At 57.7% G+C, this 131,790-nt stretch overlaps 5 protein-coding genes across 7 annotated transcripts; 2 read left to right on the top strand and 3 right to left on the bottom strand.

The window, feature by feature from the left end:
* Window positions 1-11,240: 11,240 nt before the first annotated feature.
* Window positions 11,241-26,877, top strand: PDK2 (pyruvate dehydrogenase kinase 2). Its single transcript, XM_056127027.1, has 11 exons — window positions 11,241-11,424; window positions 13,127-13,268; window positions 20,091-20,162; window positions 20,467-20,651; window positions 21,497-21,586; window positions 21,749-21,826; window positions 24,434-24,510; window positions 24,603-24,701; window positions 24,854-24,961; window positions 25,449-25,562; window positions 26,042-26,877. Exons 1-11 carry the CDS (start codon window positions 11,307-11,309, stop codon window positions 26,180-26,182), a joined length of 1,224 nt encoding a protein of 407 aa, XP_055983002.1. The 5' UTR covers window positions 11,241-11,306; the 3' UTR covers window positions 26,183-26,877.
* A 1,026-nt stretch (window positions 26,878-27,903) lies between these two features.
* Window positions 27,904-43,799, bottom strand: SAMD14 (sterile alpha motif domain containing 14). Its single transcript, XM_056126750.1, has 10 exons — window positions 43,489-43,799; window positions 39,788-39,842; window positions 31,838-32,004; window positions 31,171-31,459; window positions 30,045-30,132; window positions 29,883-29,957; window positions 29,641-29,800; window positions 28,905-29,024; window positions 28,677-28,832; window positions 27,904-28,065 (listed from the first exon to the last, which is right to left on the bottom strand). The coding sequence occupies exons 2-10, from the start codon at window positions 39,828-39,830 to the stop codon at window positions 27,904-27,906; spliced, it is 1,260 nt and encodes a 419-aa protein (XP_055982725.1). The 5' UTR covers window positions 39,831-39,842; window positions 43,489-43,799.
* A 4,576-nt stretch (window positions 43,800-48,375) lies between these two features.
* Window positions 48,376-60,545, bottom strand: PPP1R9B (protein phosphatase 1 regulatory subunit 9B). Its single transcript, XM_056126749.1, has 10 exons — window positions 58,982-60,545; window positions 55,312-55,444; window positions 54,293-54,413; window positions 53,053-53,157; window positions 52,223-52,358; window positions 51,630-51,782; window positions 51,499-51,552; window positions 49,902-50,131; window positions 49,582-49,678; window positions 48,376-49,483 (listed from the first exon to the last, which is right to left on the bottom strand). Exons 1-10 carry the CDS (start codon window positions 60,440-60,442, stop codon window positions 49,430-49,432), a joined length of 2,544 nt encoding a protein of 847 aa, XP_055982724.1. The 5' UTR covers window positions 60,443-60,545; the 3' UTR covers window positions 48,376-49,429.
* Window positions 60,546-77,334: 16,789 nt separating this feature from the next.
* On the top strand, window positions 77,335-88,716 carry SGCA (sarcoglycan alpha). Of its 3 annotated transcripts, none has more exons than XM_056127698.1 (11): window positions 77,335-77,370; window positions 77,633-77,678; window positions 79,036-79,155; window positions 79,253-79,407; window positions 79,586-79,658; window positions 80,144-80,342; window positions 80,688-80,850; window positions 82,111-82,319; window positions 82,447-82,473; window positions 88,159-88,340; window positions 88,554-88,716. In XM_056127698.1, the coding sequence occupies exons 2-10, from the start codon at window positions 77,642-77,644 to the stop codon at window positions 88,337-88,339; spliced, it is 1,164 nt and encodes a 387-aa protein (XP_055983673.1). In that variant the 5' UTR covers window positions 77,335-77,370; window positions 77,633-77,641; the 3' UTR covers window position 88,340; window positions 88,554-88,716. The 3 variants fall into 3 exon arrangements, with proteins under 3 accessions (XP_055983673.1, XP_055983675.1, XP_055983674.1); XM_056127699.1 differs by lacking the exon at window positions 77,335-77,370 and adding an exon at window positions 77,384-77,471; XM_056127700.1 differs by lacking the exon at window positions 82,447-82,473.
* Window positions 88,717-96,298: 7,582 nt separating this feature from the next.
* COL1A1 (collagen type I alpha 1 chain) lies at window positions 96,299-110,512 on the bottom strand. Its single transcript, XM_056126761.1, has 51 exons — window positions 110,343-110,512; window positions 108,548-108,742; window positions 108,427-108,461; window positions 108,279-108,314; window positions 108,072-108,173; window positions 107,202-107,273; window positions 106,955-106,999; window positions 106,753-106,806; window positions 106,538-106,591; window positions 106,108-106,161; window positions 105,943-105,996; window positions 105,628-105,681; window positions 105,493-105,537; window positions 105,333-105,386; window positions 105,188-105,232; window positions 105,033-105,086; window positions 104,769-104,867; window positions 104,639-104,683; window positions 104,454-104,552; window positions 104,281-104,334; window positions 104,079-104,186; window positions 103,941-103,994; window positions 103,637-103,735; window positions 103,487-103,540; window positions 103,298-103,396; window positions 102,762-102,815; window positions 102,587-102,640; window positions 102,417-102,470; window positions 102,279-102,332; window positions 101,908-101,952; window positions 101,720-101,818; window positions 101,517-101,624; window positions 101,160-101,267; window positions 100,951-101,004; window positions 100,747-100,800; window positions 100,527-100,634; window positions 100,381-100,434; window positions 100,219-100,272; window positions 99,944-100,105; window positions 99,760-99,867; window positions 99,529-99,636; window positions 99,381-99,434; window positions 99,184-99,291; window positions 98,865-98,918; window positions 98,667-98,774; window positions 98,397-98,450; window positions 98,051-98,158; window positions 97,660-97,942; window positions 97,371-97,561; window positions 96,895-97,137; window positions 96,299-96,806 (listed from the first exon to the last, which is right to left on the bottom strand). Exons 1-51 carry the CDS (start codon window positions 110,431-110,433, stop codon window positions 96,660-96,662), a joined length of 4,383 nt encoding a protein of 1,460 aa, XP_055982736.1. The 5' UTR covers window positions 110,434-110,512; the 3' UTR covers window positions 96,299-96,659.
* Window positions 110,513-131,790: the final 21,278 nt, after the last annotated feature.

The following is a 131,790-nucleotide window of genomic DNA, read 5'->3' as shown; positions in this document are numbered from 1 at the left end:
CACCGCTGCCTCCCCAGCCCCCAGAGGCCCGGAGAGACACCCCCATGCCCCACCCCCAGCCCCCTTCGAAATCACAGAGGGAGCGACGCTTGAATGTAGAAGGGAGAGGGAAGCCCATTCCTGCCCCAGCCAGCCGAACCACCTCTGCGCCCCCTGACCATGGGCCGGGAAGTGGAAAGAGGCTCTTCGTGGCTATCACTGGCTCGGCCTCCTCTGCCATGGACTGAACCCCGAGGCCCATTCTAGAAGTTCAGGCTGGTCCCAGAGAACCCCTGCTGACCCTTGCCTTCCGGGGCCCCTTCCCCATGCCCCCTTCCATGGTACTGTATCAGGGGAGCTCCTCCCCCTCCTCGTGCCTTCTTTGTATATAGGCTTCTCATGGCACCAATAAACAGCTCCCGTTTGTATGCCTGCCTCCTCCCCAGCCCCACGGCAGGTGGGTAGTAATTGTGTCGACTAGCTGCCCCCTCAGGAAGACAAAGTGAGGGGTGCAGGGTGTTGCAGGTGACAAGTGGAAACCTCTAGGCAGGGGAGTGTTCTGTGAACTCAGGGATGCCCCCCGTTAAGGCATGGCTACAAACAGAACCGATCCAGAACCTCGGGGGAGGGAGAGGCTCAGAGAGGGACAGAATCGCAAAGGCTTGTTGGAGGCCAGCGTGGTGGCCCTGAGGAGGGAGGTGAGGGTAGGGTTGTGGTGCCCAGGCTCCAAGAAGGGCAGGAAGTGATCATCTTAGATAAAGGTGCAGGGAGTTCGGGTGTAAGGGTGGAGAGACCCTTGCAGAGATGAGCTCCGCCAGGCACCGTGATTTCCCACCCCCACCTGCACCCCTAAGCAACATGTCATCAGTCCAAAGGTGAAGCAGTGACCCAAGACTGGCAAGACAGTTTTTTTTTTTTTTTGCCAGCATCAGCAGGAATGCCAGGGCCTGGTCTGGAACAGCTGCTCCCGCAGTGCTCAGTGCTAAGTCTTTAGCTCCCAGCAGTGCTTCAGGCCCCCTGCTCCCTCCACTGTACCGGCCTAGGGGACTGGAGCGAGGCCGCCCTCCCCAGGGCCCATCCTAAACTAAGTACAGGCCCTTCTGTGAACTGTCCCCAAGGCTGAGCCCTTTGGCAGACTCCACTGAAGTCTGGAAATGATTGCCAGTAAAAGCCTCGAAGCAGATTGTCCCTCCAGTCCAGTGTCACTGAGAGCCACCACCCCCCCAGGCCCACACTGTTCCCCTTCCAGTGCTCACTCTGTGTCGCTCTGCCTTCCCGGAGGCCACACACATGTACACACTGTCCCCCCCACACACACACCTTGTTCCTTTCTTTTCCATGCTGGGGTTTGCCCCTTCTTTGACAGATGAACAAGGGGAGTGCCCTATTCCTTCAGCAAGACAGCCCCCATCCAAAACTCTGAGTCCCCATTATTCACTGAGTCTGGAGATATTTCCAGCTATTCCCACATATTGTCAAAGTTCAGCAGAGGTTGGCCTTAAATGTGGCTCTAGCAGTTGAGTGTCAGCCTTTCGTGTGTGTAGTCCCGGGTTCCATTCCCAGCCCCGCAAGAAGAAAAATATGACAAGGTTCGGCTCGGGGTGAACGGAGCTTCATACCCTCTCAGCCCTCTTCTTTGCAACCGCTTCCCACTAAAGGAAAAAGTGTGATCTTCGTATCTTCATATCCCTCCCATCAATCTTCAGTGTTGTATGTAATTGTGAGTATGTGTGTGTGCATGAGGGTGAGAACACACAGTAGTCCGCAGCCCAGACACACACACCTGAGGATAAGTCGCCATTTTCCATTCTGGAGCACCTATAAGCAAGCATTAGTGACTGCATCTTGTTCGCATACACTTCTTACAGCTTCTCATTCCCCTTGGTCTGTTTCTTAGTTAAAGGAGTATTTTTGTACATAGCCTATTAACAGTGTGAAAACAGGAGTTGGTCATGGCCATGGAGGAATGGGAGAGAACAATCACTAGGTTCTTGGGAAAGAAAGCTCAGGAGGCTGTCGCACGAGGCTCTCGGAGGCAGAAATGACTTCCAAGCCTTTACCAGAAGCCAATCAACCTCACCTGCCTGCCACAGGACTGGTTTTTTTCCCCCGACCCACTTTCCAACCACCCTATTATTCCCCTCTAGAAACCCCAATCCCCAGACTAGAAGTTATGGGATTTGTTTTTTAAACCATAACTACATCTTCTCAGGATGCTGGCATCTGAAGGAATTTGTTGGGTCTCTCACACTGACTCTTGCCTCTCAGATATTGGACTTTGAGTAACATGCATCCAGATTTTGGATTTGGTAACAGATTTTGGCAAGCCTGCCAGGAGGGGCTGTGTACGCCAGCACTGGGAGCAGAGACAGCTGTTTGACCTGTGGTGAGCAGACCCATGGGTGAAATTTTTGGTACTCCCAAAACACATTTGTCTTGGAAACTCTCCCTCTTCTTCCCTTCATGGCACTAGCTTCCTTGAGCATGTTGTTAGTGAAGAAAAATGGTTTTAGTTGAGAAATAGTCAATGTACTTCAAGACTGGGTAAGTCCCTGGCCTGGCTCTTTGGGGGTTTTAACTATTGAGGCTCTCCTGTCACTTCCAGACCCAAGTAGGCCTGGGACATGATTTTGATCCCTCTACCTGTCTTCTTGGTAGGAGGATTTAAAAGAACTCTATTGGAATCTGGATTTAGTCTTGTTTTTTGTTTCTTTATTTTGCTGTAGCTATGGAGGATTCATACTAAATAACTACATTCACTGTCACTGTCCTCCCGTTGTTCATCAACTTGCTCAAGCAGGCCCAGTAACATCTCCATTGTGAGACTTGTTACTGTGTTTAGCATATCGAATACATCACGGATAGCTTGCCAGGCTTTGCCGTGGGGGCGAGATACTCTCGGTAGCTTGCCGGGCTCTCCAACAGGGGCGGAGGAATCAAACTCGGATCGGCCATGTTGGCTGCGTCCAAGGCAAACGCCCTACCGCTGTGCTATTGCTCCAGCCCATAACTACATTATTACCAGTATTACCAGTACACTGAAGCTTCCTAGTTGATTAAACCATAGACAATTGTGACTCTATGAAAAAAAAAAACCTTTCTACTGGGGCTAGAGTGATAGTATAGCAGGTCAATCCCCGTCATTCCATATGGTATCCTGAACCCACCAGGAGTGTCCCTGAGCAGAGAACCAGGAGTAAGCTCTGAGCACCCCCGGGCATGACCCCAAAACAAACTGAGAAAAACAACCAAACCTTTTCTCTTGGTGTTGGAGAGATAACTAGTACAGGGGTTAGGTGTTTGCTTTGCAGATTCTATCCCTGGCATCTCATATGGTCCACTGTGGCAGGAGTAATTCCCAAGTACAGAGCCAGTAGCAACCCCTGAGCATCACCAGGTGTAGCTCAAAAAACACAAAAGACAAAAGAAAAAAAAAGGGATGATGAGGGGAAGGAAAAAAGAAAGGAAAGGAGAAAGGAAAAAGGAAAGGAAAGAAACCTTTTGGGCTGCATGGGATAATCTGAAAACCTGCATCTACGGGACTTGGAAGTCCTTCACTAGGAAATTTCCCTTTTCATTGGATGGGCAGGACCTGGAGAGACTCGCTGCTTGTGTGCATAGATAAGGGAGGAAATTTATATAATTAAAACTTTAAGAGAAAAATAAAGAGACCTGTGTCTGTATGTGTGCCTACCACACTTACACTTGGCCTCTGGGTGAATTAATTTAGCATAATATTTACTAAAAATTAATTTAAAAGTTTAAATTAGGGCATGCATGTCCTTAAAATTATAATATTGGGCATAAGATTATAATATTCAACTTATGTTTGTTTGACCAAAAATCAATTTACGTTTCCTGACTGGAGAAATAACTGATGTTGTTTTGACTGCATTTTTTTTCTTTTTTAAATTTTTTTATTAGTGAAACACCATGAGGTACAGTTATAGACTTACAAATTTTTGTGCTTGGGTTTCAGTTATACAATGATCAAGTACCCATCCCTCCACCAGTGCTCATCCTCCACCACCACGGGTCCCAGCATCCCCCCCACCCCCCACCCCCCGTTCCACCCTGCCTCTGTGGCAGGGTATTCCCCCTTGTTCTCTCTCTCTCTCTTCTTTTGGGTACTGTGTTTTGCAAGAGAGGCATTGAGTGGCAATCATGTTTGGTCTATAGATTACTTTTAGCTTGCTTCTCCCACCCTGGGAGGGTCCTCACAACATCCTTTATTTGGTGTTCTCTTCTCTATCTGAGCTTCCTTTTCACCTAGCACATGTGGCTGGCCTTCGAGTCATGGAGCAAAATTCCTGGTACTAATCTCAGCCATTCCTGGGTGTTAGTCTCCCTTTTTGTTGCTTTATGTTCCCCAGATGAATGCAATCTTTCTGTGTCTATCCCGCTCTTTCTGACTCATTTCGCTTAACATGATACTTTCCATGTAGTACCACTTGTATGTAAATTTCATGACTTCGTCTTTTCTAACAGCTACATAGTACTCCATTGTGTAAATGTACCAAAGTTTCTTTAACCTTGACTGCATTTTTTAATGATGAAGATTCATTGAATATCTGGGCCTTTTGGGGGGATTTCTTTTGCAGGGAGTGGTTCTTAGGCCACACCCAACTACACATTCGGTTCTCTGAGCTTTGCCAGAAGAGATCTCAGAGCACAGTCAGGAGTAAGCTCTGAGAATAGAATTGTGGCCCAAACAACAACTATAAATTGTTGAAGAAGAAAACTGATTGTTTATGAGATGGGATGATGGAAAGTTATACAGAATATCACTATCACTGTATCACTGTCATCCGGTTGTTCATCAGTTTACTCGAGCGGGGGCCAGTAACGTCTCCATTCATCCCAGCGACTTTCCCAATGCTGCCATATTGGAGGCTCTTTTAGGGTTAGGGGAATGAGACCCGTTATTGTCACTGTTTTTGGTATATCAAATACGCCATGGGTAGCTTGCCAGGTTCTGCCGTGGTATACAGAATATAGGGATATATATATGTGTATATATACATATATATATATGCAGGAATCTTAGAATTAATAAGAAAGAATATTTAAGAGGCTGAAGAGATAGTACAGCATGTAAAGTGCTTGCCAACGTGGCCAACCAAGGTTTGATCTCATATGGCCCCCTGAGCACTACCAGGAGTGATCTTTGAGCGTTACAACCAGAAGTAAATCCTGAGCACTGCCAGAATGGCCCCAAAACAAAACGAAACAAAAAGGAAACTACTTAGGAAAAGAAATGTGTGGTCAAATGGAATGAAATGGAATAAATTGTTAAAATCAGCTTAAAATGGTGTTTTTGATATCCATAGAGTTCTTCTAAACCACTGATATCTTTCATTTACTAAAACACAAATATGTTAGAGTTATGATCAAATTTCAATAACATTATAAATGGGGTAACTTACCTAGAAAACCAAGATATTATGTATTATCAAAATAATTTCATAGGCTTTAGGAAATCTAGGGATTTGGTTTGTTTGTTTTGGGGGCAGCCACACCTGGCAATACTCAGTCTCTGCACTCAGGGATCACTCCTGGCAGGGCTCCGGGGACCATAAGTGGGGCCGGGCATTGAATCAAGTTGGCTGCATGCAAGGCAAGCACCTTGCCCACGGTACTGTCTCTGGTCCCAGCAAATCTAGTTTTTATTTTACATAAACCAAGTTATATTTACAACCATGGAAATTTCTATATTGTTTTTAACTTTTCACTTTGGTTTAATGGGTCATTAAGTATTGATGAATAATGACTTCTGGGCTGGTGTGATAATACAGCCAGTAGGGCGCTTGCCTGATATGTGGTCAATCCAGGTTCGAGCTCCAGTATCCCATATGGTTCCCTGAGCATCACCAAAAGTAATTCCTCAATGCAGAGCCAGGAGTAAGCCCTGAGCACTGCTGGGAGTGACCCAAAACAAAAAGTTGGGCCTGGTTTTCTTATTAGGGGGCACTCCTCATTTACCAAAATTTTGTTTTTGAGGGTTGTTTTGTTTTTAAGAAAGAAACTTTTATTGAATCTGTTTTAGAAATATGTGAGGGGAGAGGGAAGGAGAAGTACAAGTTCAAGAGAGGACACAGGCTTCTCTAGAGTGGAAACAGACAAGCAAAGAAACATTGAGATAAGCAAGTGAGGTACATGTTTCAGGGAGAACACGGGCTTGAAGGGTTCTGATTAATTCTTGTAACCAAGAATCATTTATCTTATCACATGAACTTTGTTCATTCCAAATCCCCATATCACTCCAGTTCAGCAGGAAACAGACTAGTCACGACCTCCAACTTACATGTGAAGGTAAGGGGGTCCTGGCAGCAGAGAACTGGGATCAAGCATTAGAGCTCCATCCTCTGTTCTCCTCATCGATGCTTCTTACAACCTCTCACTCCCCTTGGCCTTTGCCTGGTCTTTTACTTAGTTAAAGGAGTATTTTCATTTGCCTATAAGTGGATAGACTTGGAGAGTATCATGCTGAGTGAAATGGGTCAGAAGGAGAGAGACAGATATAGATTGACTGCATTCATTTATGGGATTAAAAAAAAGTATGAAACTAATATCCGAGGCCAGGGAAAACAGGCAGGAGGACTGGTCGATGGCTGGTCAATGGTGTGGGAGGTAGAGGATAGTAAAGATAGAGGAGGGTCCATTTTGACAATACTAGTTGGAAATGATCACTCTGGACAAGTACTGAGTGTTGAAAGCAAGTAGAAGGTTGTAGATAATAACCTTTCAGCATCTGTATTGCAAACCATAATGCCTAAAATGAGACAAAGAAAGAGAAAAAGAGAGAAAGAAGAAAGGTGCCTGCCATAGTAGCAGGTGGGGGTGGGGGGTGGCTTGAAGGGGCAAGAGGGAAACTGGGGACACTGGTGCTAGGAAATTACACTGGTGGAGGATGGGTGTTGGAACATTGTATGACTGAAATGCAATCGTGAGCAATTTTGTAATGATCTATCTCACGGTGATTCAATAAATTAAAAAAAAAGAGATTTTCCATACACATATTTCTTAATGTGAAATCAGGAGTCAGTCATGGCGGGGAAACAACAGGAGAGAACAACACCAGGCACTCAGGACAGAGCATCCGGAGGCTGTCACAGGAGGCCCGTGGAGGCTGAATTTGTTATTTCAAAGACTTTACCAGAAGCAGCCATCATTACCAAACCTCTGCCTCCAGCCTGAGAGTCAAAGAATTGGGTTCCTCCTCCCAACCCATTGTCCCCGACATCATCCCCAACCCCAGCCAGAGAATACGATAAGATTTGGGGGGAGGGGGAACAATAAATGCCAGTACCCAAATAAACCTGTGTTTCTCACACCAACTCTTGTCTCTACTGCTCATCTGACGAATGTTTGGTCCTGATCCCTCAATCGCATGCCCCCATGCCCACCTTTTCTCCTCTGTGCGTTCTCTTCCCCCTTCTCAGAGCCACACAGTGCCTTGGCACAGGAGAGCAATGAGTAGAATGGACATAACCAGGAAGCCTATAGTCTAGTGGGGGGAGAGGGGCAGGCAGCTGAGTCAGAAGTCAGGGGAGCTATTGCAGGGAGCCCATAACCCAGTTGGGAAAGGTCAGAGAAGGCTCGGCGGGGGGGGAGGGGGGGTAAGAAATGACAAGGCAGCTGAGACCTGGGGGGCCAGTAGATAAAGGTATGAAGAAAGAATGGTCCAGAGAGGAGAGATGATTTGCAGAGACCTGGAGGTAGAAGGTTGGCGTTAGGCAGTGAACAAGTGTGGCAGGTGTTGAACAGGGGAGTATGAGGAGATAAGGCTGGAGAGTGAAGTCAAAGCAGATGGGAGAAGAACTGGAAAGTCTCCAGTAAGAAGTAAATGGGGCCAGGGAAAAGTAGGGGTCTGGTGTGTGCTTTGTCCACACAGGTGCTCTGTGGCCCCCTGAGCTCTTAGTGACCCGAACACTCCCAGTGGCTGTGCTGGTGGGTCTGTTGCACTGCAGGACCCTTGATTCATCTCAAGCACGCCCTCTCCAGTACAAAAATAAGTAGCATCCTGGGGGTATGGTGCCACCCAGCAGGTCAAACTGTACCTGCGGGGCAAGTGCATCAGCAGCCTGATGGTGCCTTCAGGATTCCTGATATCCAAAAATTGCTGCTGTGGGGCTGGAGCAATAGCACAGCTGGTAGGGCGTTTGCCTTGCATGTGGCCAACCCGGGTTCGATTCCCAGCATCCCATATGGTCCCCTGAGCACCGTCAGGGGTGATTCCTGAACGCAGAGCCAGGAGTAACCCCTGTGCATTACCGGGTGTGACCCAAAAAGCAAAAAACAAAAACAAAACAAAACAAAAAAAATTGCCGCTGTGCCTCTGGCTGGATCCCAACAACTTGGAACCAAGTTTCCCAAGAAATTAAACAGCCAAAAGTTAGGTATGTGGGAGTTAGGCCTACAAACCACCTTTGGCTCAGCTATATAAGTTCATCTATGGGCCTTGCTTCAGATAAATAAATATCAAAAGAGATCAAAAGTAGGGTATTTAAGTGCAGTAATGCCATGATTCAGAGACTCACAAAAGAACCTCAGAGGGGTACGGCGTTTGCCTTGCACACGGCCGACCCGGGTTTGATTTCCAGCATCCCATATGGTTTCCTGAGCACCACCACGGGTAATTCCTGACTGAAGGGCCAGGAGTGACCCCTGTGTATTGCCAGATGTGACCCAAAAAGCAAAAAAAAAAAAAAAGAATCTCAGAGGAGGGACTGGAGCAACTGACCCGGGTTCAGTCCTTGGCATCCCATATGGTCCCCCAAGTACCACCAGGAGTGATTCCTGAGTTTAGAGCCAGGAGTAACCACCTCTGAGCATTGCTGTGTGTGACCCAAAAAGCAAAAGAAAGAAAGAAAGACAGAAAGAAAGAAAGAAAGAAAGAAAGAAAGAAGGAAGAAAGAATGAATCTCAGAGGAGAGCAGCATGTCACTGAGATGCCTCCTCACTCTGTGCCAGGCTGATTTCATGGCGGCATTTCGCAGGGGGCAGGTATGTCCCACCACCTGTCTGAAATGAACCACGGCAGCCACAAACCTCCAGAACCCAATTGCCACCATGGTCACAACAAACCTTCACAGGCTTGTCCTGAGGCCCCCGACACATGAGAATGATTCCGCTAAAAAACCCAGGTATGCAGGACCAATGACTGAAAACTCCAGGCTTCATAGAGTTGGGGATGGGCAATCTTCCCCCACCTCCCTGCCTCCCAGTTTCCTGGCAGTCACACCCAAGAACTGCCTCTGGGCACCATTTAAGCACATTAACCGCCACAATTTAGAGTCTCACAAATGAATGTTGGAAGAGAGTAGCATGTCACAGAGATGCCTCTGGATCCCAGATATTTAAACATTTTAGAATTTCAGGATCATGCGGCCACGTTTGTGGCCACGTGACATCTCATACTATTCATGGCAAGTAATATAAATTATTAGCATCTATCTTAGAGGCAGGCTGGGGTGGTGGTGGTGGTAAGATTCAAAGTAGTGGTGGGAAGAAGGTGCAATGGTGGTGGGATTGGTGTCGAAATATTGAATGTAAATAATTATTAACTTTAGAAAAAGAATTTTAATTTTAATTAAAAAATAAGGTAATATGGAGTTCTTGCCTGATTCAAACAGCTTAATCAGTGACTATAAATAGCAGTACTCCTACATTAAAAAAAATAAGTAGCAACCCACTGAAAAGCTGTGAGCAGGAGACATAATAAGGTTACAGTTGAGAATGATCTCTGATCTTAAATCTTTATACAGCACACCAGAGAATTAAATTATAACATGAGGGGCCAGAGAGATAGTACAGTGGGCAGGGCAATTGCCTTATGGTCAATTCAAGTTTGATCCTCTACACCCTGTGTGGTTTCCCAAACCTCTTGAGGAGTGATTCCAGAGCACAGAGCCAGGAGTAAGCCCTGAGCACCACTTGGGTGTGGCTCAAAAACTAAATGAAATAAAGCATGCAGCAGTATCAGGCAGGTTCTCTGGTTGTTATTCAGTTCTGAGTGCCTTCCATGGTGAATCTTGCACACCTTGTTGGGTTCACATGCTGCCATAATTATTGAACTTACACATCTCTCTCCCAAAATAAAAAAGACCCTGCCCTGATATGCTCTGAGTTTAGTGCTCCCAGCACAAAGCCTACCATTTATTTGCAGCCTGTTGTGAAATGTACACCAAGAACCACAGAAGAGGGAAAGCTTTCTACACCTGGTTCTGATGATGGGACCTACATTATCAGGAGAGGGCTTCCCAGGGAAGACGCCCTTCCACCCCAAGCAAAAGAACACCTTCCTCAAGGTGGCTAAAGAAGCTCAGGGTTGGGGCGCTGGAGTGATAGCACAGCGGGTAGGGCGCTTGCCTTGCACACGGCCAACCCAGGTTCAATTCCCAGCATCCCATATGGCCCCTGAGCTACCGCCAGGAGTAATTACTGAGTGCAGAGCCAGGAGCAACCTCTGTGCATCCCCAGGTGAAGCTTAGGGAGAAGCTTCCTTGCTTTTTCGGGTCACATTTAGAAAATAGCAAAGTGGGTTTCCACCGTAGCACCTGTGACCAGGGCTGCCTCCACCACCTCTAGCCCCTAGGAGTTTGCCACTGGAGGTGAAGGGGGTGGGGCTCAACTGAAAAGCAAACTATCTTTGCGGAACCGTTTGGATCTTTGTGCCAGGGAGCGCCCTTCCTTATTGACAGTCAGGAGAAGCCGGCCTCAAGATTATCAAGTTGCAAATGGTCACGCTGGAAGTCAAGTTGCAAATGGTCACGCTGGAAGTTTACAGCCCTCGGGACAGGAAGCACCCCGGGCGGGTACAGGTGAGCACTGGTGAACCGAGAACTTGGACCGAAAGGGGTCGGTTGAGCCGGACCTGACAGTTTCACGATTAGGGGAGGCAGAAGAAGTGCGGGGGGGGGGGGGGCGGGGGGGGGGGCGGGGGCGGGGCTGCTGAAACGAGGCTCGGGGTAGGGAAGGGTTAACCGGGTTAGGGCCCAGGAGAAGGGGGCGGAGCGGACGCGGCTAGCGGGCGGGCGCTGCGCGGGGCCTCGGAAAACAACAGTCGGTCCGGGGCACTCACGGGGTTAAGGGGGCGGGCCCAGCGGAAAGCCACGTGCCGGGGCGCGCGGCTATTGGCTGGCCCGGGGTTGTTTGTGAGCCGCCATTGGCGACGTCCGGACGCCGCGCCGCGCCGATTGGCCAGCGCTTGGAGCGAGCCGCCGGGCCAGGGGGGAGGGAAGGAGGCGGCCGGACCGCGTCGCTGGGCGGGCTGGGCGAGGGCGAGTGGCTGTCCGCGGGGACCCGAACCCCGATCCGCGCCCGCCATGCGCTGGCTCCGCGCGCTGCTCAAGAATGCGTCCCTGGCCGGGGCGCCCAAGTACATCGAGCACTTCAGCAAGTTCTCCCCGTCCCCGCTGTCCATGAAGCAGTTTCTGGACTTCGGTACGGAGGGGACCGGGGGTGGGGTGCGGGGTGGGGTGGGGGGCGGGTGACGTGAAGGAGCGGGGCGGGAGGGGAGGGCGGCCCTGAGTGACAGGAGAGGGTCGCTTGGCTGAGTACCGAGCAGGAAAGGGTTAACAGGGAGTGGGGACCGGCAGGGGAAGAAGCCGGGACTGTGCATTGCGAGTGGGGGGCCCTGAGCCCGAGGGGCCCGGGTGCCTCCCTGGCGCTGCGAGGGGTTTTGGAGAGTCAGGGGGCGGGGACACGGGTGTGACGGAGGCGCGGGAGAGTATCCAGGCACTTAGCGGTCACTCTGGCCACCCCAAGAGTGGGCCCTGGAGAGGAAGGGGGCCCGTGGGGGGCTGGGGGCTGGGGGCTAGCAAGCAGGGTGGGAGGGGTAGCCGCCCTCGCTGGGAAGGTGAGGGACAGGGAGTCTGCTGGGGAAGGGGTTCCCTGGCCAGTATGGAGCAATCCGGGGCTGTCCCAGTGGGCAAGGACACTTGAAGATCAAATCTGCCCTCGCCTAGCCACCTGGCACCAGCTGGGCACCCCCGAGGTGTAAGCAGGCCCCTTCTCCCCATCCCTGGCAGCTCCCCCCCACACTCCACCTCCAGATTCCTGGGCCAGGATCACCCACTTGCAGCATTCTGGGGGCGGCTTTAAAGCAGGAGCGAGGCTGTGCCAACTGGTGACTGTAGTGGGCATTGTGTGGGCCTGATTGTCGGCGCACTATCTCCCTGGTGCCAGCCAGGGATTGGAGGGAATGCCCAGGGCCTCCCCGGTGATGTTGACACAGCCTAACTCAGGTTACAGCTGTGTCACGGGCATAGGGGGTGCTGCCAGCACGCGGGGCACCTGTTCCCCAGGACCTGCCCACCAGCTCCTCTGCCCTGGGCCAGCCGCCTGCTCCCAGGAAAGCCACGTGTTCCTGTGGTCACACAGCCCAGCCTGGTCCCCCAGCACAGCCGGTGCTCAAAGTTCATTTTGGCCTCCTGGTGGACCACCAAGCCCTTCCAGAGGCTGGTGACAGGCTCAAGTGACAGTTGCAAGCAAAATGATCCCAGGGCTTTGAGCTCTCGGCTGTGGTTAGTTCCACCTCCTGCCCCTTGTCTCAGCCCGAGGCCAGATCAGGAGCTCTTGGGTGCTTGGAATTCCTGTTCTCAGGCCTTGTCTGCCTTGTCCAGACATGAGGTGACCCTGGGACCCAGCTGGCACAGAGGTCCAGGTGCTGCTGCCTCAGCCCGGCTCCGCTGTGGGTCGTAATGGTTTCCAGACTCTCTGGCCCCCTGGATCCAGCCTCTCAGTCCGAGTGCTCCGAGGGAAAAAAACAGGCATGAGGAATCAGAACAGAGCAAGTTGACGTGAGCCCAAAAGTGGCCCTGTCCCCGTGGTTAGAGGCAAGCAGGCCCCAAGTGCGGAGGGGACGGGGGGGGGGGGGCGCATGAGGCTGCAGACCCCCAGAAGCAGGCCGGGAGGTATAGAGGTGAGCACAGCAGAGCAAGGAGAGCTGCTTTCTTCTCCCCAGCTCACATCTCTCCTGAACCCCCCCCGGAAGTGAAGGGTCTAATGGAGTGGTGTTCAGCATCGGACTTAGAAAGGCTGAAAACCCCAGAGTTCACCAATCACTAGCGGCAGGTGTGGGGAGGTTGAAGACGGAGGTGTGAGGCCACCAGGCTCCTGAGCTGACCGCTGCTCTGTCCGACAGGCTCCAGCAATGCGTGTGAGAAGACGTCCTTTACCTTCCTCAGGCAGGAGCTGCCCGTCCGCCTGGCCAACATCATGAAAGAGATCAACTTGCTTCCAGACCGGGTTCTGGGCACGCCCTCGGTGCAGCTGGTGCAAAGCTGGTGAGGCCCCCACAGCTGGAGCCCAATGTCCCTGGGTGCAGACATGGCTCCCAGCAGCCTAGAGGGCAGCCTCGGGGGCTGGAGACTTCCCCCAGGTCAAAGAGGAGTCCTGGGCCAGAGCCGGGGCCAAAGTCAAGTTTCCAGCCTCAAGTCTGCAGACACTCATCACCCTCCTCTCTCCGAAAACCCAGATCCACCCAAGGAAAGCCCCATTTTCTTAGCCCCGTCCCCAGATCAGGCTGATACAGTTGCTTCATCACCTCCCCTGGCACCCCAGGCTCTGTGGGGTAATTTTTATCTGGGACAGTTGCTGGGAAACAGAACCAGGAAGAAGCAGAACTTTCGGTTCCGTAATCCATACTACAGCCTGTTTAGGAGGTTGGAGAAGACATCGATAGATAATAGGGTGGGCACAGCATTTAGTCCAAAGAGCTTTGGAGGGGTCGAGCCGGCCACTTGTCACGCAGGACAGTGACAGAGGGCACATCTCAGCTCCACGTGCTTGGGGACTCTGCAGGGATCAGTGCGTGGATGGCGTTAGCCAGTGGCCAGTCACGTGGGGAGGCTAGCAGTTTTCACTCTCACTGACATGGTCACTCGTCACTGGCTGCAGCCTTGGTCTGTGGCTGCACCTGACTGGACATCTCTGGCCAGACGCATGGCTCAGAGACACGGTCGGGGAGCAGAACTTGACCCCACACTTCTGAGCCCAGCACGGTGCTCGTTGGGACAAACAGCCGTGGCCCTGCGTTGATCTCATCTCCTGGGGATAGGAAGAAAGAGCAGAGTGCAGGCTGGACAGACAAGAGCCAGGAGCTACTACGCAGTTACTTTTTCTTCCCACTAAGAATAACAGTACGATTTTAAAGTAAGCGTGCGTCTCTGCCCTCTCTGCAGAGGCATTGTAAACAGGAGCGCCTGGCTCCCCTCCACCCAGTAGCCAAACACCTGTCAGGTTTGCAGCCTTGGCTTGGTGCCCTCCCGACCTGTTTTCTCATGCCATTGGGTCAGAACAGCATCTCATGTGCCCGCCCAGGCACTTAACTTGGTCAGTGTACCCTAAGTGTTTGTTGTACCAGCAAGTTGTGGGGTGTTGAAGAGACACGGGAAGTGGTGCCGCTTGGTCCTTGACCTACAAAGACGGGAAGGGAAGTTCAGAAATGCTTGTGCCCAGGTGTCGAGGCAGGAAAGGGCCTGCTCAGGGCACCTGGGAACGGGCTTTTGGCATCAAGCGCAACAGGTACAAAATAGGAAGCCAGACAGGTGTGTGGAGGACAGGCGGGTTTTCACCCCTTGGTGCTCCCCAGTATCTAGGACCTGTGAGCCTGCCAGCATTTCCTGCCACAGGGTGCCGTGGATTTGCATGTGGGGGACAGAAAGTACCATCTGTTCCCGCCGGGCCACCTCCGGCCCTGGCCGGCAGGTTGCCCTGGCTGCCTCTCCAGCTGGCCCCTGGCCCCATGACTGAGCTGCCCCAGCCTCTCTGGCACTCTGTGTTCCTGGAACAGTGGCCAGGCTGTGCTGGGCCTGCCCAGCCGGCACCCCTGCAGACTCCTTCCGGAGAATCACAAACTTGGGGGCTTGGTCTGACTCGCTCTACTCCCCTCGAGCTGGGAAGGAATGTCCAATCAGGACAGACCGTTGCTTCCTGGTCGGGGAGCCGGCTTGGAGGAGGGCAGGCAGGAGGCAGAGGCAGGGGGGTGGAGTGGGGAGGTGAGAGTCCACACTCACCAGAGGGCCAGCCCCAGAGATGCTTCCAGAGCGAGGTACTGCTGGGCTGGAGAGAGATGGGCCAGTGGGGAAGGTGTTTATTTTGCACACAGCTGACCCGGTTTGATCCCCGGCACTGCTTATGGTCCCCCAAGCTCTGCTAAGTGACCCCTGAGCGTGGAACAGGGAGTGAGACCTGAGCACCGCCAGGTGTGGCCCAGAAACTTAAAAAATCAGAGATGGTGTCTATTGCTCCAGACAGTTGGGGCCAGGGCAGACAGTGTCCCGACAGGGCCCAGGGGGTGCCAGTGAGCGCACAGCTCCTCCTTCCCCCCATACACTTTGGGAGACCACCCAGGAGCAGAGGTAGCTCGGCAAGGCTGGTTCTCATCTCTGAGTCTGCTGAGTAAGGAGTGAGGGTGCAGAAGTCCCTCACGGTGGTCAGAGATCATGTGGGTAGTCTCTGCAAGCGTGGGTGGGCCACGGGGACTGCCCGCCTGGGAATTCTGGCTCTCATACTGCTGCGTCCGTCAGTTCCGTGGGACACCGCAGGCCCTGTCTGGGGAATGCAGGAGGGAGTGCTGGCCAGGGCTGTGGGCCAGCAGACCTGTGTGTGAGGCCGCTTTGCAGCTCGCTGGACACTTCATCCGGGGCCAGCCAAGTGGCCTCTCCGAGCCTGTCACCTCTGCTCCAGGTACTAAGATGCACCACAGACGAGGGAGCTGGGCTTCTGGGCGGCCACAGCCCCAGGCCAGGACAGGATTGTCATGGCCCGTGTGAACCATCAGGCCAGTGCCCTGAGACCTGCAATGCAGTGAGAGCTGTCCAACGAGGCTCTGTCCCGCCGCTGCCCCCTTTACAGAGAGAAGCTGAGGGTCAGCACAGCCCCCCGACCTGGGCGGTGACCTAGTGAGCAGCCGAGTCCGGCTCCCTCACGGGAGGGGCGTTCTGGGGCCACACCTGCGCTCGGATCTCTCCCCTCTGTCTGAGTTCCCCTGCAGGAGGTTCCCCGCTGCAGACCAGCGTCGGGGGAGTGTTGCTGGAGGGGGCAGTGTGGACACCCCTGGGGAGAGGGCATGAACCCGAGGGCAGTGGCGGCAGGGACAGGCTTCCGGAAGGCACAGTGGGAGGCGAGGAGGGGGGCAGCGCTGACTACGACGAGTCCCTCCTGTCACTCCTGGAATCTGGGGGGGTCAGGGCGGCACTGTTGGCCGGGACCTTGTCATCAGCGTCCCAGCCCTGTCTCTGGGCCGTCCCCACCCCAAAGGAGCCAGTCCTTGCCCTCCAGCCCAGCCGCTGTCACCACATCCGTGCTCCCCACAACCAAGCCCCAGCACTGGGCCTCGGACCAAGCGCTTGGCTGCATGCCAGGGCAGAGCCAGCGTCTCTCTGGCACTCCCGCAGTGGGATGTGGGAGCCCCACTTTTTGGATGGGGCCACGGCTGGCACAGACACGGAGGTCTGTCTGTCACTGACTTCCCCCCCCCCCCCGCCCGAGTAGCCCCCAGCTGCCGGATACCTCTTGCTCCTCTTGTCCTCACAAGGCCATCGCCCCCTCGCACCCTGACCCTGGGAGTGTGGGTGCTGGCACAGTGGGTTACGCATACACACACATGCACGTATAACCCCCCCCGCCCCATGAACATACATACCCACATGCTGATGCACACACACGCATGTCCACATGCAGGCACATTACTTAACACACAGACACGTATGCAGTATTCAGCATGTGCATACATACAGATCCTCAGCGTCTGCATACACACACATGCTCACGTACACACACACATACCCCACAGGCACTCACACCCACACCCCCTCACCCAGCACTCTCTTCTGCTCTTCCCATACAAGCCTCTGTGTACTGCAGGCACCACCTGCCAGCACGCACGCACACACACATTACACACACACCCCCACGTGCACACACACACGCACGTGCACACACAGGCACACGCACACATGCCACCCCCTCCTCCCCTGCCCCCTCCCCGCTCAGCATGGTGGAGACTCCACAGCACCTGGGCAGGAGGAAGCTCCAGAAGGAGCCGGCGCCTCGGGATCTGGGGTGACCTTGTTCCCTGTGGGGGCGGCAGGTACAGGCCCTGCTGCAGGCATAGCCAGGTGAAGGCAGTGAGTCACCCTGGGTGGACTTGGCCAAGGCTCAACCTCCCAACATCCCTGGAAACCTCCCTGCTCACGGCAGCATGGCCCTGTGTGCCAGGCTCCTGGGGGCACCAGGGGCTCTTGGGGAAACTTCATCTTCTCTGCTCCCTTCAGTATCCAGGAGTCCAGCCAGGATCCTGCAAGGATCGTCGTTGAGGGTGGTGGGAGCCCTGAGCCGCATCCCACTCTTCTTTCTTTATTTTTAAATGTAGGAGTGCTGCTATTTATCCAGCCACTAATTTAAGCTGATTGAATTGGGCATGAACTCCACATTACTTATCTTTTTAATTTAAAAAAAATTTTTTAATTAAATATTCGTGCGATAGACCATTTACAAAACTGTTCATATAATGATCAGTCATATCATGATCCAGCACCCGTCCCTCCACTAGTGTACGTTTCCCACCACCAACATCCCCCATTTCCCTACCACCCCCCCACCTTCCACACCTCACCCCCAGCCTCCCTCTATTGAAGGCACTTTCCTTCTTGCGCTCGCGCTCGCTCTCTCTCTCTCTCTCTCTCTCTCTCTCTCTCTCTCTCTCTCATCTTTTCCTTTTGTGCATTATGGTTTGCAATACAGGTGCTAAGAGGTCATGGTGTTTGTTCAGGCCGTTTGGTATTTTTATCGGGATGGTAAGGCTGGCGTAGTTTTCAGCTGGGGGCTGCTCTAGGATGGGACTGCCAAGGCTTCTGGAAGTACAGCGAGGTGGGGGAGGGTGCCCATCTCAACTCCGAGAAAGCCTAGAGATTTCAGTCACAAAACCCACATATCCGAGTTTTCAGGAGATCATGTCTTGGTGAGGTCTGTCCTGAGATGGTGGAGTCAGGTCAGGGATATGGCAGCAATTTTGGATGGTGGAAACAAGTGACTGCTGGAGGCTCTGCTTGGATGGGCGCCACGTCAACCCACCCCACCTCCCTCTGATTTACCCCGGTCTGTTCAGCCATGTGCAGGTCCGAGATTAACTGTGGCTTTTGATGTCTTTTGAGGTTTATTTGTGGGTCTCTGAAGCAAGGCCGGTAGTAGAGCTTACATGGCGCCTCTGGAGTTGATTCGTGGGGGTGACTTCCAGTGCTTCGAGGAGTATTGGAAAGTCGGGGAGGTAGCCCATCCCAACTCAAGAAGGCCTGGAGGTTTCAGTCACAAAACGCGCATACCCGAGTTTGCAGCCGATTATATCTTGGTGACGTCCGTCTTGATACAGTGGAGTCAGGCTGGGGGTATTGTGGTGATTTTGGATTGTGGAAACAAATGACTGCCAGGAGCTCTGCTTGGGCGGGCACCAGGCCAATCCACCCGCTCCCAGTTTACTCCAGACTGTTCAGCCATGCACAGGTCCGAGATTAACTGCAGCTTTTGATCTCTTTAGAGATTTTAGTGATGGGTCTCTGAAATAAGGCCAATAAATGAGCTTGTGTAGCTGAGCCGGAGGTTACTTGTGGGCATGGCTCCCACATACCTAACTTTTGGCTGTTTAATTTCTTGGTAAACCTAGCCCTAAGTTGGTGGGGTCTGACCAAAGGCCCAGCGGCAATTTTGGGGTCTCAGGAAGCCTGAAGGCACCATCAGGCAGTTGATGCACTCGCCCCATGGGTACAGGTTGACCTACTGGCGGCACCATACCCCCCGCATCCCACTCTTGGCCCTTCCATGTCCTGTGTATGACTGGGAGGACTTTCCCTGGTGTGTGACTGGGAGGACCCTTTTCCACAGCCACAGAGGGGTGGGGCCAGCTGCCAGAGCATGCGCCCCAACCTTGAGTGTGGGGTCTTTTCCACCACCACCTCCTGTGCACCTGCCGAGCCCAGTGGGGCCACTCTGCTGGACTCTCATCCACCCTGCCACCCAGGGCCTCCCGCCAGATGGGCACTGATATCACTGCAGGAGGCAGGATGTAGGAGCTCTAGTTGTCTGCAGAGTTGCAGAGGGGGGCAGGAGGCAGTGCTCTCCTCTGCGGCTCTTCTGTTTGCGACACCCCCTCTGGTGTGTACCCAGTTACAGCCAGGAGGGGTCTGGCCTGGGGGCGCCAGCCACGCACCTAGCACCTGGCACACCCAGACACGTTTAGCTGTTCCTTGTCACAAACTAGCAACGGCAGAAGGGGCAGACCCTCTGGAGAAGCCCCATCCCTGCCAGGCAGCTGCCCGCTCCTCTCCCCGGGAGCACCAGCCTCAGGATGGCCCCACTGGCCAGGAGACTCTGGGGCACCCCATCTGCTGCCCTCTACCCTGCGGGCTCAGTCCCCTGCAGAAAAGCTGATCCTAGATGCCGTTGGAGATGCTGATCCCGGCCTACAGGTGGAGGGGTCAGCCCTACCCTGAACAGTGCTGAGAAAGCCCCGAACCCCCAAGTCCCACTCACCTTCCACATAAAGTTCACATCCAGGGTCAGGGGTGGGCTCGGAGGACTGGATCTGTGCCACGTATGTGCCATGCCCCTCATTTCCTGAGCACCACCAGGCCTGGGTGTCTATAACCTTGGGTCCTGGGATGGGTTCCTTGGTTCCCTGCCCAAGCATGGCGAGGCAAACCCCCTTCCTGCCCACCCCCCACAAAAAAAGTGTCTCTAGAGCCTGAGGCTGATGGCACAGCTCCTGGTGCCTGCCCCGGCTCACCCAGCCCAGAAGTGTGGGAGGGGCCATCCTCTCTGAGCCTGGCCCTAGCCACCCACTGCCTGCTGCATCCCTCTGGACAAACCCACAGGCATTTCCAGGGAGGCTGAGAGACTTGGGCCTCAGCACCCAACTGCCTCCTCACCTGTGAGATGCCCTGAATGGGGAAGTCTGCAGGGCCAAGGAGAGCACTGATTCAGGAGTCCAGGGCAGAGGAGAAGGACTAGAAGGCAGCTGGCAGGGGCATGAGGGGGACCCGGGGCCAGAGAGAGGGTCCAGTGGGTGGGAGGGGCCATCCCGAGCTGAGGCTCTCTCCTGTCCCCTGCAGGTATGTGCAGAGTCTCCTGGATATTATGGCCTTCCTGGACAAGGACCCCGAGGACCACCGGACCCTCAGCCTGTGAGTGCGGCCAGGCCAGGGCCAGGAGGACAGGTGCAGGACCAGAGGCGGCCTCCCAGTTCCATGACAGAAGGGACTGCTGGCCACGGGGCTGCCCAGTTTGAGAGGGGAAAAGGTCCCTGACCTATTCCTTCCCCCCCAAGTCTGATGGAGGAGGCCTCACTGCTGGGCAGCCCCCAGATGGCAGGTGGGCTGGGGGACGGGAGGAGAGGGCACTGTGAGTTGAGGGGGTTGGAGACTAGAGCTGGGGAGCCTGGGGGTGTGTCTCCAGGCCAGAATCCGCCCCCACCCCCTCCTCCCACAGGTTCACGGAAGCCCTGGTCACCATCCGGAACCGCCACAACGATGTGGTACCCACCATGGCACAGGGTGTGCTGGAGTACAAGGACACATATGGCGATGACCCAGTGTCCAACCAGAATATCCAGTACTTCCTGGACCGGTTCTACCTCAGCCGCATCTCTATCCGCATGCTCATCAACCAGCACAGTGAGTGTCCCCACGGCCACTCCCCATGGCCAGCCCTCATGGCCAGTCCCCACACCCAGCTCCCATGACCAGCCCCCACGTCTGGTCCCCGTGGCCAACCCTCATGTTCAGTCCCCATGGCCAGCCCACACGACCAACCCCCAGCTCCAGCCCCCATATCCAGTCCTTTCAGCAGGACTTGGCATTTGTCGGCTCCCGCTGCACTGGGAGGCAGCTGCCTAGTTCCTCCTTCCACGTGTCCGCTCTGGTGGGTGAGGAATCATGGTCAGGCGTTGAGTGAGTTCCTTACACACCGGTGATTTCTAGTGCAGGCGGGTTAGAATGGCTGCTTAGTGGCAGAACAGTCCAGTACAGCGTGGACTGTGATGAGGGATGAGGTCTCTGAAAAGACATCCTCGGTTCTGCAAGGTCTTAAAGCCCTGAACCAGGCGGAGTGGGCCACAGGGCAGAGAGGGCCGGAAGAGATGCACAGGTGTCACTTGCTGGTGGCAAGCTCCTGTGCGACAAGTATTACATGGCTTCCCCTGACCTGGAGATCCAGGAAGTCAATGGTGAGTGAGTGAGTAAGTGTGAGTGAGTGAGGCCCAGTGTATGAGGGGCCGGGAGAGGCTAGGGAGTTAGTGCAGCGGGCAGAGCACCTGCCTCGCACACGGCTGACCCAGGTTCAGTCCCCAGTACCTCATATGCTCCTCCCATATGCTACCAGGAGTAATTCCTGAGTGCAGAGCCAGGAATTAACCCCTAAGCACCACTGGGTATGCCCCAAAACAAAAACAAAAACAAAAACCTGAGGGAGGGCCCGAGAGGCTGTGGGAGCCCTGCCACAGCGCCCGCCTTCTCTGCAGCCCTCATCTTTGACGGCAGCACCAACCCAGCCCATCCTAAGCACATCGGCAGCATTGACCCCAACTGCAGCGTCTCTGATGTGGTGAAAGGTAGGCGAACACAACAGCCAGGAGACCCATCCAGGCTGACTTGGCCAGAAGTGACCCCCCCTTCCCAGTGGGTGGGGGCTGCCTCTGTGGCTTTCGTGTTGGTGATGCTCGGGGTTCTAACCAATGCCACCCCCTTCCCTACATGGCTCCCTTCCTTCACAGATGCCTATGATATGGCCAAGCTCCTGTGCGACAAGTATTACATGGCTTCCCCTGACCTGGAGATCCAGGAAGTCAATGGTGAGTGAGTGAGTGAGTGTGAGTGAGTGAGGCCCAGTGTATGAGCAAGGCCAGGTGTGTGTGTGAGAGAGGCGCTGTGTATGTATGTGAAAATCTGTGTGTGTAGAGTATGTGAGAGAGAGAGGTACTGTGTGTATGTGAGAATCCGTGTGTGTGTGTGTGTGAGAGAGAGAGAGAGAGAGAGAAGAGACAGAGGCACTGTGTGTGTATATGAGAATCCATGTATATGTTTGAGAGAAGAACTGTGTGTATGTGAGAATCCAATGTGTGTGTGAGAGAGAGAGACAGAGAGAGACAGAGAGAGGCACTGTGTGTATATGAGGCACTGTGTGTGTATATGAGAATCCATGTATATGTTTGAGAGAGGAACTGTGTGTATGTGAGAATCCAATGTGTGTGTGAGAGAGAGAGAGAGAGACAGAGAGAGGCACTGTGTATATATGAGAATCCATGTGTGTCAATGTGAGAGCGAAGCTGTGTGTGTATGTGAGAATCCATGTGTGTGACTGAGAGAGTGTCTGTGTGTGTGATAAATAAGATGTGTATGGGAAAATATGTGTGTGATAGAGAAGCTGTATAAGTGTGTATCCATCTGTGAGAGTGGTGGTATGTGTGAATCCGTGTGTGAGAGAGAGGCTCTGTGTATATGTGAATTCATGTATATGTGTGTAAGAATCCATGTTTGTAAAAAAAAAAGAATCCATATTTGTATGTGAGAATCCGTGTGAGTGTGTATGAGAGTGAGACTGTGTATGTGAATTCTTGTGTTTGAGAGACTGTGTGTATAAGAACCCATGTCTGTGTGATTGTATGAGAGAGACTGCGTGTGTATGTGACAATCCATGTGTGTGTGAGTGTGCAAGAGACGGACGCTCTGTTTATATGTGAGAATCAGTATGTGAGTGTATGAGAGAGGCTGTGTATATGTGAGAATCAGTGTGTGAGCGAGAGGCTGTGTGTGTGAGAATCCCTATGTATGTGTGAGAGAGGCTGCGTCTATGTGAATCCATGTGTGTGTGAGAAAAAGAGGCTATGAGTATGTGTGAAGCCATGTGTTGGAGAATGTGAAAGGCCGTATATGTATGTGTGAATCCGTGTGAGTGTGTGTGAGTTAGACCTTGTACGTGAGACACAGAGAGAGATGAGGTCATGTGTGTCTGTGCCTCTGTATTGTGCCAAACTTTGTATGTGAGTTAGGCCATTCATGAGTGAGTGTGTGAGTGTGAATAGGGCTTGAACTTCTGAGATGGTAGGCCTGATCTTACTCATCTTTATGCCCTCAGGGCCCTGCACAGGGCCTGACATTCCTTCCTTCATTGGGTGACTGCACAGTTATCAAGTTCCTGGTACATGCAAAGCTCTGAACTGGGTCACAGAAGAAAACATGTAGCTCTCTACCAAGCAACTCCCTTGGCTAGAGTGATTCTTGGGAAGCAGAGTACTGGTGTTAGAGTCATCTGGGAAACACCACTTTTCCCTCACCCCTGGGCGATAAAACTCTCTAGATAGACTTTAACAGCCGGGTACATGTTATAGGCTGGATATAGAATGGGAATATACTGTTTTCATGGAAGACTGCTTGATAGATTGAGAGAATACAAATAGGTAGAAGGCCAGGTAAATTGCATAGATTTTTTAATAGACGCATAGATTGAAGGCTGTTGGATGATTGAATGGACTCTGCATAGGTGGGTAGAGTATGAATGGATATGAAGAATTCATATTCATCCAGCAACCAGAATGGATAGGTGGACAGACATAACAGATGGCTACTGTATGGAGGAGCATTTGACTGAGTAGACTGGATGGATTGATGGATGGATATGTGGATGGATGGATAGATATGTGGATAGATAGATGAATGGATGTATGAGTAGGCGGGTATGTAAATCAATGGATATGTGAATGGATTGATGAATGACTGGATCGATAGATGAAAGGGTAGATGAATGGTTATATGGCTATATGGATGGATGGAGGGAGGATGGTTGGGTATGTGGATGGTTGGATGGGTATATAGATGCATAAATGGATGGATGAATGGGTAGATGGGTATATGTATATATGGATTAATGGGTATGTGGATGGATAAGTATGTGGATGGTTGGATGGATAGATGGATGGATGGGTAGATGGATATCCGGATGGATGGATGGATGAATGAATGGATAAATGAATGTGTGGATGAATGGGTATATGAGTGGATGGATGGATGGATGGTTGTGTGGATGGATGAGTATATGGATGGTTGGATGGCTAGATGGAGGGATGGGTAATTATATGGATGGATGAAGGATGGATGATGGGTATGTGGATGAATGGATGGGTGGGTAGATAAGTATCTGGATGGATGGATGGATGGATGGATAGAGGATGGATAGAGGATAGATGGATGGGTATGTGGGTGGATGTATGGGTAGGTAAATATCTCAAGGGATGAGTGGATGGATGGAGGATGGATGGGTATGTGGATGGATGGATGGGTGGATGGATGGTTGAGCAGATGAAGGGTAGCAGAGAGGCAGTGTGTGCTGGATGATGTGTGCAGGGTGGTGCCTGATGATTTCTGACCTCTTGACAATTTCATGTCCTTTGACTTTCCCTCAGCCACCAACTCCAAAGAACCAATCCATATGGTGTATGTCCCCTCCCACCTCTATCATATGCTCTTCGAGCTCTTTAAGGTGAGGAAGTCGGGGGATGGTGCTTTGCTTCCATGTGGAGGGGGCAATGAGGGGCCAGGCTGCCTCACTTCTCTTTCCCTGCATCCCTGCAGAATGCCATGCGTGCCACGGTGGAGAGTCACGAATCCAGCCTCGTCCTCCCCCCTATCAAGGTCATGGTGGCCTTGGGTGAGGAAGATCTGTCCATCAAAGTACGTGACCTTTGACTTTGTGGGGGAGGTGGAGACTTTGCTCCTGTCATGAGTTGAGTTTGGGGAGGCATCAATGGTGGGGAGGCTGTGAAGAGGTCAGGTCTATGGAAAGTAGGTCTGGAAGGCCCCTGACATGCTCCTTCTCCCCACAGATGAGTGACCGAGGTGGGGGTGTGCCCTTGAGGAAGATTGAGCGGCTCTTCAGCTACATGTACTCGACAGCACCCACCCCGCAGCCAGGCACAGGGGGAACCCCACTGGTGAGCCGACTTCTCTCCTCCCTGTTCTGTTCCCTCGTCTCTTGGTCCATCCATCCATCCATCCATCCATCCATCCATCCATCCATCCATCGCTATCTCTGTCTGTCCATCTGTCTCCATCCATTTTTCTGTCTTGTCTATCCATATGTCTGTCCATCCATCCACCTGGCTATCCACTCTACCCACCTTTCTGTTCAGCTAGTGCTCCCCTCCTGTCATCCCTGGTCTCTCCATCCTGAGCACTGACTCCGGCCTACACCCCCCCTCACCTGTTTACTACCCTCCCCCCTGCCTTCTCCTGGCCTCTCCTCCACCATGGCTCCCGCCTCCCAGCTCCCAGCAGAGGTCCTCCCTGCCCCACTCCAGTCCAGGGATTCCTCCTCAGGACTCCACTCCCCACACACTCAGCACACCTCATTCCCTCACTGGGCCTCATTCTCTCCCGGCCTGCCATGGCCTCATCTACTCTTGTCCCACCCCCTTGCAGGCTGGCTTTGGGTATGGGCTCCCCATTTCCCGCCTCTACGCCAAGTACTTCCAGGGAGACCTGCAGCTCTTCTCCATGGAGGGCTTCGGCACGGACGCTGTCATCTATCTCAAGGTGAGGCCTGGGGATGCCGGGCTGCCAACCCCATCTTCATGCCACACTGAGTGGCAGGGCAGAGCCTCTGCTCCCCACCCCCTTGCCCTGACCTGGAAGCAGTTTCAGGGTGACTGGTCCCTAAGACCCAGAAGGAGGGGAAAAAGGGCCAGAGAGATAGTACAGTCAGTAAGGTGCTTGCCATGCATGCAGCTGACCTGGGTTCAATTCCTGGCATCCCATATGGTTCCCTGAGCTCCGCCAGGAGAATGGCCTGAGCCACCGCCAGGTGTGACGAAACCACGGAGGCCTTATAGCTGGTCCCATGACCCAGCTTCCTTCACTCCGCAGGGGCCAGCCCAGACAGGCATCCTCGGGGGCGACTTTCTGGGTGGATCCACAGGCTGGGCTGTTGCTGACATGCGTCAGACATGGGACCACCCCACAGAGGGCCAGGGTGTCCACTGAGGCAAGACTGACCCCCCCACCCGCACCCCCAGGCCCTGTCCACAGACTCGGTGGAGCGCCTGCCCGTGTACAACAAGTCCGCGTGGCGCCACTACCAGACCATCCAGGAGGCGGGCGACTGGTGCGTGCCCAGTACAGAGCCCAAGAACACGTCCACTTACCGCGTCAGCTAGGGGCCGCCACGCCGTGCCCGGGACAGTCACCTCGGGCCTGGACCCTCCCCGATGACCTGCCTGTGTCTCGAAGTCACCGCAGGGATGGGTCGGGGCCTGAAGTGCCAGTCTGTCTCCATGGAGACCCCGAGCCTGTGGGAAGAGCCTGAGGATTGGGGAGGGCCCCCCGAGGAGGTGTCCCGAGGCCCGTTTCTGCGGCCTTCCTCCTCTCTGCGTTGTGCGCCCCCTTTTCTCTGGGGGACCTGGGTCCCCCCCGCATCACTGCCCTCCACAGCCCCTGCTTGTCTTATTCCCGGCCCCTGCAGCACCCGGACATGGGCTGCTGTCAGTGTTAGGAGGGGGGACGCCCTTGGGCTCCCAGCGGGGCAGTGGATGCTGCAGCCCCCCACCACGCTGGGTGCACTGGCTGAGGGTGGTTTTCTCACTCCGGCCTCCTGCAGTACAGGAACTGGACAGACGCCGAGGGCGCCCCGGCCCCGCCCCGCATGTCCTCCCTCCCACGCCCACCTCGCACCCCTTGTGGGGGCGCCCGCCCATCCACATGTGGGGGGCGCTTCTCTCTAGCTCGCTTTGTACATAGCTGGTTTTATAGCCTGGTGCGCCCCTTTCCCGAGCAGGGGACAGGGGTGCGGCGGGCCGAGTCCTGGCCTGCCCTGTGCTGGGCATGGCCGTCCAAGTAAAGAGGAGATGGTGTGGCCTGCCTCTCTGCTTTCCTGCGCCGCCCCCAGGACACCCTGCCAACCTGAGGGGACCCACCCCACACTCACGCCCATGTCTCCGCCCCGGACCCCACACGAGCAGACGAGAGGTGGGTCGCTGGCACATCCTAAGTGTTTATTGAAAGAAATCGAGTTCCATCTCCCCGTCCACATGCAGGCGGGCACCCCGCTCACTCCTAACGCCCACCAGCCCCTCCACTGAGCCCAGTGCTGCCCGGGCCCCCTCATTCTCCCAAACCCCCTCCCAGCACTACCAGTAGGTGAGGGGTGACCCCCCCCAGGCCACAGCCCCGAGATGGGAAGGGGGACGACATGCATTGGTCCCTCCCCTCAGCTCCAGGCAGGTGGGAGGAGGTGAGGGGTTCTGTTTAGGGACCTCTGATCCCGTTGGTCACTCAGGCCAGTGCCCCAGTCACTGAGCTATGGGTCCACCTGTGCCTGATGGCCCCTTCTGCCTGGACACATGTAGTCAGGCGACAGAAGAGACCCCACTGACCCAGAGGCCCTGCCCGGGAATAGGGTCTCTGCTGGGTTCCTATTCTGGAGCTTGTGGAGGTCCGGGCAGGGGGCTAGCCCAGGTGGGCTGTAAACCTTTCTGGTCTTCCGGGACCCCCCCCCCCCAAGCTCTGCCTCTGCCAGGCCGGGTGAGTGCTCAGTTGCCACCAGCTCCTGCGTTTGCACCGTCCTCTCCCCTGGGGACCCCAGGACCGGGGCAGGGTGGCTCAGCTCATCCTTCCTTCTCCCAGAGTCCTCGAGCAGGTCCCGTGGGACCCCCGGCCACTGAGGAATGTGGAGTGGAGCTACCCTGAGTGCACTGGCCCCCTAGTGGGGAGAGAAGCGACTCCCACCCCCGCTCCTGCAGGGTGCCCCTGGGTTGGCTTTGCCCCCAGCCGCCCTCCCCCTGGGAACTCTGTGCCGAGGTGCCTGGAAGCGCCACGTCTCCCTTCCAGGGGGCATCGGGTCCAGAAGTGGGGTGAGGCCAGGGTGCCGTGCCTGCCCCTGCTAGCTCTTCTTGGCCTCCTGCTCGCGCTCCCGGCGCCGGAGCTTCTCGCACTGCCGCGCCGCCTTCTCCTGGGCCTTGCGCTCCTTCTCGGCTGCCGCCGCCAGCTCCTTCAGCTTCCGCTTCACCAGCGCCCGGTCGTGGGAGCTGCTGAGCCCCAGGCTCTGAGGGAGAGACAGGCAGGGAGAGGAGCCTGGTGCCCCTGGCCTGCCTGTGGGCCGGGGGCTGCAGGGTGGGCTGCCCCCAGGCCCCCCCGGCACAGCCCTTGGGCAAGGCTGGGACTGGGGCTGAGGGAGCGTGGGCGCTAAGGTGGGTACTAAGCCCTGTTCTGGGATTGAGTCCTCCATCCCACCCAACCCCCTAAGGCCCACAGGTGAGGGATGGCCTGTCCCGGAACACAGCTCGTCTGTCACCAAGGTCCCTCGGAACCCCCCTAGCGACTCAAGCAGAGGGTGGGAAACAGGCCCTAAGCCCCGCTGCACAAGGTCAGAGACCCCAGCCTCCTCTTAGCAACCACCAGGCTCCAAGCCTGAGGACCGGAGCTGCCCCAGGCGGGCCCGGCCCTCCCATGCCGCCAACCCGAGAGTCAGCGGCCCTGGGGGTCAAGGTCAACCCGGAGAACTGGGCTGGAGCAAAAGGCCAAACTGAAGACCAGATGAGGCCCAGAACACTTCCTAGAGGTCACAGGTCTCCGGCCCATGGCCTTGGAGAGAGCATGGAGGTGGGGGTGGCAGGACTGGCAGTTCTGGGGGCGGCCTCAGCACCCCGCACACACCTTCAGCTTGCTCCCGTCCAACTGCAGCAGCTGCGGCCCGTCCACCTGGCGCGCGGCGAACTCGGCGGCGTACTGCTCCAGGTGGAGGCTGCTCAGCCACTGGCCCACCTGCTGGCTGGTCCAGTGATGCACAGCAGGGAGTGGCTCCTCCAGGAACTGGGGCGAGAGCAGGAGAGTGAGGAGAGGGGGGGTGCCCACAGCCACAGGCAAGCCACAGCCGGCACTCACCTCGTCAGAAGACTGGGAAAGCGTGTGGTAGGGGTAGGAGCACTTGTCCTCCTGCCGGGGCCCGCAGGGGATCTTGGGGCTGCTGCTGGGGGGTGTGGAGTCGTCGCTCAGGGTGGATTCCTAGACAGAAAAGGGGAGAGCTCAGCCCCTGCTCAAGGGAGTGCCCCCAGCCCGCCCACCCCAGCTGGGTACACCAGAGCTCAGCCTGGGTCCTGTCGCCCCAGGCATGCATGGAGCTGGGCTGGCCCCTGGGATGTGCAGCTCATCACGTGATCCAGACCTGAGGTTTTCTTGGGGGGTGGGGGCAGTGCTGGCATGCAGGAACAGAGGCACACCCTCCAGCCTGCCAAGCAGGGTACCCCAGAACCCCACCCTTTGCTTGCAGGTGTCCAGCTCGAGGTCCCTGTGCAGCTGAGTCTGTGAGCCAACCAAGGGCCTGTTTTGTGTTCGTCCAGGACCCCAGTACTCAGGACAAGAGTGGGGGCAGGAAAGGGGGCAGGGAGGCATAAGGAAGGCCACACCAGGGGGGACCGTGTACCCCTCAACTGCCAGCTGTCTGAGGTCTGCCCCATCTCCGCAGCAGAAAGGGAAGCAGAGACGGTGCCTGGGCTGGCCAGGCGGCTTCCCCAGTGTCCGTGGGGCTCTGCACGGGCAAGGGCACCCAGGAGAGCCCAGACCCCAGCTCGAGCACCCCCACCTGGGGCGCCAGGGCAGGAGCAGGGGCGCGGGGGCTCACCTGCGAAGCTGACTTCTTAGGGCTGAAGCCCTCGTGTTTGGGGGAGCAGATGGGAGACGTGGTGCTGCCGGAGGATGCCGAACCCTTGCCGCTGTCTGTGAACCAGGAAAAGGGCAGGAACGGGGAGCCCCCTGATCTGCCAGAGCCCTCCACCGACTCCCTGTGGAGAGAGCGCCCCGGTGGGTGCGGTGCCCAGGAGGGGGCAACCTGGCCCAGGAAGGCCCCAGTCGGGGGGGTCCTACCTGCTGCCCATGGACAGCCGGTTACTGCCCTTCTCCTTACGGCTCTTGCTCGTGGATGCTCGACGTAAGGTGACCCTGCGGGGAGTGGACGGAGGGGAGCGAGTCTCTCACCATCCTGCACCCGGCAAGCTGAGCCTCTGCCCGGGACCATCCTCCACTCACCCCAGGTCCAGGAACTTCCGGCGAGTCTTCTTGTCCAGGCCAATGGTGGGGCTGGCAGGCTCGGGTGGGCTGGCATCCCGGCTGTCATCTTTGGGGGAAACAGAAGGAAGAAACCTGCACGGTTTGGGCCAGGACAAGGGGAGGGGCCAGAAACCCCATTTTTGTTGCTTGGGCCCCCCCCCCCCGGGGGTGCTCAGGGGCCCAGGCGGTACCAGAGGTGGAAGTACTTGTGCGTGTGACAATCTCCCTAACCTGAGAAAACCTCTTGGAATCTACCGCCTGACTCTAAGGCTTTCACCAGCTGTGTGCCCTGGAACTCTCCAAATTTCCTTCATCTTAAACAGGGCGTGATGGGTCAGAGCAGCGGCTTGGGCATTTGCCTTGCACACGGCTGACCCGGATTTGATCCCTGGCATCCCATATAGTCCCTCAAGCACCGCCAGGAGTAATTCCTGAGTGCAGAGCCAGGACTGACCCGAGCATCACCTGGTGTGACCCAAAAAGCCAAAGTAAATAAATAAAAATTTAAATATGGAGCAAACAACACTGGCTTATTCCCCCAGACCTAGCGGGATGTTTATGAAAGCTTTGTGTACACTGAAACCAGCCTGGAGAAATTGGGGCCATTTCTACTTACTGTCAGGAGCTTGGGGAGTTCTGTTTGTTTGGATGACACCCATTAGGGCTCAGGGAGTCATTCCCATATGGTACCCCATGTCCTTGGGGTTTCCCACATGGAAAGCCTGCACTCAGCCCTTTGACCCATCTCCCCAGACCCCATTATCAGTTTGTGGATCAGCTTCTCATTCAACCCTTCCTTGGAGGAGCCTGTGCACCCTCCTAACACCAGATAATATTTCTGGCCTAAAATAATTACAGCTTGTAACTATATCCTTAATTGAGCAAGAATTTGCTTTCCCCCCAAACTAGAAAGAATTAATTATTCAATGCTTTCTCCGCAAAACTACAAGCCTCGCAAAGACAAGGGCAGCTTCGGCTTGCTGGTTTGTGTGACCCAGTGCCCAGCAGGTGCCCAGGAGCAAGTCCGCAGTTTCTGCCCACCTGCCCAGCCCGGCTGCGGTTCCGGGACGCGCCCGCAGGGGGCGCCAGGCCGGCCGCAGCTTACCTTCGCTGTGCGGCTCTGCGCGCGGGTAGCGGCGCACGAAGCTGGGCGAGCTGTCGGAGGAGGGCGCGGAGCGTGGCGGCGAGCAGGATGCGGCCGCCAGGCCCTCGTGCGAGGCGGCGTTGTGCAGGGGCCGGTAACGCGCGAGCGGCGAGGGCGGAGGCTCGTCCTCGTCCAGACTGCGCCGCAAGCCGGGGGGCTCCAGGCAGAAAGAGCCCCCAGCCGGGGACCCGGGGCCCGAGTGCAAAGGCGAACGCAGTCGGTGCAGGGGGCTCCCGCAGCCGTCCGTCACCTGGGAAGGGGCAGCCACTCACCACCAAACCTCCTTCCCACTTCCCACGGGGTCTGGGGGCGCTGTCACCCTGCGCAGTGTCGCTGACAGGGGCTGGGGGGGTGGTCCCCGAGCTCCACCCGGCTGAGGGGTGCTAGGGTGAACAGTTGTGGGTTGAACCCAGTGTCCTTCACCTGGTAACCAAGTGACTTTGCTCCTGAGCCTCCCAGAGGCCCCAGTTTCCCCATCTGCACAATGGGTCTGCAGGTACCTTCCTAGTCAGGGTGTAACAGCCAGAGTTGCCCCATTCTGATATGGGGGGGGGGGGGTACCTACAGGAGTGGTTCAGAGGGGCTTCCCCGGGGCAAGGGTGGATAGGACATGTATATCTGGGCCCACCTTGCCCCCTGGCCCATCGGAGCCTTCCCCATCCTCTGCAGAGCTGGCGCTGTCCCGAAGCCGGGAGCGGGAGGGCCGGTGTCTCCGGCCTTTGGCTAGCAGCTGCGCCCGGGCCTTGTGTAGACTGCTGTCCAGCCTGGCGGTCTCGGGCACGGCCAAGTCCAGGTCTGCGGGTGGGAGGGGAGGGGAGGGGAGGGGAGGGGCACAAAAACCAGACATATGAGGACAGACAGCAAGCCCGGAGGTTCGCCACTCACTCCACGACTATCTCACATCCCAGAGATGGGAGACGGAGCTCCCCAGTCTCCCCCAGTCTCCTGGGGAGCCTACTGGGCCAGCACCCAAGCACCCAGCTGCTCCCGACTGCCTGGGTCGGAGCAGTACGCACCCACACTGTCTGGTCTAGACGGGCCTTGCAAGAGAAGAGATAAGAGGGACAGTCCCTGTGAGACAGATCCCTCCTCAGCACGGAGGAAGGGGTTGGGGAGGAAAGACTCACTCTTTCTTTCTTTCTCTTTCTTTCTTTCTTTCTTTCTTTCTTTCTTTCTTTCTTTCATTGAATCAACATGAGATACAGTTACAAAGCTTTCATGATTGAGTTTCAGCCATGCAATGATTGAACATCCATCCCTCCACCAGTAAGCATTTTCTACCACCAATGTCCCCAGTATTCCTCCCTTCATCCCCACCCCGTCCCACCCCCTGCCTCTGTAGCAGGCACCTTCCTTCTTGCTCTCTCCTTTTGGGCATCATGGTTTGCAAACAGATACTGAGAGGTCATCATGTTTGGTCCTTTGTCTACTTTCAGCACACATCTCCCATCCCAAGCGATCCCTCCAACCATCACCGACTTGGTGGTCCCTTCTCCATCCCAACTGCCTTTGCCCCCAGCTTTCAACCATGGAGCGATCTTCCTGGCCCTTGTCTCTACTGTCCTTGGGTGTTAGTCTCACACTATGCTACTTTATACTACGGGTGGGGTCTTTCATGGCACCTCCAGGGCCACTGCAGGGTAGGTGTGTGGCAGAAGGCTCGGGGCTGAGCTGGCCCAGAGAGCTAGTGCAGCGGGTAAGGTGTCTGTTTTGCATGTGCCCAACCCAGCATTGCACAGGGTCCTGCAGACCCGCCAGGAGAGATCCCCGAGCACAGCGCCAGGAGTAAGCCCTGAGCACCGCCAAGTGTGGCAGAAAACAAAACCCACGAAATTAAAAGGAGCATCTCCTACACGCCATCAAGCTACCCCTCAGCTCATTTCAGAGCACCGGCGCCAACCCACACTTCACAGCCAGCAGGGAGGTCTCAAGACAGGGATGCAAGCGGAACAGTGGCTCGGGGTGCCTAAGGGGACACTGGCCTAAGAGATCATGCCCAGGTCAGTCTCTGGCCATGTCACTGAGCTTCTAGAAGGCTCCAAGCTGAACTGGAGCAGAGGGACCCACACCTGCCAGTCAGTGACCATCGAGGCACACCTACAATTCCTGAGCCCCGCCTCTCCCTTCCTGGGGTCTGTGGAGCTAGGCTCAATCTCAGAGGTCAGCCACCCCAGCCGGTGACACCTAATGCCATTGCTCCAGCTTGTCACCTGTCACTGTCTTACCCAGGAACAAACCCCTCACTCTACAAGGGGCCCTGAGTCTGGGGTGTCCAGGCAGACGAGGTGGTTCCCGGACCCCAGGAGGGGAGAAGACAGTCACTCACTCACCGCCACTCTTCCTCCCTGCCCTCCAACCCTCCCCACACCCCGTCCCTATTCTTCCGGACTTTGGGGAGTTCCCTCTGTGACTCATGCTCACCCTCCAGCCCTGGCTGCAGACCCCCTCACCCACCCCACATACCATCTGTGTACCCACCCTTGCCCCACCCCCTGAATTCCAAACCCAGGCCCCTCTTAGCTACCAGGGAACTCGCCCATTCTGAGGTGCCCGTCCCCTCCATTCACAGAACCAGCCACTTCGCCTCTAATGGACCTCTGTGTCCCCCAGCCACCCCCTCCCCCAGACGTCCCTTGCCTCAATCCCATTCCTGCTGACACCTCCTCTTGGATGCACAGCGCCCCCAGCCCAAACCTACCCCCGACAGGCCTTCCCCATCCTTATGAGTGGCAGCACCAGGCGCCCACATGGGCCCCCAGCCCCGGAGCCATCCCCGACTCCTCTCTCCCTCCCACCTGCAGTTCCCGTTAGCTCCAAACACATCGAGACATACTGAAATATTCATGGGGAAGTGGTCTGATGCTTTGGATTCGGTTCAGAAGAATCCCAGGGCGCAGGGGTGTAGCCTGAGAGGAGTGGAGAGGAAGCCAAGAGGGGCTGTGAGGGCCTGGAGAGAGGGGTTGGGGGGGCAGGCCCCCAAGACCAGCTGGGGATCCTAGAGCCTCGTGCTGGAGCCTGGGCTGACCAGAACCTAGGCAGGGAGAACCACAGATGAGGGGAAAGGAGGGAACCCCTCGAGCCACCGTGTCTACTTCTGTTTCCAGGGGCCGCCTCTCTGGGATGTGCCCAGGGGGGCCATGTGGGGCTCCACTGGCAAAGCCCGAGCTCCAGATCTTTCTGACCCCTCCCAGTCCCCGTCACCTCTCGGATTCTCACAGGCGCCTCCAGGCCAGCTCAGCCCTCCTTCCTCCCATCTCTGCGCACAGGCTGAATGATCCTGATGTGACCTGTCACTAAGGTGCCTGCACAGTGAGAGCCCAGGTCTGGGGGTGGGGGTGGGGATACAGGCTCAGGTCCCTCCCCCTGGGGGCTGCTGCCTGCCCCCCTCACCGCCCCCTGCCCGCGGGCACCTGGGCCCTTTCTCTCCCCTCTCCTGTCCAGCCCTAGCCACAGAGCACCACTGCCTGCTTCCCACCTCACCTCCTTGAAAGCTTCCCAGATCAACAAGCCTCACCATGGCTCTCCCTGACCTCCGACCTTCCCTCTACCCACTCCTGTTCTCCCTCAAGATCTTCTTGTTTTGGTTCTGGGGCCACACCTGGCAATGCTCAGGGCTTAGTCTAGGCTGTGGGGTCAGGGGTCACTCTTGGGAGGGCTCAGAGGGGACCATGTGGGGTGCGGGGGATCGAATCTGGGCTGGCCGTATGCAAGGCACGGCTGTGTGAAAATCACCGCACCTATTGCGCTATCGCTCTGTTCCCTGCCCCTCCGCCCCCCTTCAGGACACTGGACCCCTAATGTTCCCTTTCCCACAGCCTCCATTCATGCCACTTTGGCCCACTAGCTGTTCCTTCTCCCCGTTTGTTTCCACTCTCCCAGCCCCAGCATGTGCTCCTGGTGGGCAAGTGTTGCCCGGCTCTCATCAAACCCACACTTGACCGGCACATAGTAGATGCTCAGGAAGCAGCACCTCTGAGAAAGAGCACGATGCTCTGTTTATGTTCCTCCTGCGCAGCCCGGCCTCTGCCCTCCCTCAGGCCTTCCCCATCTGCCTCATCCTCTCACCCCAGCCTGCCGTCAGTGACCTGCCCCCCCCCCCACGCCCCCTTGGTCTCACAAGCTAGGAGCAACTTCAAAGGCGCTTCTGGGGCTGGAGTGATAGCACAGCGGGTAAGGTGTTTGCCTTGCACGCGGCCGACCGGGTTCGATTCCCAGCATCCCATATGGTTCCCCGAGTACTGCTAGGAGTAAGTCCTGAGTACATAAGCCAGAAGTAAACCCTGTGCATCGCCAGGTATGACCCCCCAAAAACCAAACAAACAAGCAAAAAAGAAAAGGTGCTTCTCTAACCTTGTCAGCGTGCCCTCACGCTCCTGCTTTTGTTTTGTTTGGGGGAGACCTGCCCAGCAGTGCTGGGAGCCCCGGGGCCAATCCCAGTGGTGCACAGAGATGGCAGGGCACAGGAGAACGGGCCCCCCAGGCCAGCCCCGCAGTGCTGAGGGACTGACTCCAGCACCACTCCTTGGAGTGATCTTCCTGGCCTGCTTTAGAAACCTCGAATGGGGTGCTCGCTCCCAAGGGCCACACCTGAAGCCCATGCCTCTCACCCACTCACAGCCTTTAAAGGGGTTGGTGGGGTCTGGGGCGATAGTACAGTAGGGAGGGTGTTTGCCTTGCACGCGGCTGACCCAGGTTCAATTCCCAGCATCCCACATGGTCCCCTGAGCACCGCCAGGAGTAATTCTTGAGTGCAAAGCCAGGCGGAACCCCTGTGCATCGCCGGGTATGACCCAAAATGCAAAAATAAATAAATAAATAAATGGGGTTGGTTTCCTGCACCCTCACTCCATATCACATGTTCTTCAGGGCACTGTCGCTGGATTGTGGCTGGACGGAGGTCACTGGCTGGTCCAAATTCTTGGTGGTGGGTGGCCGTGGATGTCCAGGCCTAGTTTCCCCTGCCTGAGAGCAGGCTGAGGGGGGGCAGGGATGGTGCTTAGCCCGCACTCCTAGCTAGGTCCCCCGCCTCCTCCTCCCCCACCTCTTCCTCCTCCTCTTTCCAGTACTCAGGCTGCTCTCTCCCCTCCCTGCCCCTCACCTCCCTGTGGACAGCTGTCTCCTTGGCCCGCTGATGGAGAGGGAAGGGCTGTGAGCGGGAGGGCGGCTCGGGGTGGAGAGCGGGGGGTGGTGAGACAGCAGAGAAGGGGCACAGCCGGGGTTGGACAAACGGCAGCAAAGTCAGACTTCCAGGACCAGGGTAGCGCTGGACAGACAGAGTCAGAGCCACACGGGGGCTGATGAAGAGGCCGGCCGCCCATGCCCACACTCGCTCAGTCACCTCTCATTCTGGTCCTGAGCAGAGGGTACCTCTCTACCCGCAGCCTGGCAATACTCAGGGCTTATTCCCATCAAACCCGGGTTGGCCACCTGCAAGGGCCTTAACCCCTCTACTCCAGCCCCTGCCCTGGGCAGGGACTGATTTTCTTTGGCCCTTTTGGTGATTCTAGAAGATGTCGGGGAACATGTTAGTAGAGCAAGGTTTGTCCGATGGATGAGACGGGGTGCACTGAACATACAGGGAGTGCAGCCTTGGAGGATGTGGCCAGGCAGAGGTCTGGGGGACAGCACAGAGCCAGGGAGAGGCCAGGGAGGGCTCCAGGGTAGAGTACCTGCTTGGTTCCATCCCAGCACTGCCCACAGGGCAAGTGGGGTCACCAGGAACACCTCAAAGTGTGTGATCTCTGAAACATGCTGGAGCATGTCTTGGTGTGTGACCCCCAGAGAACCTGGCAACCACAATTGGTGTGTGGGAACCCAGTCACCACGGCAACAGCATGGGTGTGTGTGAGTGTGTGAGAGTGTGTGTGTGTGTGTGTGTGTGTGTGTGAGCGTGCACGTGCGTGCATGCAATAGGCAGAGGGGATGGCGGCCAGAGAAAGGGTAGCAGTTAGGATAGGTGCCAAGTAGGCACTCAACCCCATTCAGTTTCCAGCACCCCCTGTACCGCCGAGGGCGGTAGTGGGGCAGGTATCCCCAGCACCATCACATTCTCGGTCACTTGCACTGAACCCACAGCCCGGTTGGCGGAGAATCACAGGAAGGACTTCCCCACCACCTCCTGAATTTCACTGGGGGTGCCCCTTCACCAAATAAGAAAAGGGGATGGTGTGGGCTAGGGGCTGGAAGGATTTGAGCCTCGGCCAGGGGCCAGTTGTTTCAAGCTGAGGGAACAAGCTGGCTGAACTAGGCGATGCCACCCCCGGGGCTGTGGCCGCTGCCTGGGGCCTGTCAGATGACAGTCATTTTGGATGGTGGCTTTGACAGGGCTCCTCTGGAAGGGCCCCTCCGCTGTCCCCTCTTCACTTCTGATGCCTGTAGGCACTAAGCAGGGGAAGGGATGGCCTCGGAGCCCAGGAAGGCCAGGAGCACAGGCCAGCACTAGACAGGGGCTGAGCATTCTCTTGCTCCAGGACTACCTTCGAAGCCTCCAGGGCCTTGGAGGAGACCCATTGTCCCCTCCCTGGTTGGGCACCTTGATTTGCCTGAGGGCATCTGGCAGATGCCCAGCGGGCCAGAGTTCCTGGCAATGGGGCTTAGAAACAGAGCTAACCCTCCCCTGAGGCAGCCAGGGGAGTGGCCTGTGTGTTCCAGCACTGGTGACCGGGAAGGGAAGCTCAGAAAGGAAAGGTGTGGCCATGGGTGCGGCCACTGCCCCGGTACCCCTCAGCTGGTGCCAACTGCTGGGGCATTCGGGAAGACCCCCCAGGACCAGCAACTCTTGGAGGATCTGAGGGCAGAAAGGGTTTCTTGGTGGAGGGTGGGGCCAGCCTCACCTCAGGTCCCAGCATCCTCCTCACTCTCTGACTTCTCCTCTCTCTCCCCCATGTCTGTCTGTCCGTCTGTCTCTCCTTCTGGTGGGGGAGGGGTGCAGCAGGGAGTGAGCCAGCTCTGGGCAACAGGGAGGCATGAATATTTCATGGCCTTTTGCAGCAGGAAGCGGGCCAGGCAGGGCCAGGCCACCTCAGCAGGTTGGGAAAAGGAAAACAGGAAGGGTGGAGGGTGGAGCCGTGGAGGCTCAGAGAAAGGGGGGTGAGGAGGGGGTGAGGCTGATGCAGGCCCGAGCTAAGCCCTCTCCCCACGGGCCCCAGGGAGCCTGGGATAGCAGTGCACCCCAGGCGCCAGCAATTCCTGGCACTGCTAGGGCACAGGGGATGGCAGGAGAGCCCTGAGAGGCTAAGGGAGTGGGAGGAGGGAGAGCAGGAGAAGGGGAGGGGAAGCCGGGAGTCCCTGGAGGCTGCACACAAGTCTGGAAGGGCCTACAGGGGGCTACTCCTGTCCCCACATCTCCCTCCATGTCCTTCCTCGGTCCTGTGCCCTCGGCCCACTGGGAAGTAGCCGTCCCACCCAGTGCATGCTGGGAAGCAGCCTTCTCTCCCAGTGCATGCTGGGAACTCGGCCCAGCCAGGATGCTCCTTACGACAGAGGAGCTCTACACGATAGAGACAGCATGGAGGAATGATGTGGATGCGGGGGTGCAGAGGGGATGCCTGGACTTGTACCCCAGTGATGTCTCCAACCTACCCCACTGGTCGGTTGGGGAGCCCGTGGCAGAGAAAGCTGTGCATTGGGTTTCCAGGAGCATCCACATACAGGGAGACTGGAGTTGGGAGCCCCACTAGTGCTGTGCTCTTTAAAGCCAGTTGCCATGGGGCTGGATAGCACAGCGGGTAGGGCGTTTGCCTTGCACGCAGCCAACCCGGGTTGGATTCCCAGCATCCCATATGGTCCCCTGAGCATCGCCAGGAGTAACTCCTGAGTGCAGAGCCAGGAGTAGCCCCTGTGCATCGCCGGGTGTAACCCAAAAAAGCAAATAAATAAATAAATAAAGCCAGTTGCCTCCACTGAGCACACACCCTTCTTAGCATTATTATGAGGGTCAATGGAATCACAGATGGTGACGCAGTGCCAGCCTTGTATCTGGCATGAGACAAGCACTTAATAAAATGGGGACACTGAGGCCAGAGAGAAGGTACAACGGGGAAGGCATTTGCCCTGCACACAGTGGACTCGGGTTTGACCCCCAGCATCATCCCATATGGTCCCCTGAGCACCACCAGGAATAATTCCTGAGTGCTAAGTGAGGAGTAACCCCTGAGCATTGCAGGGTATGACCCAAAAAACAAGGAAAAAATGTTTTTAAGCTTTAAAAAATGGGGATAGTAGGGGCTGGAGCGATAGTAGAGCGGGTAGGGCATTTGCCTTGCACGCGGCCGACCCGGATTCAATCCCCAACATCCAATATGGTCCCCTGAGCACTGCCAGGAGTAATTCCTGAGTACAAAACCAGAAGTAACCCCTATGCATCACCAGGTGTGACCCAGAAAGCCAAAAAATGGGGATATTAATTACTGCTGTCATTAGCAGAGTGGTGGCCAGATAGGGTGTCAGATCCCTGGACGCCCCCTACACACACACACATATGCACAGAAGCTCCTCAGAGAACCACAATCCCCTGATCCCAGGCAGCCCAGGAAGGAATACTGATTCACTGATAGCAATAGAACCATGCAAAACTTACCAAAAACCTCATCGGTGAGTTCTCGGAGTTTTGAGGAAGCCATGACTCAGGACGGCTGGAGAAAATGAAGGGGAGGGAGAGACCTGGATGAGTGGTCCTTACTGGAGGCAAAGATGCTGCCCAGAGGTCCCTGCCCCGGGGCCTTCAGGCCCCTTTCCTGTCCTCATAACTCCTCTTGGGTCCCTGAGAAGAGATGTCATCTGAACCATACCCCAGATCTGGGGGCGCTGGGGCAGTGGGCAGAATCAGTCCAGGGTGTGGACGCCAGGGAAGTGCTGTCTGAGTTGCTTCCCATGTGCCGTCACAGAGTCACTGAACTGCCTTCCCTGTCCTAGACCTTCCCAACATCAGCACTGCCTGAGCACCAATCAGCATGGAGAGTGGGACATTAAATCTGAGAACCACCATCAGACACATATGAAACCCATTGTTTCACAAGTAAACTAGCAGGAGAAGATGAGTAAGGCAGCTTCTCAGGTCAATGGCAAAATCAGGAGCAGAACACAAGTTCTGTCAGTCCATCCATCATCCATCCACACATCCATCTATCAGTCCATCCACACACCCATCCATCCATCCATTCATCCATCCATCCTTCACCCACCCATCCATCTGTCCACCCATCCACCCACCTACCCATCCATTCACCCACCCACCCATATACTTACCTATATACTTATTAACCCACTACTTGCCCATTCTTCCATTTATTCACTCTAACTGTCCACTTTGTTTTTACTAAATATTTGTTTATTTAGGGTTTTTAGGTCATACCTGGCGATGCGCAGGGTTTACTCCTGGCTCTGCGCTCAGGAACCACTCCTGGCATTGCTCAGGGGACGAAACGGAATTCTGGTGATCCAGCCCAGGTCGGTCACATGCAAGGCAAATGTCCTTACAGCTGTACTATCGCTCTGGCTCGCAGCTGTCCACTTTTATTCAACTGAACTGTCCATTTAGCCACCCATCCAATTTCTTTATTTTTAGAGGGGGGTCACACCCAGCGGTGCTCAGGGATTACTCCTGGCTCTGCACTCAGGAATTACTCCTGGTGGTGCTCAGGGGACTGGGATGCCAGGAATCGAACCCAGGTCGGCCATGTGCAAAGCAAATACCCAATCTGTTGTACTATCTCTCTGACCCTCACCCATCCAATTTCTGACCCTGTCCGTCCATCCATCCATCCCTCCAGCTTCTCTCACACGGTCCTGCTACCCTCCCATCCCTGATGCCTTGCCACCTGCCTGCCTTTCCAGACACGAGCTGCCCAGGAAGCTGGCACCCTGAGCAGGGGCCCCATTCTCCACACACAGCTCTGAGTCCCAGGCAGTTTCACAGAGGTCGGGGAGGATGAAACGTTTTCAGGGCAGAACCAGACCAGCCCAGTCTCCAGAATGCATCTCACATGGTCTGGGAAGAAATATGGAGAGATCTGGGCCCTGGCTATTTATTTTTTCTGGGAAACCAAAATGGATGGCAAGGAAGCAGGGTCTGTGTGGTGGGTCCCGGGGGGGGGGGGGGGGGGGGGGGGGGAGGGTGGGTAAGGCTTCCCAGAAGATGTGGGATTGCAGGGCCTGAAGCGCAGGTGCGGAAACACCAGGGAAGGAGGGAGGCCACGCTGCATGGCTGAGATTCTCAGGTCCCTGTGAGGCGGGCAAAGGCCCTGGGCTCTTCTGTGTGTTTCACCTTAGGAGAGAAGGGGAGCCAGGCCCACAGTCTTCATGGACCCCCCCTGCCCTTGGTGAGCTGCCCAGGCGCAAGATTCTGAGCAACTCCAATTTACAGATGGGGAAACTGAGAAGCAGGAGATCAGAAATAGAATTTAGCCTTGACTTCCGGTCTCTGGGTGCTCACCCAGAGACCTTCTGCCTTTGGGAGAGGGAAGGGCCTTTGGGAGAGGACTGTTCAGAGGATTTTCAATGGCTGGGACATACCCACCAGGACTGGGATATCTTGAAACTATCTCCACCTCCTACCCCATGGTGCTGGGGGCTGAAAGCAGGAGACCAATGCATGAAGGGGCTCGACCAGGCCTTCTAAGATCCCTCCTGCTATCCTTAATCTCCAGGTGGTCACAAAGGAGAAACCCCCAGACTTCTCTGCCACTCAGAGGGGCCAGGTGAGAGGAGGGGCTGCCTCCAAGACAGAATCAAATCCATCCTGCAGCCACTGAAAGTCCTCTGGCCAGGATCCCATGGGCCTCTTCCAGAAAGCACTCCTAGGCAGCCCTTCTCCCACCTGTCCGCCTGCATGCTTCTAAAACCCATCCTTGCCCTTGGTTCCCTTCAGGGAACCATCCTTTCCTCAAGTGGAAGGGCCAGTCTTCACCATCAGACTAGGGGGTTCTCTGAGGATAAGAACACTGCCCCCCCCCCCCCCAACGCATCAAAACAGAGGCTGTGCCCCCCCACCCCCGCCCCCAACGCATCAAAACAGAGGCTGCCTGAGTGCTGGAGGCAATCCCTCTCCTAGACCACCTAAGAATGGAGAGCCCTGGGGTCTGGATTCAAGCTCCCAGCTGCTACACTGTCCTATGAGGTGCCCGGGAAGTAGGACAGCCAGGAGGCCATCAGCTTTCTCCCACCTTTCAAAACCCAGCCTGGCACGGGGCCAAAGCAATAGTACAGCAGACCTGAGTTCAATCCCCAGCGCCGAGCATCCCAAATGAAATGGTCCCTTAAGCACCGTCAGGAGTGATTTCCTGAGTGCAGAACCGGGAATAAGCTGAGAGCATCACAGGGTGTGCCCCCACCCCCACCCCCCAGCTTGACAAATCTCTCTCTCTCTCTCTCTCTCTCTCTCTCTCTCTCTCTCTCTCACACACACACACACACACACAAACTCATCACCGCATACAACCACACACACACTTACACACGCACGCCAACCAGGCAACTGCCAGCCAGCAAGTGGAAATGAACTTGTTGTGCAGGACACAGCCAGGCTCCCCGGCACCAGGCCACTCCCTTCCCCCCAAAGCTTCCAATTCCCAGGGGTGCATATGACCTTTGGCCTCTTCTGGGGCTCCCAGAGTTTGTCGGGGACCCAGGGGAGGCAAGCCAGAAAGGGTTTGCGGAGGGGGTGGAGGGCAGGGGCAGCAGGCAGGCTGGAGAGGAAGGGGGGGAAGGGGCAGGAACTGGGCAGTGAGAGGGGATCCGGGAGGACTGGGGGAGGGGGAGAGTCCCGGAGGGGGAGCCAGAGGAGAGGGACCCCGGAAGAGAGGAGAGCCAGGGAGCGCCAAGGGGTCCTGGGCAAGGCCGGGGCAGAAGAGCGGAAGCGGGGTGGGGGCGGGGCGCGGGGGCAGCGCTGAATCTGGAGGACGCAGTGCTGTCTGGGGGTCTCAGACCAGAGTGGGAAGCCCCCCCCCCCGGGGGGCCCAGAGGCGAGGTGCACAGGCGCCTCTGCACCTCCAGGGCCGCCCCCTTCTGAAGCAGGGCTGCGAGAGTCTCTCCCCCCCAGACAGGAAGGAGTTAAGCCGCTCCCCCTCCCCCCACGGCAGATTTTTTATTAATTTCTGCTGTGGGGCGGAGGGGCAGGATTAGGGGGCGAGTCCCATCTCCGCCCCCTCCCCTGTCAGGGGCACCCTCGCGGGCCGGCGGGGACCCAACCCACTAGAAAGGCCCCTAGCTCGGACCCAACCCACTCGCGCGGCCCCGCGTGGCCGGCGGCCGGGGGTCGTGGGGGGGTCCTCGGCCCCTCACCTCCAGCATCAGGCATCTTCAGCGTCGGGCGCCTCGGGAGCCCCTCGGGCCCATGGTGCTGGCGCGGGGGGCGCGGCGGGAGAGGGGCGCTGGGGGGGCCCGTCACCCCGGCCGCGGGGGGCTCCGCGCTGGCTCCGAGGGCTCCATGCCGCGAGGAGGGCGGAGGTCGGCGAGGAGGGTCCTGAGCGCGCGGCGGGCGGGGAGGGGGCGTGGGGAGAGCGGGGAAGGTTTGCGGGAAGCGGCGGGCGCGGGCGGGGCTGGACCGGAGAGCTGGGGAGGAAGGATGCTCCGTGCGTGCGTGCGTGTGTGCGTGTGTGTGTGTGTGTGTGTGTGTGTGTGCGCGCGCGAGCGGCGGGAGGGCGAGAGCGAGGGAGAGGGGGAGAGAGCGAGCGAGCAAGAGAGGGAGTGAGTGCGCGCGCGCGCGAGAGCAAGCAAGAGCGAGAGAGCGCGCACGAGAGAGAGCGAGCGCCACCTCCCCCCTCCCCGCCAGGCCCCGCCGGACGCGGCGGTGGGGGGCCGCCGGCGGGCGGATGTGCGTTGCGTCGGCGGGGGTCCCCCGCGGGAAGCGGCGACGCAGGGGGCGCGTGGCGGGGAGGCCCGGCGCAGGGGAGACAAAGAGCAGGCGGGCCGGAGGGGGGCGGAGGCGCAGGAGCGCCTAGCCGGGAGGAGGCGCCCCGCGCCGCCCCGGGACCCCGGGCTGGCCAGTTGCCGCTACTCCGTGGCCTCGCGGGAGACCGCGCGGAGACCCCCGGGGGGCTTCGGGGGCTTCGTCTGGGTCTGGGTGCGCCCCAGATCCCTCCGTTCGGCAGCCGCCCTGCACCTCTCGGCCGAGTGCGCCCAGGTCCGCGGGGGGACCAGGGCCAGGCCATCCTCCGGGCTGGCGGTGTTGGGGGAGACGCGAGCGAGCTGGGTGCCAGGGCCCGTGAATCTGGTTCACAAAGGACACTTAGGAGCCGGGAGGCGCCTTGCGGCGGTGGTGGGGGAACTGGGGGGTGAGGGTGCACCAGGAGTGACCTGTTTGGCTACTTGCAGGTGGGGGTAGGGAAGAAGCACTAGGGAGACTGGGACGAGTGGGCAAGAGGAAGATGAGGCTGCGGGGTGCAGGAAAGGAAGGAAGGTTTGCGCCCTGCCCTAAGGGGCGGGGGCAGATAAGCGAGCTCAGGCTTGCAGTGGAGGAAAAGCAGCTCAACTCTTCAGCCTGGAGGTAGGGAGGCGCTCAGATGCGGCTGGAGGCTGTACAGATCCCACATCAAGTGAGAACTAACCAGGCTGGAGACAGTGACAGGACAGGCACCAGCTGGACCCGGGAGGAGGGGTGAGTGGGGGATAGCTGTAGGTCTTGGCACACGGCCAGGAGCAGGAGCACAGGAGGCAGGCAGAGTGGCAAGGCCAGGGAGGTTTGTGGATGTATGGATGTATGAGATCATAGTGGATGTGGAGTGCTGAGGTGGGCAGTATGGATGTGTGTGTGTGTGTGTGTGTGTGTGTGTGTGTGTGTGTGTGTGTGTAAGAGAGAGAGAGAAATCCACCTGGAACACTGAGGTGTACATGTGCACGTGACTGCATGTGTGTGCAGGAACATAAAGGCGTGCCTGTGTGTGCATTTGTGCATGTCTGTGTATGTGTCTGTGCAAGAACATGTGCGTATGTGCAGGTGGTATGGGCAGAAATGTGCGAGGATGCATACATGTATGCATGAGTTTGTGTGTGCAAGAAGTGGGACATGTGCATGCATGCATGAGTGTGAGTACATGTGTATGTGGATGAGATCAGACTAGACATGGAGAGCTGAGAGGGCAGTGTGTGAATGTATGTGAATGTGAGAGAGAGAGAGAGAATGTATATATAAAATCCAATTGGAGAACCAAGGGGGCTGTGTGTGTGTGTGTGTGTGTGTGTGTGTGTGTGTGTAAGCTCAGACTGGACATGGGGAGCTGAGGGGCCATTGTGTGTGTATGTGTGTGTGAATGTGAGAGTATCTGTGTATGTGTGTGAGCACAGACTGACATGGAGAGCTGAGGGCCAGTGTGTGTGTGTGTGTGTGTGAATGTGTGTGTATGTGTGTATAAGCTTAGACAACATGGAGGCTAAGGGGCAGTTTGCACTTATGTGTGAGTGTATGCAGTGTATGAGATCACAGTGGATGTGGAGCACTGAGGTGGGCAGTGTGTGTATGTATACGTGTGTGTGTGTGTGTGTGTGAGCTTAGACTGGACATAGAGGCTGAGAGGCAGTGTCTGTGCACATGTGTGCACACATATGTGTATGAGATCACAGTGGATGTGGAGTGCTGAGGTGGGCAGTATGTATGTGTGTGTGTGTGTAAGAGAGAGAGAGAGAAATCCACCTGGAGCATGAGATGGACTGACTGTGAGTCAATAAAATCAGAATGGATGTGGAGAGTTGTGGGACAGCCCAGCCAGGGGGTCATGTCACTGTCCCCACTGGGAATGGCCAGGCTGTCCTAAGTTTCTCCTGTCACCTGCTTTGTGATCCCAGGGGGTGGGTGTTTCTATGATGTTTTAGGATAAGGACACAAAGACTTAGAAAACTGAGTGCAGTGATCAAGATCCAGAGGGGGGGTCTAGAACTCAGGGGAGGGTCTCCACATGGGAGTCCAGGTTGAAGAGGGTCTCTGTGTCCATCCCTGAGTGGCTGCAGGGGGTGGCAGGATAAAGCAGGATGGGAAGGGGAACAGAATGAGTAATCTTTAGGACCGAAAGTGTCTAAGGAGACCTAGGAGCGTCCTTGGAATGGCCTGTCCTTCACGGGCGGCTGGCTGGGTGATGGAGCTGAGGTGGCATCTCAGGGACAGCCTCTGGGGGTTCTCTGGGATCCTGAACGATGCTATTTTGCATCATCTGGTGAGATCTGGGTGTGTACCGTAGCAGGATTGACCCATAGCTTTCTGGATCCTGAGGGTGTGAAATGTTGAAATGGTGCAGGGGCAGGAGGGCACAGGGAGTGTGTGTCTCTTCTGGGCTGGAGGTCCAGGGAGGGCTCCATTCCCCTCAATAACCTTAGTTTCGGGGAACTGAGGAAGCCCTTTATCTGATTTCCCTCTCCGAGGGCAAGGGCTGGGGTTATGGCACACCTCCAGCTCCCAGGACTCGGGCGGAAACAGGGCTGAGCAGAGGTGACAAGCTGCCCATGGTCCAGCCCGTCGTCACTAGACAGAGCCCCAGACATGGGCGTGTCATATGGATGAGTCACACTTCAGGCCGGAGACAGCAGAAGCCAAGCCACAAACAGCATACCAGCCACACATGGCTCAGGCTTAGTGGGGGCAGCTCCTTGGTCCCCCTTTTGGAAGTCTGAAGGTCCCTCACCCAATGGGGACAGATGGGGGCCCTTTGGACCCCCCTGAGTACTTAGACCAGCGGAAGGCCTCACTACAACCCTGGGCTGCCCTCCCCCCCCCCCCCCCCCCCGAAAGACCCGACCACCCTGTTTCTTGGCACATCTTGGGCAGGGTTCCTGTGTAGGCAGGACTTGCATCCTCTCTGGAGTCACAGATTAAGGTGTGTGGCCTTCGGATTGGGGTTTTAGCCACCTACTTGTCATGGCTGCTCAGAGAAGAGCCCAAAGCAGCCTGATCCCCCTCCCCAGGTTTCCAGGTCAGCTCTGGTGGGTGGCAGGTCTTAGGTGGCACCAGAACTACCAGTTTTGAGTGGAAGCTACAGGAAGCCAGATCGTGGCTTAAGGTAACAGCCACAGGGAGCAGCTGCCTCCTGGATTGCCATGGGAATCCTGGGTTGGCAGAGACCCCTCAGATGTTGGAGACTCCTGTTCCTGCTGGTAAGGGGCAAAGGACAGTAAGCCTCCCCAGGAGAGCAGGCCAGGGACCCCACGTGCTTCCTAGCTTCCCAGCAGCCACAGCCAAGGGCGGGTGCTTGGCACAGCCAGAACCTCGGCCCAGATTCCCTTCTGACTCTCCCTTCTCCCTGACATGACACCAGAACTGGCCCTGGGCTTGGACCCCCGCGTCTGCAGTCCCAGAGCAGAGGCATCCGAGCTGACAGCGGCCGGCGTGAGCAAGCTGACTGGCCACACAGCAGATCCCCACCCCACCCCCCTTGAATCTGGGAACAAAACAGCCCTTACTCCTTCCCGGCCATAGCCATGTCCCTCACAGGCTGGGATTGGAGGCCTTCGCAGGGAAGGGACTTGGGGGCTCCAACCCTTACCATTTTTAACTCTGCCTCTGATTTCCATCAGAAGGCTTGTTAGAAAGATGCAGTCAGGGGCCGGAAAGACGGTGCAGCAGGTAAGGGGCTCGCCTTGCTCGCGGGTGATCGATGCAGTTCCTAGCATCCCATATTGTCTTGTGTGCACCACCAGGAATGACAACAGAGCACAGAGCCGGGGCTAACCCCAAAGCCTGATCGACAGGCGTCGCCCAAATTCCATTTAAAAAAAAAGCAAGCCAGAATTCTCTCGTAAGCCCCGCCAGTTAACGCACAGGTACCGAGAGGAGGGACAGAGGCGGCACGCTCCCCGGCGCGTCAAGAAACCAGGCGCAAGGCTCTGGGGGCGGCTTTTATGGGGACAACCTGACAGAGGGCATGGTCCGTACAAAACCGGGAACAATACATACATATATATAGTATATACAGAGACGCGGCCCCGCGGAGGCGGCCGGGCGGGCGCCCCGGCGCAGGCCGGAAGCGCCCCGCGGCCCCGCCCCCTCCGTCCGCCGGGGCGCAGGAGGTGAAGTGCGCGCGCCCCGCGCCCGCGCTTCCAGCGGTGGGGCACGTCGGGACTGGAAGGGGTGCGGTGGGGGCAGAAATACTGATCCATGGCCGGGTCTATTTACAGGGGGGGTGGGGGTTGAAGCCTAAACGGACGGGACCTGGGGAGGAGGGGGGGACGGGAGAGGAAGGTCTGTTTTTAAAAAATGAACCCAAACCAAGACGGTGCAGGGGCGAGGAGAGGAGGGTCGCGGAGAGGAGTCAGAAGGGGGAGGGGACCTGGGGCGGGGTCACACCTCCCTTGGTCCAAGCCCCAATTTGGGGTTCAAGTGGGGAAACGGAATCGATTTCACTAGAAAGCAGGCTGCAGCAGGGCGGCCCTGGTCTCCAAAAAGATGAGAACTAGTAAAATTTTTGCCCTCCAGTCAAAACACGGGAAAAGAGTGGCAGGGGTGGGGTGCGGCTGGGTCATGGTGTTAGTACAAGGCTTCCAGGTGTGGCCCCGCAGGGCAGGGCGGCCCCCCTGTGATGGAGACCAGCCTGAGCTGACCCCCTCTCCTCCCTGGCGTTCACAGGCTCGACCAGGGACCCTGGGCCCCAGAGAGGCCGCAGAAGTTTCAGGAGGAGGTTATGGCTATTTGGCACCTGGGAGAGGGGAGGCACAAGGAGAAAACTGAGGACTGCTGCCCCGGGAAAGGAGAAGTGGGGGACCAGGTGTCCTGGAGGCCCCGCCCCCTTTCCTACTCTCACTCCCCTTTTCCTGAAGGATACAAGAGTGTCAGTGCAGGGCCTGGCTCTGGGGGGGACGCTCCCTCCAGCAGGAGGGTGGGAATGAACACACAGCACAGGGAAGGGGGCAGGGAAAGGGCCCAGAAGGGGGCGTCTCCAGTCCAGAGGCCCAGGGGCAGGAGCAGCGTCCAGGCGGTGAGATGCTGGAAGAGTGCCCGGCCCCCTCCAGTCCAGAGTCGAAGGCTGGAGGCTGGCAAGTCTGGCAGTTTGGTCTGCGGGTCCTTGTGTCCATCCACCATCCAGGCCAGCCCTCGGCAGCCTGCCCGGAAGCGGAGCTTTCCGAGCAGTCGCCCGCTTGAAGGGGCCTGTGCTAGGCCTGCTGGTCCCTGAAGCTGGGGGGCGGGGGAGGGGGTGTCGGGGCACCTGTCCCCAGGCTGGCAGGGGTGGGGTGGGGTGTTGAGGACAGGGGAGGGAGGACAGAGGGAGGGAACTCCTGATGTCCAGTCTAGGAGTGCTTCCTGTTAAGTGGAATTGGAATTCCGCAACGTTTGCAGGCTTCCTTCCAGTTCTGAGATCTGGAAAACGAGGAGGAGAGGGAGTGAGGCTTCCCGGGGACCTTTTCTCCCTTCAGAACCCGGATGGGGTGCCGGCTGGAAGCTGCCACCAGGCCTACCTTGTCCAGGAGCTTGTCCATCTCCTCCTTCCTTGCCAGCTCCGACTCCTCCAGCACCCGGCGCTGGGCCGTCTCCTTTTTCAGGAACTCAATCTCCCTGGGGACCCGGGGAGAAGGCGACAGAGAGCAGTGAGGGGGAGTGGTGCTCTAGCAGGGGTCCTCAGCCCGGCCCCCCAGCCCGGATCGCTCCACCCCTTCTCCTCTCCCTGTGCTCCAGAGGCTTCCCTGGGCCTCCTGGAGCTGCTGTGCTGCCTCTGATGCCCATCTAGTCCAGGTCAGTGGGGGTGAGGAGGCGCCCGCCGTAGTCCTGGGCCACGTACTTCTGCTGGTAGTCCTTGATGAGGCGCTTGGCTTTACTGTACTTGCGCTCCAGGGCCTGGTACTGGGCCTGCGTCTCCCGCAGGTGCTCGTCCACAGCCTGGCACAGGCTCTGGGCCTCGCCCCAGTAGCCCTCCAGCTTCTCCATGCGCTCCTTGTTCTCCTCCACGCTCTGCTCCAGCTGCGCCTTCTCTACCCGCCACCGGCCCTTTTCCTGCTCAAGGCTCTGCAGCTGAGAGAGGAAGGAGCACCACTGGGTTGGAGGGAGGCAGAGGGGAGCCCAGGAGCACCCCCATCCATCCTGGCACCGACCAGTCCCGGGTGCAGACCTGGAGCCCACCCACTCGCAACGGCTGAGCCTGAGAACCGAAACCCAGAGAGGGAAGGGGTGGGCCTCAGCTCCCAGGTGAGTGGGACCACACTCCAGAGATGCAGAAGGCCTGGGCTAGGTCCTGACCAGCCTGGCAGCTTACAGGAGGCAGGGGCTGCATTTGGCCTCTGCACTGCCATCTGCAGGACAGGCACACTGTGTCTGAGCCAGGCCTGAGGGCTGCAGTGGGCTGGCAAAAGGAAGGAGCAGAGCGAGGGGCCCCTCTGCAGCTCTGCTTCTCAGGCCTGACCTTCCTGCGAGGCCCCATGAGGCCCAAGGACACCGCAGCCACCCTGGCATTCCGGCTCTGCCTCTCCCTTACACAGTCCGGGGGTGTCTCCCCCGCCCCCCGCCATGAAGACTCTGCCTTCTGCCTGGGACCTGCATGGTGCTCTCAGGTGAACCTACACTCCTGAGGGCGCCCAGATACCCTCTGTGGCCCCACCTCTCCCTGCCACCTGGGCAGCCTTGGGTCAGACACGGCCTGTGTCTGACAGACTTGGCATCAGAGGCCCGTGAGCATGTGTGCCTGGAGCGGGCTGGCACCCAGAGTACGTGTAGGCGTCTGTGGAGGGTATGTGTGTGATTCTGATAGTGCATGTGTGTGCCACCATCTGGCAGCGCCGGCACCTCGCCTGTCCTGGGACTCTCCTGCGCCGTGACGCTGTCTGAGCATCTCGTAGCTATGGGGTGAGTAGCGGGAGCTCTGCAAACCCGGGCCTGCGTGAGGCAGGGCTGCTGGGCTCCAGGTGTGGGGTGAACAGGTGTGTGGGTGCCTGAGGCTATGTTCCTGCCAGCATGTGTGTGTGTACACGTGGGTGTGTACCTGTGCATACACATGGGTATGTGTACCTGTGTACACACGTACATGCATGCATTCACACATGCTCTGCCTTGATCTCTGGGCCCAGATGAAGTGGGTTTGTGGACAGTGTGGACCTGGGTTTCACAGTTGACACTCAGTTCTCTGCACACACAGAGCGGGCACTGGGCGGGCTGGAGTCTATGTGGTGGATTTGCTTCCGGGCAGCCCTTGGTGCCACTGTCACTGAGGCACATGTGAGGAGTTTATGGGTGGACACTGGGCACAGAGCAGGAAGCTTTTCTGAGCACCCTACTGCCCACCTCGGCCGAGCTGCCGGGCACGGAGGTGGCGGACACATGCCTCTGTGAGTGTGTGAGACTGAGGGAGGCGCCCGCAGACCCCGTGCCCACCCAGGCAGCCTCACCTTTCTCTTCAGCTGCTGGATCTCTGCCTCCGTCACGGCGTGCTTGATCTGGAGCTGTTGGGGGAGAGCAGGGGCATCAGCTCTGCTGGGCTGGCCGCGGCCACTGCCCGCCCCTGGCCCCCGCATCCCACCTCCTTGAACTTGTGCACCAGCTTCTCTGGCTCCATGTCCACCGGGGACAGGGCGTCCTCGTTCTCTGCCAGCTCAAACACCTCGATGGCCATCTCGCCTCCGGGAAAGGTGGGGCTCAACTCCTCGTCCTCATCGGTGGCATACTCTCCTGTCTGCAGAGGGAGAGGGGCAACAGGGGCCAGCACCCCCCTCTCCCTCAGCTCTCACAGCAGTGGGGTCACCCTGGGGCCTCCCTCAGACCGGCCCCCTGCATGCACAGGCACTCATGAGGACCTCCTCCAAACAGACTGGCCGTTTGTGGCCCTCACACTCTGGGTCTTGGGATCTGGGCTGCTCCCTCAACCCGGGTCCTCTGAAGGGAGTTTTGATTGGGTTTCCGCTTAGTGGGGCCCAGAGGGAACGGACATCTCCTTGCAGGGCCAGGAAGGCTTAAAGCAAAGTGTCCCTTCTGTCAGACTAGTGGTCCTTTGCGGGAAGGGTCTGCATGCCCTCCCTCAGTTTGGGGTATCTCCAGGAGGGCGCCCTAGACTGGGGGTGCTTTGTGTGGCCACCAGGGGGCGGTGGCGCTGGCCGCAAGGCTGGGAGTCCTTACCTCCTCGTCATCCTCCCCATACTGGGCATACCGCTGCTCCATCATCTCCCGCTGCCATCGCTCCTGCTCCAGAGTCTGCTGAATTAGCTGGGCCACCTCACTCTGCTCGCCTGGCCGTTCTCTGCCAATCATGAACCTGTAGGGGCACCAGTGTTACCTCGGGCAGGATCCCACCATGCCTCTTCAGGGCCGACCCTGTCCCAACCAGGCCCTCCCAAGGGAGGTGAATGAGAGGGCTGGGTCCCGAGGCCACCGAGTTAATAATGCACGGAGGAAGACGGGCCCTTACTGGGTTTCCTTCCCCAGAGAGCCCAAGGGCCACTGGCCAGTTCTGAGGACAGGCAGCCAAGACTGGGTCTGGGAGCTGCCAGGCTTTTCCCAGGGACTGGAGGGGCCAGGCTGTGGAGGTGTGTCTGGAGGGCACCCCAAGGCCCCGAGTGTCAGGAAGGGGCGGGATGATGGCCACTGGAGACAGGATGCAGAGGAAGCAGGGGGACTTCCAGGCCCCAGTCCTGCTCTCCATGGCCACCCACATCCTGTTTCTCTCCGCCACCCTCCCCTGGGGTCAGGGAGTGGTCCCCAAAAGCCACAGGAGCAATGGACACAGGGCTTCTAAGTAGCCCCTTTCTGAGTCCCCTGGACCACTAGCTGGCAAGGAAGGAGGGAGGAGGTGCCCAGTGGGGACCCCAATCTGATGGCATTTTCCTCTCCTGCTGGTTCTCTGGCAACAGAAACCAGAGGGCTGTTTGGAGGTGCCGTGGATGGTGGGCGTTGACCAGCCTCCTGCCCGTGGAGCGCCCCCCCCGCCCCCCGTGGCGCTTTGTCCTCACCGCACGCGGCCCTTGGTGTTCCGGAGCACGGAGGCCGCGAAGCTCTGTGTCACTCCCACCAGACTTGTCCCATCCACTTCTACCAGGAGGTCATTCACCTGGATCCTGGGGGAATGACACAGGGTGAGGGACGGCCCCAGGAAGCACAGGGACCTGGACCTGGTCTGGCTGTGAAAGGAGCGAGTTTGGGGAGCAGGGAGCCCCTGCAGCACGCGGCCAGGAGCCGGTACAGGCTGCCCCTGCCAACAGCACTCGATCCCCACCCCTCACCTACAGCAGCATGGCAGCCCACGGTTCCACCCACACCCCCCATCCTTACACTGCTGCTCAGACCCACCCCCGGATGCCTGGGACCCAAGTATGCCACTCTCAGGACACACCAGGGGTGCCGCACCCTGATAAACCGCTCTGGTGGCTCCTCACAGGGTGGGGGGCCCTGGACACCTGAGGGTCCTCGTCCCTCCCTCAACTCAGGCCTCCCTTAAGGCTCCCATGGGGAAGCGACCATGTTACCCCTGGGAACAGCCTGCCCCAAGTGTCACACATGGGCCCCGGCTAGGGGACACACATTCGAACGTGCTCACATACTCCCACAGGGAGTACAACCTCCTGTCCCCTGCCCCGTCCCCACACCATCTGTCCACCACTGAGCCTCCGAATGAGGCCACCCACCTCTAGCAGCTTTTTGGGTTTCTGTCTTTTGGGCCATACCTGGAGATGCTGGGGATGAAACCCAGGTCCCCACAGGCAAAACGTGTGCTCTAGCCCTGCCTCTTGGCCCCCAGTCACCCAGCCCTCACAGGGACACCGCTCACCTATTACACAAAGGGATCTGAGATTAGATATAAAAGCCCTGCTCACAATAATCCTGGTGTGGCCCCAAAGTCCTCCCACTGCAACACACACACATACCCGACCTCCACACACACCTACATACAGATTTCATATACACATACCAAAGCCTACATGCACACACACCAACACACCAGCCTTCATCACACACCACAGCCTTCATACACACACACACACAGACACACACACACACACACACACACACACAGTCTGCCAGCTTCCTCCAGGTGGTTCATCAGGAGGGTGAACTCCTGAGGGCACCGGGCCTCTGCCATGATCACTGCAGCAGCCCCAGGTCTACACCAGCACCTGGCACCGGTATGTTTCCCAAACATTTTCACCTACCCCAGGGTAGGGCCTCCCACCCAGAGATGCCAGAGGATCTCACCTGCCATCGCGGTGGGCAGCGCCTCCTTCAGTCACGGTCTTCACGAAGATGCCCAGCTTCTCGAGGCCCATGTCTGCCCCCGCACCCATGCCGATGATGCTGATGCCCAGGCCCTCCGAGTCTGTGGGCAGAGGGCGGGCATGCAGAAAGCAGGGACGGGGCAGGGCAGGGTCCCCACCCTCACCCAAGGCAGCCCCCAGCTCAGGAGATGTCTTCGCGGACAGGCAGGGGTTCTACCCACACCCTCTTGGCCAAGCCAACCAGATTTTAGGGCCCCTTCCTCTCTGCCTGAGGCCCAGAGTGTAGGTCCCTCCTGCCTTTTCCCTCACCCCAGCTGTCCCCACCACTTGCAAGGAGGGGGGCTCTTTGCCCACAGCCAGAATCTGCCCAGCACCTCAGCCATGTGCGGCCACCCTTGGGGTCACCTGGATTCCTCCCTTCCCGTCTAAGCCCAACCACCACACCCTGCCTGTTCTGTCCCCCAGGGGCCTTTCCTGTGCTGCCCGAGTCTGGGAGTCTCCCCCCTCCCCCATCATGGCCTGCTTTTGGGGGTCTTTCTAGAACACCTTTCCAGACCTCACCGTGGCTCCCATCCACTTTAGGAAAGCAAACAGCCTTCCTGGGGAACACGAGACGTGGGAAGCAGGCTGGGCCCCTCACCGTCTGAATCCAGTCACGCCTCTCTCCTTCCTCCCAGCCTGAGTTCCCCTGTTCCTCAGCAACTGACTTGGGGTAAACGCCACAGCCCCCAGCCCTGATCCCGCATAGCTGCCTCCTGCAGGGCGTCCTGAGGTGAGGGCCCTGCTGGGAAGTACTCCTGACTCTGTGCTCGGCAGTCACTCCCAGGGGTTTTGGGGGGAATCGTGGTGTCACAGCTTCTGCATGCAAGGCCCATCCCTCTCTGGCCCTGAGAAATCCTGCTTTTGCAGGCGGTGGTCTGGCCAGCACAGAGCCCAGGAGCCCTGGAGCTGCCCAACCCTGCAGGACGGCGGAGACCCCACGACCAGTCCCCCTCTTACCTTTCTCCAGCTCCACGGGGAACAGCTCCAGCCTCTCCACCCGCTTCTCCAGCTCATACTCGGCGGACGCCGCCATGGGGTCCACGTCCTCGTTGCGCCGGTCATAGTCCTCATTGGAGTAGGTGCTGAATACCTGTGGGTGCAGCCCGTTAGAGGGGTCCCAAGAGCGGGGGACCCACATTCACATACACACACAAGCACATACATATACGCACACACACTCTTGCAATGGCTGAGAGCGATGAGAACCAGCACACACACACACACACACACACACACACACACACACACACACACGATGACTAAAAGTAGAGTGACCAGCACCCACTCACAGATACACACTCATGATGGCTGAGTATAGAGGGACCATACACACACACTCATGATGGCCGAGAGCAGGGGTACCAGCACCCACACGCACAGACATATACACCCACATACACACACACACACACATATACACTCATAATGGCTGAGAGCAAAGGCACCAGCAGCCACACTCACAGACCTATACATACACACACACACACACACACACACACACAATGGCTGAGAGCAGGGGGACCAGCACCTACAAGCACAGACATATACACCCACATATACACACTCACGATGGCTGAGGGCAGGGGGCCCAGCACCCACACGCAGACATATACACCCACAGACACACACACACACACACATGATGGCTGAGAGCAGGGGGACCAGCACCCACCCCCACACACACATATACATATATACACACTTGTGGTGGCTGAGAGCAGGGAGGACCATCGCCCACACTCACACACAGTGGCTGGGAGCAGAGTAGAGCAGCATTCATACACACACACACACACACACACACACACACACACACCCAGAGGCGGTAGGCAGGGCAGACCAGCACTCATACACCCACTCGCACACACACAGAGCAGCAGAGAGCAGGCCAGAAAAGGGCAGACCAGAACCCACAATCTCACACACCACCCCAGAGCTGGGGAGCCCTTCCCACACCCCAGGTGACCCCAAAGACCACGAGCAGAAGGGGCCAACTCGCACCCTGACTCCTACACCCAGACCATTAGTGGGCACACCAGGAGAAAAGGAACAGGCCATCCTAGGGGCATCCAGCTCAGAGCCCAGGTCCCCAGCACTCAGGGAGGCACACAGCCATAGAAGAAGCAGAACAGCTAGAGTAGGAGGGGGAGTGAGACCCCAGGAGGGCTCGGAGGTGGGCAGGCTGATGGTGGAAGGGCACCCAGGAGCTCCTGTCCTGAATCTCTAGCCAAGGCTGGGGTGAGGGCCACCGCTCCTCATGGCCAGGGGCCCCAGGATTCGGCCTCATGGCCAGGCCTGGATCACTCCAGACTCTGCTCCGGTATCCCCAACCCCGGGGACACAAGGGGGCCCAGGCAGGTAAAGACCAGGGAGGCATCAGGCACGATCAGTCCACAGTGACTCTGGCTCCAGGGGACCCCGGTCAGCTCTGCCTGCTGGCCCTGCCCGCTATCTCGACCGAGTGGTCAGGAAGGCTCTGAGGAGGGTCGAGCACTGGGCCCAGACAGAGATGCCCTCAGCAGGAGGTGAGTGAGCACCACTCGGGGTCCCGGACACGTTTGTGCTTCACTGCCTGCAGTGACAGGCTGGCACCACTTGGAGCCAAACGGGGGCGAGGCTGGGTGAGGGCAGCGCTAAGAGGGGGGAGGCTGGCTGCAGGTCTGAGGCGCTGGGAGCAGGCCCACGGGCACCCTGGCCTGCATCCTGGTGCCCAGGGTTTGGTCTGGGCTTGCTCAGTGTCACCAGCTGCCCCTCCCCCCCCACCGGAAGCTTGCTCTCGGGCACAGGCGGGTGGGGGTGCTCCCAGGGTAAATCCTGAGCTGCCTCTAAACTTCACTGCCCTCAATTCCTCACACTAGAGAAAATGGCACTCAGGCCTGAAAGTTCCTTGGCCCTCGGGCAACAGCCCCCCGGGGCATGGTCACCTGGTGTGCAGTGCCAGCTCCAAGGTCACCTGCGGTGCCTGGCCAGGCCCTGGCAGACGAGTGGCACTATCCCACTACACGGCAGGGGTGCCCCGGTCTGGGGACAGGGCTGCTGACATGCACCACTGGGTTTGGCCCACTTTCCCATCCGAGTCCCTGCCTGTCACCCTCTGCTCTAGCAGATGGCATCCTCCTTTCATCAGTTTTTAGGGTGATCCGATCACCCAAACTTCTTCCGGGCATATATGCGTACATGCACGCACACACACACACATACACACACACACACACACAGAGCAGCGCACATGCTCACGCTGTGACCTCCAAAACAGCCCCACAGCTCCCCTTTTCTCAGCCCACCACACCCTACCCCCACAGGAATCCCGGCGTGAGCCCCAGACCCCTCCATGGTGCACTGCTTCATGCCTATCCTCTCAGAGGCTCTGCCCCATCCTCTGAACTCATCACAGTCTGGTCCTGTCCTCCACCAGGGCCAGAACTGGGCCACTGGAGTCAAGATGCTGGACACAGTGTCCCAGGAGAGATGGGCAGGGAGAAGGGAAAGCCCCACCGCCCCCGCTGCCCAAGAAGAGGAGGGGGAAACCCCAGGGAAGTCACCCAGCCAGGGCAGCACCCTCTGCCTGCATGGAGAGGGGTAGGGTGGAGGGAGGGTATTTACTGGGCAGCTGAGAGGAGACCTGGGGGTTCTGGGCATGAGTGTGGGGGGTCGTTATGGGAACTGCTAGCAAGTGGGAGGGGTTTGGCTGGGAAGGAGTCAGGGCTGGATTGTCCAGGCCAGGAAAGCCCCGTGGCCTGGACACCCCAATAAAGACTCCAGGACTGGCACAGCAGAGCTGGCATGACTGAGGTGCCAGTGGGGGGAGGAGAGGCAGTGGCTAGGAGTTCCTCCTGCACCTGGGATGGAACCCCGGGGACCTCATACAAGCAGGCACCTGCTCGACCCACCACTGGATCCAGCTCCTCAGGAGCTGACCCTCCCCCATGCCCCCGGGCCTCTCAGGGCACTCACCCAGAGCTGCCAGACTAGTCACCAAGAAGGGTGCAGGGGCAAATTGAGAAACCCCTCCCCACCCAAGAGCCCGTTCTTGTTCTCGAGGCCTTCTCCCAGGCCAGTGTGGCAAGGCTCCTGGGGTGACCTGGGACTTTAGTCCCTCCTGAGCAGCCATGGAGCCCCCCTGCCATGCCGGCACCCCACCTCACCCCCAGTCACATGGTCCCAGCCCGGCTCACCCTCCCTGGAGCTGCTTCCTTCTTTCACTTCTGCAAAGTAGGGGTGGGGGTGGCAGGCTGGGCTTGGGAAGGGCAGATATCCTCCACACCTTCATTCTGGGAAGTTTCCTGCCCCTCCCCCTCCCCAGCACCCACCCACCCACCCACCCACCCAAACAGACACACATACTTCCCAGGACCCTCCTGGGCCTGAAGGGTGCCCCCAGGGCTCTGGGCACCCTCCTAAGGACTCCAGCAGGCCCCTGCCCCCTCCGGAGGCCCTCCCCGCTCTGGCAAACAGCTGGAGCTCCCCCACGTCCCCTCAGGTGGTTAACTTCTGGGGAGGGGGCTGGGTGGCGGCGGCTGAGTCAGCCTGCCAGAGCCGGCTGGCTGGCGAGGCGGGGGCGGGGAGCGCACGTGGCAGGGGCGCCCCGGGGGGCGCGGGAGGTGGGGGGCGGGGGCCGCTCACTCACTTGGATGGGAGCCGTGCTGAAATGGATCTTCCGGCTCGGGGCCGGGTCCTCTTCCTCCGACAGCCCGGGGATCTCCACGCAGCTGGACTCGGGCTCGTAGGGGGCCTCCCCATCCTCGTCGTCGTCCTCGTCGTCGTCCTCCTCCAGGGCACTGCCCCCGGAGTCCTCCCCGAGCCCGCTGTAGGCGCTCACGTCCACCAGGTCCGCCTCCGAGAAGTCCTCCTTCCTGGACTCGTCCGCCTCCTCGGGGGCCACGTCCGGGGCCCGACCGTTGCCCAGCCCTCTCTCGGGCGCCGCGGCCGCCGCCTCCAGGGGGGCCGCCGGGACCTGGTGGGGCTCCTGGGGCGCCGCGGGGCTGCCGGCGGCGGCGGTTGCCAAGGCGCTGCCGTTCTCCAGGGCCGCGTGGACCGTCACCTCCGCCTGGATCACTTCCCCGGGCGCCGCCGCTGCCGCCTCGGCCTCCGACTCCCCGCTCTCCTCCACCTCCACGGGCTTGATCTTGCGCACCTCCCGGGGCTTGGGCGGGGGGCGGGCAGGGGCCACTCGGTGCTGCTGCGCGGGCTGCGGGCCCGCGGGGCCGCGCTCCTTCTCGGCGGCCGGGGCATCCCCCGACGGGGCGGGCGGCGGCGGCGGCGGCGGCGGCGGCTGGAACACCCGGGACCGCTTGCTGACCAGCTTGGAGTTGACCTGGGGCCCGCCGGCCGCCCCCCGGGGGAGGCCCGGGCCGCGGTGGAGGCCCGTGCGCGCGTCGGCCTTCTCGAAGACGGCGCTGAGCTGGCTGACGGTGGGCGACACGGCGTCGGCGTCCAGCTTGTCCAGCGCCTCGGTGCTGCCGTTGAAGCGCACCACCACGTCCAGCTTCCGGTCCTGCAGGCCGGCGCGCTCCTGCCGCAGCAGCCGCCGCGCCGCCGCCTCGCGCTCGCCGCCCGCACCCGCGCCCGCCGCACCCGCCGCCGCGGGCCCGCTGCGCTCGAACAGCTTCCGCGTCTCCTGCAGCCGCGACGGCGGGTGCGGCGGCGGCGCGGGCTGCGCCGAGGGCGCGGGCTTGGAGTCGAAGCGGCTCACGCGCTCCGACACGCTGGTGCCCAGCTTGAGCAGGGCGCTGTGGTCCACGTTCTCGTTGAGGCTGCTGGCCCGCGGCAGCGACAGGCGCACGCCGCCGCCGCGCTCGGAAGCCCGCGGGGCCTCGGGGGCACCCGCGCCCCCAGCGCCCCCAACGCCGCCGCCGCCGCCGCCCGCCTCGCCCGGCGGGCCCGCCGGCGTGCCCATCTGCAGGAACATACTTTTGATGCGGTGGACGTTGGAGCCATATTTCTTGTGGTGGGCCGCCTTGGGCGCCTCGTCGGGGGGCCCCGGCGCGTCGGGCGGCTTCAGCGCCTGGATGCCCGCCTCGTAGGCGCTGCGGTGCGGGGAGGCGCTCCGGAGGGGACCCCCGGGCCCCCGCGGCTCCGTCTTCATCATGATGGGGGGAGCCGGGTTCGCATCCCCCCGCGGCCCGCTCCCCCCGTCCACCCGGCGGCCGGCCAAGTCGGGACCACCGCCCCCTCCCCCCCAAAAAATAAGAAACCCCCCGAAAGGCCCTCCCCTGTTTTTTTTTTTTTTCAAAAAAAAGCTCCCCTTCCCAGCTGCCAAAAAACAGAATACCCCTGGCTCAAAAAATTATTTTCAATTTAAAATGGGGCTGCAAGAGGGGCCAAAAAAAAAAAAGATCGCGTGCCCTGTGCGGGTCGCCTCCCCCAACCGCGCTGCCCAGACAGCTCCCCGCTCGCCCCCTCCGGAGCTCCCCCACCCCCCAGCGGCCTGGTAACGGTCGCCCCCACCCCAACCGCGAGAGCGGCGGCCGGGCCGGTGGCGCGGCGAGCGCAGCCCGAGCAGGAGCAGCCGCGGCGGAGGCGGTGTCAGCGCGGCTGGCAGCCCCGGCGCCCCCCAGCGCGGCCGGCGGCCTTGGCGCTCGCGGGCCCCGGCACCCCGGCGCCCATGGCTGCTCGCCGAGCCCCGCCGCTCCGCCGCCGCCGCCGCCGCGCCTCCCTCCCTCCCTCCCTCCCCCCCGCGCCCCGAGCCTCGCTCTTTCTCCGGCTCTGCCCGAGCGGCGGCTGCCCGGCACCGCGCGCCTGCCCCGCTCGCCGCCGCCGCCGCCGCCGCCGCCGCCGCCGGGGGACTGGCACCTCTGGGTCCTAGAGGGATCGGATTTCCGGGGCCGGGGCCTGGGAGCCCTCCCCTTCCCCTCCGCCCCGCCGCGCCCGCGCCCGCAGCCTTCCGCTGACCCCCCCCAGCGGCCGCGGCTCGCGCTCCTCCAGGCCTCCCGGCTCAGCCTCCTTCGGCGGCTCCCGGCCCCCGGCCCCCGGCCCCGAGAAGTGGCTGGCGGGCACCGCGGACCACGGGGGTGGCCGTGCCGGCCCCGTCTCTCCGCCCCGAAAGGGACGGGGCATCACTGGGGAGGAGCGAGGGACGATGTCCTTGCAGTCCTTAGAGCCCCCGCCCCCCACCCCCCGCATCCCGCATCCACCCCCGAGGGTCGAGACCGCCACGGGCAGCCAGAGTCGCCGGGGACATTTCAGTGGGAAAACTCAGATTCCCGGGCCTCCCCCATCCCCCCACCCCAGCCCCCGACTTGGCGAAGGCGAAGTTCAGGGAGCAGGGCCCTGGCAGCTGCATTCAAGCTTCTCCTCGGAAGGCAACCCCCAAACGGTCTTGTGCTAAAGGTTAGAGGAGGAGAGATGGGGAATGGAGATGGCTCTCCCACTGCCAGGGGCCCCAAAGCTGCCTTGGGCCTTCTGCGGACTGGGGGACCCTGCCCCGTGCCTGCTCTGCCTGCAGGGGGGAAGTGGAACCCCAGTCTCCACTCCGCTCCTTAGGCTCCTAAGAATTCTGGAGCCTGGGGCCAAGTAGCAACCTCAAAGACTCTAAGCTGGGTCTCTAACCCAAAGGGTCTAGGGCCCTACAGCCTAGCAGGTAGGGAACTCGCCTTGCCTGTAGCCAACCCAGGTTCCATTCTGGCACCCCATATGGTCCCCAAAGCATGGCCAGGAGTAGTTCCTGACTGCAGAACCAGGAGTAATCCCTGAGCATCACCGGTTTGGCCCAGAAAAGGAGAAAAATATTAACAAATCAAAAATTTTTTAAAAAGAAAGGATTCAGGTCAGTGAGTGTGTGTGTGGGAGGGGGGGTGGAGTAGCAGGGGGTGACAATGACCTATACACCCCAACCTTGCACCCAGAAAACTCTTTTGAGGTGCACCCCCCCAACTCCACCTGCATGTTTTAGGGGGACTGGGACTGCCCTCAATCCCTCAGCAGGTCCTGGGGGTGAAGGTCCACGCTCCAGGATTTGACAGGTCCACATGCAGGGCCTCAGTCACGGATTCCAGAAAAAGATGAACATTGTGGACCCTAGGACCCAGTGAACAACTCAGGCACAAAGCCTCCCCCCCACTCCCAGCTGCTTCCTGCATCTCAGGCCTTCCCCAGGCCTCTGCCTCCTCCCCCTCCCTCTTCCCTTCCATCCTCTTCCTCTTCCCAGTCTCCCACACTCTACTGCTGCCCCTGGCCTAGGAGAGCTGTCAAAGGGAGTGCTCCCACCCCTCCTCTGTAGGAGTGTCTTGGCATTTGGTGGGGTATTAGCCCGTTAGCTATTGCAAAAGAACCTGAGAGATGGGGTGTGGGAAGCCGCCTGGGAACCCTGAATACTGGGGCAGGGAGGAGCCACGAGCCACAGTGGGACTGAATCCTGGAGCTGGTGATCCAGAAGCCAAGGGAGAGGGAAGATTTTGGAAACTGAACTGGAGCCGGAAATGAACCCAGACTTCAGGCTTTCTAAGGCCACTTGCTCCATGGCCTCACTGTGCTGGAAAACTTCTCCCTCCCAAGCTGTACGTTTTGCCATGGGAAAGAATGAAGATCACCTGCATCTTTCCTCTTTTCTTTCTTTTTATTTTGGAGGAGGGACCACACCTCGCGATACTCAGGAGTTACTCCTGGCTCTGCACTCAGAAATCACTCCGGCAGTGCTCAGGGACCAAACCTGTCCCTGGCATGTAAGGCAAGCATCTTACCCATTGTACTATAGGTCTGCTGCCCCATCTTCCCTCTTTTCTAATTCCTCTTAGGAGACTTCTTTCCGGAACAAGTTTTGGGACTCAGATCTGGACACAGACACACAGATTCACACACACACACACACACACACACACACAACACCCCCAATCCACTATGAATGTTGATTAGGATCAAAAAATTAAAATCTCACCTAGTTGGGGGTTGGGGCAGTGTCCTCAGAAGTTCTTGGTGGATTGGAGAAGAACGCAGGCCCCTGGGTATTGTGCCCAGAATCTCCCACACCCTTTGGTGAGTCATTTTAACTGGTCCCAGTCCAAGGGGTCTGTGCCCACGCTCCTGGCCAGGTGGGGAAGCCAGCTCCCGTGGGTGGGAGAGGAGCTGAGAGCCAGCTGTCAGGCCCAACGACCCTGGCACCCCCCTGAAACATCACCCGGAGCTGCTTGGAAGGAACTAGGATGACTGAGGTGCTGGCCTCTCGCTCTGAGAGCTCCCTGGGAGGGAAATCGCCTTAAAGTGGCTGGGAGCTTAAAGCTCTGGCTTGGATGGCTGAGGCTAGTGAGTGAGGTTATTAGTCCAGGACTATCCCCCAGCCCCGCCTCAGCCAGAAATGTCAGAAGGCGCTTTTAGTGGGACCAGGGAGACAGCTCAGAGGGCTGGAGAACATGCTTTGTATGCTGGAGCCCTGGGTTTGCTCCCTCACACCACAAAGTTCCACAAGCACCACTCGAAGTGACCCCCAAGCACTGGGCCAGGAGTTGCTCCTTTATTAGACTAACTTTTTCTCACCTCTCTCCTCCACTTTATTCCTGAGAACCCACCCATTCCCCATTCTTTTTTTTTTTTTTCCCCTTCGTCCTTGGTTGAGGTGGCCTGGCTGGCTAGCTTGCCTGGTGATCTTTGGAGTAGCTTCCTCACCTTTACCCTGGAAGAGAGAGGAGAGGGTGGTCCCCCTAGTAGAAGCAGGGTCTGGTTGCCAGAGCTCCTCCCAGCTCCTACCACTTGCTGGCTGTGTGACCTTGGACAAGTCCTGCAGCCTCTCTCTCTGGGTGCTTGGGTGGACGGCCTGGAACCCGGGAACACAGGAGAGAGGGGGCGTGGGAAGGAGCGGCTCTCTCTGAAAGGGCTTCAGAGAGCAAGAGATTATGGGCCCTGGCCCTCCTTCTGATAAAGTGCCTCCTGTGTTCCCACACTGCCCCCCAATCTGATGAGAGCCCTCTGGGACTGTTCCTGGAGGCTCTCTTAAACACCAGGTGCAACTGCAGAGATGGGTGATGAAGGCAGCGGGGTGTGGCCTGATCTGTGATAAACGCTTAGCGCCCAGGGCCTGTGCGGGCCTTGGCCACATGCCGAGGCTGGCTTCTCTTCCCAGCCTGGGGCCTTGAGACTCAGCCCTGCAGACGGCTCTTTCTGTGCCCAAGGTCCTCTGAGCAAGGCTCACCTCGGCCCTGCCCTGCGGCCCTTCTCTTTCACTCTTTTCTCTGCCCTCCTGGGCCTGGGGCTTGGCTGTGAGGAAGGCCACACATCTGGGATGTGATGCTGGAGGGGCCCAGTGAGCTCGCCTGGATGAGCCCTTCCCAGAGGGAAAGAGGAAGGCAGTGGAGAGAAGAGAGGCTAAGCCCTGAGGGAAGAGAGAGGCCAGGAGGGGGTCAAGGGATTGGTTTAGTGACACAAAGGTGCTATTTGAGATGACCTTGGGCAAGTCATTTGCCCTGAACAACTTTAGAAAGTACTGTTGGAATGTCTGAATATGTTGGCCTGAGCCCAGCATGACCCTTGGGGCCCACCACCACCTTGGGTGCAGAAGGGAGGCTCTGGAGCTGACCTTTGACCCTTGACCTTCATCAAAATCCACACCAAGCATTTTCCAGTCCCAGAGTCTCCACAGTCCTTCATCCAGAAAATAGATTTCATCCCCCAAGCCCATACTGTTCAGCAGAGTCACTGCATTCCGAAGGAACAGTGCCTGAGATAAAAGCGGAAGTTTGGGGTCACTGGTGGCACGGGTCATTAAACAAGGACACCTGTGCAAGTGTGGGGCAGGTGTGGCAGAAAAAAAAAACGAACTTTCCTCTGTGCACTTCTCCATTCAATCTTTTATTTATTTATTGCTTTTGGGTCATGCCCAGAGATGCTCAGGGGTTGCTCTTGGCTCTGCAGTCAGGAGTTACTCCTGGCAGTGCTCAGGGAACCATATGGGATGCTGGGGATTGAACCCAGATTGGCCGTGTGCAAGGCAAAGACCCTACCTACTCGAGGTACTGCTGCTCCAGCCTCGAGTTTTTGTTTGTTTGATTTTGGACTGCACCCAGCTGTACTCAGGGATGTTGGGCTGGGGGTGGGGAGACCATAAGGAATGCCCGGAATTAAACCCAGGTTAGCAGTGCCCTACCCTCTATCCTCTTTCTCCAGCTCCCCTCTCAGTTTATTTAGGACACTTTGGACTTCTCTTTTCCTGCAAGGCCAGGCAGGTGTGTGAAATGCAGGGATTCCCAGCCTGCAGCTCTTACAGTTCCTCTGGGATCTTCTGTGGAGGGAAGGTGACATCCATCCCCACAGCCCTGCAGGACTTTGCTTTTTCGCCTCTCCTACCTCAGCTGCCTCTTTGCTCCAGAAGGGAGGTGCTTGGCTGCCCCCACAGCCGGGACTCTGGCTTGCCGCTGCAGCCCTGCGGTCGGCTTCCCTTTCTTCTGGTCCACCCGCCACACTGGACCGAGCACCCCTTGGACAGCACAGACCCATCCTGGAGATTGAAGAGAGCCAGAAGCAGCCAGAGTGAATGTGTATTGGGGGGTGGGGGGTGGGGTGGGAAGGGGTGGGACGGAGGAAAGATTTCTCCAAATCATCAGTTGCTTCAAAAGAAAGCCTATATTTAGCCAGACTTAGAGGGCCTGTAAATATGTATTTTGCAATGCAGACAGCCCGAGCCGTGGGAGCTCCAGAGATATGCTGAGAGGTCAAAGAAAGAAAGAAAATAATAATAACCGGAAAGATTGGGTAAGATGTTTTGTCATCAGCAGATTCAAAGAGCTCCTTCTTACTGCCAGCTTCAAGGGCTACTAACACCCATTCCTGGGTGTCGATGTTTTCCTCGTTTTCATCTGGGCCCTGTGCAGGAGACAGGTCTAGCTCCACTTCCTCCGGCAGCCTTTGCCTCACCTGCCCTGGGTCAAGGGAGAGAGCATCCTGCCCTTGCCAGCTCTCCTCCCCTCCTGCTGCTTGCCAAGGACAGCCTGGCACAGATACAGCTTCCAAATGCCAGCGCGCTGGGCTCCCACACTCTGGCCCTTCAGCCTGAAGTAGGGGTGAGTGGAAGGGACGCACACGGTCCTTCTCCTCCCGGGAACTCTTGCTTCTAGAATGTAATAACTCTTAGCACATGTAATATCCTTAGGGTTTAAAAAGTTTAAGAACAAAACGCAGAGAATCGGCCAGAGGCAGAATGCACACAGTGCCAACATGATGTCACTTTGGCATCTCGGCCTTTCGCATAAACTAGGTAAGAAGTGAGTTGGAGCCGAAATTTCCTTTGCCTCTAGTCCCTAACCTCATGCAGTTTCCTTTGTAGCTCATAGTTTTGTAGTATTATGCTATGTTTTCTTTTCTCGGTTGGGAGCTACACCTGGCAGTGCTCGGGGGCTACTCCCTGTTCAGTGCTTGGGAGTCACTCAGGGGCCCCCATGGAGTGGGGGGGGACTGGGACCCCCTGTCAGCAAATCATGCATCTAGGGCTGGAGTGATAGACAGCGGATAGGGCACTTGCCTTGTGGACCGGGTTAGATCCCTTGCATCATGGTTCCCAGCTGGACAGGAACGATCCCTGAGGCAGGGCCAGGAGTCAGCCCTGAGCACTGCTGGGTGTGGCCCCCTCCAACCAAAACAAACAACAAAAAAAAAGAGAGAGAGAGAAAGTTTACAGCCTATGTCCCTACTATTATGCTTAATTGTAAAACATAGGTAATATAGGGGTCAGGGGTAGAGCTTGGCTTTGCATGTGTGAAGCCCTAGTCTTGACCCCTGCCCCCAAAGCCCACAGCATCTTTAAGATGGACTATTTGAACCAGTCTGACTGCAGTTCATTTGCATTACTCACATTCACCTTGTTGTGTAATAATCACCCCTAAAACTCTCTACCCATTTCCCCTGCTCCCCGTCACCCATGCCTCTCAGCTAACTGCCTGAGAACGTAACCCTTTCTCTAGGAAGTTTACATGAAGGAGACCACAGAGTTGGGGCCTCAGCAGTAATACAGCGGGGAGGGCGCTTGCCTGGCACGTGGCCGATCTGAGTTTGATCCCCAGTACCTCCAATGGTCCTCCAAGCCTGCTGGGAGTGATCCCCGAGTCCAGAGTCAGGAGTAAGCCCTGGGTACTACACTCACTTATCTCACTCAGCATAACTCCCACAAGGTACAACCCTGTTGGATTGGCTTTAGACTTCCTGACTTCTCTCCCCCCCCACCTTTTTTTTTCATTTCTTTTATTTGGTTTGTTTTTGGGCCACACCCGGCAGTGCTCAGGGTTTACTCTTGGCTTTGTGGTCAGGGATTGACTCCTGGTAGGGCTCAGGGGACCACATGGTTTTTCTCCGGGGATTGAACCCAGGTCAGCTGTGGGTAAGGCAAGCACCCTCCCTGCTGTACTATCGCTCTGGCCCAGACTTTCCTTCCCTTTATCCCTGCTTTAAATGAATCGAGCCCATCATTTCCTATTTCCCTCCATACTTAAAGGAACATCTTGAAATACTTTCTGCGTTAGAATGTATACCAGGACGATCACTCTGTGTATATCATTTGGTGGCTTTTTCCTCTCTTGACATGTTCTCCCCCCATCCCCCCCGGGGAACCACACTATACAGATGGCTTTGGTTCTCTCTTTGAGTGTGTTTACTATTCCATCCTGTGAATAAGCCACAATTTATCAGTTCTGCTGCTGATAGGCATTGAGTTGTTTCTCTGTTTTGCTTTATAAAGGAGGCCACACTGATCCCTCATTGAACTTGCCTGGACCAACCTTTAGCACCTATGAATCAATGAAAGAGGAGGAGGAAACGGAGGAGGAAGAGGAGGAGGAGGAGGAGGAGGAGGAGGAGGAGGAGGAGGAGGAGGAGGAGGGGGGAGGGGGGAGGGGGAGGGAAAGGAGGGGAGGAGGGGGAGGAGGAGGAGGAGGAGGAGGGGGAGGAGGGGAGGAGGAGGAGGAGGAGAGACAGTCCCAATATTCTCTCCTCAGCACAGACTCCCTCCCTCAGCATTTGTAGGAGATATCCTGTTTGACCACATCCTTGCCAACATCTGCTTTTGTTTGACTATATTATTGCCAATCTGAGGGGTGTGAAGTGGTATCTCATTTGAATCTGCATTCTCTACCTATGAGCTCACACAGCTTATCATGCTCCTTGGCCATCTGGGTGAATCACCCTTGCTACCTACCGCAGCCTTTGACAAGAAAGCCAGCCAGAGATTTCAGACAAAAAAGGGACATTTCATTATCCCCTATGATGAGGTGTCCAAAAGGCAGAATTCAGAAGCTCTACTCTGACATCAGGACCAGCTTCTCCCCATCTTTCCACCACAGCCCCCTATGCTGTTGTTCATCTCTTTGACCTGCATCCAAGCTACCGGCCTCTGCTCTGGGTGTGGACAGCTATGGCCAGAGGCAGGAGAAAGTGATGCTGGGCGGAGAGAAGCCAGCGTTTAGGGTCTCTCTCCGCGCTGATCCTGGTTTCATATCCTGCACCTCGTAGGCTCCCTGAGCACTGCAAACAAAAGAAACTAGTGAGGCCTTCTTAGTGTCTCTTTCCTAAAGCTCTTGAAGGAAGGGCCAGAGCAAAAGTACAGCGGGTAGAGTTTGCTTCACGTGAGGCTGACCGGGGTTCAATCTCCGGCATCCCATACGATCCCCTGAGCTGTCAGGAGTGAACCCTGAGCACAGAACTAGTTGTAAGCCCTGAGCACTGAGGGGCTTAAACAAGACAAAAGCAATAATAAGAATAATCTCCCAAACAAAAGCAATATTAATTTAAAAAAAAAAGTCCTTGAAGGAGAGCTCTCTTCCCTTTGGGATGGTCCTGACTCATACGTGTGTTCCCTAAGCCAATCATCAGCCAAAGGGAATGAGCTTTGCTACTCAGGAGACCAATCACCTGATGGAGCTGGGGAAGGCTTTGAGGGAGGCTGGGATTCTAATTAGCAAGGAAGAGGAGGAAGAAAGCCATGTGCGGTGGCACCTCAAAGGTCTGTGGGCACTTTTCAAACAGCCTGATCACAAACCTTTAGTGTTATGGGCTGCCAACTTCATCACTCCAGATGTTTCTGGTCTTTCAAATTTGTTTATAATGTATTTTTGCAGTGGGCTCTCTCTTTCTTTCTTTCTTTCTCTTTTTTCTTTTGCCCATATTTTGAAGATCAAAACTCTTTGTGCCTCTTCTGAGAAATGTTTTCCTCCCTTGAGATCTCCTACATTTTCTAATTATTTTAAAGTTTGGTTTCCCACTTTCAGGTCTTTAATCCATCTGGAATTAATATTTATGGATGGTGTGAGGATTTTTCTTATGAAAAGCCAATTGTCATCCCCCTTTTTTATTGAGCAGACCATTCTCTCTCACTAAGTTCAATGCCTCTGCCATCATCCATCAAAAGCCCACATCCGCTTGGACCCGTTTCTGGGTACTCTGTTCTATTGATCGCTTTGTCTAGTCCGGCACCAATACCACATTATTTTAATTAGTATCACTTTCGAATAAGCTTCAGTATCTGGTAAGGGCTCATTTGTTTACAGAAGTGTCAGTCTCACCTCAGTCCTTTGCTTTTCCTTGTGAATTTTAGAACCTAGCTGCTCGGCTCTCTGAAAAAAAAATCCCATGGTATGCTTATTGGATCCACATTGAATCGATAGAATATATGGAGAGGACTGTCTTCATGCTGTTGAAGCCTCTCGTGCCTAACTTTAATACATCTCTAGTCCTGAGTGGCCCATAGTTTTTGGTGTTTTTGGTGGTTTTTTTTTTTTTTGGCTTTTTTGGGTCAGTCACATCCGGCAATGTTCAGGGGTAACTCCTACCTCTGCACTCAGGAATTACTCCTGGCAGTGCTCAGGGGATGATATGAGATGCCAGGAATCGAACCTGGGTCAGCTGCATGCAAGGCAAATGCCCTTCCTGCTGTACTATCGCTCCAGCCCCAGCATATAGTTTTTATAGGTTTATAGTGATAGCACAATGGTAGGGCGTTTTGCCTTGCGCACAGCCAGCCCGTCCAAGCTGGGTTTGATTCCTCCACCACTCTCGGAGAGCCGGGCAAGCTACTGAGAGTATCTTGCCCGCATGGCAAAGCCTGGCAAGCTACCTGTGACGCATTCGATATGCCAAACACAGTAACAAGTCTCACGATGGAGACGTTACTGGTCCCACTTGAGCAAATCGATGAACAACGGGAGGACAGTGCAGTGCAGTGCAGTTTCTTTTACCATCTTTAAGTATGTTCTGTAGGTTTTGTTTCCTGGATTCTGTACAATTTTAATTTTATTGATTTTCTTTTTAGAAAAGATTATTAGTTTCTACTAAATTATTGCTACTGTAGCAATAACACTGCCAAGTTTTATATTTTATTTGGTGGATGTCAATTATGGTCTAGCAACCTTGATTTCTTAATAACTCTTACAGGCCCATAGAAATTCGATTTTCTATGTAAGTAATGACTATGGGCAAAAGTCAAGAGATGTTTTCTTTTGGGGGCCACGGCCAATAGTGCTCATTTCGGGCTCTGTGATTGTCTTCAGGGATGGGATGCAGTCGGGGGACCAAATGCAGTGTGGAGCACGAAACCAAGCTTGGACACGTGCAAGGCAGGCGCCTTATGCCTTCTGCTATCTGTCCTGCCCTGGTTTATTTTATTCTCCAAATCCTCTCACTAAATGTGTTTCTGAGGTCTGACTTCTCTCAACTCTCAGACTGGGCCTGGCCCTGGACACTTACTACCTTACACTTGTCAGTTACAAAGAAATAACCCCCTCCCCACCTAACTTTCTCCAGAGCTTTCCAGCTTCCCAGCTCTTTCAGGGAGGGGGGGCAGAGCCCTCTACCCTGCCCTGAGGCCTCATTCTGCCCAGTTTCTTGGGGCCTGGAATGGCCTTCATCATTCCTGGGCTCAAAACTGATGACTTGGAGCAGTCAGGAGGCTCAAGGAACTCTTTAAAGGAGAGTGCAGGGGCTGGAGCAACAGCACAGCGGGTAGGGCGTTTGCCTTGCACGCAGCCAACATGGCCAACACAGGTTTGATTCCCAGCATCCCATAGGGTCCCCCGAGTACCGCCAGGAGTAATTCCTGAGTGCATGGGCCTGGAGTTAATCCCTGAGCATCGCCGGGTGTGACCCAAAGAAGCCAAAAAAAAAAAAAAGGAGAGTGCAGAGGGTTTTTTTTTTTTTTGAGTGGGGGGTCACACCCAGGGATGCTCAGGGGTTACTCCTGGCTCTGCAATCACTCCTGGCAGTGTTTGGGGGGGGTGGGATGCCGGGGATAGAACCTGGGTCGGCCACGTGCAAAGCAAACACCCTCCCCGCTATACCATCGCTCCAGCCCGGAGTAGGTAGGGTTTTGGGTACACTTCGGGCCTCAGGTTTGCACCCCCAAATACTGCAGGGGGTGGGGAAGGAAATGTCCTTGGTTGTCCCGTTCAGCCGGTAGGCACAGGGGACACGTGTCCATCCAAGCCCGTGTCTCCTCCGGCTTCTCGAGCACCTCCAGTGGCCCCCGAAGGGGCGGCGGACTCGAAGGGACCCCAGGCCGAGGCGCCCCTCCGCCGTGGACCCCTCCACTGGCAGCTCGCTGCACGCCCTCGTGACGCGCGTGCCCGGAGCTGGGCGGGGCGCTCGGCTCTGTCCCGCCCCTCGCACCGCCCCAACAGTGCGCAGGCGCGGGCCGGGCCGGCGCCGGCCAACGCGCCCTCTGGTGGCGGAGGACAGATCGCACCCTTTGTTGTGGCGCTGGGGCGGGGGTGCAGAAAGATGTGGGAGGAGTCGGGGCGGCATATGAGACATTCAGATCACAATGACGAGAATCCCTTTCCTTTGTCCCCCATGCATGACAACAATAACAACAAATAGCCGATGAAGAAGAAGAGATGGGCCTTCCGAGGCCCCCGCGGCTTAGGGAGATTGGAGAGCTTGGAGAGAAAGGAGGCAGATGGGGAGATGGGGCACTGATGTCACTCATCTTTCACTCCGCAAATCTTCACGGAGCCGGGGACAAAGGACCAAAGAGATTAAACGGAGACACAGACGGGCAGAGACAGAGCGGGAAGCTGGGGAGACAGGTGCAGATAGATGGCCAAACGAGGAACCACAGCGCTACTGAGGCAGGGCTTTGGGGAGCCATCAGGTCAGGGACTGGGGGGCCCTCCCAGCTGGGCTGGCAGAGAAGGGTGATCAGGGTCCACATTGCAGCCATCTGACTCTCTACTTCCCCCGGAAGCAGCTAGGGAGGACTAAATGGGGAGCTCATTGTGAATACCAATCAAAGATGTTTAAAGTCATAAATTCATGGGACTGGAGCGATTAGATGGCCATAGGGTGCTTGCCTTGCATGTGGAAGACCTTGCACCAGGAGTGATTCCTGAGAACATAAAAGGGGAAAACCCTGAGCAGAGCCAATGCCCCAAACAAAAACAAAATCATGGGCCAGAGTGATAGTACAGCAGGCTCGGCATTTGCAAGCACCCAACCTGGACTCGATCCCTAACATCTCATATGGTCCCCCGAGCACTGCCAGGAATAATTCCTGAGTGCAGAGCCAGGAATAATCCCTGAACATCGCTGGTGTGAACCATAAAGCCAAAAAGCCAAAAACAAAACAAAAAGCCCCCCAAAATCAAAAACAAACAAGCAAAAAATACACCAAAGTCATAAATTTGTGATTGTACTCCTAGATAAAACTTGGGCTGGAGAGATAGTTATATAGTGGGTAAGGTCAGGTGCTTGTCATGCACATGTGGGAATCAAGTTTGATACTGTCACTAGATATGGTCCCCCACACCCTGTCAGGAGTGAGAGATACAGACTCAGGAGGAAGTCCCGAGCACAGCTGGTGATGCCCCCTCCCAACAAAGCAAAAACAAGCAAGCAGTTGCTCAAAGTTTGCAGGATGCTAGAAAATCAACCTTTTTTTTTTTTTTTGGCTTTTTAGGTCATACCCCGCAATGCTTAGGGGTTACTCTTGGCTCTGCACTCAGGAATTACTCCTGGAAATACTTCGGGGACCATATGGGATGCCAGGGATTGAACCCAGGTTGATCCAGTACAAGGCAAATGCCCTACTAGCTACTACTCACTGTACTATTGCTCCATATCCCTCAACTCAGTTTTTTGAGATTCCTAATGGGAGGGGGTGGCTCATAACTTGCACACAGCTGCATCCTCGACAACTTTGGTTCAGTACCCCACACCAACATCTGTTCTCCTGGGCATCACCAAGCATCACTCCTAAACACAGAGCCAGGAAGAGCCCTTGAACATCACTCTGTGTAAGATGTGATCCAGTACCCCCACCCCAGAATTGAGGGAAAGAATTAAGAATTGATCTTATCTACTTGAGCATAGAGCCAAGGAGTAAGCACAGAGCACCGCTCGGTATGGACCCCAAACAAAAACCTGATCTTTCCATAAACTGTCCCATGAAGAAACTGAAAGATACGGGAGAGGCAATTTGTCTAGCAATGTTTTTCAATTGTTTTGGGGTCACAGCCAGAGATACGTGGTACCACCACCATATGTGGTATTAGGGAAATCGAACTTGGTCAGTCCCATGTAAGGCAAGTGCCTTATGAGCTGTTCTGCTCAGACCCCAAGAATCGTCACTTTGAATTATTAATTGTGATTTATTTGGGAAGTTTCCCTGTTGGTGCTCAGGAGGCCCCAAGGGTGTCTCCCAGCTGTTCTTGGCCAGCCAGACAGGCAGTCTCCAAATGCAGAGTCAGAAGTAAGCCCTGAACACCACCGGGTATGACCCCTAACCCTTCTCCCCCAATAAAATTTCCTTTTAGAGGGATTGGGAGTGTGGTTCAGTGGCAAAGTGAATGCTTTGCAAGCATGAAAACTCGGTTTGACAAGAATGGCCGAGATTAGTACCAGGAATTTTACTCCATGGCTTGGAGGCCAACCACACATGCTAGGGGAAAAGGGAGCTCAGATAGAGAAGGGAACGCCAAATAAAGGTGTTGGGAGGATCCTCCCAGGATGGGAGAAGCATGCTCAAAGTAGACTGTGGACCAAACATGATTGTCACCCATTGCCTCTTTTGCAAACCACAGCACCCAATAAGAGAGAGAGAACAAAAGGGAACGCCCTGCCACAGAGGCAGGGTGGGATGGGGGGGATGGGGGGTGGGAGGGATACTGGGATCTGTGGTGGTGGGAAATGGGCGCTGGTGGAGGGATGGGTATTTAATCATTGTATAATAGAAACCCAAGCACAAAAATGTGTAAGTCTGTAACTGTACCTCATGATGTCTCACTATTAAAAATTTAAAATAAAAGAGAAATTCATACAAAGTACTTATAGCAAGTATTATAATTAATAAATAAAGACATAATTCACAAAAAAAAAAGAAAACTGGGTTTGAGCCTAATACTAAAGGGGGAAAAAAATTAAGGGACCAGCAGTCAGAGAAATGTGGTAAGGACCAGCATAGAAACGCAAGTGTCAAAATTGGGGAATAAGCTGGTTCCCTCTAATGAAGAGACCTATCAATCCATTGTGATATGTATACCTTATTTACATTCTCATTCAAATAAGAACACTGTAAAAAAACACATTTTTGAGATACTAGAAATGTGATATTTATAGATCTGATACTAAGGAATACTACTAATACTAATACTAATACAAATAATTCAGTGCTTGAGGTCACACTTGGCAGCACTTAGGGGCTACTTCTGGCTTTGTGAGCAGAGGTCACTACTGGATGGCAGTCCCAGGGGGCCATATGTGGTATCTGGTAGCAAATTGGTATTGGCTGCATGCAAAGCAAGTGACTTAACCCCTTTAACTATCTCTCCAGCCCTGACATTAAAGAAGGGCTGGAGCAAAAGCACAGTGGGTACGGCATTTGCCTTGCACACGGCTGACACTGCCGACTCAGGTTCAATTCCTCCGCCCCTTTGGGAGAGCCCAGCAAGCTACTGAGAGTATCTCGTTTGCACGGCAAAGCCTGGCAAGCTACCCATGACGTATTCGATATGCCAAACACAGTAACAACAAGTCCCATGATGGAGACATTACTGGGTCTGCTCGAGCAAATCGATGAACAACGGGAGGACAGTGTTACAGTGCTACAGCAACATAAAAATCTGATCAAATGATTAGGTATATGAAGTATTGACATGTGCATGAAGTATTGACAAGTGGAAGTCAGTGGGGGAGAAACGGAGAGTGGTCCTGAGTTGATCTGAGTGACGGACATACGGAAGCTCAATGCACTGTTCTGTATACTTGTATTAAAATGTTTTCCAAAATACCTTGAAAGGCCCCGCAGCTCCCTCCAGGCCCCTGTGCTTGGGGAATGGTCTGTGTGTGACACTAGCAATGTCCTCCATACAGTTCTGAGGAGGGGTCCTCTCAGAGTGCCACAGGAGACCCTCAGGGATGTCCTGGCAGTCAGGAGGAAGGGCCTGGTGGCCAGGGCTAGGGCATCGCCTCTCTGAGAGGCCGAGGGTGTGAGTTGGTGGCTGCAAAGTCAGTGGGGAGGGTGGAGAGGGCACTTGGAGTGCTGAGGGGCTGAGACTCTGGGCAGCTGGCCCGGCCTGGCACCTCGGCCTGCCTCCCCAGGGCCCTCTCCCTCTCTCTTCGCTGCTAGAACTTTCCCCCTCTGGCCTCCCCCTCTGAGAGGCCTCCAAGGTGACATGGGGACAAAGCACAGGGGCTGTGAGCCAGGGAGAGCGCTGACTCTGAAATTGCGGGCTCTCGAGGACAGAGGTGATCAGGTGGGGAAACCAGCTGGTCTGGTCGCGTGTTAGTCTTGGGAGTGGGGCGGGAGGTGGGGGTGGGGGGCGTCCTTTATCACAAGGCCCAGGAGGGCTGGTCACACAGCACCAAGAATTTTGGAATTGGCACTCAGAGTTCCCAGCTCCTTCTCAGGGGCCCGGAGAGCACGCCCCTCCACCTGCTCCCAGTGGGAAGCTCCAGACAAGAAGGGTACAGGGGGCCCGGAGTGATAAGCCAGCAGGTAAGGCGCTTGCCTTGCACGCAGCTAACTCGAGTTCAATCCCCAGCGTCCCATATTGCCCCCTGAGCACCACCAGGAGTGATCCCTGAGCTCAGAGCCAGGACTAAGCTCTGAACTCAGCCGGCTGTGGCCGGAAAACAAAACAAAACAAAACAAACAAACAAACAAACAAACATCGAGTCTTCGGTAGAAGAGGGGTGCCAGGAAGCTGTGTCCTGCCTGCACATGGCCGACTGTCAGCACCAGCCAGTGCTTTGCAGACTCCACTGGTAGGCAGTGAGGACGGGGGAAGGCCCACCTGTGTCCATCCTCAGTGCTGTGCTCTGTACAGGGGGCAGAAGCACATCTGCCTCCCGGAACCTCACCCTATGTGCACCCTGAGCCCAGAAGCTGGGCTGAGTCTTGCTGCAAGCCCATGACTGGAGCACCAGGAGCCCCCAGCCCCACCTCAGGTTCCCCGGCCCCACCTCAGGAGCCCCCAGCCCCACCTCAGGCCCCCCAGTCCCACCTCAGGCCCCCCAGCGCCACCTCAGGAGCCGCCAGCCCCACCTCAGGAGCCCCCACCTCAGGCCCCTCAGCCTCACCTCATGCCCCCGGCCCCACCTCAGGAGCCCCCAGCCCCACATAAGGAGCCCCCAGTCCCACCTCAGGAGCCTCCAGCCTCACCTCAGGCCCCCCAGCCCCACCTCAAGCCCCTCAGCCCCACCTCAGGAGCCCCCAGCCCCACCTAAGGAGCCCCCAGCCTCACCTCAGGAGCCTCCAGCCTCACCTCAGGAGCCCCCAGTCCCACCTCATGCCTCCAGCCCCACCTCATGCTGACAATCCAGGGACACGCTGGGTTCCCCATCCCTGAGTTTCCCAGAGTGACCCTCAGAGCCAGCAGTTCTCGCTGGCCTCCAGAGGGGCAGGTGCCGCCCAGGCCACTAGGGGGCGCTCAGACCTTGGCTAGAGGAATCAGATCCAGCCCCGCAGCCCTGGCCTGGCTGTGCTAGGAGAAGAGTGGTGTGTGTGTGTGTGTGTGTGTGTGTGTGTGTGTGTGTGTGTGTGTGTGTGTGTGTGTGTGTGTGTGAAGGGAGTGACAGGGCCTTTCGGGCGAAGGCTTCAGGTCAGGAGGGCTTGTGCCTGTAAGCAGGCTGTCAGCAGGGGTGCAGAGTGGGGCCGGGGAGAGCTACCGGAAGGTACCGGAAGGACCTCAGCGTCTGGGGGACTTTGGAGGGACCCAGAGGTCAGGATCATGGTTTTCTGTCCAGTCGAAGGATAAAAACCCCGGTTTACAAACACACTCTGGCCTGGGAGGGGGTGATTGGAGGGGCCTGGTCACGTGGGCACGTCCACCCGGGATTCCACCCTCCCTCCCCTCCTCCTGTCCCTGTCACTCACCCACAGGCCTCCACCATGGCTGCTGCCCTCTTCTGCCTTCCTCTCCTCCTGGGTAAGTTCTCCACTTCTGGGGAAGAGATGCCACTGTGCGGAGTGGGTTCAGGGGTGATGAGATGGAAGGAGGGGTGCTCCTGGGGGTGGGGCGTGGAAGCAGAAGGGCCCAAGGGGGGCTGGGCACTGGTGGTGGCTGGCAGACGGGGGTCCAGAATCTGGTCAGGGCTGGGAGCTGTGCTCTGGGGCTTGGGTGCTGGGCTTGGGGTGTGGGAGCTGGGCTTGGGGTGTGGGAGCTGGGAGCCTGAGTGTTGGGATGCCCTGGCGGAGAACACAGACTGACCAGGTTCTGGGCCCTTTAATGGGCCGGTGCCTGGAAGCTTGCTAGGCCCAGGCTAAATTTGGCCCTGGGAGGGAATGTGGGCCCTGCTGGGCGTGGGATCCCCTTGACACAGCTCCTATTGGCTGCTAGAATGGGCTCTATTCCTCTGAGTATTGGGGGGCAGAAGGAGTGGCTTCCCCTCGTCCGTCCCAAGGCTGTTTGAGCACCCGCACCTCCCACCACCCGGACGCCCCCTCTATAGCGTGGCCGTTTCTGTGTTGTTGGAGCCACATTCCGCTATGTGCAAACAAACGCCACACCCGCTGTTCTCTCTCTGCCACCACTATCGCATTTTATGAAAAAAAGAAAACTTTTTGTTTTGGGCACAGCCAGTGGCACTCAGAGCTTACTCTTGGCTCTGCACTCAGGGATCACTCCTGGCAGGCTTGAGGGACCACATGAGGTGCCAGGGATCAAACCTGGGTTGGCCAAGTATAGGCAAGCCCCAGTATATATTATCACTCTGCCCTGCCCTCTGATCTATCACTCTGATCCTTTCTAAGGATATTTTTTTTCTTCAAGTGGCCTTTACATACTCACACAGGTGTGAGCGTGCACGCGCGACACACACACACACACACACACACACACACAAGTGCACACACCGCCCAGGCATCATCAATCCCTGCCCACTATGACCCCCAACAGGGGCCTAAAATAAGGGGGCTTCCATGAATCTAACCAAACCCACATTTTTGGATCCTGGTTGATCCTGGATCCAGCCCAGTGAGGTGGATGGCATTTTGGGCCAGAGAGATAGTCCAGTGGGTAACACACTTGCCCTGCACATGACCAACTATGGCTCCATTCCGGGAACCATGTGAGTCCCCCCAAGCACAGAACAAGGAGTGATCCCTGAGCACCCCTAGGTATGGCCCTAACAGATGGCACAGTCAGGGTGCCCACCATCCTTTCCTGGGGGCTGGCCAAGCCCACCTTCTCTCACATCCTTCCTTAGAGGCACCAGGGATGGGGGAGCTCATCCCTGGCATAAGACTGAGGCTAACCTTGTTTGGGGGTCCTGGGGTCCTCGCAGGCTTCCTGGTGGGGCTGGGGGACACCGAGGCCCAGCAGATCACCTTGCAGGCGTCGGTGGGTCGCATCTTTGTGTATACCTTAAGCCCTGACACCTTCCTGCAGCTTCCTGAACATGTTGGTGAGAGGCCTGTGGGCCTCTGGCCCTGTGGGGGAGGGTGCAGGGTGGGAGGAGGCGCCTGCCCTGTGTTCTCTGATCCCTTCCCCCCTTCCACCAGCTGTCCCACCCGGCGTCCCTGTCACCTACCACGCCCACCTCCAGGGACACCCAGACCTGCCCCGGTGGCTTCGCTATACCCAGCGCAGCCCCCGTCACCCAGGATTCCTCTACGGTGCCCCAACTCCAGAAGATCGAGGCCACCAGATCATCGAGGTACCAGCAGGGACCCCTGCCCCGCTGTGGGTTCTGTGGTGGCTGGGCCCACAGCTCATCCACCTTCACATGAGACCATGCAGGTCATGGATGTGATTTCTGGCTCCTGGGCAGGGCAGGGCTGGGTCCTCACCCGCCTGATCCGGCGGCACCTCACTTCTCCTTGCGCCCACCCCAGGTCATGGCCTACAACCGGGACAGCTTTGACACCATCCGGCAGAGGCTGGTGCTACTGATTGAGGACCCAGAAGGTATTACCAGCCCAGCCCCGGCCTGCTCCCCACCAGTGCCAGTCTCGGGGCTCTCTGCTGGTTGGAGGGAGTCAAAGGGGGCTTTAGAGGGTGGCAGTGCCCTCGAACAACTTGCAGGTGTGGGAGCAGGAGCGATAGCACAGCAGGTAGGGTCTTTGCCTTGCTTGCAGCCGAACTGGGTTCGATCCCTGGCATCCCATACGGTCCCCTGAGCACCGCCAGGAGTAATTCCTGCACACAGGAGTACTGCTGAGCATCACCAGGTGTGGCCCAAAAAGAAAAAAATAGAAAAGACTTGCAAGTGCTTTCCTGGGACTCTGCTGAGTTTAGGCCTTGGGCGGGTGTTGGTGGTTGCAGGTTTGGGGATCGCGTGTGAAGCGTTTGATGTTAGTGAGATGTGGGGAGGCACCTGGGAGGCACATGACAGCCTCGCCTCGGCTCCGTGCAGGCCTGGGTGAGCCTGAGGTGCTCCCTGGTCCTCCCAGGTCCCCTGCTCCCCTACCAGGCTGAGTTCCTGGTGCGCAGTCACGATGTGGAGGAAGTACTGCCCTCCATGCCTGCCAGCCGCTTCCTCAATGCCTTGGGGGGACTCTGGCAACCGGGGGAGCTCCAGCTGCTCAACATCACCTCTGCCTTGGATCGTGGGGGCCGTGTTCCTCTTCCCATTGAGGGCCGAAAGGAAGGGTAGGTATGCCACCCAAGAGGGCTTTCTGGAGGAGGAGGCAGCAGTTTGCTTTGGGTCTGGGTGGTGGGCATAGGATGTGAGTCTCCTTGGCTTCCAGGTGAGGTTTTGCCTGTCTGTCCCTCCCTTCCCATGCCTACCTGCACGTCCCAGCCTCAAATGACTCTTGATTTCCTTCTGGATACTTCCTCCCCTCCCACTCTCCCTTCCTGGACCCAAACCGTAGTGACCCTGAATGTAGTACTTCCTCATGGACATGGTCCCGGACCCTAAGGAGACCCCATAAGCCCCAATATCTAGCACCCAGTGACAATGCCCCATTTGGTGACAGTTCCTTCTGTACCCAGGGTGTACATCAAGGTGGGCTCGGCTTCCCCCTTCTCCACTTGTCTGAAGATGGTGGCATCTCCCGATAGCCACGCCCGCTGTGCCCAGGGCCAGCCTCCACTTCTGTCCTGCTATGACACCTTGGCGCCTCACTTCCGTGTCGACTGGTGCAATGTATCCTTGGTGAGGAGAGACCCAGGGCTGGGGGCTACACAAGGCCTGTCCCCTCTTCCCCTCCAGCCCTGCTTTTTCTGTCCCAGTCACTGTCAGTTCATGTGTCTTGAATTGTTTGCTGTCTCTCTGTGTCTTGGTGTCTCTTGTCTCACACACACACACACACACACACACACACACACACACACACACAATGAAGTTCTACCTTTTGCCACAAGAGGGCAGCAGCAGCAGAGTCCATGGTCTTGTCAAGAGTTGTGTCTGCCCTCCACTGGACCCAGTTAAGAAGTGCCCGAGGCAACAGCTCCAACCATTACTCCTCTGGCTCTTCACCCTTCACCACCGAAGGTCCCTTTAGGTAGGGAAAGGTGGTGGGTGATGAAGGACGGAAAAGCAGAGTCCCATCTGCCTCCTTAAAGAGCCCTGCCAAGCTGCCTGCTAAGGCTGAATTCTTTGTTGTCTGTCTTTGTGTCACTCCCGCATTATGAATCAAAAGACATCACTGTCACTGTCCTCCCGTTGTTCATCGACTTTCTCGAGCAGACCCAGTAACGTCTCCAGTGTGAGACTTTGTTGTTACTATGTTTGGCATATGGAATACGTCACAGGTAGCTTGCCAGGCTCTGCCGTGTGGGCGAGATACTCTCGGTAGCTCGCCGGGCTCTCCGAGAGGGGTGGAGGAATCGAACTCGGGTCAGCCATGTTGGCTGCGTGCAAGGCAAATGCCCTACCCGCTGTGCTAATGCTCCAGCCCTATATGAATCAAAATCCCTCATTATTGCTCTGTGATATTGAGTCTAGGGGCCCTCACGCCCCAGCTGGGACTCCCCTTACCAGCTTGGAACCCCCCCTCATAGAGCCCCCCAAGCCAGCTAGGTTCTGCTTCTGTGCCAAGGCCTGGCCCTGTCCTTGGGGTTCGTTCTGTGCCTAGAACTAAACCAGCACGCTCTGTTGCCCATAAGCGCCCGGGAGACAGGCCTACTGTTTTGCATCCCATCCGTGCAGGGGAGAAAACAGAGGCAGGCAGGATGTCAGCCTAGCACAGCCCGGGCCTGAGTCGGGATTTGAACCCAGGCAGCGAGTGGAACGCGAGTGCTGCGTCCTCCCTGACCATTGCCCAGCCTCACCTTCCCCAGAATCTCCCTCCTGGCTCTGAGCCTGCCGTAAGCACTGGAAGAGGCCAGGCGCAGGGGGGCCTGAGGAGCCCTCGTCCCCTAGGGTCTCTGCGGTGGCTGCTGGCCCCGGCTCAGCCCTGGACTCTCTGAGCAGGTGGATAAATCTGTGCCGGAGCCCGGGGACGAGGTGGCCACCCCTGGGGATGGCATCCTGGAGCACGACCCATTCTTCTCCCCACCCACCGAGGCCCCGGACCGCTACTTCCTGACCGACGCGCTGGTCACGCTCCTGGTGCCTTTGCTGGTGGGCCTGCTGCTGGCCGCTCTGCTGGCCTATGTCATGTGTTGTCGGCGGGAGGGCCGGTGAGTGTGGGCACAGGCGCCCTCGAGAGTGGGGGCCCCCCAGAGCAGGAGTTTGGGACTCAGCCCAGCCTGCCACCAGGAGGGCTGTACGTAATGTCTTCTCTCCCCTCCCTTCATTTCTCCACAGGCGCAAGAGGGACCTGGCTACCTCTGAGTGAGTAGAGGAGAGGGGGGCTGGGAGGAGGCCCTGTCCCCCAGATTGCCAAAAGGGACCCTCCAACCCCCACAGGCAGCTGACCCACCAGATTACTCTAGGACCAGGGGGCATCCTCACTTATCCTCTTAGTCTTTTTCTTTTTGGTTTTGGGGCCACCCTCGGCAGTGTGCAGGGCTTGTTCCTGGCTCTGCACTCAGATCACTCCAGGTGGGACTCGGGGACCATATAGGGTGTCGGGGATTGAACCCTGGTCAGCCACGTTCAAGGCAAGAGTCCTTCCCAATGTAGTATCTCTCCGGCTCCAGCTTTTATTAATTACCTGAATGCGGGAATCCCTGCAGAGCCTAAGGTGGACAGGGCAGGAGACACCACTAGCCCTCAGGGGTCTGCATCCTCCCTGAGGGAAGGGGTTTGAGAAGAGACTTAAGGGACTGCCAGCAAGTGTGCACACAGGCATGTACACATGGACACACACATGCACACACATGTGCATGCACATAGAACATGTGTCTACATCTACACATACCACAGGCATATGGACACACATGTGTGCACACATGCATATAGGCACACACATGTAAGCAACATGCACACACATGCATACAGATACACACACACACGCACACACGTGTACACACATGGCACACATAACGCACACACATGCACATGGCCGCACATACACATGTGCACACACATGTACACACATGGCACACATACATACACACATGCACACATAGGAGGTGCACGCACACACACATGCACACACTCATGCAGTGCCAGGAGTTTTACCCCAACCCATGACCTTTTTCAACCTGAGCTTGTCCACCTGCAGGACCTTCTTGACTAATGTCTGCCAAGGCTTTTTCAGTTCTTCCAGCTTGTTCCCCATCTTGGGAGGAAATTCCAGGTGCCCCCTACTCCCCCATCACGGCCCAGAGCCTGATCCCGATCCCTTCCTCTGTGCCCCCCAACCTCGAGCCTCAGAGATTGCAGGACACAGGTGTGAAATAAGCGAGGCTTCCTTTTTAATTTCACTGCGCCCAGTCCCGTGGCCGGTGCGCTGCCCGCTTGCCTCTGGCTCCTTAGTGGCCGCAGCGGCGTCTGGCTGCCCTGCGCGCCCCCTTGGCTACACGCTTCTGGCCCTGTTTGGAGCCTACTTGCAACTTGGCCTGCCTGGACTGGCGCTGCCTGGGCTGTTTCGCTGACTTTCGCGGGGGCCCCTGCCGTTTCTTGGCCACGAGCTTGGACTTGGAGGCGTACTTTTTGCCCACGCAGAAGGAGCCTGAGGAGCCCTTCCCGGTCACCTGCCTGAGCAGGCCTTTCTCCACCAGCCGCTTGAGCACCAGCTTGAAGCGCCAGGCGTTGCGGGTCATGTTGTAGCCCGTGATGGCCACGGCCTTCTTCAGGGTGGCCAGGGAAATGCGGTTGTGCACGCCCTTGTCCTCCAGGATTCTGAGGATCACCTTGGAGAGGACGGGCTTCCTGCAGGTCTTGGGGTGCCCAGGCTCACTCCTGCTGGTGCTTCCCGATGCCCCGGCCTGCCGGCCTGAGCTGGCCATGGTGGTGGTGGCCAGGGGCCCGGAGGGAGATGGCAGCGAAGTATCCTTCTGCATCTCTTCCTGGGCTGGCTCAAGGGAACTGGGCGTGAGGACCTCCAGGGTGGCGGCTGGACAGCTCCGCTGGCTGGCTCCTTGGTGGGTGAGGCGTGTCCTGCTGCCTGCTCCCCGCAGAGGCTCCCTTGCAGGGCTGTGGGGCGCTTGGCCCCTGCCTTCCCCTGGGTGGCCAGAAGGAGGACCAAGGATGATCACCCACGGCTGGTCCCAACAGACTTATGCCAGGAACGCAGGAGATGGTGAAGTTATCCCTGTAGTGACCTCAGGGTCACATTGTGAGGTGGCCAGAACCCTGTGGGGGTCACAGAGGCCCCATTGTTGCCTCCTGGAAGGGGCAGGAGGCCAGAGGGTGGCCAGCGACTCTGGGAGGTGGTGCCCGTGGGTCCAGGAGGGGAGATGGTGTGGGAATGCACATAGTTGGCGGCTGGTTTCCGGGTGCCGAGAGACCCCATGGCAGGGCAAACATCTGAACCCTATCCTTCCCGTGCACGGTATTAGGGAATAGCCACAGTTTTAGAATCAGAATTATGCGCCCCAGTGACAGCCTTCAGGACTCTGCACGGAGAGCAGAGATCATGCCTGGCTGCTGGATTGACTCACATGAACTTCATTCCTTGGTCAAATTCCTTCCTTCCTTCCTTCCTTCCTTCCTTCCTTCCTTCCTTCCTTCCTTCCTTCCTTCCTATTTTTCTTAATATTTGTGACATACATCATTTTACTGAGGGTGGATGTAAACTCTAAGGAGAACGTGGGATTCTCTAGTGAGAAAGAGGCCCGCAGGGCTGTGTCGTGGGCCTGCCCCAGCCCCAGCCCTGGCCGCTTTTCAGCTTTCATTCCTGGCGTCTCTGTATTCTACACATTGGAGCCTTAGCTTTATGCCATGTCCTTCCCTGCCCCCCTCATTGATGTGCGTTTGACCTGTGGCCCCCTGGGAGTATTCTGGAAGATTTGGGGCTTCTGATTGAGAAAGAAAGATTGAGAGTAAAGGAAGAGAAATCAAGTTGGGATGCAGCGGCTCCAGCACCTCTGTCGTCAACTTTCTAGTCACAGCAAGTGAAAAGACATTTACTCATTTTCACTTTTTTACTTCTTGGGGGGATGGGGGAGCACACCGGCTGTACTCAGGGCTTATCCTGATTACTGCACTCAGGGATCACTCCTCGGGCTTGGGGGCCATCTGTGGCACTGGGCATCAAACCTGGGTTGGGTGTGTGTAAGGCAAATGCCCTGTTGTCCCTCCTCTCCACCCCCCTACTTTAAGGTATTTCTTTGAAAAAAACTTTCCTCCTTGATATAATTTTTGGGATCAGTGGTGATGTCCATTTTACAAGGAGGATGTTATTCCTCAGACATTTGAGCCGCTGCCAGAAGGGACTGGTGGTCCTCATCCCTCAGTGAGTATATTCCCTGGCTGGAGTCCCCACAACCAACTCTCCTGAGTCCTTTTGGAGACTCCGATGGGGTTTTGGGCTGCCCTTGGTGATGCTCAGGGATTACTCCTTGCTCTGTGCTCAGTGATCACTTCTGGCAGTGCTTGGGGAACTGAATGGGATTCTGGAGATTGAATATGCAAAGCAATCGCCTTGCCCTCTGTGCTATCACTGTGGCTCAAGCCTCCTCCAATTTTGAATCAATAACCAATTTACCATTTACCGCCCTGCGGGTTTGGATTTTGTGTTGATTTCTTTCTACAAGAGTCAATTTTTCCCTTGTTTGATGTCTACCAGTTTTTAAGTGTGTTCAGTATTTTTCAAACGCTGTGAGATTCTGCTGCTCGCTTTCACCGGTATCCAATTTTAGGGGTGGGAATTGGGCCATTCCCTGCAGGGCTCCAGGGCTGTTTGTGGCTCAGGATCGACCCCTGCCAGTGTTCAGGGAACCCTTTGTGGCGCCAAGGATTTGATGTGGAGTTGGTTGGGATGCAGGTAACCCGTCCTCTTCCCCCAGTTCTTTTCTTTCTTTCTTTCTTTTTTTTTTTTTTGGCTTTTTGGGTCACACCCAGCGATGCTCAGGGGTTACTCCTGGCTCTGCACTCAGGAATCACTCCTGGCGGTGCTCAAGGGGGACCATATGGGATGCTGAGGATCGAACCTGGGTCGGCCACATGCAAGGCCAATGCCCTACCCGGTATGCTATCGCTCCAGACCCTTCCCCCAGTTCTGATACCCACTTCTCCTGGCCAGAAAGTCCTCCAGGCTGGTCCTCTGGGGCATGATGGAAGAGGCAGGGCTGGAGGGGTTGTATTGGTGGTGGGGCGCGTGGAAATGAGACCACGGGCCACGCCAGTGTGCGTGCACGTGCGTGTGCATGTGTGTGCACATGAATGTGCATGAAGGAACATACGTGTGTGTGTGTGCGTGTGGATTTTGCAGCCCTGCCCTTTCCTCCCTCCAAGTGCTGATGTGGACGACGGCAGGGCCAGGCACCGCAGGTCTGGCTGCAGCTCCTGCTCTGGAAAAACAGCCCCAGAACATTTCCCCACCTGTGTGCGCTGCCAGAGTAATGAGACCCAGATGTGGGGCCAGGGGCAGGGAGGGGCTCTCACTGCTGCGTCTGTCTGCCGCCCCCCTCCCCATGGGGGAGGAATTTCCCCACCGTCCTGCCAGCCACAGCCTCCACAGGCCGCCGGCCTGCCCACTCTCCTTCCTCTTGACTGTTTCTTCTCTAAGTTGCACTTGGATAGCCCTGCTTGCAGATTCCAGAGGAAGAAAGAGCTTATCCTGGCCCACCGCAGCCTGGCAGGGGGACCCCACCTCCTCCAGCTGGCCAGGCACGATGGGTAGTGGGGTTCTCTCCCATAGCTGAAACCCAGGGCCTGACACAGGCCAGTCAAGTCCCCTCTCGCTGGCCCTCAGCAGCCCTGCCCCCACTGGTCATTGTGATGGAAAGGCCACCTGGCCGTCAGCAGCTGGCCTGGAAAGTTGTCTCCAGGCAGGGCCTGTGAAGGTGGGTGGATTTTTGTGGGGGCTTGGTTCGTTGATCAGTGGGCCTGCTGTAGTCATCAGATCACCCTGATGATGATCGCAGCATCTGAAGGTCCCACCCTCTTGGTACATGCGGAGCTGCAGGACGTGCGAAGTGCTGTTCCCGGCTTAACACATCTGATTCCTACCAGTGGAGGAGACTTGGGGACTGAAGTCCCCTGCCCCAGGTCATGCAGCCAGGAAGCAAGGGGGTGTGCCCCCGAACCCAGAACAAGTCCCAGCACCTGCCAGTGCTTCTTTACCGCTGACCCTGGCTGGCTGGAAGCCAGCCTGGGGGGATGGTCCATGAGAGTAAGGAGGAGCCAGGGAGCCTGAGGGAGAGGGGCCGGAGCCGTCTCTGGGGACCCCAAGCATGGGAGACCTGGGCTGGAGCTGGTTCATGCTGGGGGCCTGGGGAGCCCACAGACGGGGAGGGGGGCGGCTCAGGGCTGGAGGCAAAAGGATGAGCAGCCTGCAGGACCCAGGGGCCTCTTCCTGGGGGGAGGGTGCAGGGAGGGGGGCTCCATGAGGAGATAGTGCTGGGGAGGGAGTGGAGAGCTGGAAGAGCCAAGAGGCCCTTCAGAACCGAATTGAGGGCCAGAGCAATAGCACAGCGGGGAGGATATTGGCCTTGCACGTGGCTGACCTGGGTTTGATCCCCTGCATCCTGTATGATGCCCCCCGAGCACTGCTAGGAGTGATTCCTGTGTGCAGAGCTAGGTAACTCCTGAGCATCACCAGGTGTGGACCCCAAATGCCCCCATCCCCAAATAACCACCACCCCCCCGGCAAAAAAAGAAAACCTTCAATTTATAGCTGAGCCAAGACTGGCCTCCGGAAAGAAGCCAAGAGCTCTCCTCACACCAGCTGGGTCTGGGTGCCCCAGGTCACCTCTCTCCTCAGACTCCGCTGCTATTATTATCTTTCAAAGAGCAAAGCACAGACCTGGAGGGGGCGGCCAGCCTCATGGGCTCCAAAGCGCTTCCTGTGTGTCCCCACCTCCCCTGACCCAAGCGGAGAGGACGAGGACGCCTGTGGGGTGTCTGGAGGAGCCGGACTGGGCGGGGAGAAGTGGGAGCTGACCCATGTCCACCCTGTGCCCCCAGCCTGCAGATGTTCCACCACTGCACCATCCGCGGGAACACAGAGGAGCTGCGGCAGATGGCGGCCAGCCGCGAGGTGCCACGGCCGCTGTCCACGTTGCCCATGTTCAACGTGCGAACGGGCGAGCGGCATCCGCCCCGTGTGGACCTCGCCCAGGTGCCCCTCATTCTGGACCAGCACTGAGGTGGGCCCGTCTGGCAGGGTCAGATACCTGGGTGTCAGTGGGGGCAGGTGCTGGGGGCTGGGCCACGCACTGCTTTGCTCCATGGGGCGCTGCTCAGGTTGGAACCCCCACCCTGCCACCAGCCCATGTCTCAAACCCTCAGCTGGAGGCTCGGGGTGGGAAAGCCCCGAACCCAGGGCCTGGGCCTCACCCTGTTTCCTTCTGCTTGCTCAGCCTCCTGCCCCGATCTCTGCCTCTGGCTCTCTCCGTGCACGAGGCCGCTGCTGCTGCCAAGGCCACGTCCCTCCTCGTCCTCTAGAGCCTGACCCGACGGACCCCAGGCTTGGAAGAAGATAGAGGTGGGGGTGGCAGGGGCTCTGGGTTTGAGACCCTCAGAATAAAGCCCTGCAGCTCTGCTCAGCTACTGCAGTGGTATCTTGTCCCCTACTCCTTTTCCGTCCCCTCCTCCCCCCGCTTGAGTCCTGAGCAGGGCCACAGCCCAGAGAGCGGTGACTGGCCCCAGCCCCTCAGCAGAGGTGGTCTTTGCCGCTACCCCACCTTCTGGAGCTTGGGCACACTCTGGAAGCAGGAACAGGGGCGTCCCGAGAAAGCATCCCTTTGTCTGCCCTGCAGGCAGAGAGCCCGTCAGGGTTGGCCCTCGAGCTGGCCCCCGCGCCGGGATGAGGACCTGGCACCACCTGGAACCCTTGCCTGGAGGAGTGTCCCAGCAGTGGGGGTGGCCCCTGCTGGAACCCAAGGGTGCGGCAGCTGGAGCAGGCCGTCTGCCCACTGCTCTGCTCCCCACTCTGTGCTCCCTTGTCTCTCTCTCTGCAGCGTCTCCCGCCCTCAAGCCCTGACTCAGTTCTCCCCATGGGCTGCCTCCCCACCCCGTGTCAGGCTTCAGGCTCTGCCTGGGATCCTGCAGGGCCCCTCCGGAACTGTGTCTGGGAGCATGGGAGCCTGGCGAAGTCCAGGGACGGAAGAGCTGGGGGAGGGCTTGACTGCGGAGGACACCGTGCTTGGTCTGGCATGGACGTGCACATGCCCGGCACATGCACAGCACACGCACGCACAGCACACACAGACATATACACAGCACAACATAGTACACACATGCACACACAGCACACACAGCATATCCAGCACATACACAGCACACATAGCACACACACACAAAGCATGCACAGTACTCGTACACGTATAGCCCATATGCACACACAGCACACACACACACACACATACACACACAGCACACACACAGAGCACCCTCCACCCCCTGAGGGAAGGGATTATTCCACTGCAGCCACATTCTCCTCTCAGTTGAGGACAAAGAACCAAGGTGTTTACCCAAGACACACTGGATGCAGCTCCACCACTGCTGTACCCCCAATGCAGCCTCGCCCCTACTGTACCTCCAGAGTCAGCCTTACCCTGCTTAATCCCCACATGCAGCCTCACCCCTGCTATACCCCCAAGATGTAACCTCCTGCTGTACCCCCAGATGTAACCTCACCCCTGCTGTACCCTCAGATTTAGCCTCACCCCTGCTTAACCCCCAGATGCAGCCTCACCCCTGCTGTACCCCCAGATGCAGCCTCATCCCCACTGTACCTCCAGATTCAGCCTCACTCCTGCTGTACCACCAGATGCAGCCTTACCCTATTGTTCCCCCCGATATAACCTCACCCCTGCTGTACCCCCAGATGCAGCCTCACCCCCACTGTACCCCCAGATTCAGCCTCACCCCTGCTGTACCACCAGATGCAACCTTACCCTGTTGTTCCCCCAGATATAACCTCACCCCTGTTGTACCCCCAGTTGCAGCCTCACCCCTGCTGTACCCTGTATGCAACCTTAGTCCCGGTATACCCCTGGTTCACCTGAACCCTAGACATGGCCAACTCCAGACAAGTCTTGCCACTTCCTGATGGCTAAGAAGGGTCCGTGCCAGATCTGAGACTTGGTGCCATAGCCCTTGCCTCGTGCCCTGTCCTGTGCACATTGGGGGAGGTGCTCGGGGTCATCCTAGCAGTTCTAAGGGGAGCTTGTGTAGCCAGGGATTGAACCCTGGAACTCCTTTATGCAGTGCACGCACTCCGCCCTTTGCGGCATCTCCCCACGCTCCCTTACTCACCCAGGGACCTGTTTCACAGACCCCAGGAGCGCTGCCTCTCAAGATTAAAGGGACTTGGGGGCTGGAGCAATAGTACAGTGGGGAGGGTGTTCGCCTTGCACACGCTGACCCCGGTTGATTCCCGACATCCCACAGGGTCCCCTGAGTACCGCCAGGGGTGATTCCTGAGTGCAGAGCCAGGAGCAACCCCTGAGCACCGCTGGGTGTGACCCAAAATGAAAAAAAAAAAAAAGATTAGAGTGGCTCAGTTTCCGGGCTGTGAGTTTGGGGTGAGGCTGGAACTCCCGCCCATTTGTCTGTGGGGCAGGGGAATGGGCAGGTGGGTGGTGTGCTGTGGATGTGGGGCTGGGCTGGGCTATGTAAAGTAGATTATTGAGGGGAAAGCCTAGGAGAGTTTCCCAGTTCTGGGCTCGGGCTCGTAACTTTACTCTTTTCAACTGATGTTGGGGGGTTCAGCCACACCCCGTAGTGCTGGGGTAACTCCAAGGTGCTCAGGAGACCACACTGTCAGGAATTACAACGGTCTTGAGGGCTGGAGAAATCGTACAGCAGGTAGGACATCCTCCTTGCATGTGGCTGCCCCGGATTCAATCTTGAGCGCAGAGTCAGGATTAAGTCCTGAGTACTGCTCAATGTGACCTTAAGACCAAATAAATACATAAACAAATAAACTGGGATTAATCAGGCAAGGAAAGTGCCTTCATCCCTGTACTTTCTCTCCTGCCCCAAATTTTAACCTGGAGCTAGAAAAAAAAATCGTAATTGTAGGTCACTGAATTTTTACTGGACAGTTCTCTCTCTCTCTCTCTCTCTCTCTCTCTCTCTCTCTCTCTCTCTCTCTCTCTCTCTCTCTGGGACTTTTGGACCATGTGCAGCTAGCTGTCTGAGGTGGCTACTTGGGCTCTGCTGGGGTGGGGGTGGAGGAGGTCACTGCTGACTTCCTATGTGCAGAGTATGCGCTGCCCTGGAGCTCTCTCATGCTTGTAAAAAGCATTTCTAATTTGACTTTATCAGATCAGAGTAGCTTCTGCCAAGGAACGCTTGGACTTCCAGGTTCCGCTCGACTCATTTGTCATTTGGTGGGGTTTCCTTGGTTGGTTGGTTTTTGTGTTGGTTTGGGCCACACCTGGAGGTGCTCAGGGACCTCATCTGGGCCTGTGCTCAGTCCCGCCCAGTTCTGTGGCTCTTTATCTCTACCCAGATCAGACCGGACCAGCCTCAGCCCAGCTGCTCACTGCTCCTGACACCTGCTCTCCGCCGGCCACGGGGCACACAGGATGCTCCGCAGCCTTGGGGGCAGAGGGACCTGACCCCCAGCACGGAAGCTGCTCATGACTCTTGGCCCCATTGCTCTAGAGTGTGTTCTGGTCCCACCCATCCCATCTTCCTCTCCTAGCACCTCATGCAGAGGAAACAGCCTCTCCAGCACCCCAGGGCACCCAGCTCACCTCCCCTGCCTCACCCTCTGTCTGAGACAAACCTCCCAGCAGGCCGTGCGCCTCAGGCCAGGGACCCTCAGGATGGGGACCACCTTCTTCCAGATCCCGCCTCCTAGTCTCACCCCACCTGCTTGGTCCCCTGGGGGGCATCTGGTGGGAGGACGCAGACTTAGCCCCTCTGGGTGAACCCCTTGCTTAGACTCCTAATTCCTTGCCCTGTGTTCCATCCTGCTCATTCACAGAGAGACCCTCCTGTGCCCCCTCCCCATCCACGCACACACACCCCTCCCGAGGCTGGTGCAGAGTACCCGCCAGTACAGTCTCCTGCAGCCCGTGTGCATCTGTGAGTCTGTGTGTGTGTGTGTGTGTGTGTGTGTCTGTGAGTCTGCATGCATGTGTGTGTCTGTGTGTGTGTCTCTGCGTGAATCTGAGTTCTGGCATGTGTCTGTCTCCGTGTGAGTCTGTGTGCATCTGTATGTGAGTCTGTGTGTCTGTGTATGTGTGTCTCTGTGTGAGTCTGAGTGCAAGCGTGTATCCGTGTGTGCGTCTGTGTGTGAGTTTGTGTGTCTGTGTGTGTGTGCATCTCTGTGTGAATCTGAGTGCATGCATGTATCTGTGTGTGTGCATCTCTATGTGAGTCTGTGTGCATGCATCTGTCTCTGTGTGAGTCTCTATGTGCATTTGTGTGAATCTTCATGCGTGTCTGTGTGTGTCTGTGTGTCTCTGTGTGTGTTTGCAAGTGTGAGCTGCTGCTTGTTTGCAGACACCCACTGCCTCCAGGGCGGATGTGTGGGGCCCACTCTGCTCCTAGGTTGGTGGCCATGCCAGCCAGCATCCTCCCTCGTGCACATGCCTATCATGCCCACCCCCCAGGGCCCTCGGCTTGGAAGCAGCCTTGGCCTCTCGCTCCCCTCATTGCCCCCCCCACCCCTTGCTCGAGGCTCCCCAAAAGGGTGGGTGGCTCCCCTTTCCCTCACCTGCTCCACCTACTAAACCTTGGAGGCCTCTGGGAAGCTGAACTGGAGGAGCTGAGAAGCCGGGGGAGGGGGCGGATCTGCCCAGACGGGCTTCCTGCAGGACAGCAAAGGCTTCCTCCAGCAAAGTCTCCTCCTTTCTAGAGTTTTCCTTCTGGGTTCAACAGAGCATTTGAAGGATTCGGGTGGGTGTATGGGGTTTTTGCAGCACCCCCAGGGAAGGGGCTGTGTGCCTCGCATAGGGAGGGTGTGTGTAGAGCGCAGGGGGACCGCGTGCAGAGCCTGGCCAGCAGCGCCTTTAGGGCCGGACCTCTGCCGTCTGCAGAGGGCGAAGGAAGGAGGGCCTGGCGCGGGATGCAGCCCTCAGCACCTCTGCCCCCTCTCCTCGCTAGTCCCCGCACACTGAGACCCCATCCCAGTCAGGGAGCAGCGGCTGCATCACCACCCCCCACCCTGACACATGTGTGCCCAGGTACCCACATGCGTGCACCCACTCGTGCAGCCGACGTGCCTTTGTGTGTGTGGGCTGAGGGGCTGGGCCTGGACCTCCAGGAGGTCCCAGGGCCCTTGGCACTGTCTGTAGTTGTGAGACGAGATGAGAGAAGAACATGAAAGCCTCACTCGGCCATTGGGCACTCAGGTGGGAAGATCCATCCTGCAAAGCCGCCCCAGAGCCTGCAGCCACATGTACCCCACCCAGGGGAGATGCCCCACTTTCCGGAACTGCCCCCCCCCCTTCTTCCTCATCCTCTTCCTTCTTTTTCTCCTCCTCCTCCTCCTCCTCTCTGTGGTCACCCAGGGTCTCTGGTGGACTGTCCCACCCCTGCTGTGTGGTGCCCAGCCCCAGGTCTGTGAGCCTGGCCAGCCTGGACGGAGGAAGTAGGCAGCGTCTGGTGTGGACGTGGCAGGAATCTCTTGCGGGGGAGGTACAGGGAGAAGCTAGGATCCGTTTTTTGAGCCTCAGGATCTTTCAGAACTCAACCTGGACTGAGGGAGAGAGGGGCTGAGGGGCCGCTTGGCCCGCAGGGTGGGGTGAGGGAGATCCTCTAGGTGAAGCAGAGTCCTGTAGGGAGGCCTGGGAGTGGGTGTGGGGCATATCTGTGGTTGCTGGGGCGAGACAGCTAGAGTGTGGCTGGGGTCTGCCAGCGTAGAGGTCTGTGGGGTCCCTTCAGGGTGGCTGGTGCCGAGGGGCCCTAGGAGACTGCGGGTGCAGGAGGTTGAATCACCTGGGCCACACGCCAGGGGCCTCACCCATCCATGAGACTCAGCTCCCCAGAAAGTTGGGTGTGTGTGTCTGCCTGTCCTCACACGCCCGTGGGGCAGCGCTGGGCTCGGTAGGTCCTGTACTGAGGGCAGGGCTCAGTGGTGCCGCCTGGCCCCCGTCAGGACTCGGGGACACTTGGCCACTGATGCCCTGGGTAGATGGGGACAGAATCCAGAGCCACCCTGTGTCCAGTCTCTGGGCATCTGGTCCACTTCAGGCTTTCAGTCCCCGGGGGTAAGGACAGTGTCCCCATGGACTGCCCACTGCTGTCCCCCTCTCTGACTCCAGAGGCCTGAGCAGTCCCCTTCACGAGGGACCCCTGGTTCTCAGGCAGGCAGGGGTGGCAGAAGGCGGAAGAGGAAACAGCTTTTCTGAAGGCGAAGGAGTAGGCTGCTCAGGCAACCCTCAGGGGGGTCAGGGCTTGCTTCCTGGGGACACAGAAGGTGGCAGGGACTGAGCGCCTGCTCAGCGGCCTCCGGGGAACCTCTCAACCTTCTTCCCAGCTGAGGCTGCCCCTGGCCTCCCCTGGCATCTGGGGGACCTTCTCCACTCAGACGGCATCTGGCTTCTGCAAAGCTGCTCAGGGAGGTTGAGGAGGGAACAGAGATCAGCTCCCTCAAGGGTGCCTCAGGAGGGAACTGGCAGAGGGGCCTGGGCGCCGCCCAACCCTGGTAGTGGCCCCACAGACCACAGTGGGGAGGATAGTGGGATGGAGGGGAAGCTTGCGATCCAAGGGGAAGTGTGAGTGGAATGTGTGAGTGTACTCTGTATCTGTGTGTGCATGTGTGAGTGTACTGTGCGCCTGTGTGTGTGTGCATGTGTGAGTGTGTGAGTGTACTGTGTCTGTATGTGTGCATGTGTGAGTGTACTGTGTGTCTGTGTGTATGCCTGTGTGAGTGTACTGTGTGTCTGTGTGTATGCCTGTGTGAGTGTACTGTGTGTCTGTGTGTATGCCTGTGTGAGTGTACTGTGTGTCTGTGTGTATGCCTGTGTGAGTGTACTGTGTGCATGTGTGTGTGCATGTATGGATTCAGGGGTTATGTCAGGAGGGTTGGAAGAGAGGAGAGAGAGGGGGTGAGGGCCAGGAAAGGCAAGGGGATGGTGAGGAGGAGTGGGAGAGTCTAAAGGGTCCTAGGTGAGAAGAGGAAACCCCGTGCCCCTCATGCACTCACCTCAGAGCTCATCCCACCCCCAGGCACCTCACCCTCAGCTCCAAGGACCGAAATGAGCAACCACTGCAGTTTGTTTGGGTCATTTCCACATGCTTTATTTCAGCAACCAAAATAATTAAAAACATCTCAAATTATTATACACAGACAAAATAGGTACAGAGTCACTTGCTTCCTCCCACCCCAAAAGGGAAAAAAAACTGTTTTGTGCTTTGGGAAGTTGTGCTGGGAAACGAGAGAGAGAGAGAGAGAGAGAGAGAGAGAGAGAGAGAGAGAGCACCCCTGTCTGAAAGAGGCACCCCTGAGGAAGAGAGGGGTTCAGAGGGAGAGGTGGGAGGGTGGGGGGCAGGAAGTGAGGTCCTGCAGGGCCTGGGCTGCCCACCCCCATGTTAAATAGCACCGTCAGAAAATTCACATGAGTCCTCATCCACAAAGGAAAAAAAAAAAACAAAGAATAAAAAAAGACTTTGACAAAAAGGAACATTTGCTGGTCTGGGGGGTGGGGGGTCTTGACATCCATAGCACCTGTGGTTGGCTCCAGCCACCCCGTCACAGAGATGTAGCACCTTTGATAGGAGGGACAGCCTCCCGCCAGCCCCGACGCCCCACACAGTGGCCCGTGACACACGAGGACAAGAGCGAGGTAGTCTTTCAGCAACAGTGACATCGGGGTGCTGCCCCCCACCCTCCCCGCTGTGCCCCACATTTTCAACGCCGATGTTTCCTGCGAACCCCCAGAGGGGCGGTGGGGGCCCAAGGGTGCCCCCTCACAGACAAAGAGGGGCACGTTGCGAGGACGCCAGCTGACTGCGTTGATAGTCCGAAAACCCCAGACGCCCCCCAAAATTTTGGGGGTGCTGGGGAGTGGGCTGGGGTTGGGGGGCCTCAGATGTTTTGCATTGCCTTTGGTTGCTGGGCAGACAATGCAGTTTCCTGTGTCTTTGGGGGAGACTTGGTTTTGGGGAGCAGTGGGGGGAGGCCCCAAGGTGGGGTGGAGAAAGGAGCAGAAAGGGCAGCGTTGGGGTATCTTAAGCCCAACGGGCAGAAAGGGGACTAACCCCCCACAAGGGTCTTCAAGCAAGTGGACCAAGCTTCCTTTTTTTAAAAAGTTATTTATTTATTCTTTTTTTTTTTTTTTTGGAAGGTGGAATGCGCTTTTTTGGCTTTTTGGTCATGTTCAGTTGGTCAAAGATAAAATCTAAGTTGGAGAGATGAATGCAAAGGGAAAAAAAAATTTCCAAAGTCCATGTGAAATTGTCTCCCATTTTTTTTTGATATTTTGGGGGTTCCGATTGGGTGGTCTGTCTGTTTCCAGGGGCGGGGGAACCGGGTGGGAGGGAGCCAGATTGGGACAGAGGGTTTACAGGAAGCAGACGGGGCTGATGTCGAAGCCGAATTCCTGGTCTGGGGCGCCAACGTCCAAGGGAGCCACGTCGATGATGGGCAGGCGGGAGGTCTTGGTGGTTTTGTACTCGATTATGGTCTTGCCCCAGGCTCCCGTGTGACTCTGGGTGGAGGGGAGGTGGGAAGAGGGGTGTGACCCGGGGCCGGAGGCACCGAGGGGAGGGTGTCCCCCCATCCGGCCGGGGACTCACCGTGCAGCCGTCGTAGGGGACGCTGTAGGTGAAGCGGCTGTTGCCCTCGGCCCGGATCTCGATCTCGTTGGAGCCCTGGAGGAGCAGGGCCTTCTTGAGGTTGCCGGTCTGCTGGTCCATGTAGGCCACGCTGTTCTTGCAGTGGTAGGTGAGGTTCTGGGAGGCCTCGGTGGACATCAGGCGCAGGAACGTCAGCTGGATAGCCACGTCGGCGGGGTCGGAGCCCTCGCCGCCGTATTCGAACTGCAAGGGTGAGAAGGGGAGGGAAGTAAGTGCCTGCCTGCTGCTGCCTCCCCAGGGGAGCCATCTCCTCCCTGGGTCCCCTGAGACCCTCTTCCTAAGCCCCCCAAAACAGAGCTCAGGCTTCACCTGTCCCAACCTGCTGGTCTCCAGGACGTGGACACCGCCCAGTGCCCGGAGCAGAAGTCCCGTCCACCCCCGTGCCCACCAGCCCGGGGCTGGCCCAGTCCAGGCACCTGGAAGCCATCGGTCATGCTCTCGCCGAACCACACGTGTCTCTTCTCCTTGGGGTTCTTGCTGATGTACCAGTTCTTCTGGGCCACGCTGGGCTGGGTGGGGTACACGCAGGTCTCGCCTGTTTCCATGTTGCAGAAGACCTTGATGGCATCGAGGTTGCAGCCTTGGTTGGGGTCGATCCAGTATTCTCCTGCGGGGGGGGGGGGGTTGGGAGGACAGGCATGAGGAGTTGGGGAGGGGTGCGGGAGCCGGGCGGAGGGGCCCTTCGCCTGCGGGACGGGCACTCACCGCTCTTCCAGTCCGAGTGGCACATCTTGAGGTCGCGGCAGGTGCGGGCGGGGTTCTTGCGGCTGCCTTCTGGGCTCCGGATGTTCTCGATCTGCTGGCTCAGGCTCTTGAGGGTGGTGTCTACCTCGAGGTCACGGTCGCGGACCACGTTGGCGTCGTCGGCCCGGTAGTAGCGGCCGCCGTCGTGGGCCTTCTCCTGAGGTGGCTGTGGCATGAAGCTGAAGTCGAAGCCACCGCTGGAAGGACCAGGTGGGCCTGGGGGGCCAGGGGGGCCGGGGGGACCCTGTGCGGAAATGGGAAGGGGGAGAGAGGAGGGTTACCAGATATCCGGCTGCGCTCAGGGCTGGCAGGGCGAGGACAGGAGGTGGGAAGGGTCGGGGCCAGTACGTACAACAGGACCAGCATCACCAGTGCGACCACGGGGACCAGGGGGACCGATGGGGCCAGGGAGACCGTTGAGTCCGTCTTTGCCAGCAGCACCAGCAGATCCAGGGGGACCCTGAGGCGGGGAGAACAGTTTGGAGGAAGCCCACCAGGAATCCCGAGACCACCTGACTAGGGGGTGAAGCCCACCCCCCAGAATCCCCCAAACCCTTGGGGAGCTGCTAGGGGTCTTCTTCCCTTCCCATGTCCCCTGTCCCAGACCCGCGGGGGGACGCCACCCCCATCCCTGGCTCAGGGTCCTGGGCAGAGCCCAGGCTCGAACAGGCAGAGGCGGGAGCCGGAAGGACACTCACTCGGGGACCAGCAGGACCAGAAGCTCCGGAGGGACCTTGTTCACCAGGAGAGCCCTGAGGACAGACACGACAGCAGGTCAGGCCGAGAGTGGCCCAGGCTGGCCGCTCACCCCCGACAGACCCTCCCAGGAGGCCCTGGGAAGTGCCCACCAATCTGCAGGCCATAGTCCCCTCGAGGGAGAAGTGAGGAGGATGTCCCAGAGGGGAACCCGAGGCAGAGTGCTCCCCCATCCTCCCCCTGCAGCCCATGGAGGTGCGGCGTGTACTCACGGGAGGACCAGGTGGACCCTGGAGCCCAGAGAAACCGCGGTGGCCTTTCATGCCTCTGTCACCCTGCTCGCCGGTCTCACCCTTGTCACCACGAGGACCTTGGGGTCCCTGGGAGAGAAGCGAGGACACTCAGTGCTGAGGGGCCACGTTTTGTGGGGAGGGACAGGGTGGCAGGGCGAGGTGAGTGCGGGCACTTACAGCGGGGCCACGGGCACCAGCAGGACCGATGGGGCCGGCAGGACCAGCAGGACCCTGGGGGGAGCAGAGAGAGCATTAGACCCCGCAGACCTTGGCTTGGGGCTCAGCTGCAGGGGGTGGCCCCCAGGCCAGACACCCCTTCCCACATCCGTTCTGGGGCCCCAGGTGAATCTCGGGCGAGAGGCACAAGCCCCATGGTCTGAGCACTGTCTGGAGAGGGGCCTCCAGGCCAGGTGGGGCCCCTGTCCTTCACCCTCCACACGCAGCCTGGGGGGGCCGAGTCCAGGTGTGGGGTCCCCAGCGGGACCCCAGCACTTACCGTCTCTCCACGATCGCCACTTTTGCCAGCTGGACCTACGGGGCCGGGGGCACCAGGAGCACCAGGGGCGCCAGGGGGTCCAGCGGGGCCTGTCTCACCACGGTCACCCTGTGGGGAGGGAGGGCGGACTCAGTCCGGTGGGGGCCGCAGGGGTGGGGAGCAGCTGGCAGGGCCGGGGTGGGGGGGCACTCCCTCACCTTGGGGCCAGGAGATCCATCTCGTCCGGGGGAGCCTTCAGCACCAGGAGATCCCTGCAGAGAGGGGGTTCAGTGGGGAAGGGCACGAGGCACCAGGGAAACAGCACCTAGGCCGGGGGGCACAGGCTGGGGGCTGCTGAGGCCTCACCTCACGTCCAGACTCGCCAGGAGGTCCAGCCAATCCAGGGGGGCCCATGGGACCAGGGGGGCCGCGTTCCCCACTTGATCCGGAAGGACCTTGCTTGCCAGGTTCACCCTAAGGGGGGAGGAAGAGGCCATTGAAGGGGCTCCCAGGGCCTCCACCGCATCCTTCCCGGCTGCCCCTCTCACCCGGGACACGGTCTCGGGGGCGGGGTCCTCCAAGTTGGAGGGCACTCACAGAGGGACCAGGAAGTCCAGGGAAGCCTCGTTCTCCTCGCTGGCCGGGCAGGCCCACCACACCACGCTGTCCAGCAATGCCCTGAGGCCCGGGGGTGCCGGGAGAGCCCTGCGGGGTACAGACAGGGGTAAGGCGGCTGCGGCCCGCTCCTGAGCCCTCCTCCCCAGCCGGATCTCTCACGTACAGCGGGACCATCAGCACCGGGAGAGCCTTTCTCGCCAGCAGGGCCGGGGGGGCCTGGGGGGCCGACTTCACCGGGACGCCCGGCGGGGCCAGTCTCACCACGGGGGCCTTTGCCTCCTTCCTTGCCAACAGGGCCAGGGGGACCAGGGGGACCGGCGTTTCCCTAGGTGGAGAGAAGGGGGGTGGTCAGATTCCAGTGGGCCCAGGAGTCTAATGCTCCCCCTGCCTGCCTGGGTCCCCCACCCCGAGCAGGGGGTCCCCCGCACCGATACTCACAGAGGGGCCGGGGGGACCAACACGGCCAGCAGCACCAGGGAAACCAGTAGCACCCTGAGTGAGAGATGGGCAGAAAGCGGGGGTCAGGGGCTGCACTGCACACCTGGTGCAGCCACACTGATGCCCGGAGCTGGGCTGGGGAGGGTCTATGGACATACTCACAGGGGGACCGGCGCTGCCGCGAGCACCTTTGGGTCCGGGAGCACCAACATTACCCTGCGGAAGAGCACAGGGGCGGATCATTGCTGCTCTGTCTTAGCCGGGCCCTTCTGGCCGCTGGCAGCTGGGCGGGGTGTGGGGACACTCACAATGGGGCCAGGGGCTCCAGTGGGGCCAGCGGGGCCGGGGGGTCCGGCGTCGCCTTTAGCACCAGCATCTCCGGGTTCGCCTTTAGCACCAGGCTGGCCATCAGCACCCTGTGGGGGATGGGCGGGAGGTCAGACAGACAGGGGTACAGAGGGGCAGCTGGGGGAGGCCCCGGGGCAGGAGCTGCCCCACTCCAAGGAGAGCAAAGTGGGGGCTACTCACTGGGGGGCCAGCAAAGCCAGCAGGGCCGGGGGGACCAGGCTCTCCACGGTCTCCCTAGAAGGAAAAGAGGCAAATTGGAGAGGGACCCCACTCGGGGGCACTTGGTAGGGGCGCTGCGGGGGAGGGGAGGGATGGAAAGATAGGGTGGGATGCAAAAGGAGAGAGGGGCTGAGTCGGGGGACCCTGTCGGGTTTCTGTACTTACAGGGGCACCGCGAGCTCCGGTGGGACCAGCAGGACCACTGGGTCCACTTTCACCCTGCGAGGGGGATGAGAAGCTCAGATCCGGGACCCCCAACTGTCCCCAACTGGCCGATGAGCCCCACTCCCTTCTGCCCCCCACCTGAGTGGCTGCTGGCTGGAGGGCCAGTGCCCATCGGAGAAGCTGTGTGTTGGGGTGGGGGGACACCTCACCTTATCACCAGGGGCACCAGCAGGGCCAGGAGGACCAATGGGGCCAGTCAGACCACGGACACCGTCTTTGCCAGGAGAACCGTCAGCACCTTTGGGACCAGCATCACCCTAAAGACACAAGATTCTGAGATGTGCAGGGCAGCGGGTTCGGCTGGCCTGGGGGACCGTCCCCAGCTCTACTCTGCACCCACCACACAGAGGACTCTCAGGGGGATGGGTGCCTGCCAGGAAGTCCCCATCCCTCCCGTTGCCATGGTGACCTGGGCCCTGGTGCAGGTGGTACAGAGGACTCAGTACAGAGGAGGTACAGGGCGGGGACGAAGCAGAGAGGAGACACAGCTTGGGGGAGAAACTTACTCTGTCACCCTTGGGTCCTGGAAGGCCAGCTGCACCCCGTTCCCCGGGCATGCCCTGAAGGCCAGGGGCGCCCTGGCTGCCGGGGGCTCCAGGAGCTCCAGCGTCGCCCTAGGTGATAAGCAAGAGGACCCAGTGACCCGCGGGTCCCGTCTCCTGGTTGTCGGGTGCTCAGGTCCCAACCATGTGGCCCATAGCAGCCTCACCTTAGCACCATCGTTGCCGGGAGCACCGTTGGACCCGCGGGGGCCGGCGGGGCCGGGGGGGCCTTGCACTCCACGCTCTCCGGGGAAACCACGCTCGCCCTGAAAGGGAAGCGCAGGCCACATGAAGGCTGCTCGGAGACCAGGCAGTGGCAAGGGGGTCCCAGGGGAGAGGTGGCGAAGATACTCACTCTGGCTCCAGAGGGGCCGGGGGCACCCAGGTCTCCAGGAGCACCCTGCAGGGGGCAGAAGAGAAGGAGTGAAGCCCAGAGTGACCCCCCAAGCACACGAGAAATCACTGCTGGGGACTGCACTGGAGACCACCCCCTTCTCAGCACCCAGTTGGGACGTGCCCACCCCACGTCCAAGACTCGCTCCCCAAACTTGGACTTGGGAGGGGACAAGAATCTCAGCAGTCCCCCGGCTCCTTCCAGAAGCATCCAGCAACTGCAGGAGCGCCCTGGGGCAGCCCCTGCCTGTTGGAGGGTCCTGCCTGGCTGGTGGTCTCTCAGCAGCTCAGGATGCCCCCCTGCCCTGTGCCCTGGGGGGCTCCCCCTCTTACCTGTTCACCGGGTTTGCCTGCTTCACCGGGGGGACCAGCGGGGCCGGGGAGACCCTGGGGATGGGAGGAGGGGGTTTAGACACCGAAGGTGGGCTCCCTCAGTCCTCCCACACGCCCCTCGGCTGCCTGAGGCCGCACCTGGAATCCGGGGGACCCAGCGGGGCCTTGTTCTCCTCGCTCACCAGCAGGGCCCTGGCAGGGAGAGAAGGGCTCGTGAAGAGGAGGCCAGGACAGGGGCACAGAGGAGTTCGTCTCCCCTGCCAGGTGCCTCATGCCCCCTCCCCAGGCGCCCCTGCCAGGCCACTCACAGCAGGGCCGGGGGCGCCCTGAGCTCCGGCCTCTCCGTCTTTGCCAGCAGGACCCTGTGGAGGGAGAACAGGAAAAACTTGAGGGGGGTGGCCGTGGGGTGGGGGTGGGGGTGGCCAGGGCAGACGCCTGGTGACAGGCTGGGGCGGGGCAGGCAGGGCCAGCAGAGATGCTCACCACAGCGCCAGGGGGTCCAGGGACGCCTCGTTCTCCAGCTTTGCCAGGTTCTCCCTGCAAGAAGGAGGGGTGGGTGAGGGGCTGCTGAAGGGGGAGGCAGCCCCGCACCCTCCCGCTGACCCCGATTGGGGCTTTGGAAAGGGGTTTTCTGAGCAAAAGCTTCTTCCTGTTCTGACCTGGGAGATGCCGGGGCTTCTCCCTGAGACCCCCATCCCAAGGCCCTCAGGACCCCCCACCCTGCATCTCCTGGGAACCCTGACATGCGCAGTGCCCTGAGCTGTACAGGGCATTGACAGCCCCTCCTGAGCCTCCAAGGGGCCCTGGGATTTGAGGGGTGGCTATTATGTCCAAGGCCAATCCCTTCCCCTGCGTCAGGGGACTGGAAACCAACTGTCCTTATAGCAAATGTGGTACAGCCAGAAGGGCCCTCAGCGTGAAGAGGGATTCTGTGACCCAGAGAGGGGCTTCGAGGGGCCTGCGGTCACACAGCAGGTCTACAATCGGCCGGGCCCATCCTGGTCCCTCCGGATACTCACAGCAGCACCTTTAGGTCCAGGGAATCCCATCACACCAGCCTGACCACGGGCACCAGGGGGGCCAGGGGGGCCGGGACGACCATCTTGTCCAGCGGGACCCTGAGAACAGAAGGAAGGCCCAGCCGTGAGGGTGAGGGCAGTGGGGGACAGTGTGGAGTGGGGTGGAGGGGGGCCGGCAGGGATACTTACAGGGGGGCCAGTTTTGCCATCAGGACCTGGGCTTCCTGGGCTTCCAGTCAGACCCTAGGGGGGAGGCAGAGGCAGTGAGTGGGGGGGGGGGGGTACTGCTGCAGGGGACACCTCCTGCCCAAAAGGGCTCGCGCAGGGCTGGGCGCTCACCTTGGCACCGGGCAGACCAGCCTCACCAGGACGACCAGCTTCACCAGGAGACCCTTTGGGGCCAGCAGGGCCGGGAGAGCCACGTTCTCCAGCAGGACCCTGGATGGTGGGGACAGGGGGGAGGGACACGGCCAGTGAGTGAGTCTGGAGTTGGGGCGGCTTGACCAGGGGTGCCCACGTGCTCCCCTTCCAGGATGGAGGGGCGTTTGGGGGGCAGTGGTGAGGTGGGAAGACCCAGGGAAGGCCGGCGCGGCTCCCCCCTCAACTGCCCAGTCCAGCATTCCCCATGGCGACAACCACATACCTTGGGGCCAGCAGCACCATCAGCACCAGGGAACCCACGGCCACCAGGTCCACCCTGTGGGAGGAGAGGGGGCCAGTGAGCTCAGCCTCGGGCGCCAGGCTGGCACTGGGGGCCAAGGAGGAGGGGAGGGGCACGTACACGCTCGCCAGGGGGTCCGGGAAGGCCAGTGGGTCCGGGTTCACCTCGGGCGCCTCGTTTTCCTTCTTCCCCAGCGGGACCAGGGGGGCCTTGAACACCAGCAGGGCCCTGGGGTGGGCAGAGAGGAGGGTTGGGGCTGGAGCGGGAGCACCCAGGGGGCCGCCCCTCCAGCCCTTCTCCCCGGAGGCGTCCCCGCACTCACGGGCTCTCCCTTGGCACCGGTGTCGCCTTTGTTGCCGGGAGCACCAGGTTCGCCCTGCGAGGGGTGAGGAAATGATGAGAGGAGCGGTGGGGCGCTCAGGGTCCCTGGTCTTCCTGCTCCCCACGGCCGCAGCGGGCGCGCAGGGGGCGCAGATGGGGGCGTGCTGTACTTACACTGTTACCCTTGGGACCAGGGGGGCCGCTGGGGCCCTGGGGTCCGGAGGGGCCTCGGGCGCCAGGGAAGCCAGGAGCACCAGCAATACCGGGAGCGCCCTGCAGGGGGCATAAAAGGTGAGCTTCGGGCCTACAGGTGGGCTGGGGGCCCCCCGGGGGTGCTCTGCCACGCGCAGGTTACTCACATTGGCGCCCTTGGCACCGGGTTGTCCGTCAGCACCAGGGTTTCCCTGTGGTACAGAGAGAAGGGGGGTGAGTGCCAGGTCAGGACCGGGAGTCAGGCGGGGCACGGTGGCACAGAGCGGGGGCACTCACAGCAGGGCCTGCGGCGCCAGCAGGGCCAGGGGGGCCGGGCTCTCCACGCACACCCTGGGGACCTTCAGAGCCTCGGGCTCCTTGGGGACCAGCTTCACCCTGGGGAAGAAGAAAAGACAATTCCAGAGCCCGCTGGGAAGACTGCACCGGGGGCAACGGTGCTGGGGAGGGGCTTTTCTCCTGCATCTGGGGGTCCTGCTTTGGGGAGCAGTGGACACTCCCCCGTGGCCTGTGGGACTGTGCTCGAGAAAGAAGGGGTCTCACCTTAGCACCCACAGCACCAGGGAATCCAGGAGGTCCGGCGGGGCCAGTGGGACCCTGGGAAGGAAAGAGAAACATTAGCAAGAAGGTAGAAGGTCGTGGGGTCCAGGTCACCGAGGCCCGCCGTGTCAGACACCCCAGCCCAGGCCCATACTCACCGGGGGTCCAGCAGCACCAGTAGCACCATCATTTCCACGAGCACCCTGCAGAAAGAGGGGGTCATGTCCACTGTGCACTGCCCAGTGGCTCCTGGGGTACCTCTTTCAAAGCCCAGAGCTCCCCCAAGGAGCCAGGGGTACTTACAGCAGGGCCAGGGGCTCCAGGACGACCTCTCTCGCCAGGCAGACCGCGGGGACCCTGGCAACAGGAAACCAGGTGAGGTGGGGGACACAGACCTTGGCCCCAAGTCTTTGCTGGCCCCCTCCCCTGCTCCCCCCAGTTCTCTGAGAAGTGGTGCACTCACCATCTGACCAGGGGCTCCGTTTTCACCAGGGCTTCCAGGCTCACCCTAGACAGAGAGCAGAGTGAGGGGTTCCTGCTGGGACGGGGTGGGGGGGCCATGGGGTACAGGAGCGCCTGAACTCCCTCTGCCTCTTACCTTGGGGCCAGCAGGGCCAGAGTCTCCTTTGGCACCATCCAGACCGCTGAACCCCTAGGAAGGCGGGAGAACCAAGGTGAGGTCCTGTGTATGTGTGAGGGGCGCACTGGCACCCATCCAAAGGAGCCTTGGGGGGGCACTGCAGATGTCCCTCTGTCTTTGGGCTAAACCAAAGCCCTCATCCCCCTGCCGCCACTACTCCCTGTCCCTGGGGGCTGTGGGAGCTGCTGTCCCCCCATGCAGATACCAGGGCCTCTTGGGGAAGGGGCTAGAACAAGGAGTGCGGAGGGCTTTGAGAGGGACCCAGGCACTCACTCTGTGTCCCTTCATTCCAGGGAGACCAGCAGTTCCGGGCAATCCCCGAGCACCCTGTGGGGAAGAGGAAGGAGATCAAAGGCCGTCACAGATATCCCCGTGTGCTTGTGGGGAGCCCCCACATGGCAGAGGCACCCCCAGAGAGGCAGGGGTGGCTCTGCTCACCTGAGGTCCAGGAGGGCCACGCTCACCGGGGCGACCAGGCTTGCCAGCTTCACCCTGAGGGACAGAAAAGGCCACAGCGTGGGTGCCCAGGCTGGAACGGGGAGGCCCATCTCTCCGGGCTGCAGAACCAGCCTCAGGGCCTGGGGGGACTTGGCTGGACTCAGCTTCAATTCCCTGCACTGGAGCCCGGTTTTGTAAATCTGGAGTTTCTCCAAAAGAATGTGCTTATCCCCCACCCCCAGCATTTAAATCACCGCTAATGGGGAGATGGGGAAGCACCCCGAAAGGATGCAGTCACCTGCATCTTCCCCATGCCAGAGAGAACCTGTTCCCCTTCCTTTGGACATCAGGGAGGCGGGTGCTAGGGACTATACAGGGACTGGGTCCGGGGGATGGTGCGGGATGCTTTGTCCCTGTCGGGGCTACTTACATCATCTCCATTCTTGCCAGGGGGGCCAGCAGGACCACGGGGACCCATGGGACCCTAGAGGAGACAGGGAGAGATGTTGGGGTGCCCAGCATGGGGAGCAGAGGAGGAACTGGAGGGCAGGGTACAGAGGACCCCAAGGGGGCTCCTTCCACAGAGACCCAAGGCAGGTAGGGCCTTAGACTTGAAGAGTAGATGTGTGGGGGGTGGTCACTTACGGAGGCTCCAGGCTCGCCGGGCTCACCAGGGGGACCTTGGAAACCTTGGGGACCCTGGAGGGCAGGAGAGAAGGGTGGGTTCAGAAAGGCAGGGCAACACCAACTGTTCCCAGCTCATCATGAACTCTCTGAGCACCTGCCCTACACCCACACCCCCAGATCAGAGCCCAGGGAAGTGTGTGATGTCACCCCGGATACTCACAGGTGCACCAGGAGGGCCAGGGAGACCTCGGGGGCCAGAAGGACCCTGCAGGAAAGAAAGAGGGAGACTGTGATGAGCCTCTGGAAAAAATTCCACAAGGATGCAGGACTGCAGCCTGCTGGACTCTGAGAGGGGGTTTGGACTACTCCCTGGCACCCAGGGAAACCCCATCCGTGCCACCCCTGGTCCAGCTTGTCTGGGTCCCCTCCAGCTCTTCTGTCTCCTGTCCCTTCCCTGGGTGGCTCACCATGGGGCCAGGCACGGAAATTCCTCCAGTGGATTTCTCATCATAGCCGTAAGACATCTGGGGAGCAAAGTTCTAGAAAGAGACAAGAGCCAATGCTTGAGAAGGTGGGGACCACAAGTTGAAAGTGAAGACATCTCTGATGATGGGAAGAGTGACAGGGCGTGCCTCAGCAATGGAAGGCCAAGGTCACAGAGTGGCCCCCAAATGCACTGCTCAGGTATACCCAGGACCATGGGCCCACCCAAACAGTCTGCAAAACCCACCACTTTAAAACTGCTCTGAGATCTGAAAACTAAGGGGGGCGGGGGGATCTAAGGGATGTTCCAGAATAGATAACTATAGATATCTGACCGTTAAGTGTCAGGATTGAAGCCCCGTGTGTGTGTGTGTGTGTGTGTGTGTGTGTGTGTGTGTGTGTAGGGTGGGGGTGCAGATAGGGGGTGCTATATGGAACAAGACCAGGACACAGGCTGCGTGTGTACGTGGGTTGGCGCCACCCCAACAGTATTATCTCTGCGTTCAGTTTCCTAAACCGTTGTGCTGAGGTCATGCCAGAGAATGTTCTTGATCTTCCTGCTCCCACCTCAATCCACTGGCCATGAAGAAACAGCCCCCCCACCCAATGTGGCATTGAAGCCAAGAGGGGATGTGCTAGCAACAATTTCTCAGATGGTTCAGGGGAGCAGAAAGGATACACAGAGATTGCAAAAGCAAATCACCCCAGGCTGTGTGCGAGAGTTCTTTGACACTTTTCTGACAGCTTTAAATGATTTCAAAATAGAAAGTATGAGTTTGGGGTGGGGGGAGGCCGGGAGGGAGGAGGGCGGGACTCTGAAGACCCTCCACGAGCGGTCTTGAAACTTCACTTACTCCTCCAAGGCCGGCAGGTCCTGGGGGTCCAGGAGGGCCTGGGGGTCCAGGCAGTCCAGGCTGTCCAGGGATACCATCTCGGCCAGGGGCGCCAACGGGTCCCTGCAGCGGGGAGGAGCGGGAGACCCGGTGAGCGCTAGAGCCACGCCCACCCAGGCACCCGCAACCCCCCTCAGCCCCCGCCCCAGCGGGAGTGACCACCCTTACCCTGGGGCCGCGGGGGCCAGTGTCTCCTTTGGGTCCCTGGAGGGGAGAAGAAACAAAAGAAGCCGAGTTAGAAGGCAAACGGCAAACCTCCCACCACCCGGGGAGATGGGGGGTGTGGGCGATAGCTGGGCGGTGGGCAGAGGCTTACCTCGGCTCCGGCGCTTTCTTGGTCCGTCGGTGACACTAGTGGGGGGAAGAAGAGACGCAGGTGAGTGCGGATCGTCGCAGGTGGCGCCCCCCGCCCGTCCCCCGGCCCGGCCCACGCGTACCCTCGCCGTCGGGGCAGACGGGGCAGCACTCGCCAGGGGGCACTTGGGCGCCAGGACAGTTCTTGGTGTCGTCGCACATCACATCATCGCACAGCACGTTGCCGTTGTCGCAGACACAGATCCGGCAGGGCTCGGGTTTCCACACGTCCCGGTCATGGTACCTGAGGCCGTTCTGTATGCAGGTGACTGGCGGGACTGGGGCGAGAGGCGGGGAGGGAGGGGGCTGTCAGGGGCGCCCGGGCCCCCTGCTCCACCGCCGCGGCTCCCCTGGCTCCCGCGCCCCTCCTTTCTGCGCCCCCCTTGGCCAGAGGGACACATTAAGATTTTCCGTTTCCCGCCTGTTTTTAAATTTTTTTTTATTATCATTATTATTATGATTTTTCTCCCTCTCCCCCAATTCTTCCAGCTCATCTGCTCCTCATCAGCGCCAGTGACAGCGCCGAGGCGCCGGGCCAGGACGTCTGTAACTCTTTCCAGTTCCCAGGAATTTAAACAAAGCTTGCGAGCCGAGTCGCGTCCAACTCTAACCTCAGCCCATTGGCGCGGAGGCCAAGGGAAATAAAAGGCCATTGGGTGGGGGAGTGCGGAGGTGGGGAGGAGGGGAGAGGAGAGGCGGAGCCCTCCAGGGGCGGGCCGCGGGGGGCTGGCCGGGTGGAAACTGGAGGGGTTTGGTGGGGGGGAGAGGGAGGAGCGATGGGAAGTCCAGCCCACTCTTTCACCCCCCCCCCCCCCCAGTGTGGCCCTTGGTCCCCGGGCAGGTGGGACGTGTGGGCGGGGCAGACTGGTCGGGGCTCCCGCCGAGAGACTGGAAGTGTATCCCCAAGAGTAGTGCACGTCTAAGAACCCCGGGCTCGGCGACGACCCCCGCGTCGCAAAGCTGGCCAGCGTCTCTGGGTCACTTAGTAAGCCAAAGAGCCCCCCAAAAAGTCCTCGGATAGTAATAAAGTGGGTTAACCACGCCCACCGCGCCGGCGCCGGACGGCCGCTAGGTGGCGCGCGACGCTAAGCAATGGGCCCGGGGCGGGGCTAACTCCCCCGAGTGGATACTTTTAAACTATACTTTTTTTTACCCCCCCCCCCATCCCCAGCTTTATTTTCCAGGTTTAGAAGCGGGGGTCCACCCCCGGGCCGAAGACCCCCGTCTTCCCGCTCCACTCCTGCGCCGGGCCTCGTTGGGCTAGACAGGCGCTGTGCTCCATAGCCACCGGCAGAGGGCGCCAGGACCCCGCCCAGCCGAGTCCTCCCAAAGTTTCTTGGCCTCCACCCCGCCCACTCTCCGCGCCCCCTCCCCCCGCGGCCCTGCACCCCCGCGGCCCCAGGAACACTGTCTAGCCTGCGAGCGGCAAACAATCTTTCTTTATGAATCATCCCACAGCCCTCCTGATTGCTTTTACATCCCGGGCTCCAAATTCCCCGCCCGGCGCCCCCAGCCCATCTTCGACGTGCTTTCCACCCTCTCCGCTGGCACCCGGCGCCCAGACCCCCACTTGGCTCGTCGTGCTCGGCACTGTGCGCTCAGGATTCCCTCCCGTGCCAGCTCTCGACGCGTCCCATCCGCCCCTCCAATTCCAGGGTGTGCGTGTGTGTTCATCTACTTCCCCCAAGTCCCCTCCTCACCCAGCGCGCACGCCCTTCCCTCCCGGGGCGCGCCGTGGACGAGCCCTCCCCGGGTCCCATCCGTCCCGCGTCCCGCGGTCTCCGGAGCATCCCGAGTCTCGTTTAAGTGCGCAGACACCTGGGACCGAGCGCGGGGCGCGAGTAAGTAACCCAGGACTCCCCGGAGTTTGGGACTTACTGTCTTCTTCTTGGCCCTCCTCTTGGCCGTGCGTCTGGAGGGCGGTGGCCGCTAAGAGGAGCAGGAGCCGGAGGTCCACAAAGCTGAACATGTCTAGGCCCTAGACATGTAGACTCTTTGCGGCTGGGGTGGGGGTTAGCGTCCGCTCATGCGTGGCCTCTCTGCGTGCCTCCTGCTCTGACCCGGAGGAGAAGCTCCCGTCTGCTCCCACCACTGGTCCGGGCCCCTTTTATACCATCCCGATAGAAGTCCGGGAGGAACCCTGCCCCTAGCAGAGGGGGAGCCGGCTGCCCGGGCCCCAGCCAATCAGAGAGGCCTGGCCCGGCCCCCAAATTGGGAGTTGGACGGAGTTGGGAGGAGGAGGAGGAGGAGGAGGGAGTCCACCGCACATCTCCCCCCTTCCCAGGGCTGCCTCCCCAGCCCCCCAGCCCAGCCTGGGCCTAAGATGCAGCCCTGGGGACACAGCTGGGACCTCAGCACATTGTGGGCTAGAAAGTGGGTTCGGGGTGCTCCCGGGCTAGATCGGGAACCCTAAAAGGGGACCAGCCAGCATTGGGGAGCTAGGTGAGACAGCTTGCAAAGGTGGGGAGGGCTGGGGTGATTTGGCAGGGGGGGGGTCCTCCAAGGCAGGCCATGCTCACTTCCTCCTGGCATCCTTGCCAAGGGATGAAAGAGGGTCCCAAGAGGTCAGTTGGGGGCCTCCTCTGACAGGAGAGCCAGGGGCTCATTTCCGCGTGGCTGGGAGTGGAGCTGGATGGGAGAACTTGAATTCCTTGATAGACATCAAGACTCAGTGCTCAGGAGGGAGGGGGGATTTATTTTGAAGGTGTTGATCTCCTGCCACGCTGAGACCCTAAGTCAGACTAAGAGGATGGTACTCCCATAATCCATGGCAGGTTTGTGGGGAGGCCTCTGCGCCCCCTCCCACCCCAGGGGAATTTTGTGGGGCAGAGCTACGGTCAGTGCTCATTTGGAGAAGGGTCCTGGGCTGGGGTCTGCCATGGCTGTGGTCAAGGCCTCGCCTGCCCAGCACCCTCAAACCCAGGGACCTCAGGTCCTGGGCCAGAGAGGCCGCTCCTGCAGGCTGCACCAAGCCCCTTCTTTGTGGTACCCAGAGTTAGGGCTGAAGAGGAGGTTGGGAGTAGGTGGGCGTCTGGGGTTTTGCCTTTGGAGGGTTGGGGTGAAGCTGGAGGGCAGGATGGGTGACCTCATTTTAAAGGCTATCTCCTCCTTGAAAAGTCAGGGAATTGCTCTCTGTGAGAGAATCATTTCCAGTCTGAGAGGGGCTGGGACCCCAAGAGCCACAGATAATTTGGGGGTGATGCCTCTAGCAGTCAGTGTCCTCTCAACCACGCTGCCCCCAGCCCCGACCTCTGCAGGCCCCGGTCCTGCCAAATCAGAGGTCCCACGGTGGCAGTGGGGGTCCCTCTGCAGGGCTCTGTCCACGCCGGCGCCTCCTGCGTGGCTCCCCAGCCCCCAGCACGCCAGAGCTGCAAACGTGGAAGCGGGGAGTCCCGCCTCCCCCAAACCATCCAAGATTCCATTGCCTCCCCCCAGCCCGCCCCTCTCCACGCCCTCCCCCAGCTGGTTTTGTGTAGGGAAGGGAAGCAGAGGGGGGAACCGACCCGGGGAGCTGAGGAGGGGAGCCACGTTGGCCGTTGGCCGTGGGCAGCCAGGATGAGCGGGGCGGGTGGGGCAGCGGAGGGAGACAGCAGGGGCTATAATTAAAGTGAAAATATAGAGTTTCCAGAGAGGCAGGGCTGGAGACAGCGATGGAGGGCCGGCCCTTCATCAATTATCCCCCCATGTGGCAGCAGCCCGCGGCCCAGGACCTGCCCCGCCTCGTGCCAGCGACTACCGGGCAGGACCAGGACCTGGCCTGAGGTGCTGATACGGCAGTTCCCGCCCCCAACCCCATCCCTGTGGGCTGGGGGCAAGGTGGCCCCCTTCTCACTGGGGGTCAAGGGGTCTGTCTCTTGGCCCATTGTCTGGGGGGTGTCTGGGGTGCGCTCTGCAGGACTGGGGTGAGGGCACCATGGTATGCACACTGCCTGCTGGTGGGGTCCTGCCCGCAGTCCCTGCCCAGGTGCGTCTCACCACCCTTCCCCCTCTCCCCCCCTGGAAAAAGAGGCTTCTCTTCAGAACCAGAACCTGGGCCTTGCGACTCCAGGGATGGGCTTCTGGAGGGGCTGGGGGGACCCCTAGTTGGGGGTGGCTTCATACGTGGGTGGGTGGGGGAACGGCTGCCATCCCAGTGTCCAGGTTCGGCCTGTGTCCCAGTCTCTGCTCCACGTGGCATGGCCTGAGGCCCGGCCGCGGCCACTTCTCCACTTGAAACACTTGGCAGGCGCCCAGCCCCAAGATGTGTCTTTAATTTCTGCAGCATGACAGCGAGAGGAAGAATGTGCTTGGGGTCTCCTCCCAGGCTGGTGGGGCCTCCTGGGCCAGGACCAGGGCTCAGCCTGGGGGTGGGGGGGAGGGAGAGGGGAGGAGACGCCACCTCATCCTTAGGAAACTCTGAAGCGCTGGCTTCTCATGGAATGTAAGATTTTTTTGTCTGGGCTCTTGGAAATGGGGGTGGGGGGGCCAAGCAAAAGCCAAACTCTCCTCCCCCCACCCCCAAGAAATGGTAAAGTCATCAGCAGTGAGGGGAAAAAAAATTCCTCAAGAAGAAAAACAGAGAGAGGAAAGTGCTGAGCTCTGAATTTCTCCCTCTCCAAATTTCCGCAAGTGCCCTCCTTCCGCGAGGTGGGGGGCAGGCTGTGCTCCCCAGTTCCCCTCCCTGTGCAGCCCCTCTGCTGTGGGGGTCTGGATGCTGATGGTGGTGGTGAGGAACCAGGTGGAGACAGCAGCCCAGGTGTGGGTGCACCTGGCTGGGGGGTGGAGCGGAGCCTCTCCCCTCCCTCCGCGACAAGACCCTTGAGAGCGTTGCCCTGCCCTGCTTGGGGCGGGGAAGGCCACCCCCCCCCCCCACACACACACACAGAAGGAGAGAAGGTCCCCAGGGCTTGAGGAGAGGAGGGAATGTCTCTTCTAAGGAGATGCAGAAAATGACTTGGAGCCCCTCTGGTTTCTGAGAGAGGCTCAAGGGCCAGAGTTGGGAACAGAGCCTAGGGGATGGTGCACTCACTGCTCACTTCTCTCAGCATTTACCCCCCCGCCCCCCCGCCCCACACACACAACCCTTTGGGCGTTTGCTCACTGCTTGCTAAGCTCCCAGGCTTCCCAACACACTGCAGCCCTTTCTCGCCCTCAGCCAGGTCCCATAGCCTCTGCAGGATCTGCTCAACTTCACTTCCGGGTCAGGGGGCTGAGGATGGATTCAGTCTGTCCATGGGAAGGGATGGGTGGGTGTGTGTGTGTGTGTGTGTGTATGTGTGAGACGGTCCAGCCAGAAACCTTGGGGTGCAGGGCCTGAAGATGGGGCTAGGCACCAGAGAACCTGCCTTGCAGGCCCGAGGTGAGTTGGATCCCAGGCACCGCCTCCCATCACTAACCATCCTTCCTGGGAACAATACAGATGGGATCCAGGCTCTACGGCGTGGCTCAGAGGAGAGGCGAGTGTAGGCACCTGGGATGGCGATGCAGATGGCATTGTCTCCAGAGAAAGCCAGCAGGGAGGAGAGGGCTAGGGCTAAGGAGGAGGGGAGGGCTTGAGAGCTAGCTCAGTGTGCTGGAGCACATGATTTTCTTGCAAGAACCTGGGGTTCAGGGACCGGAGCCATAGTACAGTGGGTAGGGCGCTGACCTTGCACGTGGATCACGACCCTCAGCACCCCATATGGTCCCCTGAGCACTGCTAGTAGGGATTCCCAAGTGCAGAGCCAGGAGCAATCCTGAGCATTACCAAGTGGGGGTAAAAAAAACAAACCCGGGCTTCAGTTCCTAGTCCCTAAGTACTGCAGAATCTTGTGACCCCTGAGCATTGAGTGGGAGAAGCCCCCGAGTATTGCTGGGTGTGTCCTAAAGCCAAAGATCAATCAATGAAAGAATAAATGATGAAGGAAGAGGAAGAGGAGGAGGAGGAGCAAGAGGAGGAAGAGGAGGAGGAAAAAGAGGAGGAGGGGAGGAGAAAGAGAAGGAGGAGGAAGGGGAGATGGAAGAGGGAGAAGAGGAGGAGGAGGAGGAAGAGGAGGAAGAGAAAGAGGAGGAGGAGGAGGAGGAGGAGGAGGAGGAGGAGGAAGAGGAAGAAGAGGAAGGGGCTGCCTGGGATCACAGAGTGAGAGAAGGGGGACATGGTGGAAGGGGATGATGTCTGGGTGTCTGGAAATCAGGGAGGCCCTAGGAGGAGGAAGGGTGACGCTCATAGAGAACAAGGATGAGGAGGTGTCAAATGATGGCTGGATCTCCAAGGGCTTCCTTGGTGCGTTCAAGTGCCGGGCTGTTTTGGAGTGACAGACAAGACAGTCAGAGAGGGGCTGGCCCGGGAGTGAGTGGGAGGCCCGGAAGTGGGGTCAGAGTGCAGACGTGGAGGAGGGCCGCGCCAGGGAGGAGAGAGCCGACACTCAGCCTTTCCTGCCCTGGCTTCTGTCTCCTGCCCTTTCCCTGTGTTCCTGGCACTCTGCTGTGCCCGTCCTCTCTGGAAGCTCTCTGGGACTCCTTTGTCTCTCTCTCTCTCTCTCTCTCTCTCTCTCTCTCTCTCTCTCTCTCTCTCTCTCTCCCGCTCCCTTTTCTCCCTGGGCTCTTAAACGCCCACGGGTGCACCCTCAGCTGCCTGGTCTGGAGCCTGGGGTCCAGCTTGATGTCTCGTCCTGGCAGATGCCACCCTGCTCCTCAGGAGCCCACTCCCCTGTCTCCTGGAGGAGGAAACTTGGATGCAGACAGCTTGGGAGGAGCTGGAATGAGCTGGCGGAACGCGCTGAGGTGGATGTGACCCTTTGCAGCACGGCGCTGTGGGTCCCGGGAGCTCTGCTCCCCCCTGGCTGCCAGCTGAGAGTAGGGGACTAGACTGTGATGTCACCGGGCTCAGCAGCTCCAGGTCCCTCTTTCCTGCTGGAGGAGGGGGCACCCCAGAAGGCCTTCCTGCCCCTGCTTTGGAGGGCAAGCAGGTGCCCTCCTTGCTTTTCTGGTCCACTTCCAGAAGGTCTTTATTTTATTTATTTGTTTATTTATTTTGCTTTTTGGGTCTCAACCTGGTGATGCACAGGGGTTACTCCTGGCTCTGCACTCAGGAATTGCTCCTGGTGGTGCTCAGGGACCATATGGGATGCTGGGAATCGGACCCAGGTTGGCACATGCAAGGCAAACATCCTACTCGCTGTGCTATCGCTCCAGCCCCCCTTCCAGAGGGTCTTATCCACACTCTTCTCTCTATTGTCATCTTCTCTCCCATCCCAAGCCTGTCCTCTTGGGGCACTTGTCCACATGCTTTTCCTCCCCCTCTCTGCTTCACCTCTAGCTCTGTGTCCCACCCTCCACCCTCCCACCCCTTCCTCTTTCCCTCTCTCTTTTTCTCTTCCGGGATCTCTGTGGCTCTCCAACTCTCTGTCTGTTCTGGGGCGGGGGGAGGGGGGACCTGCCAGCTGTGTCCTGGAGGAGCCGCCGGCTGGAATGGGGTAGGGGCCCAGGCTTGCATCATGCCCAGATGTCTTGTGGAAATGTTTAGGAGACAGACAACGGTGTCCCTTTGAAGGTTGGAAATAAGCAAGAGACAAAACCAGGTGAAAGGCAGCCTGAGTGGGGGGACAGTAGCATCTGCCCAGGCTCTGACCCCCACCCCACTGCTACCCCAAACCCGCTCCCCCACAGGGAAACCCCACTACCGTGTGTGGCAGCTTCTAGGCCATAACAGCCACTAGTTCTTCCTCCTGGGTCATGCTGGGATTCAGGAGTCTTTGGGGTTAGCGTGGGAGCAATCCTACTCACTGGGGCGTATTTGCCCCTGTCCTTAGGAGGGCAGCCCTCTGGCCGGAGTCTGGCTTAGCCAGACAAAGGACCCAGAATTACTCATTCAACAATATTTATTTATTCATTCATTCATGTGCTGTGGTACAGGGGAGGGAACCCAGACCTCACACATGCAAGGAACAACCACTGAGCTCCATCCCAGGCTTCACTCGTCACATGAGACTTTGATGCCAGTCCCAGTGCCTGCCCTCAGCGAGCTTGAGGACAGTGCAGGTGGACAATGAGTAAAATCCTCTGGTCTGTGTCTGCCTGAAGTTTGGTGCTCTGGGAAGGAAAGAAGCCTAGAGCCCTGAGGGCGAGCATCTCAGTTGATAGGACTTCCTGATACAGGATAGACGAATGAGCACCTGTCCTGTAGGGGAGGAAGGTGGTAGGTTACAGGGAACTGTCCTGGGCTGGGAGGGCATGTGGCTGATTCTAGATGCCTGAGCAGAGCAGGGAAGACCACACTAGGATAAAAGGATCACTTGGAAGGATGCAGCCCTCATCCTCGGAGTTTCTGGCCAGCTGATTGGGTGAAACAGACACAGTTGCGTGTACATCTGCCCAAGAGCCCTAGGCAGGGCCAGTCCCTGGGGAAGGTCCTGGGAGAGGGAGTGGTGGAAAGTGGGTGGCAGGTCCCTTGGTGAGAGCTGATGAGAACCATGCCAGGTTGAAGGGTTGAAGAGAAGGGCACCAGAGAGAAGAGGGATCCAGGTGCCCCCATGGTGGGGGCAGAATTCACGGTTCTGGGTGTGGAGGGGATGGGTTGTGGAGGAAGGGTAATCTGTGTGAGGGGAGGAAGGGGAGTAGGTATGATGGGAGGAAGGGGAGTTGGTTGGTATGGGCAGGAATGGGGAACAGGAGGACTCCTGCTCTTCTGATCTGAGACCCTGGAGTGGGGGAAGCTTAGCAAGGACCCAGTCTGCAGAAGAAGACCCTGACTTTGGTGCCTCTAGTCAGTGGATGTTTCTGCTGCCACTGACCTCTGGGCTGGCCCTATACTGGAGAGCCCTGGGGACAATTCTTGCCCTCCAGGATAGAGAGTCCAGAGGCTAGAAATGGACACAGAACCGTCTCTCACCCAAGGTGTGCTGGTTTTGAGTAAGTTGCTTCACCTCTTTGAACCTCACTCATCTCCCAAGTCTTGGGAATGGGGTAGTAATAAGACCACCTCGCCTTGCTAGCCAGTGTCATGTTTACTAGGTGGAAGCTTCCAGAGAGGTGCTAGGTGAGTAGGAACAGAAACCAAGGATAAGACTCTTCATGACAGAGGCTGCTCCTGAGTCTTCTGAACAGGGAGACAGGATTTGAATGCAGGATTCAAATGAGAGTGGGGAGAGAGTGAGTGGGAGAGAGACAATGAAAGAGAGAAAGGGAGAGGGAATGAAATGAGAGAGAGAGAGAGAGAGAGAGAGAGAGGACACCTTGGGCAGAGAAAGGGACGTGGATGCTGAGGCTGGAGAGGCAAGCTGGGGCCAGCTCCAGAGGCCTGGAATTCTAGGAGAAGAGCTGATAATCAGTTTGGTAGCTGTATGAAACCAGAGACTACTTTCAAACAGGGCCCAGTTGTGATGTTTTTGCCAAGGAAAGGAGGTGAATCTTGGGCTCAACAAGGAAACATGTTTGGTAACAGGCAGAGAGGTAGACCAGATGACCCGTCTGGAGTTGATGTTCAGCCTCCACCCATCTTCGATTGTTCATTTTGGGCGAGAACTTCAGCGAACAGGTTGGTTAGAAGGAAACCTTGAGCTCATTCCTGCCTGCCCTCACTTCCATGCACAGAAGAGAAAACCGAGGTCCAGAGAAGGAAAGTCACCTGCTTCAGGCCACACACAGAGGGAACTGGGGTGTCAGAAGTGCCACAGTTCAAGATCTGGGGTGAAGGGGCCAGAGACACGACTGGGGCTGGGGGGACTGGCACGTGCCAGGGATCCCCCATTATTCCCCTCTGGGTCTGGGGGTACAGGGCAAGAGGGTGGCTCCCTGAAGCTCAGCTGAGCCATGTGGCCAGAGGGGGGAAGGGAGCCTGGTGGGCAGGGTGGAACTGCCACATGGAAGAGGCTTGATGCAAACCAGCTGGCCGGGCCGAGTGTGGGCTGAGGGCGGGGAGGAGCAGGAGCCGGGAAGGAGGCCATGGTGGGCGGGAGGAGGGCGGGCAGCGGCGGAGGCCCCTACCTTCCAGACTGCAGCAGCCCACATGCCTGCACAGCCACCGCCTGGCCCGTCCAACCCGCTGACCTCATTCCCAGCTCCCTCTGCATAGGCCCCCCTCTGCCTGCCACGTAGACTGAACGCCTGGGCTGCATCTTCTGGGGACACAGAGCAGAGACGCAGGCGCCCTCAGCCCGGGCCGGGGGAGGGTCATCATGGCCCCCACCCCCCAGACCACTTTGGGCCTCAGCATCCCTCCCTTCCTCCCTTTCCCCCCAAAAAAAAATTGAGACATGAGCCCAGTTAAAGGAGAGACGAGGTGGTAGGAGGGGCAAGCCTGAGTAGGCCAGCACCCCTGGGTGCTGTTCGGCCATCAGCCAGCCTTGCTCCTGCCTCCTCAGGGTGGGAGGACGCTGTCCTCAGAGCCAGGCCCTCTGGATCTTCCCCTCATCTCCCAAATCTTCAGGGTTCCAGGAGGGGAGTTCCCCGGAGGCGAGGGGCCTCTGTGGCCTGGGATGCAGTGTCCTTGTGTCTGAGGGAATGCAGAGCCCCGGCCTCCCTTCCCTCAGCAAGCTTCAGTCTTGACAGGGAAGAGTGTGGGGGGCTGGGGGGCCTGGGTTCTGCTCTAGCCTTCTGCCGTCCCCTTGCCTCCCTGACCCTGCTCCCGGCTATTCTCAGGCTGCCCCCCCCCCCCCCCCCCCCCGCACAGGGGGCTGTCCTGCGCCTCCCAGGGCGTTCCGGGCCTCTGAGTCATGGGAATGTCTGTGGCTGAGCTGGTAGCTTCCCTCTGGGGGCTTGGGACCCTCGTTCCCCTCCTCCACCAGGCCCAGGGAAGCGGGGGGGGGGGGGGGGTCGGGTGTTGGCTGTGGCAAAGGGGGCAGGAAGTGCAGGACAGGGGAGGCAGTGAGGAGGGGGTCGAGACCCCGCCTTGGCCTCTTAGAGCAGAATCTGTTTCCTCTCTAATAGCTCCCAGGTAGATGCAGAGACTGAGGAACCCAGAACTTCCAGGGGGCTTGGGCACCGCCTGTCCCGTTCGAGGCCTCACCCTGCCCAGCTGGGATCCTGCCCAGGCCTCTTTCCGAAGGGAAGGAAGGACGCTGCCCACTTCCTAGGCCTGGCCTGGCAGGCACGTGTGGGGAGGCCATGGCTCCTGCCGGGCCGCAGGGATGACACACAAAACTGGGTGGGGAAGTTCACGTCTGCAGGAATGAGGCCTGAGGCCAGGTACCCCTCGTCCCCCATCTACCCCCGCCGGCCTGAAGAAGTAGCTGTGGAGGGGAGGCACCAGGCCAGGCATCGCATTCTCTTCACTGCCCTGCTTCTCCTTCTCCCTTCTTTCTCTGTCTGATCCCCAGCTTCCCGGGGGCGGGGGGCTTGGTGCATTTTCTCTTCCCATCTCTGAGCCTCAGTTTCCTTAGTTGTCAAATGGAGTCAGAACCAAAGGCAACCAGAGACAGACACAATGCTGTCACTTATGATTATATCTCAAGGCAGAGGCATACACACACTCTCACACCCACACACACTCATGCACTCTCACAGACACCACACTCTGATATACACAGTCACACACACACACTCTCACATGTTCTCTCATACTCACAGACACATTCATATACTCATACACACGTACTCTCACACACACTCATACATTCATCTGTCACAGACACAATCACACACACTCATACACACTCTCATACACATATACACATTCACATACACACACTCATCTCTCACAGACACAATCACACACACTCACACACATACTCTTATATAATCATACACACATTCACATACACACATTCTCACACACACATTCTCACACTCACATACACACATTCACATGCACACTCATGCAGTCTCATACACATAAAACACATTCACGTACAGATTCTCACACACACACACACTCTCATACATTCATACACACATTCACATACTCACAAATACACACACTCTCTCACACACACACACATGCACGCACGCACACATGCACACACGCTGACTCACATTCCTGCCTCACACTGCCTGAGCTCACACAGGCCTCTCACTCGGCCTCTGCCTACTGTGGGTGTGGCAGACCTTCACTTTCTAGTTCCTCACCCGGCAGTGCCCCGTTTCTGCCACACACCCCTTCACCACTCTGTACAGTTCCCACTCCTGGATCTCCTCCCCCGGGGTCACCGGCAGGACAGGGAGGAGGAACCCTGTTTTGAGGCTGGAATCTCAGAGGAGACATTCGTTCTGGGTGAGACCACTCCCACCTCCCCCTCGGGTCACTGGGCACTGGGCCCCATCTGAGGGGGCAGGAGGAGCCGGGCGGGGGGGGGCAGCTTGCTCTTCTCGGGGGGGGGGCGGCTTGCTCTTCTCGGCCTAGCCGGGAATCTGTAGCAGGGTGCCCCTCACTTCACTCACATCCACTTTCAAAAACACCCGATCTCCGACCTTCTTTGCATCTTTGCGGTTCTGTTTGGGACCTCCCCAGCGGTGTTCAGGGGCCTGTGGGCCATCCCGGTGGTGGCACTTGGCCAACCAAGTCCGACAGTTCAGTGCTCAGGCCCAGGGCCACACTGGGCGGTGCTGGGCAGGGCGCTGGTGCTGCCAGACACCCAGGGCCTGGAGCTGGCAAGGTCGGAGCTCCAGCGCGTTCAGCCCCGCCTCCTTTAAGTGTGATTGTTTTCCTGCTCTGCTGCCTTGCCCTAGGCCGCACACTTCTAGGAACTTCTGCCCGAGGGAGCCTGCTCAGAGCTCAGCAAGGTCCCGTTCCAGGGGATGAGCTATCTGCTTGGCCAGGAACGCGTGGGAACTGGGCAGTTGAGCGCACCCTACCGACCTGGCCCGGCCCGGGAAGAACCACAAACCTCAGTATCGGGTCGGGCTGCAAGCACTGACCTACATTTCTACCCCCATGTTCCCCTTGCTCTGCTCTCTGAGGTGGGCGCCCCGGTCGGCTCCGTTTTCCAGGAGGAGAGAGAGAGAGAGAGAGAGAGAGAGAGAGAGAGAGAGAGAGAGAGACAGACAGAGAGAGAGAGACAGAGAGAGAGAGAGAGACAGAGAGAGAGAGAGAGAGAGAGAGAGAGAGAGAGAGAGAGAGAGAGAGATGGAGAATCACAGATGCCTGTAATCACGGAGCTAGGATTTGAACCCAGGCCTCCTGGCTAGAGAGCACATGGTCTCTCTGCTCCTCCATCTTCAGACAGGCCCAGGGAGCAGGATGGAGGCTGCCCTGCTGCACGGAGGTGGTGGCGCCCGAAGAGATTCTGAGGGTCACCCTCTCAGCTGAAAAACTCCCACTGGCCTCCACACCAGCATTTGCCCAGGAGTGCCTATGAGCTGAGTGTCCCCCCCCCCCCGCCCCCAGGCAGCATCCATGTGACATGTTTCTCTCCCACTGTTTCTGGAGCATAGGCCCAGTGCTGCTCGGTACCCCGTGGATTCACAGTGGGGTCTTGTTCTGAGAAATGCAGGGTGGGGTTGTTAGGTCACGGTGCCAATATCTTGGAGGGCACCTCCTTTCACTGAGGGGTCACGATCACCTCACAGCATGATCCCACCGGCTGTCCCTCTTCGACCGAAACAGCATGAGCAGCGCCTGACTGCTGTCCACACAGGGAGAACTGGAGACCCAGAGAGGCAGGGTCCTGCCCAAGGTCCCTTCCCTGGAGCAGAGAGCACCCAGGAGACCCACAGTCACACCTACTTCTTGTCATTGCTTTCGTGTTCCCAGCTTGCAAACCCAGGTGCCAGTGGGGGTCCCTCATATGCTACAGTGGGAAAAACGAACGCCCTCAACTGTGATCTTGGCACTTTCTGACTCCAGACCCCTCAGAGGGCATCCCATCCTCTGCAGAGAGAAAGCGGAGAGGCACCAGGGGGTGGTGATGCCATGACTAGATAGATCCCAGGCCTGCCGCAACCCCTCCAATTCCATCATCCACAAGGCACTCCACCCCCGACGGCTGGCACACCCCACCCCGTGCACGTCAGATGCGAGGAGATCTGACCAGGCTGCACGTGTGGGGTGCGGGGCAAGAGTGAGGGGTGTTCTCTGGGTGCCAGGGCATGCTGCCATGCAGGTTCTGTCAGTCTCCTTCCTTGCATGTTGCCCGTGGAGGAGCGGCGGGTGAGCTGAGGTAACTGGAGTCCGGGTCACAGCGCCCGGAGCGGCAGAGTGGAAGGTTGAACCAGGCGGCGTCCATTCTCCAGCACGAACTTGGGGGGTGCTGTCCACCCCCTCCAGCCCACCCCAGCTTTCCTGCTGTGCCTCGGGCAGCCAGAGGCATGAGGCTTGGGCCTGCCTGCTCCACCTGCCCCTCACAGCGGCCGCGTGGTGGGTGGGACTGTGGCCACCCCCACTCCCCCGCCTCCACCCGCCCCGGCCTCCTCCTCAGCCAGCTTGGACATGTGGATCTTGGCTGTGGTCTGGGTTTGTCACCTAGTGAGGGAAAACACTGTGTGGCTGCCAGAATCTGAATGGGAGCCCAGAGGCAGGGAGATGCAAATGGACCGGGTCAGCAGGGGCCTGGGTGGGCGGGGGCAGGGCTGGGTCAGCTGGGGGCCAGGGCTAGGATGGAGGCAGGGCTGAGTGGGCTTGGTCTGCTCCCTCGGGCCAGGCCCAGACTCTCACTGCACCCTTGACTCAGACCCGGCCCTTTCTGGGGGGTCCGCACAGGGGTTCACGCCGCCCCTCTCCTGCTCCCATGGTGGCTGTGCTGTCCACTCCCAGGAGCCAGACCAGGGCCCTGAGGCCTGCTCATTCCCCTGCAGGACAGCTCCGTGTGAGTGTCCTGTCAGCTCTGTTCCACACCCTTCTGGCTGTCCCCTCTGCCTCAGATCAGCATCCTCCCCCTCCGTCATCCTGCTTCCCAGGCTCCTGTCCATGGACACCAGAGTCTGTGGTCAGCCCTGAGGAACCATGTCTCTGGGTGGGGGTGCCTGAAGGACTCTGGGGGAGGAAATGACCCTCTTCGGCTCCTGAGAGTCACTCAGGCAGGGCCATCTCCTCCTTCCTGCTCTGCAGCTTGGGATCTGCCGTGGAAGTGGGGCACTCCTTTCTGTAGGGTCCGATCAAGGGTACAGGTGGGGGCCATTGCTGGTGATGCTCGGCCCCATAGCTGGGCCTGATGGTTTGGAGTTAGGACAGTGATGCCTTCCAGCTCAGAGGGGTCTACCAGTGTTCTTGGGGGTCACCAGGGCTACCTCAGAGGTGCTAGGGCGCGCATGTCATAGTGGAACTCAAACTCCAGCCTCACTGGCTAGGTGAGTGCTCTGAAATTTGAGTCATCTTTCTGCACTTTCTTTTTTTTTTTTCATTTTTTTAATAATTTTATTTAATGAATCAGTTACAAAGAGAGTAGTTACAAAGCTTTCGGGTTTAAGTCTCGGTCATACAATGAAACACCCATACCTTCACCAGTGCCCATTCTCCACCACCAAAAACCCTAGTATATCCCCACCCCACACCCTCCCCCTACCCGTGGGGCAGATGATTTCCACATTACTCTCTCTCTACTTTGATTACATTCAATATTTTGACACCAGACCCACCATTATTATTTGGGATTTTACCCCAACACTCAGATCTGCTGAAAAGGCAACAGTAGACAATTTGTTTTCTTTTGCTGGTTATGAATAACATATGATGTCGCGTGGCTGCAGTAGTGGCTGCGTGTAAAATCTCATCACACCGAAGGTTGTGTGTTCACGGGCTCACTGGATGGCTCTTTCTCACCGCCTGCGTTCGGTCCTCTTGAGCCCTGTGTATGCCTGGATCAGGACGGCTGTTCTTTCTCTCAAGCTTGAGCCCCTCTTGCTCTGACTCTGGATCTCTGGAGCCCGAGCTCTCTCGCTTCTGACTCTCCTCTCTCCGAGTTTACCGAGCTTACCGTCTTAGTTTATAAGTCACATAAGGCGGTGACATAAAGGTGGGTTGAATATTGACGAATCAACAAAGAGAGGTAAGACCACTCCTCCAGGAGATTAACTCAAGGATAAAATCTCATCTACAGAGATTACTCCAGATTACTAGGAGATCCGCTCAAGGCTGGGATCCCAACAAGGGTGTGTTCTTCCCTCAGTTAGTAATCTACTTAAATAGTTGTAATAAATCTACTTCCAATATTTCTAGCAATGTCATTCTGTATGAGCACAATAAGAGATATAAATTTAGTTTGGTTCTTCCTGAGAACATCTCACTATATATTCCGCAGTCCTCAGGCCAGGTTAATCTTCCTAGCTCCAGCAGGGTCCTAGTCTCGTTGTTACTTACTTTTGGATCATGACAGCATTTGTCCATGATCATGCCCTCAACTTATAGTTGAGTATCGTGGCTCTTTGGCCTGGCCCATTTCGATGCCAGGGTAGCTCACCGCTTGCCCTGGGTCCATTCAGTCCCTCGTCGGGACCCTGCTTTTGGGGTGCTAGGAACTAAGGGCAACTGAGTCAAGAAATCAGATGCCCAGGAGTAAATATTATTCGGAGTCAATCAACTCCCAAGTTACAAAGCATAATATTAACTGTCTTCCTGTGTCCACACAGAAAGGACATTGCTTACAATACAAGTTCAGTGTCCTTAGATGGGTGTGACCTGACAAACCTAAGCTACCTGAGGAAGGACAAAAGAATGTTATCCTACAGCTGCGTATTTTGAAATTCTGAAATTTTAACACTTAAATCTGGAGGGATTTCTCCCAAAACCTGCTGGATTCCGAGATTTGTTCCTGAGTCTCTGGGATCATGGCTATTAAGCAGCTTGATCAGGAGCCAGAAAGGCCATTCATGGGCGACTCGGGGTCTAGTTGGGACAGGGAGGAAAGGGCTGGCTCCACCCCCATCCCGTGAGGCCCCACATGTCTCATCACTGCAGGCCCAAACCTGACTGTTTGGTGTCCTCTGGAGGATGGTGGCCACTGGGCCGCCAGTGGGAACAGGCCAAGGCACAAAACCTCTTCCTACCTGGGTTGGCCCAGCGCTGGTAACCTACTGCAGGGACCAGACGCATTTCTGCCAAAAGCCATTGGGTTTCGAGATTTGTTTCTGAGTCTCTGGGATCATGGCTGTTAAGCAGTTCGATCAGGAACCAGGGAGGCCATGCCTCCAATTATATAACTGAGCTGAAGGTGGTTTGTGGGTGTGTTCCCCACATACCTAACTTTTGGCCGTTTACTTTCTTGGTAAACTTTGCCCAAGTTTTTGGGGTCTGGCCAAAGGCACAGCAGCAATTTTGGGGTATCTGGAAGTCATAAGGCGCCATCAGGCTGCTGATGCACTCGCCTCACAGGTACAGATTGACCTGCTGGCGGCACCATACCCCCAATTCTGCACTTTCTTTAAAAAAAAAAAACTTTAAACATCAATAACTTTTATTTCTCTTTCTTTTTTTTTTCTGGGGGAGCACCCACTAGTGCTCAGGGATTACTCCTGGCTCTGTACTCAGGGGTCATTCCTGGCAGGGGTTGGGGAACCATGCAGGGTGCTAGGAACCCAGTGTGCGAAGGCAAGCACCCTACCCACTGCACTATCCCTGCAGCCCCTAAACATTTAATTATTTGTTTTGGGTCACAACCACCAGTGCTCAGGGCTTACTCCTGCCTCTTAGCTCAGGATCACTCCTGGCAGGACTCAGGGAACCACATGGGGTGCTGGGAACCCAGCATGTAAGGCAAACGTCCTGCCTGTTGTACTATCTCTCCAGTTTGATTTACCAAAAAGGCTACAGAGCCTATAAAGTTCCCATCAGAGGGCAGGAGTGATAGCAGAGCCGGTAGGGTGTTTGCCTTGCACATGGCTGACCCGGGTTCAATTCCCCGCATCCCATATGGTCCTCCGAGCACCACCATGAGTAATTCCTGAGTGATAAGCCAGGAGAAGCCCCTGAGCATCACCGAGTATCACCCAAAAAGCAAAAAAAAAAAAAAAAGTTCCCATCAACTGTGCTTACAGTTCCTTTGAATATTAGCTTCCTCTGTCACCCCAGTACTTTGGCCCAAACCAGGAAGCCAGTGCTGGCATGGTCCTACTCATGACAGGCTGCAGACTGCAGCGGGATGGCAGGCCCCTCCTCTGGGACCCTGGCCAGGGTATCACATTGCTCCTCGTCACCAGGCCTCCCCTGGCCCATGACATTTTCTTGGTATTTCCTTGTTTTTCACAACCACTGTTGTTTGGGGGAGCGCTGCTTAGCTGCACGGTAGAATTTCCTAGCATTAGCATGCAGCGGTAGGAGCTGGGAGTAGGAGCCGGTCCTAAAAGAAAATCCCCCGGAGAGTTCTAGAATGCAGTGCTGCTGTGGGCCCAGCAGGGGCGGGAGCGGGTGTGGACTGAGGTGCTTAGCGGGGCCAGCCTAAGTGATAGTGCATCTGCCCAGTAGGAGAGGGAGACCTTGAGTTTGATGCCTGGTATATATGACCTCCTCCCCCCCTCACTGGCCCTCTGGGTATGTCCCTGGTGGTCTTCACAGCACCCTCATGAGGGCACAGTTCTCCACCCCCAATATTGCTGAATATGGTCTCTGCGAGAAAGAAGAGAACCCCTAGGGTGTCATGGAGCCCTGCATTTAGGCCCAGGTCTACTCAGTGTGTGGATTTGCCCTAGGGAAGCCTGCATAGGCAGAAACAGCCTTGGAGCCCCACATACACTGGCAACAGTCCAGGGGCCCAGAGGCCCAGACTCCCCATCCCTCCATTCAAGGGGCTCCCCTGGCTTCCCACCAAGACAGTCTCTTAGGCCTGGTGGGTAGGCCTGAGGGTGCAAGGTCTCATGGGTGGCTGGGGGTACAGTTCCGGAAGTGTTGACTGGCTGCAGAGGTCCACGGCAGGCTCAGGAGTTGTTAACGCGTCCCCTCTCCCCACCACATTCTTGCATAAACATCTCCATTTGGAGTCAATTTCCTGGGGATCTGTCCAAAGGCAGAGAGGGTCAGGAGTGGTCTCGGGATTGCTTTTGGGCCCTGATGCCTCAAGGGCAGCTTTAAACCAAATAAGCCGACAGTCTAGAACTGCTGCAGCCAACAGCTGATGGAGCTTGGAGACACGGGCATCTCAAAACCCCAAACCTTGCCAGGCAGCTGCAGGAGGAAGCAGCGCAGTCCACCTCACCTACAGCTGCAGGGCAGGGCAGGTATCTTTGCTTTTCCTTTTTGAGTCCTTTTTGATGCTCAGGGGTTACTCCTGGCTCTGCACTCAGGAATTGGACTCAGGAATTATCCTGGGGAGGCTCTGGGGACCATATGGGATGCCGGGGATTGTACTTGGGTTGGCTGTGTGCAAGGCAAATGCCCTCCCTGCTGTGCTATCACTCTGTCCCCAGGTCAAGTATCTTTACTCAGATGCAGTGAAACACCCTGCACCCCGGCAGACACCATTTTTCCATCCTGGTTAGAAAGGAAAAGCAGAAACCTTCGGAGTTTACTGGCAGCAAACACAGGAAACATTTTAGGTCCTGTCCCGGGGTGTATTATGTGTAGTTCCCTCTGTCATAACATAACCAGTGTGAGCTAAAATGCTTACCTTGTAGATCCTGTTTGATCTCCTGTACCACATATAGTGACTGGCAAGGATCACTCCTGATCAGAGAACCAGGAATAGTCCCTGAGCACCACTGGGTGTGACTCCTCCAAGTCCACCTCAGCCCGAATGCATATATAGTCAGTCTGAAGGGACCTGGATCACCTGGACATTGCACAGAATATTAAATCGATCTACTCTCTTATTTTTGGCGGAGTGTGTGTGTGGGTGGGGGGGGACACACACACCTGGCTCTGCGTTCAGAGGTCATTCCTGGTGGGGCTCAGGGGACCATATGTGGGATGCCAGGGATCAAACCCAGATTGGCCTTGTGCAAAGCAAGTGTCCTACTTACTCCCTGTATGATCTCTCTAGCCCAATCTACTCTTTTGATGTCTGCCACTGACATCAAGTGAGTGGACCATCCTAGCAAAAAATTGGCCATGGGCTGGAGCGATAGCACAGCGGGTAGGGCGTTTGCCTTGCACGCAGTCAACATGGCCAATACAGGTTCGATTCCCAGCACCCCTTATGGTCCCCTGAGCACCGCCAGGAGCAATTCCTGAGTGCATGAGCCAGGAGTAACCCCTGAGCATCGCCGGGTGTGACCCAAAAAGCAAAAAAAAAAAAAATTGGCCAAAGTCTAATTCAGACATATGTTCTAGAGGATGGGAAGACAAAAACCCTTTAAAAGTTTAGGGCCTCATAATAACAGCAGCAAAGGTTTTAGGGTTTTAGTGGTGCTGGGGTATGCCTAGATACCCCTCCAAGGAAACAATTGTCTCTTACCTCCCATCTGGTAGAGCAACTTTGGTTCTGGAGAAAGCAAGTCCTGTGCTTGGAAATGTTCCCAGCCAGTTCTGGGTCATCTGGGGGAGCTACCAGATTGGAGTGAGACCCCAAGCAGAAAAGAAGCTCTGCAAAAGTTCCAGGTGTGCGGGCTGGAGAGGTAGTGTAACAAGTAAAGCTCCTGCTTGGCATATAACCAAGCCCAATTCTATCGCTAGCACCACGTATGGTCCCCCCAAGAAGCACCAGGAGTGATTCCTGAGCACAGAACTAGGAGTAAACCTGAGCACCACCTGGTATGGTCCAACCCCTCTCCCCACCTATTCTGCCACATAAAATGTTCATGGTGTATCCACTTGGATCACAAGACCTGCAGACTCCTATGATATTGGAGGTGTTTGTGGTGTCCAAAATGTCTTTGACACTAACATCAGTAGGAGAATCACAACATAAGACTCCAAGAGTTGGGCCAGAGTGATAGTACAGAGGGTAGGGCATTTGTCTTGCACATGGCTGATCCGGATTCCATCCCAGCATCCCATATGGTTCCCCGAGCACCGCCAGGAGTGATTCCTGAGTGCATCACTGGGTAAGAATCAAAAAAGAAAAAAAAAAAGACTCCGAGAGTTCTGGAGAAAGGCTAGCGGCAGTAGACTTAGAGGGTGTTTACTATCCAACTATAGAGCTATGGGGAAGGCAAAGTGTGTAAACACAGAAAGGGGGTAGCGGTCTGTCTCTTCTGCTGCCCATGTTCAGTAGTGTCGGGCCACTTCCCCCACCTGGAGGAGGCCGATGGCAATGGACAGGTGAAGGAAGAAAACGAGGGCCAGGCTGGTTGGTCTCAGTTGCATTTTATTTCAATCTCATCTCCATTCACTCCTATCTCTCTCTCTCTCTGCTTCTCCCCCAGCCCACTTTTAAATCCCCCCCCCCATGAAGGGTTGGGGCTTACACATAGGTGTGATCACAATCAATAGGGGTAAAGTTCTTTCCCTCAGGGCATACCTCTTCTAGGACTGATACCCATTCAGAAGGACATCCCGCCCAAGAGCTGAATTCCATGGGTGTGTTTCTCCTCTCCTTGTCCAACAAGTATATAAGCATTCATAATATTAATCATTTTGTAAGGACATAGTAAGAAATTCATTAAGCTTATAGAATTGCTCTCCTGGGGTCATCTCAATCTCAGACTACAGTGCTCAGCCAGATTAGTCTTTCCTATCCCTAGCAGAGTCCTAGTCTCGTTGTTACTTTTGGATCATGACAGCATTTGTCCATGGTCAAGCTCTTAACTTAGAGTTAAGAATCATGGCGCTTTAGCTTGGCCCATTTTGATGCCAGGGTAGCTCACAGCTTGCCCTGGGTCCATTCAGTCCCTCATCAGGACCCTGCTTTTGGAGTGGTAGGAACTGAGGGCAACTGAGGCTTAAGTCAAGAAAGCAGATGCCCGGGAGTGAATGATATTCAAAGCCAATTAAACCCTAAATTACAAAAACATAATATTAACTGTCTTCCTGCATCTATACAAAAAGAACATTGTTTTAAATTAAACTATTCAAAAGATATAAGGAGACGAGAAAGGCAATATTAGCTTATGATACAAGTTCAGTGTCCTAGAAGGATCTCACCTTACAAATTAACAGAGTCTGATTATGAGGAAAAGCTGATTAACTGATTGGGGGAGAGAGCATAGAGACGTGGTTACAGATAAACAAAGGAATGGGAGTGACTCGGGAGCACTGTGATGGGTGTAACCTGGTAAACCTAAGCAAGGGAGAAAGGACAAATCAATTGTTATCCTACAGCAGAGCCTAAGGGGGACCTCAGATGCCCATGAGGTTGGCACTGCCCATCCTGAAATGGGTTTTACCAGCCTGCCATGCTTCCACGAGTCTCCTTCAAACAGAACTGCCTGGACTTCTGGTCATTATTGGCCTCCATCTCTCCTGGATGCCCCACTTTTGTCTGTCAACGTTCCTCACTCTTACATGTTCCTCAGCCAAGAACATGCACTCCAACCACCTCCAGAGATCAGAATAACAGGACACTGACCCTCTGTCTAATGAGTTAGACAACCAACTGACTGGTCATACAAATGTTTCCCAAAGGATGACCCCAGGACCCCGAGACTCCCTCCATGGCTACAAGTCACCCTCAGGTATTGGAGGTTTCTCAGGGGGAAGGGGAAAAAGGTGAAATTATTTGCTTATAAATTTGTAGTGCAACAATAAGATTCTACTGCAATCCTCTTGTTATTCTTTTTTTTAATGAAAATTTTTTTGGCTTTTTGGGTCACACCCAGTGATGCTCAGGGGTTACTCCTGGCTCTGCACTCAGAAATGACTCCTGGCAGTGCTCAGGAGACCATATGGGATGACGGGGATCGAACCCAGTTTGGCTGCATGCAAGGCAAAGGCCCTCTCCACTGTGCTCCAGCCCCCTCTTGTTATTCTTTTTGTTTTGCTTTGTTTTGGTTTTGGCCTACACCTGGAAATGCTCAGAGGTTCCTTCTGGCTCCACACTCGAAGTTATTCCTGGCGATGCTTGGAGACAATGTGGTATGCAGGGGATCTAACCCAGGTTGACTGCATGCAAAGCAAGAGTCCTACCTGCTGTACTAATTGCTCTGGCCTCCTGTTGTTATTCATATTAACATCCTTGGTCTTCAATGCGTGCCACTGTAGTTTTTTTTTTCTTTTTTGGGTCAGACCCGGAGATGCACAGGAGTTACTCCTGGCTCTGCACTCAAGAATTACTCCTGGCGGTGCTCAGGGGACCATATGGGATGCTGGGAATCAAACCTGGGTCGGCCGTGTTGGCTTCATGCAAGGCAAACACCCTACCCTCTGTGCTATTGCTCCAGCCCCCTGCCACTGTGTTTTAATCTGCTCTTTCTTGGAGGCTGGTCTCAGGTGATACCTTTCCATGTCATTTTAGGATTTTTTGATGATTACTCCTGGGCTGTCAAATTTTTTTAATGCACAGAAGTTGTCAGTGGCTCAAAGATGGCTCATTAAAGCTCAAGAAGAGTGATGAAAATAGTAACCCAAATACTCAGCTGAGAACAGTGTTGTAAAAGTAAATAGTGAAAAGAATCTAGTTTTTAAAAAAATGTA

The sequence above is a fragment of the Sorex fumeus genome, unplaced genomic scaffold (genome assembly GCF_029834395.1).
Source record: "Sorex fumeus unplaced genomic scaffold, SorFum_2.1 ptg000063l, whole genome shotgun sequence".
NCBI lineage: Eukaryota > Metazoa > Chordata > Mammalia > Eulipotyphla > Soricidae > Sorex > Sorex fumeus.
The sequence above is the reverse complement of the archived record's forward strand: the minus strand, read 5'-3'. Positions and strand labels throughout refer to the sequence as shown.

Excerpts from the sequence above, each read along its gene's own strand:
- PPP1R9B (XM_056126749.1), bottom strand. The coding sequence starts at position 60,442 with ATGATGAAGACGGAGCCGCGGGGGCCCGGGGGTCCCCTCCGGAGCGCC. Across the intron at positions 54,414-55,311 it reads CCCCGTGGAGCTGGAGAAAG|ACTCGGAGGGCCTGGGCATC; the intron begins GTAAGAGGGGGA and ends CTCTGCCCACAG. Across the intron at positions 51,553-51,629 it reads TGGTGCACAAGTTCAAGGAG|CTCCAGATCAAGCACGCCGT; the intron begins GTGGGATGCGGG and ends CTCCCCCAACAG.
- SGCA (XM_056127698.1), top strand. The coding sequence starts at position 77,642 with ATGGCTGCTGCCCTCTTCTGCCTTCCTCTCCTCCTGG. Across the intron at positions 79,156-79,252 it reads GCAGCTTCCTGAACATGTTG|CTGTCCCACCCGGCGTCCCT; the intron begins GTGAGAGGCCTG and ends CCCTTCCACCAG. Across the intron at positions 79,408-79,585 it reads GAGGCCACCAGATCATCGAG|GTCATGGCCTACAACCGGGA; the intron begins GTACCAGCAGGG and ends CGCCCACCCCAG.
- COL1A1 (XM_056126761.1), bottom strand. The coding sequence starts at position 110,433 with ATGTTCAGCTTTGTGGACCTCCGGCTCCTGCTCCTCTTAGCGGCCACC. Across the intron at positions 104,335-104,453 it reads CTGGTCCCAAGGGTAACAGT|GGCGAACCTGGTGCTCCCGG; the intron begins GTAAGTACAGCA and ends CACCCCTCGCAG. Across the intron at positions 102,471-102,586 it reads AGGGCGCCCCCGGCCCTGCT|GGCCCTGCTGGTGAGCGAGG; the intron begins GTGAGTGGCCTG and ends TCTCCCTGCCAG.
- SAMD14 (XM_056126750.1), bottom strand. The coding sequence starts at position 39,830 with ATGGCTTCCTCAAAACTCCGAGAACTCACCGATGAGGTTTTTG. Across the intron at positions 29,958-30,044 it reads CGGAAGTTCCTGGACCTGGG|GGTCACCTTACGTCGAGCAT; the intron begins GTGAGTGGAGGA and ends CACTCCCCGCAG. Across the intron at positions 28,066-28,676 it reads TGGACGGGAGCAAGCTGAAG|AGCCTGGGGCTCAGCAGCTC; the intron begins GTGTGTGCGGGG and ends TCTCTCCCTCAG.
- PDK2 (XM_056127027.1), top strand. The coding sequence starts at position 11,307 with ATGCGCTGGCTCCGCGCGCTGCTCAAGAATGCGTCCCTGGCCGGGGCG. Across the intron at positions 20,163-20,466 it reads GACCACCGGACCCTCAGCCT|GTTCACGGAAGCCCTGGTCA; the intron begins GTGAGTGCGGCC and ends CTCCTCCCACAG. Across the intron at positions 24,702-24,853 it reads AGGAAGATCTGTCCATCAAA|ATGAGTGACCGAGGTGGGGG; the intron begins GTACGTGACCTT and ends TTCTCCCCACAG.